General features: G+C 43.0%; 3 long non-coding RNA genes across 3 annotated transcripts; 1 reads left to right on the plus strand and 2 right to left on the minus strand.

The window, feature by feature from the left end:
- Positions 1-2059: 2059 nt before the first annotated feature.
- Positions 2060-115639, minus strand: LOC115080631. Its single transcript, XR_003853612.1, has 5 exons — positions 115517-115639; positions 115220-115299; positions 113447-113469; positions 110776-110867; positions 2060-2395 (listed from the first exon to the last, which is right to left on the minus strand). It is a non-coding gene; the product is annotated as an uncharacterized LOC115080631 (long non-coding RNA).
- On the minus strand, positions 38670-39542 carry LOC115080638. Its single transcript, XR_003853614.1, has 3 exons — positions 39505-39542; positions 39113-39177; positions 38670-38711 (listed from the first exon to the last, which is right to left on the minus strand). It is a non-coding gene; the product is annotated as an uncharacterized LOC115080638 (long non-coding RNA).
- On the plus strand, positions 67756-68182 carry LOC115080635. Its single transcript, XR_003853613.1, has 3 exons — positions 67756-67837; positions 67917-67969; positions 68064-68182. It is a non-coding gene; the product is annotated as an uncharacterized LOC115080635 (long non-coding RNA).
- Positions 115640-144179: the final 28540 nt, after the last annotated feature.

Raw genomic sequence — 144179 nt, forward strand, 5'->3', positions numbered from 1 at the left:
TCCAGAGGTTAATAATGCGTTGAGTGAAAAATAATTTTCTCAGATTTGCTTTAAATGAACTACTTGCTAACCTCATGGAGTGCACCCTAGTCATTGCATTATCCGTAAGAATAAATAACCAATTAACATTTCTATTCAAGTCATTTCATGATTTTGTAGATCTCAATCATATCCCCCCTCAGTCGTCTCTTCTCCAAAATGAACAGCCTAACTTTTTAAATCTTTCTTCATAAGGGAGCCGTTCCATCCCATTAATCATATCAAGAAATAAATAGATATAGCATACAATAAATGCAGATGTATTTTTCCCATTTATCCACTTAAGAACATGCCATACTGGGTCAGACCAAGTGTCCATCAAGCCCAGCATCCTATTTCCAACAGTGGCCAATCCAGGCCATAAGAACCTGGCAAGTACCCAAAAACTAAGTCTATTCCATGTTACCGTTGCTAATGGCAGTGGCTATTCTCTAAGGGGCGGATTTTAAATGCCCTGCGCGCGTAAATCTGGCCGGATTTACGCGCACAGGGCCCTTGCGCGCCGGCGCGCCTATTTTGCATAGGCCGCCGGTGTGCGCAGAGCCCCGGGACGCGCGTCCCAGGGCTTTGTAAAAGAAGCGGGTTGGGGGCATGTCGGGGGCGTGCCCGGAGCGACGCGGCATTTTGGGGGCGTGTCTCAGCGTTTCTGGGGTGGCGATGCGGGCGTGGTTTCGGCCCAGGGGTCTTTGGCCATGGCCTCCGGACCAGCCCCCGGGACTGGAACATGGAGCGGGTTTGCCGGCCGGCGCGCAAAGTTACGCCTGCTTTCAGCAGGCGTAACCTTGCCGACAAAAGTAGGGGGGGGGTTAGATAGGGCCGGGGGGGGGGTGGGTTAGGTAGGGGAAGGGAAGGGATGGTGCGAGGGAGGGCGAGGGAACAGGCAGCGCGCACTGGGCTCGGCGAGCGCAAGTTGCACAAATGTGCACCCCCTTGCGCACGCCGACCCCGGATTTTATAAGATACGCGCGGCTATGCGCGTATCTTTTAAAATCCAGCGTACTTTTGTTCGCGCCTGGTGCGCGAACAAAAGTACGCGATCGCGCAAATTTTTAAAATCTACCCCTAAGTGAACTTAATAGCAGGTAATGGACTTCTCCTCCAAGAACTTATCCAGTCCTTTTTTAAACACAGCTACACTAACTGCACTAACCACATCCTCTGGCAACAAATTCCAGAGTTTTATTGTGCGTTGAGTAAAAAAGAACTTTCTCCGATTAGTTTTAAATGTGCCACATGCTAACTTCATGGAGTGCCCCCTAGTCTTTCTATTATCCGAAAGAGTAAATAACCAGCGCCATTTTTAAAGATGGTGCCAGCCGTCCATTACTCCTATCATGTGACAGGGGCCGGCCAATGGCATCAATATCCTATCACATGCTAAGGGCAAAGGGCCGTCGGTGCCATTTTGTTTACTGGCAGCCGATGGCCCGAGTGCAGGAGATTGCTCCTGGTACCCCCGCTGGACCACCAGGTACTTTAAAAAAGTTTTGGGGGGGACAGGAGGGTGGGGGATTAGAAAGAATTAAATTTAAAAGGTCGGGGGGTTTTGTTTTTTTTTTCGGTACGACACAGAAGATTTAAACGGGTAAAAATCACAGGAACGAAGATTTCCCACGGTTTTTACCTGAACCTGATACCGGAAATGAGTCTGATACCGATTCACATCCCTAGCAGGGACCACTACAACACCCTTATAAACCACACCTATAAACCACACCTATAAACCACACCTATAAAGCATGATACAAAAAATAAGTAATCAACTCTGTAAAATCTGCTGATGTAACAGGAAATGGCTCTTAAAAAATGTATTCATAAATCTATGAAAAGCAATATACTGAACACATTAAAATATTTTTTTTGTTATTTTTCATGAAAAATATTTAAGGTTTCTTTTAAATACCCACACTATACATAATCAATCCCAATAAAATTGCAATACCATCTTGTAATATTTTCAATATTTTAATATTTATTTCACAGTTTAACCATAATCTGTAGTACCTGTATACTGTACAAAATTAGTAAATTAATCTATGCCACAAACTACATTTGCAGAACTCAGGAATTAAATAGTTTTGCCTGTATACTCACACAGACCATTGATGCCATTATATGAATGGTAATTCCTAAAAAGGAAAATTATGCAAACATTATTCATTAGATATAATTATTCTGCACTATACACACAAATTAAATAAACATTTTCCACCCAACAGGAATCAGTAATTAGTTCCCGTAGTTAATCAAATATTAGCAGCAGTTGTTGGCCTTCATTCACTTAGCCTTCCATTGCTTTTTATTTGCCAGGTTCATGTTGCTTAAAGGCTGCTTGGAGGTAGTCAATCTAGTCAATCTGGAAAACAAGAATAGAAAACATACTCTCTCATTATAAGGTAGAGATACAAAATTCAAAATGTATGTGTTCAGTGTTGGTATTGATAATTTCTTACCATTATAGAACTTAGTTTTTAGTTTTTTTTAAAACTGTTTTTAGTTTTTTTTAAAACTGTACTCTGCTTGAGAAAAGCAGATTTAGAAGGATAAATAAATAAAATATTATTTTAGAGTTCAGTTATTTATATTTATTTATCTATATTTACATTCAGTTTTTGAAGTTCAGTGTATCAACAAGCTGAATGTGATTTGCAGTAGAAATAAAAAAAATATACAGCATAATAGCCAGCAGCATACCAAACTTCAACACATCAATAAACATGGTATAATAAAAATAGATAACAGATCATCTCAAAAATTATACAGTTTCCGACAAAATTCCCCTTGAAACTGGAGTACTGCAGGGGTCAACGCTCTCAGCCACCCTTTTTAATATATATTTATTGCCAATCTGCCATGATCTGCAGCCTTTAAATCATTCCAGATTGACTACCTCCAAGCAGCCTTTAAATCATTCACCCCAATCAAAAAAATCCTGGTACACCCCTGAACTAAAAAAACTAAAACAATACCTCAGACTAAAAGAAAGAAAATGGCGAAAGACCCTTCCCCCATCATATTAGCATCCTATAAATCCTCCCTACATTCATATAGAACCACCATCCTTAAGACTAAACGAGACTACTATGCAAGCAAAATTCATAATTACCAATACAACCCCAAAGCCCTCTTGCATATGTAACTGAACTCACCAAAACATCACCCCCCTACCCCAGATGATAACACCAAAGCCAAATACGAACAGCTCGCCAGCTATTCCAATGACAAAATAGCAAATATTCTACTACGCTTCACTACACCCACCCCTCTTATGCACTCCCTTCATAAATACACAAACGCCACACTAGACACACTTGATACCACCTCTGCCTCAGAAATAGAAACAATACTAAAGGGACTAAACCCCTCTTCATACCCCTCCGACACTATCCTCACCAAAGCCCTCCTATCAATTCCAAATGCAATTGCCAAACCCTTGGCTGAGATAATCAATTGCTCACGCTCCCATGGCAAGGTCCTTGACTCCTTAAAACAGGTTATAGTTAAACCCATCCTAAAAAAAAACAATCTTGACCCTGCAGACCCTTCCAACTACCGACCGATCTCTAACCTTCCTTTCCTTGCAAAAATCATGGAAAAAGTTGTCAACACTCAACTCACTTGGAAAACCACAACATCTTATCCTGCTCACAATTCGGCTTCCATAAGTTCTTCAGTACGGAAACCCTCCTCCTCTCTCTCACAGACACCCTCCTTAAAGGTCTAGACCAAGGCTATTCCTACATACTTGCCCTACTAGACATCTCCTCCACCTTCGATACCATTAACCACAACAACTTAATCAGCCGTCTTACAGAAATAGATACCTCAGGATCAGCCATACTCTGGTTCAAATTCTACCTCGAAAACAGGCTATACAGTCCAAATTGCTAACACCGAATCCACTCCTATCCCTCTCTCTCAAGGCATCCCCCAAGGATCCTCCCTCTCTTCTACCCTCTTTAATATATACCTCCTGCCCCTCTGCCATCTCCTTTCAGATCTCGGCCTTACCCACTTCATTTACGCAGATGATGTCCAAATCCTCATCCCTATACAAGACTCCTTATCCAAGTCTCTCAAAACCTGAGAAAATTGCCTTAACACTATTAATCTCCTCCTCACAAACCTCCACCTTACTCTTAACACAGCAAAAACTAAGCTCATCATCATCTCCACACACAATACTTTAGCACTGCCACCTGACTGCAATCCCCTCTCCCTCTCGACCTCACTTCAGCAAAATGTGTGAGACCTTGGTGTCACAATTGATAACCAAATGAACCTAAAGAAATTCATCAACGCAACTATAAAGGAGTGCTATTTCAAACTCCACATCCTTAAAAAAGTTGAACCACTTCTCCACCTCAATGACTTCTGCACTGTCCTCCAATCCTCAATTTTCTCACAAATTGATTACTGCAACTCCTTACTACTAGGCCTACCCGCATCAACCATCAAACCACTACAGTTCTTCAAAATGCAGCTGCAAGAATTCTCACAAACACCAACAAAGCAGACCATATTACCCCTGTCCTCAAGGAACTCCACTGACTTCCAATATCCTTCCGCAACCTCCACAAGTGTCTCTCAATTATACACAAAACCCTCCATAACAATAACATTCACTGGCTTGACAATTCCTTCCGCTTACACATGTCCAACCATCCTATGAGAACGCATATAAAGGAAACTTACATACTCCCTCCCTAAAGACCATCCACCTCAGCTCCACGAAAGATCGTGCTCTCTCTCCTTGCAGGACCCACACTTTGGAACTCCATGCAGACAGATCTCTGGCTAGAGCCAAGTACACAGCAATTAAAAAAAAACCTCAAGACCTGGCTTTTTAAGCAAGCATTCCCTGACTAGCACTACGCCCCCCTCCCCTCCAATAGCACTATGCCCCCACCCACATCCCATCCTCCAATCAATTTACCCACCCCCCTGGGTCTTTACCCCCCACACTATCCCCAGAAATCCACCTCTCGCACCCTCACCTATATTGAATTTGTGCAATAGTAGCAATCTCGAATCCTGTATTCCGGCAGTGAATTTGTATTAGTAGTTCCTGTGAACGTTCCCCACCTTATGTACATATTATTAATGCACCTACTCTCCACTAAATGTATTCACCATTAATGCTCTGTATATATACCCCCCCAAGTGGTCCTTTTCCCCCTATCCCTAAGGTTACCCCCCTCCTACATATCAGCCCTTCTCCAAGTTACCTCCCCATCCTCCTTTTAAAAGTTACACCCCTCCAGGTTCCTAACTCCCTGTTCAATGTATCATCCGTTGAGTTCTGTGTAAACCGGCATGATGTTCCCATGAATACCGGTATATAAATGTGTTTAAATAAATAAATAAATAAATAGATAAATAGATAAATAAATAAATAAATCTCCTCACTGGACTCGGCTTAAATATTTACATATATGCCAATGACATACAGTTTCTTGTTCCCATTGACGATACAATAGATAAAACTTTCAAAATTATTGCAGTATACCTACAAGCTATAAAACAGCTTTTACAACATATGCAACTGGTTTTAAACATGGATAAAACAGAGCTAATCCTGTTAGAACAAAAATACAGGGATAATGATGTCCCTCCCCTAGTTTTCGACAATAACATCACAATAAAGCCATCATTATTTGTGAGAGACTTTGGAGTTATACTAGATACAGAGCTTAATATACAAAAACACATCGCCACTAAACTAAAGGATGGCTACTTCAAACTCCTAACATTGCGACGGCTTAAACCATTACTGAACTCAAATGATTTTAGGACGGTTCTTCAGACCCTAATATTCTCAAATATTGACTATTGTAATGCGCTGTTATTAGGACTGCCCCAATGTACAATAAGATCTATTCAAGTACTTCAAAATGCCGCAGCTAGAGTTTTAACCGGCATAAATAAATGTGATCATATAACACCTGTTCTAAGTTCTTTGCACTGGTTACCGATCAACTACTGCATACAGTACAAAAGTGCCTGCATTTTCCATAACATAGTCCATGGGAAAAATACATAATGACTTAACATTCCAATACATTTATATATTCCACAAAAGAACTTCTGATCCGCTAACAAAGGATTGTTAACAATTCCAACAATAAAGTCAGCTCGACTTTGCCAGGTATGCGAGAGGGCAATCTCAATAGCAAGCTCTAAGCTTTGGAACATACTGCCCACACAAATACGGGTGCAAACAACAAAGAAATTTAAATCTGACTTGAAAATATGGCTTTTTAAATGCGCATATACAGAGAATGAATAGCAGATAACAGCAAGCCTTGTTTTTAAAATGTGTCTTATCTTTTTACTTCTGTTTTAGCAATGTATTTATTCTTATTTTGTTTTAATAATGTATTTTAACCTTATTCTGTAATCTTATCGTCTCTTTATATACAAATTGTGCTTCACCAATTATTTTAACATTATTATAACTCATATTATTTCTTTATAGGCATTTTATTAATTTTAACAGCTATAGAGGTCATTTTGTTCCTTTCATTAATATTTTAGCTGTTATTACTGTTTTATTATATTTATTGTATTTCTTGCCTTAAATAACTGTAAACCGTTGTGAAGGTCCCAACTGATGTAACTAATAAAACCATAAACCATGTCTACAAATCAATAGAGATGTGAATCGTGTGATCGATCGTCTTAACGATCGATTTTGGCTGGGGGGGGGAGGGAAGCGGATCGTCGCGGTTTTGTTTTGTTTAAAATCGTGTAAATCATAAATCGGGGGAGGGCGGGAAAACCGGCACACTAAAACAACCCTAAAACCCACCCCGACCCTTTAAAATAAATCCCCCACCCTCCCGAACCCCCTCCCCCCAAATGTCTTATATTACCTGGGGACCAGTGGGGGGTCCCGCTGTGATCTTCCACTCTCGGGCCACGGGTGCGTTGATAGAAATGGCGCCGGCGCTACCTTTGCCCTGTCATATGACAGGGCAAAGGTAGCGCCGGCGCCATTTTGCTTCCTGCCCCCCGACATCACGAGCGCAGGAGATCGCTCCCGGACCCCCGCTGGACCCCCAGGGACTTTTGGCCAGCTTGGGGGGCATCCTGACCCCCACAAGACTTGCCAAAAGTCCAGCGGGGGTCCGGAAGCAACCTCCTGCACTCGAATCGTATTTGCCGTATTGCAAAATGGCGCCGGCCATATGGCGATATGGCCGGCGCCATTTTGCAATACGGCAATATGGCCATACGGCCATTACGGCAAATACGATTCAAGTGCAGGAGGTCGCTTCCGGACCCCCGCTGGACTTTTGGCAAGTCTTGTGGGGGTCAGGAGGCCCCCCCAAGCTGGCCAAAAGTCCCTGGGGGTCCAGCGGGGGTCCGGGAGTGATCTCCTGCACTCGTGACGCCGGCGCTACCTTTGCCCTGTCATATGACAGGGCAAAGGTAGCGCCGGCGCCATTTCTATCAACGCACCCTTGGCCCGAGAGTGGAAGATCACAGCGGGACCCCCCCACTGGACCCCAGGTAATTTAAGACATTTGGGGGGGGGGGTTCGGGAGGGTGGGGGATTTATTTTAAAGGGTCGGGGTGGGTTTTAGGGTTGTTTTAGTGTGCCGGTTTTCCCGCCCTCCCCCTTCCCCTCCCCCTTCCCCCGATTTACGATTTTTGACGTTAAATCGGGGGAATTCCTAGTGTATATCGCCTCTAACGATTTTTGACGATTTAAAATATATTGGACGATATTTTAAATCATCAAAAAACGATTCACATCCCTACAAATCAAAATGGGGTAGATTTTCAAAGAGTTACGCGCGTAATATACGCGTGTAACCCATTAAAAACCCTCTTGCGCACGCCGAGCCTATTTTGCATAGGCTCGGCAGCACACACAAGCCCTGGGACGCGCGTATGTCCCGGGGCTTTGAAAAAGGGGCGGGAAGGGGGTGGGGGCTTGGGCATGGCACCAGTCCGGGGGCGGTCCGGGGCAGGACCGAGGCCTCCGGCACAGTGGCTGTGCCGGGGATGTTATGCTGGCAGCCAGCTGGCATGCATAAGATACATCTGCCAGAGGCAGGCGTAAATATTTTAAATAAGGTGTGGGGGGAGCAGAAAAAAAGTTCCCTCTAAGACCGCTCTGATTTTGGAGCAGCCTCAGAGGGAACTGGGAAAGCTATCTGGGCTCCCCTAGGGCTCGGCGTGCGCAAGGTGTACAAATGTGCACCCCCTTGTATGCACCGACCCTGGATTTTATAACATGCGTGCGGTAGCGTGCACTTGTTATAAAATTGGGTGTACATTTGTGCGCGCCGGGTAGCGCGCACAAATGTACCCCGCGCGTGCTGGTTAAAAATCTGCCCCTATATGTTTTAATATTGACCGCTATGACCAATGAAAGTGCATTTCATAGTTCAAATGAATTACAACCTGAATACAGGGTTATAAAAACAATTGCTTTTATCATTTTCTCTTTCAACAGAGAAAAACAAGTATGTTTATTTTATATCAGCAATACAATTTTCATATAAGGAAATCTACTAAACTGAATCTTTTTCTGCATACAAGTTAATTGTTCGGTTGTCAGAACTTTACAGGGGCATGCTAGCTATCTCTGATAATATTCTAGCTGTTTGTATTTGCCTTTGGGTGCTTTTGTACACACCTACTGTATCTTTCTGACAATAAATTTTCGATATATATTTTGCTTTTATCCCTGGAAGAGAAATGAGTCATATTCCATACTTAATGCTGATACCTAGTGGCCAAAGCCTATGATTTCTAAGCTCCCTAAGGAACCCTCCTGCTTGGCTCAGGGAGCCAAGGACTGTCACTACAATAACTGGTCCTAGAGAGTCCAGAGGGGGTACAAAATAAGGGAAACATTGTTAAGCAGAGGTGAAAGAAGGCTCATGACATCCGATCCATTTAAAGGGGAAAGTGTGCCCCTCCCCAAACAAATACAAAACAAAGAGCAAGACAACAAGGCCTGGCATTGCAGTGGTGGTGGAAGCTACCACTTTAACCGAATTTAAATATGTTTGAGACAGATATAGAGGGCATTGTTAGATCAAGTAAAAACATGGAAAGGAGCTGAGGGTCCCTTAAGTATTGGAATTTATTTACTCCTCTGTGTAAAATGATAAGAGAACCAGAGAGAAAGAGGATTTAGCAAACTGGATAGATCAATTGGTCTTTATCAATTATTATATTACTTTGTTGCTATGTAACTATGTTAAGATGCACATATTTTACTGATCATCTATTATCACAATAGAGAATTTGGTCAATTATTTGCTCATTTCTAAGTTAAATTTAATAAAATGAACATAAAATTATGACTCCTTAACAGTGCATTTAATAGAATTTTTCTTGTTTCAGATTTAGGGAACTTGGCTTGATGATGACTCAATGAGCAGGACATAAATGAACCTCCCTATTCACAGTTTCCTTCTTCACTGTACATGTAAGTACATGCCCTTTCATGCCCTTTCTCAATCTGTCAAACATGTCAAGAAAACAATCTGAGAGGTGTCTGCAGTTTGAAAGACTATGATTTAAGAGAGGAAAACATCTGGAAACTTTGCAGATATAAACTTTATGAAAACTTTGTCCTTGTACTTGGTAATGCACATGATATATTTAGAACAATGTTTGATATGGTACATACAGACCTAATTGTAGTCATCCGCACAGATGAATCAATATTTTGGAAAGCCCATTAATGTAGTTACTAGGGATGTGAATCGTTTTTTGACGATTTAAAAAAATCGTCAGATATTTTTTAAATAGTCAAAAATCGTTAGAGCCGCGATACAATAACAATTCCCCCGATTTATCGTCAAAAATCGTAAATTGGGGGGGGGGAGGGCGGGAAAACCAGCACACCAAAACAACCCCTAAACCCACCCCGACCCTTTAAAACAAATCCCCCACCCTACCAAACCCCTCCAAAATGTTTTTAATTACCTGGTGGTCCAGTGGGGGGGTCCCGGCGTGATCTCCCTCTCTCCGGCCATCGGCGCCATTTTGGCTGCCACTAATATAAATGGCGCTGATGGCCCGCTTAAAAAAAAAAACCCTCCCGACCCTTTAAAATGACCCCCTTAGCCTCCCCCACCCTCCCGACCCCCCCAAAAATCTTTTAAAATTACCTGGTGGTCCAGCGGAGGCACAGGGAGCAATCTCCCGCTCTCAGGCCATTGGCTGCCACTAATAAAAATGGTGCCGATGGCCCTTTGCCCTTACCATGTGACAGGGTATCCATGCCATTGGCCGACCCCTGTCACATGGTAGGAGCACTGGATGGCCGGCGCTGGCCCCCCAGGGACTTTTGGCCAGCTTGGGGGGGCCTCCTGACTCCCACAAGACTTGCCAAAAGTCCAGCGGGGGTCCGGGAGCGACCTCCTGCACTCGGGCCGTATTGCCAGTATTCAAAATGGCGCCCACGCTACCTTTGCCCTCACTATGTCACAGGGGCCGATGGCCAGCCCCTGTGACATAGTGAGGGCAAAGGCTAGCGGCTGCCAGTACTGAAAATGGTGCAGGCGCTAGCCTTTGCCCTCACTATGTCACAGGGGCCGACCGTCGGCCTCTATGACGTAGTGAGGGCAAAGGTAGTGCCGGTGCCATTTTGAATACTGGCAATACGGCCCGAGTGCAGGAGGTCACTCCCGGACCCCCGCTGGACTTTTGGCAAGTCTTGTGGGGGTCAGGAGGCCCCAAGCTGGCCAAACTTCCCTGGGAGTCCAGCGGGGGTCCGGGAGCGATTTCCTGCACTCAGGCCGTATTGCCAGTATTCAAAATGGTGCTGGCGCTACCTTTGCCCTGTCACATGGTAAGGGCAAAGGGCCATCGGCGCCATTTTTATTAACGCAGCCGATGGCCTGAGAGCGGGAGATCGCTCCCTGCGCTCCCGCTGGACCACCAGGTAATTTTAAAACCTTTTTTGGGGGTTCGGGAGGGTGGGGGAGGGCTTTTTGATTATCGGATCGGGCACAGCCAATAATAAAAACTCAAATCGGGCTGGGCGATAAAAATTTTAAGATTTGGATTGGAACCAGAACCGATCAGATTCCGATTCAGATTCACATCTCTAGTAGTTACTAACTACAGTAACTTCCAGACACTTAGTAGCTTTACTTCATTTAAACATAATTTAATCTAAATGCACTGAGCTCATATTAAAAAGATTTAAGCTCCTAATTTTGGGGCTGATTTATCAAGCTTTTGCCCCTAGTCATAGAAAGGAAGTAAAGCCTTAGGGGCATATTTTAAAAGCTACTCACGCAGCCTACATTTGTGCGCGCTACCCGGCGCGCACAAATGTAAGAACATAAGAACATAAGAAAATGCCATACTGGGTCAGACCAAGGGTCCATCAAGCCCAGCATCCTGTCTCCAACAGTGGCCAATCCAGGCCACAAGAACCTGGCAAGTACCCAAAAACTAAGTCTATTCCATGTAACCATTGCTAATGGCAGTGGCTATTCTCCAAGTGAACCCAATAGCAGGTAATGGACTTCTCCTCCAAGAACTCATCCAATCCCTCTCCAAACACAGCCATACTACCTGCACGAACCACATTCTCTGGCAACAAATTCCAGAGTTCAACTGTGCGCCGAGTAAAAAAGAACTTTCTCCGATTAGTTCTAAATGTGCCCCATGCTAACCTCATGGAGTGTCCCCTAGTCCTTCTACCATCCGAAAGAGCAAACAACCGACTCACATCTACCCGTTCTAGACCTCTCATGATCTCAAACACCTCCATCATATCCCCCCTCAGTCGTCTCTTCTCCAAGCTGAAAAGTCCCAATCTCTTCAGTCCCTCCTCATAGGGGAGCTGTTCCATTCCCCCTATCATTTTGGTAGCCCCTCTCTGCACCCTCTCCATCGCAACTACATCTCTTTTGAGATGCGGCGACCAGAACTGTACACAGCATTCAAGGTGCGGTCTCACCATGGAGCGATACAGAGGCATCATGACATTTTCCGTTCTATTCATCATTCCCCCTCTAACAATTCCCAACATTCTGTCCGCTTTTTTGACTGCCGCAGCACACCGAACCGACGATTTCAATGTGTTATCCACTATGACACCCAGATCTCTTTCTTGGGTTGTAGCACCTAATATGGAACCCAACATCGTGTAATTATAGCATGGGTTATTTTTCCCTATATGCATCACCTTGCACTTTTCCACATTAAATTTCATCTGCCATTTGGATGCCCAACTTTCCAGTCTCACAAGGTCTTCCTGCAATTTATCACAATCTGCCTGTGACTTAACCACTCTGCACAATTTTGTGTCATCTGCAAATTTGATTATCTCACTCGTCGTATTTCTTTCCAGATCATCCATAAATATACTGAACAGTAAGGGTCCCAATACAGATCCCTGAGGCACTCCACTGTCCACTCCCCTCCACTGAGAAAACTGCCCATTCAATCCCACTCTCCGTTTCCTGTCCCCTAGCCAGTTTGCAATCCACGAAAGGACATCGCCACCTATCCCATGACTTTCCACTTTTCCTAGAAGCCTCTCATGAGGAACTCCGTCAAACGCCCTCTGAAAATCCAAGTACACTATATCCACCGGTTCACCTTTATCCACATGTTTATTAACTCCTTCAAAAAAGTGAAGCAGATTTGTGAGGCAAGACTTGCCCTGGGTAAAGCCATGCTGACTTTGTTCCATTAAACCATGTCTTTCTATATGTTCTGTGATTTTGATGTTTAGAACACTTTCCACTATTTTTCCTGGCACTGAAGTCAGGCTAACCGGTCTGTAGCTTCCCGGATCGCCCCTGGAGCCCCTCCCAAACACTGGGGTTACATCCGCTATCCTCCAGTCCTCAGGCACAATGGACGATTCCAATGATAAGTTACAAATCATTGGATTTTATAACATGCGCACGCAGCCGCACGCATGTTATAAAATCAGGGGTTGGCGCGCGCAAGGGGGTGCACACTAATGCACCTTGTGCACGCCGAACCCTTGGGGAGACCAGCTGGCTTTCCCTGTTCCCTCTGAGACTGCTCTGAAATAGGAGCGGCCTCAGAGGGAACTTTCCTTCTCCTCCCACCTTCCCCTCCCTTCCCCTACCTGTCTCGCCCCCCAGCCTGAAAAAAAAACAAAAACCCCGTACCTTTATTTCAGAAGTTACGCCTGCCTACTTGCACGTGCCCGCCAAGTGCCAGCGTGAGATCCCCCGAGCCGCTGTGCCCAAGTCCTCGGCCACACCCCCTCCCTGCCCCCAAACCACCGCACCATGCCCCCGGACCATCCACCCCACCTCCATCTCGCCCCTGCCCGCCCATTCAGAAAAGCCCCAGGATTTACATGCGTCCCGGGGCTTTACGCTCATCACGGGCCTTTTGAAAATAGGCCCGGCCCGCGTAACCCCCCTACATGCGTAAATCCTTCTAATATCTGCCCCTTAGTTAATTAGGTAATAAGAACTGACGTCAATTTTTTCCATGCTAAACAACTAAATTTAGGCACCTTAATTCAAAAGGCACCTACATTTAACTTTTTTTTAATTTCACAATTATAACATTGTTAAAAGACAAAAACTTGTAACAGAGAAAAACATAGTACCAAAAAACTACAACCTAATTCAAAGAAATAAAACATAATAAAAATAGTTATGGTTTTATTAATCTACTCCACAAATAAGAAGGGAGGGAGAAAAAGAAAAAAATGGAAGATACAACAAACAGAAGAAAGCCTATAGAGAAGACATGATTAACAGTCAACTATCGATAAATCAACCATTCAGCCAAACTCTATTAGACAGTCTTTGGCAGTCTAGGCAGTCTTAACTTTTCCATCCAAGAACTTTTTTAACTGCTCAGGTGCAAAAAACTATATACCAAATTTTCATGCTTTACAAGCATCTTATACGTGTGTCTAAGAAAAAAATAGCCCCTACATTTAAAATGTCTTGTCTGAGAGCTAAGAAATGTTTCTACCATTCTTGCATAGACTTGAATGGATCTGGAAAAATCCAGACTTTCTGTACCATAAATAACTCATTGGCTCTTTGAAAATATGAGCTCAATACAAGTTTAACATCTTGCTCAAATTTGAAGGAAACTAACAAGGTAGCACTTGGAGAAGTATTTTGTGAAGACTACTGAGATACATCAGTAGACTTAGGAAATTCAACTGCTCCCAAAGAAGGAGCTTTGTCTTTGCCCCAAATAGGTAAGTACTTTGTTTTATTAATTGCAGGATAAACTTCATGAGGATCAATAAAATGTCAGAAAAATATTGTTTGCACAAATCCTTCACAAAAACTCCTTCTTCAGGACAAGTAAATTTAAGTGCCTTGAATAAGTCTCTAAAACTTATATTCTTCTATGAAGCAAAGGATTATCTTTACCAATCATAACATTAGTTTGTTTTAAACCAGATATGTATTTTTCCTGTTGTTTACAACTTTTGAAATTAGATAGAGCTGTGTTTTGTCTATCAAGATGAGGATTAAAATCATTGGAAAGGGAAATGATGGCATTATTAAGGCTCACCATTGCTGTCCAAATGGTGTCCATCTCAAGTCTCGCAAGAGTTAAAGGTGAACTGGCAGTAGAGGGAAACACCTCAGATAGAACTTCAGCTGTACCACGCAAGACAAAACAAAAAACAAAAAAACAGAACTATCCTCCTGTTAATGTCCAGGCAGACCTTCACCTCCAAACTCTGACATCAAAGAAATGCTTCCATCTAGAGGAGATGGACAATGGTGATCAAGGGGAGAGAATGTCATAGCTAACCCAGGCTAACCCTGATTTTCCCCTCCAGGTACTGTCACTGGGTTGACCTCCCCTACAACAAGCTGTTCCCTGAAGAATGTCAGCTGTACTGCAGGAGTAGAAACTTCAAGGGGAAAGAATCTTAATTTCCCCTTCTACTTAGGAGCCAACTAAGAAAAAGAGAAGCCAACCCAGGGTCCAAAATACTTCAGAGATACATACCACCTCTTGATGCCCAGTCAAATAAAATAATTGCTCTAAGGAGTCACCTCCTTTTGTGCACAGCTCTGGCTGCTTCTTGAAGGCTCTGTGGTACTTCCTGATTATGTCAAATGCTGGTCCCAAACTAGAGTCTCTGCAGCAAGTAACCACTGGAGGGGCAGGAGTGAGTGGAACACACACTAGCAATCCCCTGAGGCAAACTGCAGTGTGCTGCCTCCTGAAGTTCCTGTATCACCTTCCAACAACTTCAAATGCTGGTCCTGAGCTGGAGTCCCAGCAGGAAGCAATCACAGAAGGGGATTCCAGGGCCACAGAAGTGGCTAGAACGAGGCTTTCAAACATCAGTAACCACCAAAAGACTGCTAAACTTAAATGCTTCAATATTAGGCATTCAGGTCATAAGAACATAAGAACATGCCATACTGGGTCAGACCAAGTGTCAATCAAGCCCAGTATCCTGTTTCCAACAGTGGCCAATCCAAGTCACAAGTACCTGGCAGGTATACAAACATTAAGTAAATCTCAAGCTTCTGTAGCTTATTAATTAATAGCAGTTTATGGATTTTTCTCCCTAGTCCTATTTTCTGAGAGAGTAAATAACGTATTTACATTAACTTGTTCAAGTCCTTTCATGATTTTGTAGACCTTTATCATATCCCCCCTTAGTGGTCTCTTCTCCAAACTCAACAGCCCTGACTTCCTTAGCCTTTCCTCCTAGGGCTGCTATTCCATGCCCCTTATCAGGTGAAAGAAGTTAGGCTCCAATTCCTGATTTCTATACTAGGTGACCAAATATATGTACTGACAGATCAGGCCTAAATCTGGCTATCTGTCCCATCCCGTCCCCACCTCCCCTCCCTTGCACTGGTGAGTTTTATGTTTATGTTTAAATATCTTTATTGATTTTCACAAAAATTCAAACACCACCAGGGCTACAAATACAAATGAGAACACTGGAATTCCCAGTGACATGCTTGAAAAACACAGGCAGTAAGTCCCCCACTTATCCCATCTCCCCCCTCCCCAACTTGTAAACAAGGGCAAATAATAAATATGCAAAAAAAACAAAACAAAAAAAAAAACCCAGAGAGCAAGCTGGTAGAATCTTCTCAGTCTTCCTCACTTGAAAACAAGCTCAATTACTCCCTCCTACCTCCCTTAAGGCCTTAACATGGTGTAGAAAAATATAAAACCAAAAAGGCTGAGAAATTAGTGGGCATAGAGCAGAGAAAGATTGTTGAGAATTAAATGATATCACTGCATCAGGTGACCCCTGCAAGTTTTAATTGTTATACTGGTGGACACATTTGTCCCCCAAGATCTCCCTTGCACTCTGACCTTATAAAATAGTTGGAGGAACACAATGTTTCCCTTCCAACATCCTCCTTCAACCACCTCAAGGTCATAAATATGTATGAGGCCAAAACATGCCAACCCTCACACCTTTCATCCTTCCTGCACCAAGTCACGAGCTAGAAATCCCCCCCCCCCCAGTCTCCTCCCTACTTCTCCCAATTCCTAGATGTCTCCCCAAACCTTGCCAAATAATTCCAAGCCTAGCCAGGAGGGAATAGGCAGTGTCATCTTTACTAGGCTTTTAAGAAAAATTTGAAAACGTGGCTCTTCCGGCAAGCCTTTCCAGAATCGCAGGAACACTCTGACACGGGCCAAAGAACAAAATAGTTCACTACAAGCTCATTCTTTAGCCCATGCATTACGTATAATCAGGCCCACAAACATTGGCCTCTGTTACCGGTATTTCTCAAATTAGCACACCATTTATTTTTAATTATTTTCTACATATATAGCACATCATTTATTTTAAATTATTTTCTACATATATTTCACGTATTTTGACGAGTTACAGTCGTCTCTATATATATATATTTATACCATTCTATTTTAGTTTATTATTTATTTTATTACATGTTAGTTAATTACACTATTATCTATTTTATTACATGTTATTTATCATATATTTTCACGTTATTTGATCAGTCACTGTTGTCTATTTAATATTTATATTCTTATGTTCTGATACTCCATTTATTGTAACGCCTTATGTTCTGATACTCCGTTTATTGTAACGTCTCACCGCGATAGTTTTGTTTTATGTAAACCGACCTGATTTGATATTTGTATCGAGAATGTCGGTATATAAAAATGCTAAATAAATAAATAAATAAATAAATAAATAAATAAATAAATATTTGGCAGTGGGGAGACTTCTGGGGATTTGTTGGATTGGGTGGGCACTTTACAGCCCTGATTTTCATTTTGGGTGGTTGGGAGGGAGGGAGGGCGGTCTCAGAACTGCATATATTAAGTGGCTTTAGGCAAATGGGAAGAGATATGGGGAAGGATATGGAGCGTCAGTTCCCCATGACAATTTTAAAGGATCTAGGTGCAAAGGGGAATGTCCAGGGATTTGCACACCCACATGCATAACAATTAAAGTTCATGGATGGGAGGGGATTCTGGGACACTTTCAGCTCTGTGATGTAATTTTTTTTATTGGATGGGAGATTGTTTAGCTGGATAGTGCTAATTTGAAATACTAGGTGGGTAAATTTAACTGCCTCAATTTTAGGTGCCTATAATTTCATTAGATTCAGGCAGAAATGAACATGCCTAAAGTTGGTTAAATAAAGGGTTCTAAATTAGGTCACTGAATAAAGGCACTGAGCATCCTCAGAATATTGGGTTGATTGCCTTTTCCTTACCTATTCCTCTTTTGGAGCTTTGGGATATTCTTGCTGCTGTTGGTACTCCTTTATTCTTCTTTTGTTGTGTTGGGGTGTTGATGCCAATCTTATTGTGTCCTTTGCCCCTATCTTATAGCCTTGGGATGTTCTTGCACTGCTGCTGCTGCTGCTTTGCCCTTCTCACAATACTTTGTGATGTTTATGGCTCAGTTTAAATTCATTGTCCCTATCATGGTGCCTTGGGCTCTTCAAACCACTCACACTCTTGGTGTCTTGGAGTGCTCTTCCTTTTACTTTTGATGTGCTGATGGTGTGGAGGAGTATCCTACTAGTTAAAGTAGAGGGATAAGAACCCTGATTCAAAGAAGCCATGGTTCAAATCCAACTGATGCTACTTATGACCTTGGGCAAGTCACTTTACTCTCCATTTCCTTAGGTAGAGACATAACATTGAATTTTTAAAGCATTGCTCACATTAAAAGGTCCATATATACAAGTACCTGGGCTGCACATGAGTGTCACATATTTTAAAATCCACAAATTATGTGTCTATATGCATGTGTGCAAGTAGTAAAAAAGGGGCAGAGTTGGGGCATGTCAGAGTTGGGGCAGGGCCAAAATTCACATAAATAAAACCAAATTTTAAATCCATTGGCTGTAGTGAACAGCAGGCTGTTAGCCGCACATGTTTACTTATGCTTTTGATGAGGTGTAAGTCAGCATAAATATCTCTTTAGGCATAAAACAGCTGGGCAAGGGATCTGGGTCAACTGTGGAGAGAGCAGGCTGAAGAATCAGAGGGGCCTGGATGACCTCAAGATGGACTTGGCAAACTTGTAGATTAATTGGTAAAACTGGGAATGTCGTTCACACGAGCAGATTTTAATATCCGCTTATCTACATGCATTAAAGCCAACAAAGTCATAAGGAAGATACACAAATTACATTTGCTGGAGTAAGCGCTTAAAATTAGGAGCACACATACGCATGGTAGATGTATTTTAAATCATATGTATGCAATTGCACACACAATTTAAAATTCTGGCATATGTGCACTTGCACACCTATATGTGTGTATATGGGTGCTTTTGTGCTCATTTTAAAGTTACCATCCCTGATTGTAAGCTCTCATATTACAGAGAAATATCTACTGTACTTGAATATAACTCACCTTGAGCTATCACTTATAACAAGTGAAAAGGTACTCTACATTTAACTAGTTGGGATGTGCATTCATTTGAAACAAATGGGTAAAGCATAGCAAATAAGCCCATATTTGTTTCATCTGTAACCCTCTGGAATGAATAGAGGAGTTCTATGAATGAAGCAAATAATCTTTGTCCGATTGGTTTATCCTTCCCATTCATTTCTACAGCCAATTGAAGTCTATAGCTGTGCACTAATGAGAAAAAAAAAAAAACTGATAAGTATACTATCCAGCGCTTGCCTGTGTGACCTCAGAACCTTGTCAGAGCTGAGGCAGGACAAATTGGCAAACAGACTAGACAGAGGTCAAATGAGGGTTTGGAATCTTTTTTTTACCAGCCTGCAGCTGCTATCAAGGTCAACTAACACTGACATCCTCTCACTGTGAAGTCTGAGCATTTCCAAGCAGCTCTGTATTTCCACTCTAGCTCTTGGTGGAGAAGGACATAAGAACATAAGAAATTGCCATGCTGGGTCAGACCAAGTATCCATCAAGCCCAGCATCCTGTTCCCAACAGAGGCCAAACCAGGCCACAAGAACCTGGCAATTACCCACACATGCTATGTGTGTTGGGGAGCGCTAGGGAGCAATCCCAATTCAGGAGAGAGAGTGTGCCTTTGGGCCATGGCACAGCCCCAGAGGAGGACTCTGGAGAAGCCCCAAGGCAGGCGAGACATATCCTAGCATGGGCAGACAGGCTGAAGCCTCAGGGCCCTGATCTCTGCAGAACCCAAATGCACCAGAAGAGACCCAGCACCACAATGGTGGTCTCTGGGGAATCCTTCTGGCCTCTTGATAGCCCTTTTGGACCCGCCACCTGGGAACGGCAAGTGTGACAGAATGGACAGAGATCAAGGACAGGTGATGACTCTGGAACAAGAATGAGACATAGGTACTTGGAGACTTGGACGAGATGAGGCACTTGGAGACTGGGGTGAGATGTAGGTTTTTGGAGACTTGGGTAGGCACTGCCCCTCAGGTCACCCTACTCAGCCCCCCATGGGCTGGTTGCAGGCCACCTTGTCCCACTGCATGCCCTACACAACCTGAAGAGGTGGGTCATGGACCTCAAAGAGAGTGGGACAAGCGCCATTTTGAATACTGGCAGCCGCTAGCCTTTGCCCTCACTATGTCACCGATTGTCAGCCCCTGTGACAAAGTCTAGCACGGCGCCATTTTGATTACTGGCAATACGGCCCACTTCCGGACCCCTGCTGGACTTTTGGCAAGTCTTGTGGGGGTCAGGAGGCCCCCCCAAGCTGGCCAAAAGTCCCTGGGGGTCCAGCGGGGGTCCAGGAGCGATCTCTTGCACTCGTGCCGTCGGGTGCCACGAACCAAAATGGCACCGATAGCCTTGCCCTTACTATGTCACAGGGGCTACTGATGCCATTGGTCAGCCCCTGTCACATGGCAGGAGCACAAGATGGCGCCGATGGCCATGTGACAGGGGCTGACCAATGGCATCGATAGCCCCTGTGACATGGTAGGGCTATCGGCACCATTTTGAACTGGTACAGAGGGTGTGAGAGTGCTCCCGGACCCCCGCTGGACCACCAGGGAGTTTTGGTAAGTCTTGGGGTGGTCAGGAGGGTGGGGGGTTGTAGTAAATTTAATTTTAGCCAGGCAACAAATAGGATTAGATGTATAACTGTATCGGGACGCCATACGGACATATACAACGTATCTGCCACCCGACGAATATGTATCCCGAATGCAACGTATGGCGTCCCTCTGCACATCCCTAAAGCAGACATCTTGGTGAGCCAGAAAACAAGGACGAAGAAACCAAAAAGCTTAGGCAGCTGTGGAAACCATTAAACTTGGGTGTAGGCAACTCCTGCAGGTCATTGAAAAATATGCCCAGGCCATACGGATGCTTCCCGAAGGAAAAGTTGTTAGCAATCAGGCAGATGCAGGTTCCTCCTGTGGGTTGTAGGGGAAAAACAATATCCCCAAAAATGGCTGGCACCTCCAGCAGTTTGAGGGGTTCACAGGAAAAACTTGGACAAAAATCTTGTATCAAAAACCTGGAAGTCCAAAAATTGGGCCCGCCACAGAAACATGCTCACCGGACACATGGCCTTCGCAATCTGTTGGCGAGCACTAGGGAGCAGTCCCAATTCAGGAGAGAAAGTGTTCCCTTGGGCATTGGCACGGCCCCAGAGGAGGATTCTGGAGAAGCACTGAGGCAGGTGAGATATATCCAAGCACAGGTGGACAGGCTGAAGACTCGGGGCCCTGACCTCTGCCGAACCTGAACACACCAGAAGAGACCCAGCAACAGAATGCTGGTCTCTGGGGTAGCCCTCCAGCCACTTGATTGCACTTTAGGATCTGCCGCCTTGGAATGGCAGGTGCTTCAGGACTGATGGAGGTTGAGGACAGGCGATGACTCTGGAACAAGAACAAGGTATAGGCACTTGGAGACTTGGATGAGACGAGGCACTTGGAGTCTTGGACGAGATGTAGGCAGTCGGAGACTTGGACAGGCACTTCTCCTCAGTGTGCCCTACATAGCCCTCCATGGGCTGGTCGCGAACCACCCTGTCCCACTATGCACCCTACACAACCTGAAGAAGCTGGTCACGGACCATGCGGAGGGCGGAGGACTAAAGCTCAGGATGGAAGAAGAGTCCGGGCTGCACTCGAAGACAGATCAGACCGGAACAAGGTTCCAATGACTGCAACAGGACTCAGGCTCTGATTCAGGCATGGATTCAGGCAATGGTCATCTGGAGGTAAAATCTAGCGGCGAGATAAGGCTGGGATACCCAGAGCAAGGAACTAGAGAATCAGGGACAACTGGACACAGGAACTGAAGCACTGGAACAATTGGAGACAGGAACTGAAGAACTGGAACATCCAAGGACAGGAACATCCGAAGAGAGGAACTGGTGAAGAATGAGACATCTGGAGACAGGAACATCTGGAGACAGGAACATCAAGGCATGAGACAGACAGGAACACAGAATCCAAAGAGAGACCAGGAACCACAGACGAAGACAAGGGAACTCCCACGATGAACAGGAGACCTTGAAGGAGAGATGATGGACCTTGGAGCTTCCTGGATGAAGAAACAGGAACAGAGCATCCAGGAACAGGCAAGCTCATTGCGAAGGCAACAAGGGACTGATGAGGAGCCCTTTTATAGGGCTGAAGATAAGATGAGGGACTGACATCATCAAGCAGAGCCGTAGGGCTTTTCCCATCATGGGCCCTTTAAATACTGCGAAGAGGTGCGGCCATGGCTAGGGGAAGCCAGGACTGGGGACAGCAGCGGCGGCATTCTGCCACGAAAAACAGAAGCTGGAACGTTGGCGGCTCCCTGCCGCACAAGAAGAGCAGGTCAGCAGCGGCTCTGCCCGCCGCGGACAGGAGACTGTGGCGGCACTCCTACCGCATGGAGACAGTGACGTGGCCACCTCTGGGCCACGTCACTGGCCCAGAGGTGGCCACGTCAGCAGTGATGCATGGGAACCAGTGGCAATGGCGGTAGCACTCAGGCAGCGGGAAGCAGTAACAACGGGCCGCAAGGAAGAATGGCGTCAGAGCTGCAGGTCTGGAGGGACTGGTGGAGGTGAGAGGCTGCTCGTGGCTGGAGCCCACGAGCAGCATCATAACAGCAAAGTTCTCACAGAATTTTTAAGAAGCTTACAATCTTTTGGAATTGGCACTGCTACTTCTAGAGATGTGAATCGTTTTTTATGTTTGTGTCGTTCTTCGTTTTTCGGCTGCCGCAGGAAATGTTTTTTTTGCGGTTCGGGATTTTTTTTCGCGAAAAATCATTTTTTGGGTTTCTGGCACACAGATATAATTGAAGAGTGGGGGTACTGACTCAGATGAAGAGGAGGGAGCTAACAGCAGCCTAGGAGAGAGCAGCAAACTCCCCATAGAGACTTGAAAATCATGGTTGTCCTAAGAATTCACATAAAGGATTACAAACTTTGTGGTTAGCATTTTGTGCTAAAGAAACCTAGAGGCACACAACAAGGTGATAAGAGCTCCACAAACTGTACAGAGGTGAGCTTGTGGTTGATGAGAACATTAAGCAACATTAAGGAGAACTACTCTGAAAACTGTCTGGGCTTTACAGGGACAGAAGAGTCTGGATGAGGTGTAATGGTGTTTCTTATAGGAATTCTTACTGAATGTATTCAGAAATAAAGATGCGAGGAAGGATCTTTGTCTAAATGAGCATGTTTTTGAATAAGGGGTTTTGGACTTCAGGAGAAGCTCAAGGGTATGAGTCTAATTGTGAAAAAATTGAGTCTTCAAGGAGTTTCCAGAGAAGATAAGAAGACATAGGATTCAGTTTGGGAGCCTAAACTTTGAAGTATTCAAGCCAGAGATTTGATTATACCAAGCTATGTCTCAGTAGGGAGTCTGAATACAGGTCTGAAATAGGGCCAACTCCACAGCAAGAAGGAAAACAGACTCTTGCAGAGTAGAACTGGTAGGGGAAGTCAAGCCTATGTTTGAGGATGGTTGGTGTGAGGACAACCCCTCACTGCATCCTACCAGCAATGTTCCCTCAATTTTTTTAAAGACTACATACACAAACATTTTCTTTTTTTCAACTTTTTATAAGCCAAGTTCAAATGTGTGCACTATGAGCAGAATCAGTTGTTGAAAATACTGTTGAAAATACTGTGCCCATTACCTCAGAAGAAGTAACCAATATAAAGAAGCATGCAGCTGATTTTGGCTGTTTCACTTCTTATGCCTCAGTCCATGCCACTGCCTTGCTACTGTCTGCCTCCCGCCTTTTCCCTCTGCTCAAAAACAAGAAGGAGAGGAATAGACAGTGATAGTATATGATCTCCAAATTTCAACTTTTTTGGTGTTATGCTGCCACTGCTTTCCACTCCTGCCATTCTATTGCTTAAAAAGTCTATCCAAGTTAGGAACAGGACTAGTGCCCTTTTTATCACTGTTTCTAAATGTAGCCTGTTCACTCAGTAGTCTCCTTTCCACAGTAGAGTCTGGGTTGCTTATTCAGTAAATGCTTCACTGAAACCCTCAGCTTGGGACTCCCCATTTATCATGGCTAATTCAGTTCTGCTTGCCAATGGAGATGCCCTGCTTACCATAAACAGTGTTCTTCATAGACAGCAGGATGAATTAGCCATGCTAAATATTAGGGATGTGCATTCGTTTCATACGTTTCCTATACAAGCATGTAATACGAAAAGTATGAAACGTATGAAACAAATGCACATCCCTACTAAATATTCACACACCTCCCTGAAGAGTTGACTACTTAGTAAGACTTATCTCTAATATCTACTAGAAGGCTTGTGGGTAACACCCATGTGGGAGCTTCTGTATGTGCTCAGTGGTGTGGAGGTCTATGGGCTTGGAGTGGAAGTCCAATGCTGTTGGATGCCATCACCCATGTGTCATAGCTAGGTTGTCCTGTTGTCTATCTCATTTCTTGTACACAATATTGCTTTACTATTTTAGACTGAAAACATTGTCAGAATAAAAATTTTGTATACAGTTTTTGAAGGGATTGTCAACTCCTGAAACCTAGTCAAGGGAAGGGTAATTGTCACACAGCCACAGAGGCTTAAAATGTGTGGGCACTTTTATCTTTAAAAAGGCTACCAGGAGTGAACCAGAAACTACAGACCAGTAAACCTGATATCAGTGTCAGTCAAAATGCTTGAAACTATAATGACACACAGAATTACTGGGCATTTGAGTAAGCATAGTTTAATGGGAAAATGACACCATGGTTTTAACAAAGGTAGTGGATAAGGGTAAGCTGGTCAATATTGTACCTAGATATTCAAAAGATACTCCTTAGGAAATTACAAAAAAAATCATGGGGCTAGAAGGTTATGTCCTATTGTGGACTGATAACTAGTTAAAAGATAAGAGATAGAGATCAGATTTAAATGGTCAGTTTTCTCAATGGAGAGAAGTGAATAAAGGAGAACTCCAGGGATCTGTGTTGGAATCAATGTTGTTTAACATATTCAGGTGATCAAATTTACAGTCAACACAAAATGTTTCAAAGTAGTTAAAATATGAGCTAATTGTGAGGTATTGCATGAGATCATTGCAAAACTGAACATATCTTTGCCTGTGCATCCAATACATGCATTTATGGATACAAGTGCACTCCTTTTGAAATGTACTTGTAAATCTGTAATGGCCTGGTTTTTTAAGCTTAGTCTTTTAAGTTGCTTGAAGCTGTTGCTACAATCACATGACTTCCACTCAGTAGTCCAGGCTCTGATTCTGCCAATAGTTGATTACTGTAATGCAGTTTATTTGGGCTTGCCTGTTTGACACTAACAGGGCATTTATCAAATCGCGCTATGGCATTTTCGCATGCATTAAGGTGTTTTTGCATGAGAAAAACCCTTAATGCATGCGATAAGCACCATAATGCAAGGTGCAATGCAAATTTTTAAATGGGAGAGACTGGGGAGTAGACAGGGGTAGGATTTATGAAAAAGTGGGCTGGCTTTGTAAAGCCATAATGCATGATATTGCACAGTTTTAATGCTGAAAATAACTACACCTTTTTGAGTTGTGTTAAGCTGTGCAATTTTTTCACAATCACTGTTTTGTGCATTTATTAGGCTTGAAAAGAGCATGAGATGAGGAAGTAGGGGAGAGAGAAAGAGCCTCTAGAAATGGTACCATAGTAAGCAGCTATTTATGCTGCTATAGGAGGCCCGCCCAGTAAATCAAGGTGAGGTTTAGGTAGTAGTGTAGGGGTTAGGGGCCACTTTTACATGCAGAGTGAGATGAACGAACAGAACAGTACATTTTTGTGAAGATTTGTTGTCCTTCGGAGTGAGGAAACTCACACAAAGATGAGATTTGTACAATGCTCTCTCAACCTAGCTTGATGGACTCTCTAGCTGGGTAACATCAAGCTAGGTTGAGAGAACATTGTACAAATCTGTGAGAGTTTTCTCATTCCGAAGGACATCAAATCTTCACAAGAGTGTACTGTTCTGTTTGTATATCTTACTCTGCATATCAAAAAAAAAAGACGTGCTAGTGTCAGTGTATAATAGTGGTGAGATCGCGAATCCGGGTGGAGAAAGGTAAAATGCAATTTACACAGTCATTTCAGGAATGGGACTATGATAAGAAAATAAGTTCCCGATTAACATTAAGAGTACGTTTAAAGGCTCTTTTCAAAACGCTTTGTGGGTACCCTCTTTCTTTGAACGGGAGCATCATCTGCTTAGCTTGAAGCAAATAAAAATCATTTTTTGATGAACAGAGGCATCTAAGTCTCAAGAATTGGCCCACTGGAATGTTACTCCTTAAGTTATAAGGATAATGACTATCAAAAACTAATTAAGGTAGAAAAACCACGAGTCATCAGAAATAGAAACATCCAAAAACAAAATCTATGAGCGATGTAATCAAAAATTAAGTGTTTAGTCAATCTATAAAAAGAAAAAATTGAATATCAGTGCCTGTCCAAATGATAAACACATTAATGTATCTGAGCCATGTATAAATGAATGGAAACCAAGCAGAGGGATAGATAAAATCTTCCTCAAACTTACTCACATACAGACAAGCCAAGCTGGACTCCATGGTGGCGTCCATAGCTGTTCCTTTAACGTTTTGGTAAAAATTGAATTAAACTGAAAAAAATTCTTAGTTAAGGCAAGTCGGGTGAGCTTGAGTAGAAAGATTGTAGGTATCTGAGTGGTATCAGTATGATGGTCGAGAATATGTTCTACCAAAAGAAAGAGCCTCATTTTGGGGAATGTTAGTGTATAGGGAAATAATGTCCAAAGAAACTAAAAAGAATGGCTGTGGTGGAAGAGGTAAATCCCATAAAGTAATGATGAGGTGCCCAGAATCCAGAATAGAGGATCAATTCCTGGAAACAAAGGGCAGTAAAAAAAATAGTTAACAAAGTGGGATAAAGGTTCCAATAAAGAGCCTATTCCCAAAACTATTGGACGGCCAGGTAGATTTTGTAACAATTTATGGATCTTGGGAAGTATGTAAAAGGATGGGGTTCTGGGGAATTCAACCAGCAGAAATTTTGCTTCCCAAGTGGTGATTTGTCTCAGGTTGCAAGCCTACTCGACCAAAATTTTTATGGTTCTCTATAGCTCTAAAGTGAGATCACAAGGTAAAGGGAGATAGAAGTTAGAATCTTGTAATTGATGCATTAATTCTTTAACATACATCGATCTATCCAGAATGACAATGCCGCACCCCTTATCAGAAAGCTTAATCAAAATTTCATGGTCATTTACTAAAAATGTAATGGCCAATATCTCCTTTTCAGAGGTATTGTGATACTGGATAGAAGGGGTGGCAGTCAAAGCCTTAATGTCAGACTATATCAATTTTTCAAAAGATCCATAGGCCCCAGTGGTAGCCACCTTGACTTTCCATATAAAATGGAGTCATCTCTGGTAGATGGAGTGTTTGCAAAAAAACATTTTAATCTCAACATCCGGAAAAACCAATAAAGATGTATTTGGATCTCAAAAGGGTCAAAAGGAACTGTAGGCACAAACGAGAGACCTTTCTCTAACACTTGTAGTTTTATCTGCAAAATAGTTTGTTATGACAAGTTGAACACCTGCAAGGAATGAAAATGGCCCTGGGAACAGGGGTTTCGAGATGATTTTTGTGTCCGTGCCTGATCTAAAAAAGCGAACGGTAAGGAAGCAAGAGTAGAGTGTGAGTGGGAATGTATCTGAAATGCTTATACATAAGGAACAAAGTGGATATATGTTTTGAACAGTTTGACCCCCTCATGGTCTGAATTATGAAATCGAGTGGAGTTACTTCACTTAAAGCTCATCTTCTGTTATGCCAGCACTGCATTCACAATACTCACTTTGTTTGGCTATTGTCTTTTGTGTTGTTGTCACTTCATTGGTTTCCTTGATTTTCACACCTTTTGACAGCATCTTTGAATGTTGGTGTCTGTCTGTATCCCTTGCTCTCCCTGTTCACCTCTGATAATGACGTTTGAGGTATGTCTTTTTTGTGCTGAAGTATGTTGTACCCCTTGACAGTCCTTTGTTCTTAAGTTACTTTGTTTATGTTTTAGATTGGAAACTGTTGCACTACTGTCCCTCCCACTGGAGCCTTTCAGTGAAACATGGGGTCCGTGTCGGGGGACCCGCTTTAAAGCTTTATTTTTGTTATACCATAGTGGAGTTTCCGTATCTAATAATGGATTATCTATCTACACACTTGATATTGAAGTGCAAGGACTTAACTTTTGTCTGCATCTCTTTTGACTGGCAATTTGATACCTGAGTGCAGTTCTTTCCTCCGTGACAGTTTGTGCATTATCTCGAGGATTTATAATAATACAACATGATCTTTGCGTTCCTTGTAAAAAGGGCTTCTAGACATTGCTTCTGTACAGCAGGCTCGCCTGAGAAGTGTAAGAAAGCAAGCTTTTTCTGTGGTGGCACCAATCCTATGGAACATTTTGCCATATGAGCTACAAATAGTCTCGTGTCATAAGACATTCAAGAACATGCTTAAAACCAATTTATTCAGGATGGCCTTTTTGTGTTTAGATGGAAAGTTATGCAGGTGTACAGCAAATTTAAGCAACTGAGTTAACTGTCTCTGTTTAGTATTATTGTGTATTTTAATATTTATGTTATTATTGTGCACTGCCTAGAGCCTTAGGCGGCATATAAATCTAATAAATAAATACATAAATAAATAGATTTGTTTCAAATGAATGCACATCCCTATAATCCAAAACACTTATAATTTTGGACAACGGGACAGAACAAAAAGGTGCAATAGGAGCTGTTATGGTAATGCCAGTGGAGGGGCAGGAATAGAAAAGGGATGAGAATGGCAAAAGTCACAACAGCTATGTCAATTAAAGAGCAGGCAGAGTGTTAAGACAGGCTCTGCAGGAGTCTCTGCAGTGATGCTGGCAGAAAAGGAGAAAAGAAAAGACCAGCATGCCAAAAACTGTTCCAAGTTCATATCGCTCTAGCTCTAGTTTATATCCCCCTTCTATTCCACTTTCCAGCTATCATTTCCTCACTGAATAACAAATTAGTAAGAGTCATATTTCAGCTTCTATTCCCTTTAGAGTCAATTCATCTTTTATTAAAACCTGGGGTAAGATTTTAAGATCTGCCTGAGGCAGCAGAAATAGTAGGGTCGTTTTTTAAATTATACAAAAGCCAGGTGCTTCCCACCTTAATAATGTCTGTATAAATTTCTTTTATAGAAGCTGGATGCATCTGACGCATTTCAACAATGCAAAAGTTAATTTAAAAGCCAACTGTGGTCCTAAATGGGAATAAATACTTTCAACCTTTGGTTGCCAGGTTTTTATTCACTCAGTCTGTAACCCTCTTGCTCACCATCTGTCTTCCACTTCTTATTTCAAGGTGAACTCAGTCTGTCATCCTTCTGAGATAGTTGAAATGAATACCAATGACAATAATATTGTTACATTTTTCTATAAAGTACTGTGTAAGTACTGATATATGGCACCCAAGCCGAGAAAGTATCTTATAAAAGTCAGTGTTTTTATCACTGTATAAATTCATAATTTCTTAAATAGATACACTCAAAAGGATATACTGTAACCTGAGCACAAAAATGCCTCCCAGGGTATGTTTCACTATCACTTCTCAACCCATCCACCACTAATACCACCTTGCCATTCTCCCTATTTAGAAAGGTATAGCAGCATATTCACAAATTCAATAGAATAAATATTTCTTTGCCATATTTCTTGGTCTTTTTTTCTCTATGAATATCTCTTCCTCATGCTTTTTCTTTTTTCTTTATTGTATTTTGGTATCCTTTATTCTACCTTGCTATTTGCATATTATACTTTATTTTCTTCTATGTGAAGTACTTTTTCCTTTCCTGTTCATTTGTAGCTATAAACTATTTTATAAATTCTTCACTCACATTCCATAATTTTAGTGCAATTTCTGAAATAAAAATTATGTATGTTTTCACTTCATCCCTCTGTCCATCTGCAACACTGATGTCACAGGTGGGGAATAGCAGTGTGTGTGTGTGTGTGGGGGGGGGGGGGGTTAGGCAACAAATGTAAAACATAAATTCTGGTGGGGGAGCTGCCAGCAACTGGAGGAGCATGATCAGTTGGCTTCCTCATGATCTTCCAGCTGAATTCTGGAACCACCAGAGGAAGAAGAAGAGGAATAATAAGGAATTGTAATCTCAGAATAGAAAATAAAATACAAAAAAACCCTATCAATATATATAACCATAGCATAATTTATTTGATCAAAATAACCAAAATTAGTACATTGATATAAAGCAAAAGGTTTACGCTAAACATGATTAATTTATAATATACCACATAACACCCACATTAATACAAAACAAAATAAGAACTTATTAAATAATCTTTAAACAAAAACTATCATACCACTATACAAACATTTAAATAATACATGTCAATTATCAACAGCATCAGTGCACTTCCTTTATTTCATAAGAACAGCCCCTTTACAGACTGTGTTTCACTCCCAGGGAGGATAACTTTGAAACATGTGCGCATACCTAAATACGCACAAAATTCTACTCCTGTATTTTATAACCTGCAAGTTGTAAAACATGCATAAACACACCAAGCAACATGCATGCACATGTAAAAATAATGTACAAATACATATTGCACTTATCTGGATAAGTTCTGTTTTGTCCTGCTAAACAGCTGTAAAGTCACTATTTAGTTGGATAAGTCTTAAAACGATACTTTTCCAGGAAAGTCAGCTGGATAAGTCTAAAAAGTGCCACTTATCTAGTTATCTGACTTTCCATATAAGTAGTGTTTTAAGACTTATGCAGAGGTGGACAAGGAAGAAGAGAAGATCAAACTTGCAGAGGGGAAGGCAAGGGAGATATTGGAGGATGGAGAGAGGAAGAAGAGGAGGAGGAGGCTAATATATAAAAGGTAGAAGAAACTGAACCACCAGGGTGGCACAACCTGCACCACTGAGCCAGCCTTTACTCATGCTACACATATTAAGGTACATAATCATTCTGGAGCATATGCTTGAAGAGCTGTAGAAGATAACCAGAGCAACAAGGACTGAAGTATACATTTAACATCCTGGGCAGGGAGGTTCAGGGCCAGAGGGCAGTTAAAGGCCATCAACTGCTCATTACAATATCTTGTGACCTGTTTATCTGATCCCTCAGACTCCAGCTCATAATACAAATGCTGGAAGCCGGCCAATGATTTTCCACAGTTTGGGAAACTTGAAAACAGTTTGTTTGCACATTGGATTTTTGTATGGTGTTATTTTTAGATAAATGTTGCACTTTATATCATGTGACAGCTCATTATTCACCCGAGTAAATATTGCATTGCATCATAGACATATATATCAATATTGGATCACACATTCATTATAAACCAATGATGGTGTCAACTGAGGAGGGTCCTGTTGCACTGGAGGTGGACCCTTGGCCTGGTACAGGACTGGTACGGCCCTCTGGTTGGACCCAGAGAGCACCTGCCATCAGGAGGCATGGCATACAAGGAGAAGGAGGCTAGCTGGAGCTTTGCCAATAACAGTCCGGGGTTTCCACAGGTTGAGCCCTTGGGTACCCAGACCGCCTGGATTTAGGTGGGCCTCAGATGGTCTCCCAGAGAAGTTGCAGAGGGTGGACCCACCACAAGCAAGGGTGCGTGGCTGATGCAGAGAGGATGGACCAGACCTGAACTGGAAGCTCCAGAGACCTCAGGGAGGTAACAGTTCAGGAAGGTTCTCCGGGTGAGACAGGCAGCACCTGCAGGTCTAGTCAGGTGAAGGCCGCGGGTGGATTCCAAGCAGGTTGATCTGGTAGCCACAGTAGGCCAGAAGAGAGTGTCCGAGTGAAGCACAAGGGTCAGAGCCAGAGTATCAGACAAGACATGGTCAGCCAAAGCAGAGGTCAAATATCAAGGTAAGTCTGAGCGTAGTCAAGGCAAGCGAGGGTCGGTTCCAGGCAGCAGATGAAAAGAATGGTCAAGCAGGCAGTGGTCAGTTCCAGGCAGCAGATGAGCACATAGACAGACAGGCCGAGGTCAGTATCAGAGATCAGTCTGAGAGGTACTACCTGAGTGAGGATACGGGAACACACGGAAACTCAGGAAAAATGAGACGCTAGAACAAGGAGAAGCTGGAACAAGGAGACACATGGAACACAGGATAGGCAAGCTTACTACACCACGGTGTCGACCCAATTGCCAAGGCGAGGTCCTGGGGACAGGGCCCTGCTATATATAGGGCTTGGCATCCGAAGACAAGGAGCACCAACGGGAGCTTTGTTGCACAGAGGAAGCCGGAGAGGCCATGGTGAGTGATGGGGACAGCGGGAGCTGGCAGCAGTGGTGAGACCGGAGCTAGTCGAGGGGAGCGCAAGGTGAGCAGGCCCGGTCACGGCACCCATGCGGCCGGGACGCGCAACAGTACCCCCCCCCCCCTTCTAGGCCTCCCCCTTACCGGTCTGGGTTTTTCTAGAATATCTCGGTGGAAGTCCAAGAGCAGGTTTTTGTCAAAAATATGGTGAGAGGGCTTCCAGGAGTTTTCTTCTGGACCGAAGCCCTCCCACGAAGGAGATATTCCAAGTGGCCTCAACAGCGTCGAATGTCCAGGACTTCTTTGGCTTGTAAAGTATTTTCAGGTTCCGCTGAATGTTGCATAGTTGGAAGAGGTCTTCGGGAAGGCCAAGATAGGACCAATGGCTTAAGTAGCGACACGTGGAATGTGTTGTGGATTCCCATGGAAGGAGGAAGCTTTAGCTGTTAGGTGACTGCTCCTATGCATCAAAGGACAGGAAATGGACCAATAAATTTGGGAGCTAGCCGTTGGGAATGTAATCATAACCGGATATGCTTAGTACTAAGCCAGACTTTTTGTCCAGGCAGGAACAGAGGCGCAGTTTGATGATGGGTGTCTGTGAAGCATTTGGCCTGGACAGCTGCTTGGCAGAACTGCTCCCTTACTTGGTTCCAGAGCCGGTGTATGGTTTGTGCTGTAGATTGGGCTGCAGGTGTGGGTACACTGAGTGGAACCAGCAGGGGTAGGCGCGGTTGACGGCCAAAGACTACAGCAAATGGTGAAACTTCCGTGGCAGGGGCGATATGGGTGTTAAGGGATAGTTCTGCCCATGGCAGGAGGTCAGCCGAGTTAACTTGGTAGTCGTTGACATATGATCGCAGGTAGGTTTTCAACGACTGATTAGTCCTCTCGGCCTGGCCATTTGCTTGCGGATGATAGGCTGATGTTAAGTTTAACATAATATTGAACTTTTTACAGAGAGACCTCCAATATTTAGCGGAAAATTGAGGGCCATGATCAGAGACGATTTCTTGTGGTAGACCATGAAAACGAAATATATATACTTGGTTTTATATTCATGTAGTTATTATGTTATATTGTATAGCTCTATGCTGAATTAATGTTTGAATGTAAACCGAGGTGATGTTTCTTACGGACCCCGGTATATAATAATCCTTAAATAAATAAAATAAAAATAAATATAGGTTAAGAAGAGTCGAGATAGCTCTGGAGCCGATAGGAGTCCAGGTAAGGGGACAAAGTGGGCCATTTTTGAGAAGCGGTCAAAGATGACCCAGATTACAGTATTTCCTTTTGAAGGAGGCAGATCCATGATGAAATCTGTGGAGAGACTTGACCAGGGTTTTGTGGGTGCAGGAAGTGGTTTAAAAAGCCCCCATGGGTGGCCAGTCGGGGGTTTTTGCTGTGCACAAACTGGACGGGAGTCCAGGATTCTCAGGAGTCTTTTGTCATACCAGGCCACCAATAGTGTCTTCGGAGCATTTCGAGAGTCCAGGCTTGGCCGGGGTGACCGGCCAGCTTGGAATCGTGAGCCCACAGAACACGCATTCATGGAGACAGCGGAGGACCACCGTCTTCCCGGCTGGTACCATGGTGGTGACTGCTATTGATATGCAAGCTGGATCAATGGTGTGCCTGGGAGTCAGGAGTGTCTTCTGGCTCGATGGAGCGAAAGAGTGCATCTGCACAGAGGTTTTTGGCTGCTGGGCGATAGCGGTGCTCAAAGTTGAAGTACTTAAAGAACAGGGCCCAGCAGGCTTGTCTTGGGTTAAGTAAATGGGCCTCTTTGAGGTGTTCCAGATTTTTATGGTTGGTAAATATTGTGAATTTCTGCTGTGCCCCTTCAAGCCAGGGATACCATTCCTGGAGGGCAAGTTTCAAGGAGTTAGGAGTTGCTAGGAGTTCGTGGTCCCCTATGGTATAATTCTGTTCTGTGGAGAAGAATTTATGTGAATAGAAAGAACATGGAGCTAGTGTTCCCTTGGTGGAGTATTGACTCAAGACCGCTCTTGCTCCAATGGCGGATGCGTCGACTTCGAATATTAAGGGGTGGTTAGGATCTGGGTGATGTAGACTCGGGCCGGTATAGAAGGCCTCTTTCAAGGTGTGGAAGGCTGATTGAGCCATGGGGATCCAGACTCGAAGATCACATCCCTTCCTTGTCATAGCGATGAGTGGAGCAGCCAACATGGAGAAATTGGCGATGAAGTTTCAATAGTAATTTGTGAATCCAAGGAATCTTTTAGGGCTCGGAGACCCTCTGGTTGAGGCCAATCTCAAATACCCTGGAGTTTGTCAGGATCCATGATGAACCCATGGCTGGAGATGATATAGCCTAGGAATGGGAGATGGGATTGCTCAACAATACACTTCTCTAACTTAGCATAGAGATGATGGTCTCTAAGGCATTGTAGGATGGTTTGAATGTGGGAACGATGAGACTTAAGATCTTTGGAGAAGATTAATATATTGTCCAGATACACTATGATGAATGAGTACAAAAGGTCCTGGAAAATCTCATTCATTAGCCACTGGAAGACTGCAGGGGCATTGGAAAGCCCAAAGGGCAACTACTGTTGAAGGCGGTTTTCCAGATGTCTTCTGGTTGAATCCATACTAGGTTATATGCCCCTCGTAGATCTAGTTTAGTAAAGATTTGTGCGCCCTGTAGGCGGTCGAACAGTTCACTGATAAGTGGCAGTGGGTACTGGTCCTTACGGGTTACTGCCATCCGTCTTCTTTATAAAGAAGAACCCAGTGCCTGACAAGGAAGTAGAGGGTCTTATGAACCCTTTGGCCAAATTTTTCTTTATGTATGTTGACATCACTTGGGTTTCTGGGAGTGAAAGAGGATAGGTTCTGCCCTTGGGAGGCATGGTTCCAGGTAAGAGTTCTATGGGGCAGTTAAACTTTCGGAGTGGAGGCAGGATATCGGCATGGAACAGGTAACCCAGGAAGGGTTGTAGAGCTTAGAAGTGTCAGAGATGGAGACAATTGCCGTAAACAGTGAGTTTGACATCACGTTTGACACTGGGTGAGTTGCAGGGATTGCCAAGGTGAGGTCCTGGGGACAGGGCCTCGCTATATATAGGGCTTTCAAGTGATGTCATCAATCCGCGCCCCCATCGGTGTTCCCGCGCTTGGCCCATTAAATCGGAGCATGTCAGCTGCTCACGTGCCTAGGGGCGGGGCCGAGGTGGCCGAAGATGCGGAGCCTTGATGAGAGCTCCACTGCGAGGCCTGAGGCGTGGAAAAAGACGGAGAGGACCATGGTGAGCAACAGGTATGGCGGGAGCTGGCAGCAGCGGCGAGACCGGAGCTAGTTGAGGGCAGTGCAAGGTGAGCAGGCACGGTCGCGGCACCCACGCAGCTGGGACGCGCAACAGGTCCCTTTCCATTCTCTTGAAATGTTGTGCAAAGAAGCAAAGGAATAAGATGATCAGCTGGTGAGAGATGTATACCCATCAGGAATCATTGTCAAACTAAAAATGGTCCCATTTATACCACAAGCCACATTACATCATCTCTGTGACCTTAAGATGGTGCTAAATTTCTTCTCATGCATTACACAGGCTCTAGGAACTGGGAAGCCCTGCTACATTTCCAAGATGTAGAAGGAAGTAAATGGTCATGATTTTCTACCAGAGGCCAAAAAGATGATGTAGAGAAAGAAGCATGAGACATAATGGTGTATACAAAACAGTGGATATAATGATCATGTAAGGAGAAGGACACAGCCAGGATACTGGGAAGACAAGCAGGAAGTCCCAAAAATTTCAAATCAAAACTCACAATTACAGTACACTAGTGCAAAGGTGACTTAATATCTTAATGAATATTATAAAGAGAATGATAGAGTGTAGAGCTAGATAGAACTAGGTTAATGATAAGAGTGCTTATCATTAACCTAGCTTTATCTATGACTCTATATCAAACTGCAAACTGAGAGATTTACTAAGCCATGATAAATTATCATGGAAGGTGCTAAATATTGTTGCAGGGATGGGTGTTTCCACAATATAGAGCCGATCCCTGATAAACTATCACAGCAGTACTGTGGCCTGACTTTTTATCACAACATAAATGCGTGATAAAAAATCATGCTGCAATATAGGGCCTATTAGCTCGATGGCAGCCTTCCTTGGCCAAGGAAGCAATTGTAATAAAGGGCCAGTTGACTCGAATCCCACTCCAACTCCCAAAGGTCAAAATTTATCCTGGGGCTCTTTGAAAACCCTATCCATCCCTCCTTCCAAGAAGTATCAAAAATATAAGGCAGAAAACTACGCAGTCATGGCTTGCTCTCCTTTCTAACCCTTCCCCTCAATTGAAAAAAGTGCCCCTATAGCTTTTCAAACCTTCTTTGCTTCCAAGCATCAACCAGTCTACAAACTAATGTGTGTTACATGCTGTTTGACTTGCAATATCACGTTATCACAGCTTAGTAAACCTAGACCAAATTACCACCCCCGCATTTCAAAATGCATGGTACTCTGCAAATCACACTCGTTTATATGACATATAAAACTATACAGGTCTTTAGGGGCTAGAGGCACCTCTGAATATAAAAATAGTGAATCCACTTACAGCCACTCACCAAGCTATGAAACTTGGAATTTTTAGCTACCATCACCTTTCTGACTGTGGGCCCAGATTGCTCACATTGTAAGTGTTGGTAGAGTGAAATGTAAGGCAGGCCATGTCTGCAAGGATACCATAATTCAATAACAGAAGCCACTCTGTGAAGCCACCTGATCTTAAGCACTTCATATTTGCTATGAACAAGATACAGGTATCTAGCCCTAACAGATGGCCTCCCATCAACAGTGATAGGCTTTATAGTCTGCAGTTTCCTACATGGTATCCACATAGTCATAGGAAAGATGGGCTCAACTAAGTGACTGGCAACATGCTGCCCCAACAGAAGCAGCCAAACCTGCCCCGCCATTCCAGACTAAGCTATAAAATAACCTGAAGGATGCATTAAGGAAATGTGGTACCCACCGGAGAGAGATATGAAATCTTTTTGCTGGGAGGGTAACTTTCAAACAATACCGTGTGGCCCTATGTATGCACGTATAAGGCCACACAGAGATCTACTACAGTATGTTATAACCTGTGCATATCAGGTACGTGCAGATTATGTTTTCTTAGGTGTGAATATATGCAATGCATTAAAAGCATGTACTTTTCCTATTTTAAAAACATAAAAATGCATATTTTACACATGAAAAAAATTGTGACTTGCTCATGCAAAACCCTATTTACATGCAGAAGTTTGCATATTTTAAAACATGCACACATAATTGAAATCACCAGTCTGCAGAAACGTACACCAGTTCACCCAATCCTTCTCCAGGTCATGTAGACTCACCTAGTCCTTCACTCTGAACTCCCCGTCCCCCCAGTTCACCCAGACCTCCCACCCAACCAACAATCAGCAACAGATGACTTAGATATCAATTGCATATGATAATTAGCAGGTATAAAATTAAGTGAATAAGTTGGCAAATATATAAACATAAGTCTCATAAAATAGCAACTTGTATGCATACCTCTTGGCCCCTCCCCCAGGTATGCCTCTAGCCTGCCCCTTTTTTCACCCAGAAATGTGCACGAGAACAAACATATGCATGTACTTTTGATGTCTATAAAATAAGGGGGTCATTTTCAAAGGAGTTACGCATGTAAATGTGACATACTATCGTAGCAATTTTCAAAAGCTATTTACTCGAGTAAAGTGCACTTACTTGAGTAAATCCTATGGACAATTCAATGGCATATATTGTAGCAATTTTGAAAAGCCCACTTACTTGAGTAAAGTGTATTTACTCGAGCAAAAACCAGTTTTGCTCGAGTAAATGCTTTTTAAAATCTACCCCTAAGTGTGCACATACAAGGTATGTATAGCAGAAACAGTAATGAGAATCGGATAAAAGAAAGCCCTTTATTATACCGCCCGACTCTGGCCGAGTTTCGCTCTTTTATCACAGAGCTGCCTCAGGGGCAACTAAAAATGGACATATAAATAATTAATATACATATATATGAAATGAAACAATATCAACATAAATGAATGAAAAACTAAATATAAAAATGTATCAATTAAAATTATGTTATAAAATCATTGTGTTGTACATAACATAAAAACAGAAAAATTAATACATATATATGTGTTTGGACTTATGGATACAATAACTTAAAAGACAACATGTATATATGAAAAAGTGACTTGAAATACCTCATGTGTATATAGAAAAATAAATAAATTAAAAACAATGTATCAAGGAGTAAAAAATGTGACAATATGAAAATGCAACGAATTGAGAGGTGGTGATCCTGTGTCATATTCATTATATAAAGCTATAAACATCATGGAGTCAATAATGGTTTTTTATATAATATGATCATTAAATATTTCATGCTTACTTCATTCAAGCAGGACTTGGAAAAGTCAATAACGTATTAATTATCCTGAATGTGAATAATTAAAGAAGAAAAAAAATGAAAGGAAAGTGTTAAATTGAAAATTGATTAAGTACTAACAGAATAAGAAAATGTATATATGAAAAAACTATATGAAAAAACTGTATTATGCTTGAAGATGGGCTATTTGTTAGCAGAAAATTGTTGACATCAAGCATTATAAAATCTGATTGCACAGATACTATCTAAACTACCTTAAAAAAGATACTTAATGGGGAAGATACTAAGCATAATAAAGTGTTGAAAATTAATACTATGGATCAGAATAACATTATAAAAAAAATTATGATAAAAACGGACTTTGTCGAGTTAATAATGTGGAACTAAAATTATGTGTGTAAAAAACGAAATGACGATGGATGAATAAATGATTGTGGAAATCTACCTACAGCGCGGATGATTTCACTCCAAAGTAGTTAGACTTTCACGTAGCGATGCTGTGTGAAGTCAGTAACTGTAACAAACAAATGATGCGAATTGAATATAATATAAAAACGACTTATTCAACTGCTATTAAAAAATGCTTAATTCTAAAATAATGCTGATATTCAATTCTCAACTGGGGTTGGATTCCGTAAATGCATATTTGAACAATATATATTGTGCTTCAAGGTGGATTGCTATTTAACAGTATTGTGGAATCTAATTACTTGATGCCACCTTCAATGCGTTACTTGCAGAGAAATATGTAAATGCAATCGATTTAAAGGATTGTACTTTAAAACTAGAATGTAGCTGATAAAAAGACCTTTGAGTGAAATTTTAGCGGGTAAATACTTACATCCACGTAGCGAGCAGTCTTACAGCTGATTGAAAAACAGAACGCCGAAAGTGACGTTATTTATACCCAATCTCGCGACAACATGGCGATTTTCGCGCCAAAAATTGAAAAAAACTCTATTCACTGAAATAAATTTAAGACCATATTGACGATCTATAATATTGTAAATGAAACTTCATAATGTTTAATTACTGTTTAATTACTGTTGGATTGCTGTTATTATGTGCTATAGTGTGAATGAATGTATCTGTTAGAGTGAATGAAAATTAGAATGAATGAAAAATATGAATGAATAAAAATATATGCAATGTATAAGATGAAAACTATAAATGACATGCTATATAGAATATGAATGAATGAAAAATAAAAAATAAATAAAAATGAAAAATAAAAAATGAAAAATAAAAAAAGTAAATGAAAAATAAAAAATGAAAAATAAAAAATGAATAATGAATGATGAATGATGAATGATGAATGATGAATGATGAATAATGAATGATAAATGATGAATGATGAATGATGAATAATGAATAATGAATGAATGAATAAAAAATGAATTAAACTCTATGCGCTGCAACATGGCGATTTCCACGCCAAAAATTAAAAAACATGAATGAAAAGCACTCTATGCGCTGAAATGAGTTGTAATACTGTAAATAAAAATTCATAATGTTTAATTATTATTGGATATAATGTGAATGAATGTATCTGTTGGAGTAAATGAAAATTTAAATGAATGAAAAATAGAATATTAATATGTGCAATATATGAGATGAAAACTATAGATGACATACTATAAAATATGATGATATATAGTAGAATGAACATGAAATAAATAAATGAAAAATAAAAAAATATATAAAAATATTGATAAAAAAATATTGAATACACTATATTAAAACCATATTGACTCCTGTATTAAATATTAAAAAAGATGACACAAAAATATATTATAAATACACTCCTAGATCTAATTCACTATTGAGGCCTGCTGGTATCATAGTATTAAAATCGTAAATGAATTTTTGTTCTTTCCTAAGTAGTGCATTATTGAAATCACCACCCCTCCAGTTTGCATTCATTTTCTGTATCACACAGAATTTGAAATCAGTGAATTTATGACCAGTATCAATACAGTGTGCAACCATAGGTTTACCTTCTTTCAATCTGTTTATTGCACTCTTGTGCTCAATAATCCTACGGTTGAACTGTCTGATGGTTTTACCTATGTACCATTTGTTGCAGGGACATATAGCCACGTATATAACACCTGAACTTTTGCAGTTACTTGAGTGATTGAGCTTAAAATTTCTATCTGTGTTTGGAATTTTTAAGCTTTGTGTTCTGAGATTCACAATGCAGACACTACAATCACCACACGGGCTATGTCCTGCTGTTCTTTGGGTGTCAATCTGTGGCATAGGTAGGGCTGATGGTGCTAAAAATTCTTTTAGATTTTTTTCTCGTTTGTTGGCTATCATTATTTGTTTGTCTTGAAAAACAGGTAAAGTTTGTAAAATGTGCCAATGTTTTCTAATGACCTGTGTGATGCTGTGTGATAAACCAGTGAATGTTAATGGACAAATTATCTTATGCATTTTTTCTTTTTTTGTCACGTCTTTACTCCGAGGTTTTAATAAGGCAGTACGCTGTTGTTGATCTGCTCTCACAAAACAATCATTTATACAATTCTCAGGATAGCCTCTATCCAAAAAGCGTTGCTTCATCTGTTCTGATCTCACCTGGAATGTGGAAGTGTTTGTACATAAACGTTTTAATCGTAAAAATTGACTATAAGGCAGATTACGTATAAGTGACTTATTGTGACTGCTTTCGTATGATAAAAATTTATTCCTATCTGTAGGTTTTTGATAAATGTCTGTTTCGAAGCCACTATGTGTTTTTTTAATGAGTATATCGAGAAAAGGTATCTCTTTTGAATTATATTGCATCTTAAAATTCAAATTTAAATCTAGACTATTCAACCATTCTAAAAATTGTAATAAAACTTCACTGCTACCTTTCCAAATTAAAAACACATCATCGATGTATCTTTTCCAAAGCAAAATCTTCTCTTTAAAATGATGCTCCGTTAAAAACATACGTTCAAAATCAGCTACATAAAGGTTGGCAATGGAGGGGGCCATTGGAGACCCCATTGCCACACCCTTAATCTGCATAAAATATTCGTGATTAAAAGAGAAAAAATTCTTGGTGAGTGCTAATGTGGCTAATTCAATAATAAACTGATTAGGTATGCGAGAGTTTGCATTATGTGTGTACACTATTTCTTCTACTATATCAACTGCCCTATTCTGTGGTACGTTCGTGTAAAGTGATTCAACATCTAGGGTAGCCATGATTATGTCTACATTCTCTATTTGTAAATCCATAAGTGTTGTAATCATGTGGGCTGAATCTCGTATATAGGATGGGACTTGAGATACGTATGGTCGTAGGAAGGTGTCAACAAAAACTGCCAATGGCTCTAGTAAGGACCCATTTGCTGAGATAATTGGTCTGCCAGGTGGATCTTGTAGCGATTTGTGTACTTTTGGCAATATGTATATTACTGGCATTACCGGGAAATTTGTTGTAAGAAATGCCACCTCTTTTTTCGTTAAAAAGCCAGCAGATTCTCCAATAGCTATAATGTTGTCCACCTCTTTTTTGATTGAACCAGTTGGATCATCCTTTAATTTCTGATAAAAATTAGTATCGTTGAGTTGTCTCTCAATTTCACTAACATATTTGACTTTATCCATCACAACAATTGATCCGCCCTTGTCTGCTGCTTTTATCACTAACGACTGATCCCTGCTTAACTGTACGTGCAGATTATGTTTTCTTAGGTGTGAATATATGCAATGCATTAAAAGCATGTACTTTTCCTATTTTAAAAACATAAAAATGCATATTTTACACATGAAAAAAATTGTGACTTGCTCATGCAAAACCCTATTTACATGCAGAAGTTTGCATATTTTAAAACATGCACACATAATTGAAATCACCAGTCTGCAGAAACGTACACCAGTTCACCCAATCCTTCTCCAGGTCATGTAGACTCACCTAGTCCTTCACTCTGAACTCCCCGTCCCCCCAGTTCACCCAGACCTCCCACCCAACCAACAATCAGCAACAGATGACTTAGATATCAATTGCATATGATAATTAGCAGGTATAAAATTAAGTGAATAAGTTGGCAAATATATAAACATAAGTCTCATAAAATAGCAACTTGTATGCATACCTCTTGGCCCCTCCCCCAGGTATGCCTCTAGCCTGCCCCTTTTTTCACCCAGAAATGTGCACGAGAACAAACATATGCATGTACTTTTGATGTCTATAAAATAAGGGGGTCATTTTCAAAGGAGTTACGCATGTAAATGTGACATACTATCGTAGCAATTTTCAAAAGCTATTTACTCGAGTAAAGTGCACTTACTTGAGTAAATCCTATGGACAATTCAATGGCATATATTGTAGCAATTTTGAAAAGCCCACTTACTTGAGTAAAGTGTATTTACTCGAGCAAAAACCAGTTTTGCTCGAGTAAATGCTTTTTAAAATCTACCCCTAAGTGTGCACATACAAGGTATGTATGCACATATATGCTAATTTTACGCATGTAAATGTTCAAAAATTCTCTCCTTAGTGTTTCAGAAGCTTACGGTAGCGTAGCCTCCTGAAAGGTTAAAGCAAAAACCTGTACTTGCACAAATACTTTTCAAGCGTGCAACACCTCAGCCCATTTAGCACTGTGGCCTTGGAGGGCCGATCCGTTGCAAGATCTGAAGAGAGATGCTGAGAAAAGGTAGCTCTTCTCATTTTGGATGTTATTGCATTTCAGCCACTACAGATAGCACTGACAAGTATTGTAAAGCATCTGAATTGAGTAGTAGCAGGTCGCAGCATTAAAATTTGTCACCAGAGAATTTTTGCTGCCCTTTCTATGCTATGACCCTAACAGCTTATACCTTCCTTTCTTCTTAATTTTGGTCATGTATTACGTCCTCCTATACAGATCTCACCTGTGCTCAGACTTAGTCTGGGAATGTGCATGCAGCTCTCCAAAATAAAAGTCTTTCACCTTTTTCCTGCCTATTGCTTTCCATCTGTTGGCACTCAGGCACCAGCACTTGAAAGAGCTAGAGCACATCCCCCTTATTGCACACAAAGCTAAGCAATGTTATCACATTGATCCATCAACAAGATTACAGCTGAACTCATTTTAGTGCCTAGCCTCTAACAGATAATCAACGAAGAAGCCTAAGGCCCCTTTTTTTCTTTATGTGATATATAATATTCCAAAAACAGCTACTCTATGTACTTGTCCGGATAGATTTTAAATATAACTGGCTAACTGCCTTAACCGGCCAACAGCTGTCTAATCACATTGGCAGTAAGAACATTTTTTAATTTGATTTTGAATTGATTTTATATTCAGCTTTTTGACACTTCAAAGCAGATGACATTCAGGTACGAAGTATTTTAATTTGTAAAACAGCTAAAACATCCAGTTATGTGGCAACTATTTGTCTGGACATATTCTCATTAAATAGAAGATAAAATCTCATTTTTTAAAACTTCACTGGCTACAAAATTGCCTGCTTCTCTCTGTTTGGCAGCAAGGGCAGGTAATCAGGGCAATTTTAAAGCTACTGACAGCCTGCTGGTGGTGAAGTTCAGTAGCATTTAGGCACAATTTTCTGAGCCACATGGGGAACTGAGAAGAAGGATTCCATTGTTGAACACACAGTACCAATCTGTCAGTTTACTATTCACAATGCTTTCCACTGTTAATGCATACTCATGATTCACAAAAAATGTACAGGTACTGGTGAGACCTCACTTGAAATACTGTGTACAATTCTGGAGACCAAACCTTCAAAGGGATATAAATAGGATGGAGTCAGTTCAGATGGTGGCTACTAAACTGGTCAGTGGAATTCACTCTAAAGCAGTGGTTCTCAACCTTTCTAATGCCGTGACCCCGCAATACAGTTCCTCATGTTGCGGTGACCCCTCGCCCCGCCCTCGCCCTGTGAGGGTGGGGTGAGGGCGGGGCTTTGGTCATATGGGGGCAGGGTTATGGATGGGGTTGGATTTTAGTGCACACTTATCATTTAATTATGACATTTATAATGTGAATGTAACTCAACTCACCATAGGTTCTCACATGCATGGCACACTGACCCATGATCGTCATGGGGCTAGATGTAAAAGTACAGTTTGTATCCACAGGAACCCCCCTGACCCACAATAATGGATGTAAAGCAGAATTATGTCATTCCCCATACAACTCACCCTACAAAAAAGATATTCTGGTTCTAGTGACATCTCAGTAACAGCAACTCAAACTCCTTCTATTTCCAGGCTCAATAGCCCTACTTATGAAAAGACAGCAGTTTACCACCAATGCATGTCCTCTGAGAAAACACAACAAATAAGACCGATACAAACGCTTACATGCTAGCAAAATATCTCATCTCGGTAACAGACACAGAACCGACCTAACATACTCCCAGGATCTGTAGTAATGCATATAAACTAATCCGCACACAGTTACACCTGTATTATGGAATACACTCAAACAGGAGCAACCCTATCTATGAAAAGGCAACACTACAAATATTAAATCAGGTCCTAAAAACCAATACACCTCTTATTAGGAAAACAGAACTAGCAAGCAGCTATATATCCCCACACAGAAATAATTGTAAAACTATACTAATAAGCAGAATAAATGTTTCAAAACAGCTATGAACATCCAACAATTAAAAACTCATAAAAACTATTAAACATTCTCCAAACACCAATAAAATATTTCAAAAAAGCAGACATCACACAATTAAAATGGCAGTCAAGAAAAATAAACTTAAAAAGCCACCTTTACTTACCCCCTCCAGCAGCTCTCCTACTCCCCTTCCCTGCAGGCCGTGGCACTCACCAGAAGCAGCAGTAGAAGCTAAGCTCTATACTTATGGTCCTCTTCCTTAGTGCCCATGTTTCTCACACACACACCACCATACCAGTCATGCCCCCATGACCAGTTTCTGTCTCTCACACACCAATCATCTCCCAAACAGTCTTTGGCACACACACACCAGTCACCTTCCTGAACAGTTTCTCTCATGCCATACACACACACACACACACACACAGGCTTCCCACTCCCGTGTTCTACTTACATATACGGGCTTCTCACTCTCATAATCACTTTCTCACACACACACACACACACACACACACACACACACACACACACACCAGTCACCTTCCTGAACAGTTTCTCTCATGCCACACACACACACACACACACAGGCTTCCCACTCCCGTGTTCTACTTACATATATGGCCTTCTCACTCTCATAATCACTTTCTCTGTCTCTCTCACACACATCTCTCTCACACACACACACACACACTCACTCACTCACCAGTCTCTCACTCACCAGTCTCTCACTCACCAGTCTCTCACTCCCATGCTTGTTCTCGCCACGTGCACAGGCTTCTCATTCCCTGAATCACATTCTCTCATATTCACACACACACACACCAGTCTTTTTCTCTCACACACGCACCATCACCTTACCAAGCAGTCTCTCTCTCTCATGCATGCACACTCACCCAGGTTTCTCACTCCCATGCTTTCTTTCACCCCCACAACACCAGGCTTCTTACGCCCATGCTTTCTCACATACCCAGACTTCTCACTTCCATGCTTTTTCTCTCTCTCACACACACACATCAGTCACCTCCCTGACTGTCTCACACTCTCACATACACATCAGTCATCTCCCTGAGCAATCACTTTCATTGTCTCTCACATACACACACACATCAGCTCTCTGACCAGTCAATCACACAGGCTGGCTGGCTGCTTCTCTCTCTTTCTCTCACTCACTTCTTCCCCCCCCCCCCCCCCCCCCCCCGAGCACAAATGGGAGCTGCAGCAGCCTCCGCTGGCCAAGAAAGAAGAATCCCATCGGCCGCGGGAGGCTCCTGCTGCTGTCTCCTTTCTCCATTACCGGCTGCTTCTATTGCTCGAGGACCGATGCTGCAGCCGCTGCTGCTACTTTTTCGCGCGGCTCTCTCTCCTTCCCGCGCACCGCGATTCACTTCCTGTTCCGGGTCACGGGAGGGGGGGGCAGGCGCAGGAAGAAGAAAAGGCCCAGCCACGGGTGCACAGATTCTTCTAGCGCCGCTGCCGTTCCCGCTGGGCTTGAACGTGCTGACAGCCCGGCGGCAACGGCAGCGGGAGAGACCGGGAGCGCGCGACACAAGGCGACCCCTGTGTTTTGGGCATTCGACCCCCGCCGGGGTCGCGACCCATAGGTTGAGAACCGCTGCTCTAAAGCATATCGGATAGATAAAGTTATAAACATGTTTTCCCTAGAGGAAAGATGAGATAGGGGAGATATGATAGAGACATTCAAATATCTCAAAGGTTCCCATACACAGGAGGTGAGCCTTTTTTAATGGAAAGGAGGCTCAAGAATAATGGGTAATCAGATGAGGTTGAAAGGAGGTAGACGCAGGAATAATCTTAGGAAATATATCTTTACAGAGATGTTGGTGGATGTGTGAAACAGCCTCCCAGTAACTGAATTCAAGAAAACATGGGATAAATACAGGGGATCTCTAAGGAAAATTATAATCCTAAATTAATTGGATGGATGGACAGACTGGATAGGCCATATGCTATTTTTTTGCCATCATGTTTCTATATTTCAAATCAATCTATCGCTTAGAAAGAAAGCAGAAGCTGGTGCATAGAACATAGTAAATGTCAACAAAACAAGAACTAAATGCTTATCTTTGCATGTTTGGTAAATCAAGCTCAGATTCAGAATCTGAATCACCATTTTCTCTGTTCTTCTCAGGTGATGGCATTTCTCATTGTGTAACTAGTAGAGAACACAACAGGCCAAGAAGATCTAACAGACTTTCTCTGGGGCTATATAATAAGATACACAACCCCACCCTTTCTTATCTAGACATTTAAAGTGTGTATTTACAACACCAAATGTTTGCCCTATGAACAACTTGGTGCGCCGATGAGATCTATTATACTTTTCTTCTTGAGAGTCTATTGATGTGTTAGAGGGGTTGACATGTTTTTCATGTTTGGCCTAATCACCTGATTTTAGATTTTTTTTTTTTTTAATTTCCATACTGGGTCAGACCAAGGGTCCAACAAGCCAGCATCCTGTTTCCAACAGTGGCCAATCCAGGCCATAAGAACCTGGCAAGTACCCAAAAACTAAGTCTATTCCATGTTACCATTGCTAATGGCAGTGGCTATTCTCTAAGGGGCGGATTTTCAGAGCCCTGCTCGCGTAAATCCGCCCAAAACCGGGCGGATTTATGCGAGCAGGGCCCTGCACGCCGGGAAGCCTATTTTACATAGGCCTCCCGGCGCGCGCAGAGCCCCGGGACTCGCGTAAGTCCCGGGGTTCTCCGAGGGGGGCGTGTCGGGGGCGTGTCGTGGCGGGCCCCGTCGTCACGGCGTTTCGGGGGCGTGTCGGCAGCGTTTTGGGGGCGGGTACGGGGGCGTGGCTACGGCATGGGGCGGTCCGGGGGCGTGGCCACGCCCTCCGTACCCGCCCCCAGGTCGCGGCCCGGTGCGCAGGAGGCCCGCTGGCGCGCGGGGATTTACGCCTCCCTCCGGGAGGCGTAAATCCCCCAACAAAGGTAAGGGGGGGTTTAGACAGGGCCGGGCAGGTGGGTTAGGTAGGGGAAGGGAGGGGAAGGTGAGGGGAGGGCAAAGGAAAGTTCCCTCCGAGGCCGCTCCGATTTCGGAGCGGCCTTGGAGGGAACGGGGGTAGGCTGCGCGGCTCGGCGCGCGCCGGCTATACAAAATCCATAGCCTTGCGCGCGCCGATCCAGGTTTTTAGCAGATATGCGCGGCTCCGCGCGTATCTACTAAAATCCAGCGTACTTTTGTTTGCGCCTGGAGCGCAAACAAAAGTAGGCTATTCGCGCACCTTTTAAAATCCGCCCCTAAGTGAACTTAATAGGAGGTAATGGACTTCTCCTCCAAGAACTTATCCAATCCTTTTTTAAACACAGCTATACTAACTGCACTAACCACATCCTCTGGCAACAAATTCCAGAGTTTAATTGTGCGTTGAGTAAAAAAGAGCTTTCTCCGATTAGTTTTAAATGTGCCCCATGCTAACTTCATGGAGTGCCCCCTAGTCTTTCTAAATTACCAATTCACATTTACCCGTTCTAGACCTCTCAGGATTTTAAACATCTCTATCATATCCCCCCTCAGTCGTCTCTTCTCCAAGCTGAAAAGTCCTAACCTCTTTAGTCTTTCCTCATAGGGGAGCTGTTCTATTCCCCTTATCATTTTTGTAGCCCTTCTCTGTACCTTCTCCATCGCAATGATATCTTTTTTGAGATGCGGCGACCAGAATTGTACACAGTATTCAAGGTGCGGTCTCACCATGGAGCGATACAGAGGCATTATGACATTTTCCGTTTTATTCACCATTCCCTTTCTAATAATTCCCAACATTGTTTGCTTTTTTGACTGCCGCAGCACACTGAACTGACAATTTCAATGTTATCCACTATGACGCCTAGATCTCTTTCTTGGGTTGTAGCACCTAATATGGAACCCAACATTGTGTAATTATAGCATGGGTTATTTTTCCCTATATGCATCACCTTGCACTTATCCACATTAAATTTCATCTGCCATTTAGATGCCCAATTTTCCAGTCTCACAAGGTCTTCCTGCAATTTATCACAATCTGCTTGTGATTTAACTACTCTGAACAATTTTGTGTCATCTGCAAATTTGATTATCTCACTTGTCGTATTTCTTTCCAGATCATTTATAAATATATTGAAAAGTAAGGGTCCCAATACAGATCCCTGAGGCACTCCACTGTCCACTCCCTTCCACTGTGAAAATTGTCCATTTAATCCTACTCTCTGTTGCCTGTCTTTTAGCCAGTTTGCAATCCACGAAAGGACATCGCCACCTATCCCATGACTTTTTACTTTTCCTAGAAGCCTCTCATGAGGAACTTTGTCAAACGCCTTCTGAAAATCCAAGTATACTATATCTACCGGTTCACCTTTATCCACATGGTTATTAACTCCTTCAAAAAAGTGAAGCAGATTTGTGAGGCAAGGCTTGCCCTTGGTAAAGCCATGCTGACTTTGTTCCATTAAACCATGTCTTTCTATATGTTCTGTGATTTTGATGTTTAGAACACTTTCCACTATTTTTCCTGGCACTGAAGTCAGGCTAACCGGTCTGTAGTTTCCCGGATCGCCCCTGGAGCCCTTTTTAAATATTGGGGTTACATTTGCTATCCTCCAGTCTTCAGGTACAATGGATGATTTTAATGATAGGTTAAAAATTTGTACTAATAGGTCTGAAATTTCATTTTTTAATTCCTTCAGAACTCTGGGGTGTATACCTGTGGATACTCCTGGGGGAATTCTGCGCAAAAAAATTTAAAATTCTGCGCACAAAAACTGAAAATTCTGCAAAATTCTGCAAACTTTATATTGGTCAAAATAACACAATTTACATTTTAAATTATTAAAGAAAAAATTTATTACTTAAAGTTGCAGAATTTTAAATATTTGAGCAGAATTTCCCTAGAAATTCACTGTAAAACTGTCCCTTCCACATACACACATCCTCATACAGGCGCACACACACATGTCCCCTCATATAGGCTCCCTCTCTGAAACCCACACTCAAGCATTCCCCGCACTCCCCCTCTTACCAACCAAGCTGTCTCTCACACTCCCCCACACCCCCTCTCCTCTCTCACACACACATTCTCTCTCACCGGCATCCCCCTCCCCTCTTATAGGCTCCCTCTCTCTGAAACCCACACTCAAGCATCCCCCCACCCACTCTCTCTTCCCTCCAATACTCTCTCTCATGCCTTCCTGCTCTCTCTCACCCTCCCCTCCCCGACACACATTCTCTCTCACCGACAGTGGAAATCTGCGGGAAGGGTGACGATGGAGGAAATCTGTGAAGTGAGGGAGGAAATCTGTGGAAGGAGGAATTCTGCGCAAATTCTGCGCTCCGCAGAATTTGCGCAGAATTCCCCCAGGAGTACCTGTGGAGTGGAGAGAAAGGAAGGTAAACTACAGCAGCTATAAGTTAAGGAGAACAGTATAGTTTAAAGTAAGGCAGCAGAGAGGAAGGCCACCAGGAAAAAAGAAATTGTTTCGGTTCATTCATTTTATGCACAGCTCAATTTGTTTGTTTAGTTTCAAAACCAAAACTACATTTTTTAAAATTGTTTTATTCATTCATTAGTTTACCATTAAAGTCAGTGGGAAAAGTACTGCAGCCTATTTTGGGCTCCAGAATTTGGGTTTTCTCATCAATTTTAATGAAACATGTGGTAAGACATCATTTGAAGGGGGAAATAACTCCTAGGCAAATATACTCCTGAAAAGTGGCACTAAAAGTGGCTTGAATATCCTAAAGCATGATCCAGGTTTCAAAAAACATCCTCTTCCTTCAAGCATCCAGAATATTTTGCCCAACTTCCACAGATGATTCAGAAACCTAGGAATAAATGATTTATAGCAGGTTGTGGTAGAACAAGATCTGTGACTATGAGATAACCAATTTCCCCAATTGTACAGCATCCTGTATATCCATTCCCAATCCCACAGAGAAACCCAGGAACAAAGGGATTACAGTGGGCTTTGGTAGAACAAGGTCTGTTATTAAGACACACCTGTTCTCCCTGCTGCTACCCTTACACAATACATTTTCTGCATTGGAAAATGAAGCTCCAGCAATAGAATATGATGTGAAAAGGTGTGAAAGGGTGTGAAAGGGTTGGTGTTAGCCAGTGCACCCAGAAACCTTTAAATATTATCAAATGTCATAAAAGAAAGCTTTTTCTGCTGGGAGACTCATTCATCAAAATAATCAGTTTTGAAACTCATCTCGATGGGGACACAACCAGGTAGTCAATGCAATAACAGAAGAAAGTAGGGACTCTGATATCAATGTTATCATCCATCTGGGGACCAATGACCCCGTTAGAAGTGGTATCCATGCAGTACAGAAATATTTTCAAAATTCAGGGAAGAAGATTAGACAAATGGCAAAGACTATTGCCTTTTCCGAAGTATTACCTGTTCATGGAAAGGGAAAGGGATTTCAATTCCCGGGTCACAAGAGTGTTAGCAGAGAAGAAGCTGGAAACTACTGGCTAGTTAGATTCTTCTCTCTGTGGGGAAATTAACGGAAACTCTGCTGAAAGAAATGATTGTGAACTATCTACAATCCAGTAAGTTGTTGGACCCAAGGGAGAATGGACTCTCCATGGTTCATGGTGTTTTAGGATTGGGAATTGTTCATCCCAACTATATTTTGTTAAGGAAGGATAGAGAAGACAGAAAAAGGGGAGGGGTAGCACTTTATGTCAAAAACAATATAATTGCAACTGAAATGCAAGGGATGTGGGATAAGGAAGAAGCATTATGGGTTATCCTGAAACACGAAGATGGTTCTTCCATTTATACTGGTATAGTCTACAGGCCTCCAACCTAAACTGAAGACCTGGACAGAGATCTGGTCAAAGACATCCAAAATGTGAGAAAGAAGGGAGAAGTGTTGCTTGTTAGAGATTTTAATCTGCCAGATGTGGATTGAAGCATCCCATCTGCAGAATGTATAACAAGTAGAGAGATAGTTGATGCCCATCAAGGGGTTCTGCTTAAACAAATGGTAATAGAACCCATGAGAGAGGGTGTGATACTCATCCTAGTGCTCACTGATGGGCATAAAGTCTTTAATGAACAGGTAGGTACCCACCCGAGCACCAGTGATCATCAGAAAGTATGGGGTAGATTTTCAAAGGGTTACGTGCGTAGGTTATGCATGTAACCCGCAAAAACCTACCCCAAACCCCCCCTGCGCATGCCGAGCCTATCTTGCATAGGCTGCCAGCATGCGCAAAGCCCCGGGATGCGCATAAGTCCCGGGGCTTTCCTGGGGGGGCATTCGGGGGCGTGTCTCGGCCAACGCATCATCGGTGGCGTGTCGGGGGGGGGGGGTGTCGGAGGAGTATCATGGCTGGCACATTATCGGGGGCATTCCGGGGGCATGGCTGCAGCCTCTAGACCAGCCCCCGGACTGGACCATGGCGCGCCGGCGGCCGGCCTGGCACGCACAAGTTACGCCTGCCTCAGGCAGGCGTAACTTGTGCAACAAAGATAGGTAGGGTTTAGATAGGGCCGGGGGGTGGGTTAGGTAGGGAAAGGGAGGGGAAGGTGCGGGGGGGGGGGGGTGGAAGGAAAGTTCCCTTCGAGGCCGCTGCGATTTTGGAGCGGCCTCGGAGGGAACGGAGGCAGGCTGCGCTGCTTGGCGTGCGCATGCTGCTGATTTTGGGCAGAAGGATAGAAGGCAAAGTGTGTCTATTTGCAGATGATTCTAAGGTCTGCAACAGAGTAGCATGCCTGAAGGGGTAACTTGCTGGGCCAGTTGGATCATTTGGTCTTTTTCTGCCATCAATACTATGCTACTATATATCTACAGTCTTGTCAACTAGTAATGGTCCTTCTCCAAGGTCTTCTTTAGTGAACAGCAAACTGAATTATTTGTTTAATATTTCTGCCATTTCTTCTTCTTCTCTACACATTACTCCCTGTCACATTTCAATTTCACTAAACCTCTTTGGGCCTTCCTTCTTTCTCTGGTACATCTAAAAAATGATTTGCCACCTCACTTTACGTCTTTGACAATTCTTGTTTTTTTGCTTGACCTTTTGCTTTCTGGATATTTTTCTTTTTTCCCTCAGTTTCACCAGGTATTCTTCCCTGTGTTCCTCTTTTTGGAATCTTTTGTACTTCTTGAAGGCTGTTCTTTTTGCCTTTATTTTTTCAGCCACCTCCTTCGAGAACCAAACTAGTTTCTTTATCCTCATACTTTTGTTCACTTTTCTAACATAGATTTGTTGCCTTTGTAATAGTTTCTCTTAATTTGGCCCACTATTGTTCCAGCTTGCATATTTTCTCACAGTCTTCTACTTCTTCCTTCAAGTACATCCCTGTTTTGTCAAAGTCTCTATTATTGTAATACCCATGCCTTCTGTTAAGGGTAGAAATTGCCACTCTGTGCTGGTTACCCCCATGTCCTCTTTTCTTCATTTCCAGCCTCTAGCCTTTAGGGATCCACAGTGTTTATCCAATGCCCTTTTGAATTTACATACTATTTTTGTCCTCACCACCTCATCCAGAAGAACATTCCAGGCATCCACCTCACTCTTCATAAAGAAGTATTTCCTAATGTTGGTTTTGGAGTTTCATTTTTTGACCCCTAGTTCTACAGTTTCCTTTCCAATGGAAAAGGTTCAAAGTTCATATAGCATTAAAACCTTTCAGGTAACTGAAGATCTGTATCATATCTCCCCTGCACCTCCTCTCTTCCAGAGAATACATATTTTATTTAGATCATTCAGCCTCTCCTCATAAGTCTTCTGATTCAGACCTCACACTACTTTGTTTGCCCTTCTCTGAACTGCCTCTGTTCTGTCTCTGTCCCTTATGAGATACGGCTCCAGGTAAAGTGTCACTAAGAACCTGTACAAAAGCATTAGCTTTTTCCAGCTGGTTATCCCTCTTCTTTGCAGCCCAGCTTGAGCTATCTCCTTGTCACATTCCTTTGCCATCTTCAGATCGCCAGATACTATCACCCCAAGATCTCTCTCCCATCTGTACACATTAGTCTTTCACTCCCCATCACATAAAGCTCTCTTAGATTCCTGAAACCCAGAAGCATGTCTCTGCATGACTCTGCATGTCCTAGCACTGAATCCCACCTGTCAAATCTTTGACCACTCTTCAAGCTTTCTTAAATCTCTTTCTATTCTCTTTACCCCTTCAGGCATGCTACTCTGTTGCAGACCTTAGAATCATCTGCAAATAGACACACTTTGCCTTCTATCCTTCTGCGATGTTGCTCACAAAGATAATGAACAGAGCCGGTCCCAAAACCGATCCTTGTGGAATTCCATTTAATACCATTCCCTCTTCAGGATAGGTTCAATTTACCATTACATGGTTTCCTGTCTGTCAACCAGTTTGTAATCCACTCCAACACTTTAGCACCCACACCCAAGCTTTTCATTTCATTTACAAGACTCCTAAGTGGGACAATATCAAAAGCTTTGTTGAAATCCAAATAAATCACATTGAGCGCTCTTCCTTGATCCAATTCTGTAGTCCCCCAATTTAAAAAATAAATCAGATTTGTATGACAGGTCCTTTCCCTGTTGAGTCCACTCTGCCTTGGGTCCAGCAACTTACCTACTGTGGATAGTTCACTATATTTTCCTTCAGCAGAGTCTCCATTAATTATCCCACCACCGAGGTGAGGCTAACCAGCCTGTAGTTTCCAGCCTCCTCTCTGTTACCATTCTTGTGAAGCGGGACCACAATAGCTCTTCTACAATCTCATGGAACGACTCTTGTTCCCAGGAATCTATTGAACGTGTCATTCAGTGGACCTGCCAACACATTTCTAGGTTCCCTCAGTATCCCGGGATGTACCTGATCTGACCCCATGGCCTTGTCCATTTTTAGTTTTCCTAGCTTTTACTATGCATTCTCTTATGTGAAAGGAGTTGTGTCTACACCATTCCCATCTAAAATTACAAGATGCTTCTCACCCAGTAAAAATGTTGCTTTGTTAATATATAAGGCTTGGGCATAAACTGCATGGAGCGGTAGTTGCTACCTTTAACAGAAACATGGGTAACCTGCACGCAGTGGCAGTTGCTACCATAGAAAACTTGCTGGGCCAGATGGACCATTTGGTCTTTTTCTGCCATCAATACATAAATAGCAGTCTCAATTTTAATATACCACATCAAAATGTCAGGAGCTTCTTTATCTAGCCATTTGAGCAAAATACATCTTTTGCCATCATGAGAAGCCTATGAGATTTATTCATGAAAACATCTTCTGACAAATATTCAATTATATAGAAAGACCTTGCCATAGGTATTATTCTCCCAGTCATGACCTCTAACTCATGAATGACAGTATTCCAAAATCTTAGAGCATATGAACAATCTTATAGGGAGTATAATAATGCAGCATCCCTCTCTTGACAATTTAAGCATTGACTCATAGCAGCTATTCCAAATTTGTATACCTGAATGGGAGAAAACAATTACTCTCTGTAAAATTCTGAGCTATAACTCAAGAGGTATTACATTTTCAGTAATGTGTTATATTGCTAAGTTACAGGTTCATAAATGATCTTCATCTAACAAAATGTTGAGATCTTTCCTCCATAGTTCTGCCAATACTTTAAGAACAGGAGATATTCATAGAAACATAAAAATATAGAAACATAGAAACGTGATGGCAGATAAAGATTGTATGGCTCATCCATGTCTGCCAATCCACCTAATTAATTTAGCATTATAATTCGTATCACTTCCTTAGAGATCCCCTGTAATTATCTCATGCTTTCTTGAATTCATATTCTGTTTTTGTCTCCGCCACTTTCACTGGGAGGCTGTTCCACACATCCACCACCATCTCTGTAAAGATATATTTCCTAAAATTACTCCTGAGTCTACACCCTTTCAATCTCATCTCATTACTTCTCATTCTAGAGTCTCCTTTCCATTGAAAACAGTTCACTTCCTGTGCATGGAAACTTTGGAGATATTTGAATGTCTCTATCATATCTCCCATATTTCACCTTTCTTCTAGGGTATACATGTTTAGATCTTTAAGTCTATCTCTATATATGCTTTAAAATAAAGACCATTGATCATTTTCGTAGACACGCTTTGGACCAACTCAATCCTGCTTATATGCTTTTCAAGGTGCAGTCTCCAGAACTGTACACAGTACTCCAAGTGAAGTCTCAGCAAGGACCTATACAGGGGCAATATCATTTCTCTTTTTCTGCTAACCATTCCTCTCCCCGTGTAGCCAGGCATCTTTCTGGCTTTTACCATTGCTTTATCCACCTGTTTGGCCACCATAAGATCATCAGATACAATTACCCCAGATCCTGCCTTTCCTTTGTGCTTAGAAGAATTTCACCTCCAACACTATACCTTTTCCTTGGGTTTTTGCATCCTAAATGCATTACTCTAAACCTTTTTGCATTAAATCATAGCTGAGAGTCCTTAGACAATCCCTCCTTTCTGGCCACCCACCCTATTTCATATTTTAGTATAAGAACATAAGAACATACCATACTGGGTCAGACCAAGGGTCCATCAAGCCCAGCATCCTGTTTCCAACAGTGGCCAATCCAGGCATAAGAACCTGGCAAGTACCCAAAAACTAAGTCTATTTCATGTTACCATTGCTAGTAAGAGCAGTGGCTATTTTCTAAGTCAACTTAATTAATAGCAGGTAATGGACTTCTCCTCCAATAACTTATCCAATCCTTTTTTAAACACAGCTATAATAACTGAACTAACCAAGTCCTCTGGCAACAAATTCCAGAATTTAATTGTAAGTTGAGTGAAAAAGAACTTTCTCTGATTAGTTTTAAATGTGCCACATGCTAACTTCATGGAATGCCCCCTAGTCTTTCTATTATGTGAAAGACTAAATAACTGATTCACATCTACCCGTTCTAGACCTCTCATGATTTTAAACACCTCTATCATATCCCCTCTCAGCCGTCTGTTCTCCAAGCTGAAAAGTCCTAATCTCTTTAGTCTTTCCTCATAGGGGATCTGTTCCATTCCCCTTATCATTTTGGTCGCCCTTCTCTGTACCTTCTCCATCGCAATTATATCTTTTTTGAGATGTGGCGACCAGAATTCTACACAGTATTCAAGGTGGGGTCTCACCATGGAGCGATACAGAGGTATTATGGTATTTTCTGTTTTATTCACCATTCCCTTCCTAATAATTCCCAACATTCTGTTTGCTTTTTTGACTGCCGCAGCACACTGAACCGACAATTTCAATGTGTTATCCTCTATGACGCCTAGATCTCTTTCTTGGGTTGTAGCACCTAATATGGAACCTAAGATTGTGTAACTATAGCATGGGTTATTTTTCCCTATATGCATCACCTTGCACTTATCCACATTAAATTTAATCTGCCATTTCGATGCCCAATTTTCCAGTCTGACAAGTTCTTCCTGCAATTTATCACAATCTGCTTGTGATTTAACTGCTCTGAACAATTTTGTATCAACGGCAAATTTGATTACCTCCCTCGTCTTCTTTCTTTCCAGATCATTTATAAATATATTGAAAAGTAAGGGTCCCAAATCAGATCCCTGAGGCACTCCACTGCCCACTCTCTTCCACTGAGAAAATTGTCCTTTTTAATCCTACTCTCTGTTTCCTGGCTTTTAGCCAGTTTGTAATCCACGAAAGGACATTGCCACCTATACCATGACCTTTTACTTTTCCTAGAAGCCTCTCATGAGGAACTTTATCAAACGCCTTCTGAAAATTCAAGTACACTACATCTACCAGTTCACCTTTATCCACATGTTTATTAACTCCTTCAAAAAAGTGAAGCAGATTTGTGAGGCAAGACTTTTCCTGGGTAAAACCTTGCTGACTTTGTTCCATTAAACCATGTCTTTCTATATGTTCTGTGATTTTGATGCTTAGAACACTTTACACTATTTTTCCTGGCACTGAAGTCAGGCTAACCGGTCTTTAGTTTCCCAGATCGCCCCTGGAGCCCTTTTTAAATATTGGGGTTAAATTAGCTATCCTCCAGTCTTCAGGTACAATGGATGATTTTAATGATAGGTTACACATTTTTACTAATAGGCCTGAAATTTCATTTTTTAGTTCCTTTACAACCCTGTGGTGTATACCATCCAGTCCAGGTGATTTACTTCTCTTCAGTTTATCGATCAGACCTATCACATCTTCTAGGTTCACCGTGATTTGGTTCAATCCATTTGAATCATTAACCATGAAAACCTTTTCCGGAATGGGTATCTCCCCAGCATACTCTTTAGTAAACACCGAAGCAAAAAAATCATTTAATCTTTCTGCGATGGCCTTATCTTCTCTAAGTGCCCCTTTAACCCCACGATCATCTAACGGTCCAACTGACTCCCTCACAGGCTTTCTGCTTCGGATATATTTAAAAAAGTTTTTATTGTGAGTTTTTGCCTCTACAGCCAACTTCTTTTCAAATTCTCTCTTAGCCTGTCTTATCAATGTCTTACATTTAACTTGCCAACGCTTATGCATTATCCTATTTTCTTCTTTTGGATCCTTCTTCCAATTTTTGAATGAAGATCATTGACAAATAGACAATCCTTTCCCAATAACTCTTCTATTATGTCACTCACAATTTTTTTTTAAATAACCTGTCCAAGGACTGATCCCTGAGACACACTGCTAGTAACAACCCCCTTCTCAGAGAAAACTCTCGCCTCCCTCTCAGCCAGTTTCTAACTCAGTCAGTCACTCTAGGATCCATACCAAGGACATACAATTTATTTATATGTCTGTTGTGCAGACCCATGTCAAAGGCCTTGCTAAAATCCAAGTATGCTGCTTCTAGAGCTCTCCTTTGATCCAACTCTTTGGTAACCCAATCAAAGAAATTGATCAGATTCATCTGACAAGATTTATCTCTGGTGGGTAAAAATGTATAGAGGCATAATATGAAGCCTTTATTTTTATTAAATAATTTGAACCCTCGAAAATGAAAGAAAGTATAATTAAGTTCTGGCTGTACTAGAGCCACGTGAATGCAATTTTAGCATCTATTCGTATAGGCTCTGTTAATGTAAAAGGGCTTAATACTCCATTTAAAAGGTGAATATTCTTTAAAGAACTAGCCCATCAAAAATTAGATATCATTTTTATGCAAGAAACTCACTTAAAGGTACAACATGAAGCCCTTATGGCATCTGGAGCTTACCCTAATCAATATTTTGCTCCATGTTATGTTATGATTTGATATGTTATGACCCGTTTTACTGTTAATTGCCACCATTGTTCTTTGTATTGTCCTGAGCGAATGTTGTAGTTACATTGTAAACCGATGTGATATGTATATTTTACAGGAACTTCGGTATAGAAAAGCAAAAAATAAATAAATACATAAATAAATAAATTTTGAATTTGAAAATATGCAAAGGTTGCTATTTTGAAAGTTCAATTTATCTTTACAGTATTGAAAGATATGACATGCATTGCTCTTTCCATAATAAAGTCTCCAATTATTCCACTACCTCTTTCTGCTATTTATTGTATTATAAAGAATGCATCTTTCCCAGAAGAAATTCAAGGTTACCTATTAGTGGTAGACATATGGAGATATCACAGTATGAAGACATAGTACATATTTTGTACATTTTTCCAACCCTTTGTCATGGTTCTCACTAACAAAGAATTGGATATCTTTGCCAGTAACAATTTGCTTCTGGCATGGAAAACATATTTCAAATGAATGTGATCAGTCACTTGGTTTTCAATCCCCTAGTTGTCTCAGAATATAGGCCATATTATAATTTAAGATTAGGAAATCCCATTCCTCCTTCCTCCATTGGAAGCATTAGCTTATCTATAGTAATTCGTGCTCTCTTGCCTTTCCACAGAAATTTAGCAAATATATTATTAATAGCCTTAACATCCTATTTAAGTAAAATGATGGCATCATTTTTAAAATATATAGAATTTTGGCACAGGCATCATTTACAAGGCTACCCTTTCTTGTAAAAGACAGGGAACTTCATCCAACTGTGTACTTTTTCTTGAAACTCTCTAATAATGAAACAAACATTATTAATGTACCAAAACCTCAGGGTCCCGATACTCAAAGTGTGTTCATTGCTATTTAGCCAAATAAGTGGGACATGTGGCTAAGTAGTGGCCGCTGAATATGTACCTATGTTCAGCGGCTGCCACTTAGCCACATAAGTCCCTAATTCAATTAAAAGTTACATGCAAAAAAATAGGCATGTACAGGGTGGGTCAGCAAGTTAGCCATATAACTTATACGACTAACTAATGATTTTCGGAGGGTACGTTTCAGAATACCATAGAGCATATCTAAACTTAGTCAGGTAGACTTATCCAGATAAGACAATAATTTTCAAAATGGTGTGTGGGCGCACATGTGCATGCGTTCATTAACCCACGTCCAGGGATTCACCTGTTTTATAACATATGCACATATATGTGTGCATGTTATAAAATAGCTTGACCTCGTGCACGTATGTCTAATTTTAAGTGAACATGAACCTGTGCATGCAAAGGCCGCTTCTACCTCTTAAGTGGCAACATTTAAAATGGGTGTGTGCTGACGCCATTGCCACTAAAACCAGTTAATGCCCAGGTCACCCATTTAAGAGAGAGGACTTCCAAAACCCCCTTGTTTACTAGACTTCCTTTCCTCAGTTAGTTCTGATGCTTAAAACCCCATTGATTTGCTTAGTTTTCTTTATTTTATCACTTATGCACCACCCAGAGCAAAGTTACACAGCAGAGGATTTTGGAGCATGTTAGATCACGTATTTACGCACAAATTTCTGGTTCAAGTATCAAAATGCTCATGTACCACCCATGACCCACCCCACCCCCCTTTCATTTTTTAGAAGTTCTGAGATGTGCATGCAGAGGCATTCACTTGAGTATCTGGGCAGCTTTTAAATTCTGCTTGGCATGCGCAAGCCCAACATATTCGTGCAACCCTAAATTAATGCGCGTATCTAGCTTTTAGAATTCACCTTTAATAGTGAATATACTTTATACGTGTATATTCAGCAGCTTCACTGTGCCACTGAATATACATCGTAACTTAGCTGGATAAGTTCTAATCAGCTAAGGCCTAGATTCATCAAATTAATATGTTTCTTTTCAGGAGACATCCCTCTATTGCAGGCAGTGGGGCCCCACCCCCAAAAACATATCGCTGCTCCATGGTTTGTTCTTTTGTGTTGCGGCTAAACACCACGACACAAAAGAATGAGGCAAATGTCTTTTAACATGATGGTGGTCCCAATCTCCCAGGACTGCCATCATCTTAAAGTGCAGCTGGCCACCCAAAAAGAATCCATGGCCAAATGGGGAGGTTGAGCGGAGGTCATTGCTGACCCCCATTTCAACCGGGGTCCACCAGTTGAGGTGGTCCTGACTCCCCCAAAATACAAATAAATTTAAAAGCATATGTGCAGTGGTTGTGTCAGCACCCCTGATATACAATCCCCCCCTTTCTCTACCCCCGATTGCTATCAGCCAAAGATAACCCCTCCCCCTCCCCGACCCCCTCATTGCCACCATCTAAAGATATCCCCTTCCCAAATCCCCAGACAGCCATCTGCCAAACATAGACATAGAAACATAGAAACATAGAAAAGGATGGTAGAAAAGGATCAAACAGTCCATCCAAAATGCCCAGCAAGCTTATGGTAATATCTGCCACGCTATACAAGTCACCCCCATACTTATCGCTTTCCCAGACCATCAAAATGAGGGACCTTGTTGGTTGCGTTTGAGTCCAATTCCCCATCACCTCTTGCCAATGAAGCAGAGAGCAATGTTGGAGTTGAATGAAATGTTTCAGGCTTATTGGTTAAGGGTAGTAACAGCCACATCAGCAAGTTACTCCCATTCTTATTTGTTTTCCCTGACCACAAAATTCAATGTCCTTGTTGGTTGCTGTCTCTAATTCCTCTTTCCCTCTTTTCTGTCTGCTGTTGAAGCAGAGAGCAATGATAGAGTTGCATCAACAGTATGAAGATTTATTGGTTAAGGATAGTAACTAGGGATGTGCATTCGTTTTGAATGAATGTGCAATCCACAATGTATAGGTCCCTATTCATTGCATTTGTGGGGTTCTGAAACATATGGCGAACCCCACAAATGCAACGTATCACTAATGAATAAACTCCCCACCCTCCTGACCCCCCCAAGACTTGCCAAAAGTCCCTGGTGGTCCAGTGGGAGTCCTGGAGCGATCTCCTGCACTCGGGCCGTCGGCTGCCAGTATTCAAAATGGCGCCATAGCCATTGGCCAGCACCTGTCACATGGTAGGAGCAATGGATGGCTGGTGGATAGCCTTTGCCCTTACTGTGTCACACACTGCAAATAATTGTGCTGTGAATGATTCTTCAAAACATCTATTTTCTCCTCTTTCCTCACAGCAGATTTTTCCAGCCCTAAAAGTTTCTCTTTTAATGCCCTATTATCCTCCTTAAACACATGAACTATTTCCTCAGTACTGTGTCCATCCTTTTACCAATAGTGAGTATAGATTTCTTAACTTCCCTAATATCTTCCTTAATTTTTTACAACTTACTCTCCAGTGTATTGTCTGCTGCCGGCTGCGATGACTGATTCTTTCTGTTGGCATCTTGGATTCTGTATCTTTCAGTTTCTCTTTGCCCTTTTTTTACTGTATTCATTGCCATATTGTGATCCTTTTTGTATACAAATCTATCTATAAATCTTTTAAAGCAGGAGGCTTAATCCAGCTAAAAATGTAAAAATCAGAGCATGGAATCTGGAACTCCAAGTCTGCACGTCATTCTTAGCTCAGCACATCACATGATCCCCTACAAATTCCTTTTCTTGATAGTAGCTTTCCAGAGTGGACCCCGGCAGTATGTACTGGCAGTTTGGATTTTGGTGTTTGGTAGACTAGACATCAAAGAGGAGAAACACATTATTTAGAAGAAAAAAACAGTATAGTTTAGATAATTAATTAAAATGAATTATGCCTGATTTAAATAATTTTTGTGAGTGCATATCAGGCACACTGAAGGAATTTAAGTGTGATTTGCCATCACATAAAAAATTTGGAACAGGCATGTTCTGTTCTAGCTAAATAATTTTTATCTTTTAAGGAGAGAAGATAACTCTGTAACCCAAAAGCTGGCAACTCTCGACATGCATACTGAAAGTGCTTGGAAATCCCTTCTGGTCTGACATTCTCTTCCAATCACTGCAGAATGCTGACACAATAAGACTTTTCAAGTCATGGGTCAAGATTTTTGATCTCATGATGCATGTGATCAGCACAGCCAGCTCTCAAATTTTGAAAATGTTTCAAGTGCCAGCTTTCTACAGTTGCTAACTGCAGATGATTTCTATCTGTCTTTAGAAGTTCTTAGAGATCATGTGAGAAAGCATCCCAACAGAGAGGGATCCATAGGTACAAATTAACACATGAAACTATGCAACTCAAGCCTTGATATATCAGTGTTTTTATGACTTCATACAGCTCCCTATAGCAAACCTTTAGTGATACTCAGTGCTTCAAAGTTACTTGATACGTTGACTATGTACCAGTGTCTAAAAAGTACTTCTGCCCATTAGTTTCTAGAGTGTGCATTGCTTTGGCATCTTGTAAATTATTCTGTGCTTAAAAATAGATTTGGAACATCAGAATTTCAAAGATACTCTGGTGCTTTGATAATCCTTAGAAGCACTTTTGATTGTATTATGTTAAAAATATTTCTGTATGTAAGAGTCTCAAGAGGACTTAGATATCTCAATAGTGCTTGGTATCTCATCAGCGTTCTTATCCACTAAGAAAGTGTCTGTATAAGAACTCTTTGATGTTTCAAAACCTGTTCCCTTAAGGTTCATCTCTATATTAGCATCTCAATAGTGTTTCAATGTATTGCAATTGTTTATGACCGTCTATGATTGTTTTGGCAGTTCAAGTAAATCTCACAATAATAGTCTTCAAATAGTGCTTTGATGCATTAAAACTGGTTTACTGTCTCAAATTTTCCTCACTGCCTATTGAAAATGAATACCAGTTAATTCCTGTACTTTTATATTCTTTTGAAGAACATTTAGGTGCATTGTTATGTCATCATCCAGAGTGAGTGAGGTATGTGTAATATATGGCTCTGATTTCATTTTTTTGTTAAAAGCAGTAATTTTGACATTGATTCTTTGCAGCAGAAATTCAAGCATGGATAAAAGTATTGATTTGTTGGCATCTCAGAAACAATCAGTGCAGGGTATTGTCATTTGCAATCAATTTTATAGGGCAGTATGATTAGGTGATAGTTACAAATGATCAATAAAAAAAATAAAAAAAGTGCAATGAAAACATTAAGGATATAGTACTCATGGCAGGAACTTGTCATTCGCTACAAACGTAATAGAAGTTTATGATCTATTTGAATCACAAGTTGTTGATATAATAATCATGGAATTTCTTAGCTCTCAATGGGGCCGATGCAATACAGTGCACACAGCTGAGCACACTGTATAACCCACAGTTGGATGCTGGTTAAATAGGCGCTAATCCACCCCCTAATGCAATAGGGGGATTAGCGCCTATTTAACGTGCATCTTGGAGCAGGCGTTAATAGCTGAACACATGTAAAAGAAGTACAGAAAAGTAGAAAAACTGCTTTTCTGTACTTCTTCATGTTGCGATTCCAGGTCGCCCCCGGAATCGCCACCCACCTTATCGGCAGTCCGCGCGGGTCCCGCGCTCCCCGGGCCTCCAGGGACCTCGGCTGCCGCAGGCCTGGCGTCTCCCCACCTCGCCCGGGCCTGCAGCTACTTCTCCTCCTGCCTCTGTGCCACGCCGGAGCAGACGGCGCCTCGCGGCGGTAGGCCCCACCCCCTAGACGCGCGCGCGCGCGTCTCGGCCCAGAATTTAAAGGGGCCAGCGCGGGAATCTTCGGGGACGCCTCCTGATGACATCAGACGCTGCAGGGTACTTAAGCCCTATAAAAAGATATTCCTGAAGAAAATGTAGGGTGGGAGACTCACTGAGACCTCATAAATGATATGCCCAATATTTAGGCTTGATGAGAGCTTATAGTGGCGTAAGCTTCTCTATGATATAATCATAGGTCTCAATGAGCTAGATTTAGCGGGACGCTTATGGAAACGGCTGCCCCAATGCACTAATAATCTCCAAAGTGCTGAAAAAGTTGTACTTAACTTGCAACTTCGAAATCCGATGTCATGTAGACAAAAGCTGGTGATGAAGATGGTGAGATGGTAAAGTCCGACTTCTTTCCGACACGACGTGTTTCGGAGGGGAAACCTCCTTCCTCAGGGGGTCGGATACCGCTATTCCCTGCTTCAGTCTCTTGCCGAAAACACTTGACTCTGCTACGGGTGACAAAGGAAAGCACAAGGGAAATAGTGCACATAAAGTTCCACCACAAAAAGTTGCGATAGCAGTATGGATGAGAAGAACACTCACTGTATGCGATGCACTGACTTAAATGCTGTTCTGAACGGCGTCTCTATTACGCTCTATAAGTAGAATGACATACAATGTAAATCACCCCTTTGAAATGTTATAAACTATGTGCCATAAGTCCATGTATACTACCTTAACAGGATGCTGAAGTCACTCGCTGTGCTTAGGATGCACTATCGGCATCGCGCGGTTCAAAAACGCCGACCTTTAAGCGGCTGAAAAAAGCGCCAAAAAGGGTGGGAGTATCCTATTATGGGCATTTACGTCACTGTGGGTGCCATTTTGGAACATGAACTGTCCATATATGGACAATGACGTTGGCGGCGGCCATTTTGAAATTACTGCCGCTGGGGAACACCCATTTCACTGCGGGTGTCATTTTGGAATTGAAACTGTCCATGAATGGGCAATGACGTAAGCGGCGGCCATTTTGAAAAATACTGCTGCTGGGAAACACCCTTATCGCAGTCTACTGTCAAAAAGCTGTCCATGTAAGGATACTGATGTGATCAGAAACCATTTTGAAACAACTTAAATTGCGTTATAAGGGGCCAAATTGTGAATGCCAAAAGCAAAACTGTAACTCACAAGTGGACCTGATGCTGAACACGATTTAAATGACATATTTTTTATTTGGAATGATTCCAAACATCAACTATCTGAATTTTTGAAATGGTTAAATTCTGCAAACCCACATTTGAAATTTACTATGACAGTAGATAGAGAGCAGTTATCTTTTTTAGATATTCTTATCTCCAAAAAATCAGGAACAATTCATACTACACTTTTTCGTAAACCCACGGATCGCAATAACTTTTTGAAATTTGAAAGTCATCATCCACGAAGATTTAAAGAAGGTCTACCTGTGGGACAATTCTTCCGTATACGAAGGATCTGTTCTGACCAACATGATTTTTTGCATCAAAGTGCAATCCTGAGTAATAGGTTTCAAGAAAGGGGATATCCTACTGCAACAATTAAAAGGGCCTTTAAAAGAGCTAGGTTCTCTCCTCGAGAATCCCTTTTACAATATAAAAGTAAGAGACAGATTTCACAGACAGTATGTGTGCTAGAACACACAAATCTTACCCAACAAATTAGACAGTCCATAAAACGCAACTGGCATGTTCTCAGTCCACATCAGATTTTCTCAACCCCCCCCATGTTTGCATATAGCCGAGGCACTAACATCAGACAACAAGTAGTACGTGCCACCCAACATTCTGATCATGTCTCAGGCCCTCCAGGTCAGACTCAGTGCGGCAATTGCAGCTTTTGCTCCCAAGCCATCACAGGTATTATATGGCAGGACCCTAACACTCAGGTTCACATCACACGGCAACACGCAGTACACTGCAATTCTGATTTTGTGGTGTACGGACTCATTTGCCCTTGTCATAAGATATATGTGGGCAGAACGACACGTAAGATCAAAGTCCGCTTGATTGAACATAGGAGCCGTATTAAGAACCTTGACACAAAAGCCCCCATAGTATCACATTGCATCGCACACCAACATAAATTTGAACAACTACAGTGGTTAATCATTGAACAAGTGATACCATCTTGGAGAGGGGGAGATAGACTTTCAAAATTAAATCTGAAGGAACATCAATGGATCTACCGCCTTCGATCAGTTGAACCATATGGCCTTAATGAGAAGATAGAGTGGTATACTCTGATTTAAATCGTGTTCAGCATCAGGTCCACTTGTGAGTTACAGTTTTGCTTTTGGCATTCACAATTTGGCCCCTTATAACGCAATTTAAGTTGTTTCAAAATGGTTTCTGATCACATCAGTATCCTTACATGGACAGCTTTTTGACAGTAGACTGCGATAAGGGTGTTTCCCAGCAGCAGTATTTTTCAAAATGGCCGCCGCTTACGTCATTGCCCATTCATGGACAGTTTCAATTCCAAAATGACACCCGCAGTGAAATGGGTGTTCCCCAGCGGCAGTAATTTCAAAATGGCCGCCGCCAACGTCATTGTCCATATATGGAAAGTTCATGTTCCAAAATGGCACCCACAGTGACGTAAATGCCCATAATAGGATACTCCCACCCTTTTTGGCGCTTTTTTCAGCCGCTTAAAGGTCGGCGTTTTTGAACCGCGCGCTGCCGATAGTGCATCCTAAGCACAGCGAGTGACTTCAGCATCCTGTTAAGGTAGTATACATGGACTTATGGCACATAGTTTATATCATTTCAAAGGGGTGATTTACATTGTATGTCATTCTACTTATAGAGCGTAATAGAGACGCCGTTCAGAACAGCATTTAAGTCAGTGCATCGCATACAGTGAGTGTTCTTCTCATCCATACTGCTATCGCAACTTTTTGTGGTGGAACTTTATGTGCACTATTTCCCTTGTGCTTTCCTTTGTCACCCGTAGCAGAGTCAAGTGTTTTCGGCAAGAGACTGAAGCAGGGAATAGCGGTATCCGACCCCCTGAGGAAGGAGGTTTCCCCTCCGAAACACGTCGTGTCGGAAAGAAGTCGGACTTTACCATCTCACCATCTTCATCACCAGCTTTTGTCTACATGACATCGGATTTCGAAGTTGCAAGTTAAGTACAACTTTTTCAGCACTTTGGAGATTATTAGTGCATTGGGGCAGCCGTTTCCATAAGCGTCCCGCTAAATCTAGCTCATTGAGACCTATGATTATATCATAGAGAAGCTTACGCCACTATAAGCTCTCATCAAGCCTAAATATTGGGCATATCATTTATGAGGTCTCAGTGAGTCTCCCACCCTACATTTTCTTCAGGAATATCTTTTTATAGTCCTTATCGTTTTGTTTCCTGGCATTTGGGGATTCTTTAATTTTTGGGTACTTAAGCCCTGCAGCTGGACTAGGACCTTGCCTTGCAACGAGGTTCCCAGGTTTTCCTGTATCCAGTTGCTGCGTCCCTGCTTCCTTGTCTTCTTCTTGGCTCCTGACTCCGGATTGGCTTGCGTTTACTCTTGGCTCCTGACCCCGGACTGGCTTACGGTAATTCTCTGGCTTCTGACCCCGGACCGGCTTACGTTGATTCTCTGGCTTCTGACCCCGGACCGGCTTACGTTGATTCTCTGGCTTCTGACCCCAGACCGGCTTACGTTGATTCTCTGGCTTCTGACCTTGGACTGGCTTACGGTGATCCATTGGTTCCCGACTCTGGACTGGCGAGCAACGACTCTTCGGCACTCAACGTTGGACTTCTTCCGACCAGGCCCCCGCGGGCCCTCCTAAGTCCCAGCGGCCGGGTTCCTACGGGCTCCTCCTGGGGGGACTCCGGCTTCCAGGGTGAATCTCCTAAGTCCCAGCGGCCGAACTCCTACGAGCTCCTCTCGGGGGAGGATCGGCTTCCAGGGCGAAGATCTTCTCACCGCAGTGCCAGTGCCACCATCTCCTGCTTCCTCGCCAAAGCCTTGGTCGCATAGGGCTCCCAGGGTTCCACCTTCGGCCAGCCACCAGCCTGTCCTTGCCGCCTCCCGGCCGGGGCCACTGCTACAACCATCTTCAGCAATCCATCCTCTGGCTCCGACCGGCCCAAGGGTCCACAAATCCAACAGATTGCAAGGCCATGGACCCGGCGGACCTTGCCGGCCTCAAGGCTATTCCAGGCCTAGCACAGAAGCTGCAGCAACAACAGTCCTGTCTTGATACCCTGATGTCGACCGTTCAACGCCTGGCGGATCGTGTGGAAGGGGCCTCCGCTGCTCGTCCCTCCGCATCCTTGTCTCAGGTCCACGTGGGTTGCCCTGTCCCGATACAGATGCCATCCCCGCCACGGTACTCTGGAGATCCGAAGGCGTGTCGGGGATTCCTCAACCAGTGCTACATCCGTTTTGACCTCCTGCCTGCACAGTTCTCCACAGACCGGGTCAAGACGACCTACATTATTTCTCTCCTGGACGGGAAACCTCTGGCTTGGGCCTCGTCCCTTTGGGAGCGTCAAGACTCCCGACTAAATAACCTGGTACAGTTCGTTAAAGCTTTCCGAAGGATTTTCGACGAACCATCTCGTGCCTCTACCGCTGCCTCGGAACTCCTCCAGTTGAGACAAGGTAATCGCCCCCTAGAGGAATACGCGATGGAGTTCCAGACCCTTGCCACCGAATTGGCCTGGGGAGAGGTCAGTCTGCATGGGATATTCTTGGAGGGTCTTTCTCCATGGCTCCAGGATGAACTCGCCGCACGGGACCTTCCGGATGACCTCCAAGAGCTCATAGAACTGGCCGGACGAGTGGACCGACGCATCCAGCGCCGCTTCCGGGAGCGAAGGTCCGTCCAGGGGCCGGTCGCTCGTCGAACCACGCCACCTCGGGTCCGAGCTTCGCCTCCCGTGGCACCTGCCCTTCCGCCTGAAGAACCTATGCAATTGGGCCAGGGTCCCCTCTCGGCCGAAGAACGGAGGTGTAGACGTTCACAGGGCTTATGTCTCTATTGCGGTGGTAAGGGGCACTTCCTGGCTCGCTGTACTGAGCGTCCGGGAAACAGCCGAACCTAGAGTCTAGTGGGGAGCTGACTCTAGGCAGTACCTCTCCGAACTCCCCATGTACTGTTCCCACGAGGCTCTGTCTCCCAGGAGGGGGATTCGATACCTTGGCACTGATCGACTCCGGGTCCGGGGGAAATTTCATCCTCCGAGATCTGGTACAACAACTGCAGCTTGAAGTCGTGCCTCAAGAACCACCCTTACGGGTATCGTCCATCCAAGGGATCCCTCTCCCAGGGACCATTACCACTCGTACACAACTACTCCAGCTTCAGGTTGGACTGCTTCATAAAGAGGAGATCTCTTTTCTCATCCTGGAGAAATCCATTCATCCACTTGTTTTGGGACTCCCCTGGCTCCGGAAACATTCCCCAGTAATCGACTGGGGCTCACTTCAGATCATGTCTTGGGGACCGGACTGTGTCCATCGCTGCCTTCCTGCTCGCCCGCTTCAGACACTTCCACTTCTGGCAGCTCCGCTGGCGGTACCACCCCAGTACCAGGCCTTCCGAGATGTCTTCTCTAAAGAGAAGGCAGAATTACTACCTGAGCATCGCCCCTTTGATTGTGCAATTGACCTGCTACCAGACACCATGCCTCCTCGAGGTAGAGTGTATCCTCTGTCCCTGCCAGAAACCCAGGCCATGTCGGCCTACATCAAGGAGAATCTAGACCGGGGCTTTATAAGACCATCCAAGTCTCCGGCTGGAGCCGGCTTCTTCTTTGTGGCCAAAAAGGATGGGTCTCTTCAGCCCTGTATTGATTACCGGGGCCTGAACCAGATTACCCGACGAGATCGCTATCCTTTGCCTCTGATTCCGGAGCTTCTGGATCGCCTACAAGGAGCTTGCGTCTTTTCCAAGCTGGACCTTAGAGGGGCGTACAACCTCGTGCGAATCCGACCGGGCGACGAGTGGAAGACCGCCTTTAACACCAGGGACGGTCATTATGAGTACCTCGTCATGCCTTTCGGTCTCTGCAATGCTCCAGCGGTATTCCAAAACTTGATGAATGAGGTCCTCCGCGATCTCCTGTACACCTCAGTCATCATCTACCTCGACGACGTATTGATCTATTCCCGGAACCTTGAGGAACATCGGCAACATGTGCGCCAGGTTTTGCTTAAGCTGAGAGAGAACCGATTATATGCTAAGCTGGAGAAATGCCAGTTTGAGGAGGAGTCGTTGCCCTTCCTGGGTTACATCGTCTCCTTCACCGGCTTTCGTATGGACCCCGATAAGGTCGCCGCTATCTGGAACTGGCCGCAACCTGTGGGAGTAAAGGCGCTCCAGCGGTTCCTAGGGTTCGCTAATTTTTACCGCCACTTTATCCCGCGGTACTCCGCCCTAGTGGCGCCATTAACGGTGCTCACACGCAAGGGAGCTGATGCACGAAATTGGCCGTCAACTGCCGTACAGGCCTTCCAGGATCTCAAAGAGGCTTTCCTTCAGGACACCTGCCTCCGACACCCGGACCCCTCGCGCCCATTCATCGTGGAGGTGGATGCTTCCAGTATAGCCGTGGGGGCCGTCCTGTCTCAGGTCTCTAAGGACGGCAAACTTCGGCCGTGCTCCTACTTCTCTTGGAAGTTTTCCCCTGCCGAGAAGAACTACGGCATCGGGGACAAGGAGCTATTGGCCATTAAGCTGGCCTTTGAAGCATGGCGTCAGTGGTTGGAGGGGGCCCAACATCCCATTGTGGTTTACACAGACCACAAGAAGTTAGAATACTTGTCCCATGCGCAAAGGCTCAACCCCAGACAGGCACGCTGGTCCCTCTTTTTTAGCCGGTTCGACTTCACCCTTCGGTACCGACCGGCGGCCAAGAATGCCAGGGCAGATGCCCTCTCACGCACGACGGAGATTGAGGACGTCGCCGAAACCCCGCAATATATTTTGGATCCAGCTAAGGTCCAACTGGCTGCCACCGAACTCGCCCCTGCAGGGAAGACGATAGTTCCGGTCCGTGCTAGAAGGAAGGTCGTAGCATGGGCACACGACTCCCTGACGGCTGGTCATCCCGGGGTCGCCCGAACTCTTCAATTGCTGACGGAGTTCTATTGGTGGCCATGGGTAAAGGAGGACGTTCGGCTATACGTACAATCCTGTCCTACATGTGCGCAGCAGAAGCCCCCGCCTGGTCGCCCCTGGGGGCTCCTCCAGCCACTTCCTGTACCCTCGGAGCCTTGGACCCACATTTCCACGGACTTCATCGTAGAGCTACCCCCGTCTCAAGGGAAGACGGTGGTTTGGGTCACTATTGACCGCTTCTCGAAGATGGCCCATTTTGTACCACTCGCCAAGTTGCTTACGGCCCCTGAGTTGGCTGAACTATTCATCCAGCATATCTTCCGGCTGCATGGGTTGCCTCAACATATTGCCTCGGACCGAGGGCCTCAGTTCACGGCAAAATACTGGCGGGCGCTCTGCAGGAAATTTGGGGTTCAGCTCGATCTAACCACGGCATTTCACCCCCAGGACAACGGCCAGGTTGAACGCACGAATCGTACGCTGAAGACGTTCCTCCGTGCTTTTGTAGGTGAGCAGCAGGACAACTGGGTCACCCTCCTTCCCTGGGCCGAGTTCTCCTACAATCGCCATCGTCACTCCGCCACCCTGCAGTCCCCGTTCCAGTTGGTCTACGGGAAGGTTCCTAAACCTCCTCTACCATTGCCTGTACCAGTCTCCTCACCAGCGGCGCAACTGACGGCTAATCAAATACACAACCTTTGGCAAGCCACTCAAGAGAAACTTCACCGTACCGCCGCCCGGTTCAAGGCTTATGCGGATAAGTCTCGGCGGCCCGCCCCAGTGTTTCTGCCTGGATCGAAGGTATGGCTGAGTACCAAGAACATCCAGCTTCGGAGGCCCTCTATGAGGCTAGCACCTCGCTACATCGGACCCTTCCGGGTAGCCGAACGTGTTGGCGCGGTGTCCTACCACTTACGTCTTCCATCTACCCTTCGGATACACGACGTCTTCCATGTTTCTCTCCTCAAGCCGGTGGTCCTCTCTCGCTTTCGACCTCTGCCTCCGGAGCCTTCCGAGGTCGCTTCTGATCCTGGGACCACGTACACGGTGAAAGAGGTCTTGGACGTTCGGTTCCGTCGTCATCACTTGGAGTATCTTCTCTCTTGGGAAGGATACGGTCCTGAGGAGAACTCGTGGGAGCCCTCCGCCCACATTCTGGATAAGGATCTCCTTCGTCAATTTCATATGGCACATCCGGATAAGCTGCGGCCCCCCGGGAGGGGGCGTAGGAGGGGGATACTGTTGCGATTCCGGGTCGCCCCCGTAATCGCCACCCATCTTATCGGCAGTCCGCGCGGGTCCCGCGCTCCCTGGGCCTCCAGGGACCTCGGCTGCTGCAGGCCCGGCGTCTCCCCACCTCACCCGGGCCTGCAGCTACTTCTCCTCCTGCCTCTGTGCCGCGCCGGAGCAGCCGGAGCCTCGCGGCGGTAGGCCCCGCCCCCTAGACGCGCGCGCGTCTCGGCCCAGAATTTAAAGGGGCCAGCGCGGGAATCTTCGGGGACGCCTCCTGATGACATCAGACGCTGCAGGGTACTTAAGCCCTGCAGCTGGACTAGGACCTTGCCTTGCAACGAGGTTCCCAGGTTTTTCTGTATTCAGTTGCTGCGTCCCTGCTTCCTTGTCTTCTTCTTGGCTCCTGACTCCGGATTGGCTTGGGTTTACTCTTGGCTCCTGACCCCGGACTGGCTTACGGTAATTCTCTGGCTTCTGACCCCGGACAGGCTTATGTTGATTCTCTGGCTTCTGACCCCAGACCGGCTTACGTTGATTCTCTGGCTTCTGACCTTGGACTGGCTTACGGTGATCCATTGGTTCCCGACTCTGGACTGGCGAGCAACGACTCTTCGGCACTCAACGTTGGACTTCTTCTGACCAGGCCCCCGCGGGCCCTCCTAAGTCCCAGCGGCCGGGTTCCTACGGGCTCCTCCTGGGGGGACTCCGGCTTCCAGGGTGAATCTCCTAAGTCCCAGCGGCCGAACTCCTACAAGCTCCTCTCGGGGGAGGATCGGCTTCCAGGGTGAAGATCTTCTCACCGCAGTGCCAGTGCCACCATCTCCTGCTTCCTCGCCAAAGCCCTTGGTCGCATAGGGCTCCCAGGGTTCCACCTTCGGCCAGCCACCAGCCTGTCCTTGCCGCCTCCCGGCCGGGGCCACTACTACAACCATCTTCAGCAATCCATCCTCTGGCTCCGACCGGCCCAAGGGTCCACGAATCCAACACTTCAGTAAAAAAACAAAACAAAAACTGCCTCGGCAGACTGTCGAGTTATGAAGACCGACGCCGTTAAACTCTGCCAGTAAAGAAAATGGATGCCAAGGTTATCAGCATCTGTTTTCATTACTGGCAGACGGACGGTTACTGAGTTTACCGGCGTTGGTCTTCATATCTGGCAGCCACCGCGTGCACACGTTAGCAAGGAAGTGTTAAGGTTGCGCAAGCGACCTTAGCGCCTCCTTGCTAGCACGACCCCCTAATTTGCCTATTGCATGGCGCCCCCCTTGTGGGCGCCCTGCATGCGTTAAGAAAGCAGGCACTGAAAAGTCAGTGCCAGCTTTCCGCAAAAATTATTGCATCGGCCCCAATGTTATGATGTCTAGTACTTAGTGACTTTGGTGGCAGGTAACTGTTTACTCTGTTACATTTGGTGGTTTGCTAAAACACCCATGCTATATGGTGAAGTGCAAATCATTGAATCAATACTTCTCATTATATTGTACAAACACTTCTATAGATCATAGTAACTTAACAGTACAGAAAGCATTGTGGAGGTCCATATTAAAATGCATTTAGCCAGATAACTAATAAGTTATCCAGCTCACTGAACATTTGGCCAATTATCTGGTTAAATTCTGGCCGGATAACTATTTGTCTGGCTAGAATTTGGCTGGATAATTGAGGGGCATTCCAGGAACAGTCCATAGGCATTCCTGGGAGGAGATAAACTTATCTGGCTAACCTTAAGATAGCTGGGTATATTCAGTGGCATGGCTATGCCACTGAATATACTGTACTAGTTAGCCAGATATTTTAACTGGCAAATTAGCAGAGTCACACTGCAGCTGAAAATGGAGTCCCTCATGTTTTCTTATTTTATTCCAGGATGCTCACAAGTCTGTAGCTTTCACTTCTTGTGGCCAGAAAAACATAATAAATGAAATTCTAGGTTAAACTAGTGGTCCTTTGAGCCCAATATCTTGTTGTCATCAGGGGCAAAATTGAAGCATTTGAAAAAAGTCTGGCAGATTTCAGTAGTAAAGTCCATTTCATATTGCTCACTCCCAGATATAAGATTGTCAGGTCTTCCTGGACTTGTCCTCTGGAAACTTGTGCAAACCTTTCTTAAATTCAGATATACTAATAGCCTTGACAACATTATCTGGCATCACATTTTGCAGTTTATGTATGAGATGGTATAAGTTTGGGTGGGAATATTGAACAATTTCTAGGAGCACAAAATATTCCAGGTGGGGGAGACCCTGCAATTATCATGTTTGAGTTGTTTGGAAAATGTTTTGTATGTTTACTATTGTAATAGTAGCAAATGGCCACTGGATGGCATTTGTAGTGCAATGAGTATTTTAGTTCAATGTGAAAATATGGTTTGGGTTAAGGGGTGTGTGTGTTTTCCCTGAAGAATGTGGATTTCTCTGATTGGGTGACAAAGGTTTAGAGGAAGGTGTAAAACTGGGCATTTTTGTTGGGTTGGGCCCGTTCTGTTCCTGTCTTTCTCAGGGTGGACTTGGTGAATTGGATCTCCAGGGATGTAGCCGCTTGAAGTAACCAGCCTACAGGCTGGCTGGCTCAGGGACCTTCCCAATGGGGTAGAGTCCTGCATGGACTCTCCCCTTCAAGAGGAGAGTCCTGGGGCTGTGCAGTGCAGAGGCTAAAGTGGCTGTTGTTCCTTACATTGAGGAATAAGGCCAGGAGAGCAGGAGTTGTGGCATGAGGGTGGGTGGATTCTGAAATTAAGAAAGCCATTGAGGTCCATTACATGGAAGAAGCCAAGGAAGTACTACACATTAGGGGAATAGAGTGGTGTGGAAACTGAGTGGGACGTTGGAAACAAAGAAGTCATGATTAGTTCTGAGAACAGAAATTGCACTGTTCCCTTTGGATGTAAATTCTTACAGATGTATGGGGAAGTTTAAAGTGAACCCCATCCCTTTATAAGAGGGTTGGGATGGAGGTAGCACTGAAGCGGGATCTGAGTATTCAGCCTAAACTTTGGTAAATGGAATGGGTTTTCTAAAGAGGAAATAAGTATTTGGGGAATGTAATCATTATGTTCCAGAGAATCAATATGTGGGAAATCTAAAAAATGTTCCTGTGAAGGTTAAGAACATAAGAACATGCCATACTGGGTCAGACCAAGGGTCCATCAAGCCCAGCATCCTGTTTACAACAGTGGCCAATCCAGGCCATAAGAACCTGGCAAGTACCCAAAAACTAAGTCTATTCCATGTTACCATTGCTAGTAATAGCAGCGGCTATTTTCTAAGTCAACTTTATTAATAGCAGGTAATGGACTTCTCCTCCAAGAACTTACCCAATCCTTTTTTAAACACAGCTATACTAACTGCACTAACCACATCCTCTGGCAACAAATTCCAGAGTTTAATTGTGCATTGAGTAAAAAGAACTTTCTCCGATTAGTTTTAAATGTGCCACATGCTAACTTCATGGAGTGCCCCCTAGTCTTTCTATTATTCAAAAGAGTAAATAACCGATTCACATCTATCCGTTCTAGACCTCTCATGATTTTAAATACCTCTATCATATCCCCTCTCAGCCGTCTCTTCTCCAAGCTGAAAAGTCCTAACCTCTTTAGTCTTTCCTCACAGGGGAGCTGTTCCATTCCCCTCATCATTTTGGTAGCCCTTCTCTGTACCTTCTCCATCGTAATTATATCTTTTTTGAGATGCGGTGACCAGAATTGTACACAGTATTCGAGGTGTGGTCTCACCATGGAGCGATACAGAGGCATTATGACATTTTCCGTTTTCCCATTATGCTTCATGAGTGCTATAATATTTGAGGTAATAAGGTGCGATTCTGACTGTCAAAACCCATGAATTCTGATGTATTCAGTATTGACACTTTTTACCCTATGAAAATCAATGCAAATAGTTGCTAGCTGGCAAAATCCAGAAATAAAAATAAAGTTGAAGTTTGAAAGGATTGCCTGGCTATGGTTCCATCTTGCGAGTGTATAGTCCTTGGAGAGAACTTAGATCAGCGGGAAAAAATCTTTTAGATGTTCCCTCAGTGAAAAAGGCCGCTTTAAATATAACAAGACAAAGAGCTTTTTCTGTCGCAAGCCCCATTTTGAGGAATGGCTTGCCAGACTCCTTAAGATTAATTTCTAATCGAAAAGAGTTTAAGAAAGCACTAAAAACACACTTATTTAAGGAAGCATTTGGGAACACAGAAACTACCAATTAAAAACTAAATTGTCATGAAGTCAGTTCATCTTAACCATTATCAAGAACTGAATGATGTCCACTCCCTATCATCTTTAGTTTTTCGTTTTTCTTTTTTTTTCCTTCTTTTGGTTTTGTAATGTAGCAGTCAATTACTTACTATCTCAAGTTCACATAAATTTTACGTTATTGATCATGTTATTAATTGTATTTTTATTCAAAATTTATTTATTTATTCTATTATGTCTCTTTTATTGTATTTTATGCTATTCTAGTTTTATTTCTATTTTTTAATTTTATTATTTTAAGTGAGTTTTGATTATAATTATATTGTTGTAAACCACTTTGGTCAATTTTTACATTGGTAAAACGGTATATAAATAAGCTAAATAAATAATAAATAATTTTTAGCCAGAACTAAGGAGCAGCATGGGGCCAGAGTTCATGAAAGGGAAATGAGGTATGTCCTCCCTTTCCAATTAGTGAAAAGAGGTTGTTAACTGTCAACTTTTCCGTCTCTGTACAGGTTCACTTCACGATCTACATGACCTAATGTAAGAACCCACTAAATAAATTTGGGAAATATAACTCTTATACAACAGGGCCTTTTTTTCTACCCCAACAAGGGTATATATTTATTATATGTTGATATGTTGATGTACTTCATAACTGTTTTCTTTATATGTTGTTATTGCTTATGTATTTTATTTATTTGTTGTAACATACATTGAATTAGGGTTTATCTGTAGAAATATGTGACACAAAGCAAATCTACACTAAACTTTTCCACAAAGTTATGGAGAGATCCAGTGATTGTGGTGTTATCTATGAAGAAATAATGATAAAAGATGAGGAGTCCAAATGAAGCTTTGTGCACACTCATTTACTATTGTACCCGAGTCCTGTAGCTGGAGAGAGAGGAAAGCAGTAAAGGTGCCTAGGAAAGACTATTTAAAGTAACACTGTGAGGTGTGCAGCTGCCAGTGTGCAGCCAAAGCTCTGAGCCCAAAAGGTGTGCTCCAGGGAAGAATTGAGAGAGCTGGAAGAGAACATGACTGTGAGTTCAGTGTCTTCTATTCTATGGGTTTCTTGAGTTACCCCTCAAAGGAAAGGTACTATCAGGACCTTCCTATCCAGGTCATTGGTTCCTACTCTCATGACCCAACCATCTATTTCTACTAAATGTGGTGACAATGTAGGGTCTAATATGCTTCTAGCATCACTTCTGATGGACTTGTAATCATCCTTAGCTTTGACTTTCATACTCTTTCAAATTTTGGATTAGTGATGGTTTCAGAATCTGGGGCCATATCGCCTTTGTCCAGAGATATCAGATTTATATCCTGAAGATGGGAAGAATTTAGCATCAATGGAACCAGCATGGCTGGGGAATAACATGGTTGAAGTATTCTCCTCTAATTCATGTGGGCTTACAGCTTGTCCACTTTTGAGAAACCACCCCTGCTTACATTGGAAATTTTATAGACTATAATGAAGGGGTTTGAGAATTTTATAAGCATTAGAGTAGATAATGTTCTATCTGCTTATGCAAATCTATAGACACAAGTTAATTCCCAAAATTAAGTCATTCAAGAACATAAGGTTAAATAACTGATCTTGAAACTCAATGTGCAGAATTACATAAATCTGATCAGGTTCTTAGTAAAACAGATTTTGTATTTTAAATTGGAAAATTTTGAGAATTATTCTAGAAGATTGAATTTATGCTTTTAAATATTCCTCAATGATTTCACCTCAAGAAATGCAAACAATATTCTACCTAGATTTGCTGGAGGTTCTATTAGAATCAATGGCCCCTGTTGTTAAGGTTTATTATCTTTCAGCAGGGAGAAGTGGTGGTTTACCCACTAGTACTCCAGGGAATTCAGACCCATCATCTGATATGATAGATCTGATGGCTTTACTACAAAATTCTCAAATTGAGGTTTCAGATAGAGTACTTTACTTGTTACTTTTGTTGTAGAACCTGATATAAACTGGATTTTGAAAATGTTTTTCTGTCTTGAGAGTAATATATTCTTGGGTCAAAAAATAGTATTATTTCCTGATATTGCTACAGCTACTCAATTAAGAAGGAAAATAATTTTTAGGAAAAAAAGCAGAGTGCCTTTGGGGCTTCTTTTATGTTACAATATCTCTGTATGTGTCAGGTTATGATAGGGAATGTTAAATATATGTTTTTTTTATCCTGAGCAACTTGAAGGTTTTCAGAAAAATAGGAAACTACCTGTGTTAAGTTTCCCCAAAATAGCTGATATTCATTTAGCCCTTGATCTACATAAGTACTAGTCTTAAATGGTTTTCGCCAATCTTTATGTATAATTGTTTCCTTAAGTTCCCACATATTTGAGATCTAATTAGGGATAGCTTTGTTTTTTACTTGATGTTCTTTTGTTACCACTCTTATTTTGTTAGCTTATTTTCTATCCTGAGTATTATAAAGTCAAATTAGTATTCATGTGATTATTATTAAATTAAATAAATATAAAGTTTACAAAAAATGAATCAGGAAAGTTGTTTAAAAAGGAACAAAGATGTTCCATCTAAAAGCAAAGCAGACTACTTACATGGCCCACGTGTTATGATTCCTCCTGTAGCTGTGCCACAGGAGGCATCTCACCTTTTTCTGGAGGCCGCTCCAAAGCCAGGGCCTCGCCTGAGCAAGTGTCCGGATCCTGCTCCACAGTCTGGGAGGCCTTCGGTGTTCTTCGGGGCCTACTCGAGGTCTGTTCCAATGCAGCCTGGATGCTCTGGTGTGGGCCACGCCCTTCTCCTAAGGGGCGGGCCCGCAGCTCCTCCCCACTCTTAGAGCCAGCGAGGGACGGCCCATCTGGACTCCTCCCAGGGAGGTGCCTGCTCCTGTGCTATAAAAGCTTTGCTCCATCACTCATGCTTTGCTCCAGCACTCATGCTTTGCCTTGCATTGGAGTTACACATCTCTGGATGTCTCCTCTTCCAGCGCTTCATCAGGCCTTTGTTGTTTGTTTCAGCTTGGTGTCCGGTGTCTTGCACGTCCTGATGTCTCCTGATGTTCCTTGATGTTTGTTCCTGATCCTGATGTTTTAACCCTGCTTTAGACTGCCAGTGTGCAGTAACCTGCTTTAGACTGCCGGTGTGCAGTAACCCACTTCAGACTGCCGGTGTGCAGTACATTACCCTGGACTGCTTTGTGCAGCATTATTCCTTTCCTGCTGGTTCCGCTCCCATGGATGTGGGACAGGGTGGTTCGTGACCAGACCAGTGGTACTGGCTGTGTAGGGTGCCCTGAGGGACAGTGCCAACGTCTGAACCTCCCACGCTTCTGAGTCTTCGTCTACAGTCTACAGTTCCTGCGTCCTTGTCTTCAGTTGCTGCGCTTGTCCCGCTCCTGCGGGTGTAGGACAGGGTGGTCCGTGACCAGACCAGTGGTACTGGCTGTGTAGGGCGCCCTGAGGGACCGTGCCAATGTGTCAACCTTCCACTTTCCTACTTGCTTCAGAGTCTACGTCTACAGTACCTTGCTTCATAGTCTACGTCTACAGTCTATGGTTCCCGAGTCTTCGTCTATTGTTTTTGAACCTTCGTCTGCCCACGCCCTGAGTCCAGCCTGCTGCCTCTTGCCATCCCAGCGGCAGATCCGAAAGGGCTGGGAACGGTCGGGGGACTGTTCATCACCAACACTCCACAGTTGGTTCCAGAGGCATGCAGGTCCAGCTGGGGGTTGGGCTGTCTCTCGCCACCCACGCTACACTTACCCTTGGCACGGGATCATGCCAGGGGCCCAAGGGCACACTCCCTCTAAGGGGGACCGCTCTCCCAGCGCTCCCCATAACACCATGGATATTTGGGAATCTGAAAAAAAAATGCTCATGTTTGTCTCCCTGACCTGTCCTGAAAGTTTGATGTTGATATGACACTAAATACAAAAATTATTAGAATGAAACACACATACACACACATATATACACATTCTCTTACTCTCTCTCTCTCTCTCTCTCTCTCTCTCTCTCTCAAAAATGCATACCTACTAGGGATGTGAATCGTTTTTTGACGATTTAAAATATCGTCCGATATATTTTAAATCGTCAAAAATCGTTAGAGCCGCGATACAATAACAATTCCCCCGATTTATTGTCAAAAAATCGTAAATCGGGGTAAGGGGGAGGGGAAGGGGGAGGGCGGGAAAACCGGCACACTAAAACAACCCTAAAACCCACCCCGACCCTTTAAAATAAATCCCCCTCCCTCCCGAACCCCCCCAAAATGCCTTAAATTACCTGGGGTCCAGAGGAAGGGTCCCGGTGTGATCTTTTACTCTCGGATCTCCGGTGCTTGTAGAAATGGCGCCGGCGCTACCTTTGGTTTTTCCGTACGGAAAAACGATTCGTGGCAGGAGATCACTCCCGGACCCCCACTGGACCCCCAGGGACTTTTGGCCAGCTTGGGGGGCCTCCTGACCCCCACAAGACTTGCCAAAAGTCCAGCGGGGGTCCGGAACGACCTCCTGCAGTCGAATTGTGTTGTCTATGGCCAGCGCATGCAGGAAGTCGTTCCCGGACCCCCGCTGGACTTTTGGCAAGTCTTGTGGGGGTCAGGAGGCCCCCCCAAGCTGGCCAAAAGTCCCTGGGGGTCCAGCGGGGGTCCGGGAGCGATCTCCTACGCTCCTGACCTCGGGGGACAAAAAACAAAATGGCGCCGGCGCTACCTTTGACCTGTCATATGACAAGGCAAAGGTAGCGCCGGCGCCATTTCTACAAGCACCGGAGGTCCGAGAGTAAAAGATCACACCGGGACCCTTCCTCTGGACCCCAGGTAATTTAAGGCATTTTGGGAGGGTTCGGGAGGGTGGGGGATTTATTTTAAAGGGACGGGGTGGGTTTTAGGGTTGTTTTAGTGTGCCGGTTTTCCCGCCCTCCCCCCCACTGGACCCCAGGTAATTTAAGGCATTTGGGGGGGGGGGTTCGGGAGGGTGGGGGATTTATTTTAAAGGGTCGGGGTGGGTTTTAGGGATGTTTTAGTGTGCCGGTTTTCGATTTACATGATTTTCACGATATTTAAAAAACCCAAACGGCGACGATCCGATTCCCTCCCCCTCCCAGCCGAAATCGATCGTTAAGACGATCGATCACACGATTCACATCTCTAATACCTACAGTATCTCATCAGCCTTTGTCCCCTTTAGTCAGTAGGTAAATAAAAGCTATACAAAAGAGTATTATTCTACCCTTGATTTAATGGGTAATTCTACTTGTCAGGATCAGATTTAGTTTTCTGGAAAAGGTTTGGAAAAATATATGCAAAAATTCTGAAATATGGTTTGTTTTCTTAATTTTGTAATGGTGCATTGCATCTTTCATTTAAAGAACATATCCAGAGAAAAAAATCATGAAAGCTAAAAGTTCTGCAAAATTTACTGTGGGATTTTTGGCAATTGTTACATATAAGAATTGGGTAAAAGTTCAATAAAATGTTTATAGGTGATTTTGCTTGCATCTTTTTTTTTCTGCAATTTTCTTTCCTTAACTGATGTTGTGAGAAAAAGTAGCAAAATATACACCATTTTAAAACTGTACAGGCAAGCTAAGTTTTTGGATGTTGATTAGCCCTACTTTTTCACAAAACTTGAATGTTGCCCTAAACCATGGAGTCATACAAGACAATTCATGTTAGTCTTCATTGTGAATCCATGAAAACAAAAAAACAAAAAACTCTCTTTAATGAATAATTGCTACATTTAGGTAGTTACCCTTCTTCTGCAATTAAATATAAATCTTTTTAGTGAACATTTTGTTCTATTGAATAGTGCATACTATACTTTTCAGAAGTTAACTAGTTTGATTCAAATTAAAATATTTCACAGCTTGATTCAAAATAAAATAATTGGATCTCTGGAAATTGGGCAGTTTAAAAGCCTAAATAGAATTAAACATTTGAAATGTATTCAGCAAGAAGATAAGGATCATGGCAGGATCAATGGCATGGAATAATTCTTGCTACTTTTTTTTGTGATTTTTTTCCTCATTCCCCAGGACAGCTTCCTAACTACTTTAAAAAAAAATGTGGTTCTCTCCCAACTACCTCCTTCTCCCCTCCATGGACAATCACAGCCACCTACAAAACTGTCCACCTATTGATACTTAAATTCCCCAAGGCAACTCCTTAAGAGTTTGCAGCCTGCATGCTGCTCAGCTGTTCTGATGCAAGCATGAGTTATGTAAATATGCGATATACTCTCCATTATAGGGTTGTTTTTTTTAAAGATGAGTGAGTTATGAATTTATATGAAAGGTGTGCGAATGGCCTTTTATGTGCCTAGAAAATCAGTAGAAATCCACAATGGATTTGCAGACATCAAATGCATAGAAATCCATGGTAGACTTTTAGTGGGTCTGCTCCTGGATTTCAGTGATGTACTGCAGATTTTCTTTTTCCAAAATGGCCTAATTTCTTTAAAAATAATCCACAAAGCAATCTATTGGTTTGAGAAATTGGTTCACAAATTTCTTTAAAAGAAGTTCACACATCCCTAAAACTGACCTGAAAGGGAAAAGAAGAAAATGAAATCAAAATGAAATTGAATGACTTTATAAGAAGCTTGTGGAAGGTTAATGTGAACATGACTTTTCTGCAGAAGAAGTGTAGTTTTTCTTTCTGTCAGTGGGAGAAGAACAGCGTTAAAGAGCTGGATGTAACCTAAGGGAACTGAGAAAAAAATGAAAATAAAAATAAAAGATGAAAGGTTAAAAAAAATCAATGTTTGCAACCCAATACCGACAGGTTATATTACTCATGTTTCTTTCCTTGAATTAGAGCTTTTTGTTCCATACTTGTTCAAGAAATTTCTCCATGCCAGCAGTTGTAGATTTAAATGCTTGATGTAATTAATGTTCATTGCTGTAGGTCTTGGAAACAACAAGTTTATCTTCCAGGTTTGGATTGCTGCTATATGTAGAACTCTTTTTGAGAGGTAAGAACTACAGAGATCTGCTCATAAGTAAACCCGTCCTATTAAACACCGAGGGCAAACACTCAATTGTACACCTGAAAGAAGTATTTTGTGAGTGTTCAAGGTTTAAGGTAATGACATAGGCACACAACAAAAAATAAAAAAAAAGGAGGACACTTACATATAGTACCAATGCTTCACTTTACTGAACTTTCATCACTGGGTGTACAAATAAAATATTTCTCACCATAACTACAAAACCTCCCATTCATTGTTCAGACTGACAAGCTCAGGTAATATCCTTGCATGGCTCAAGGGGTCACCAATACTTCTAATCAGCTATATGAATTGAACTGCTAAAAAAACAAATTATAAATGATTAATTGTTTACAGTCATCCTACTCGTTTAATATTAACCAAGTGTTTGTCTTTTTCAGTTTTACCTAAGACCATAATCAGAATGTCCTCAGGCTTCAATATAAACACAACTCTTCCCATGATGACAGACCACCCACAGAACCGAGTGTGTCCCATAGGCCTTCAGCTATATGAGTGCACAGCCACCAAAGAAGGAGAGCTGCTTCCATAGTCATGTCCCCATCCAGGATGGGCACTGCTCACGGCCGGCCAAATCTCCACTCCTCTTTGCCACCACTTGCGGCCCCATATGGCTTGCACCCAGTGGCACACCAAGGGTCTCCGGCGCCCGGGGGCCAATGCATTTATGTGCCTCTCCAGCATCCCCCTCGTAATCCTTCTTGTACTAATGCTTAAAATTACAGAAAATCAGTGGCATCTCTAGACAGAAGAATTGTTGAGGGTGGGGGGGGGGGGGGGGAGCCAAAATGGCATTTCTTCATCACACCCACCTCTATAGCATGGATCCTGCTTTAAAATTGGTTATAAGAAAATAAAGTGTTAATAAAAAAGTCCAAAGGGTCTTCTGTGTAATTTTAAAAAGCTGGCCAATTTCACACTATAAAATTATTTGATAGCCTCTTTCAACTAATTCTATATGGCTATGAGAGTGAAGTCTGGAATATATAGGAAGGGACAGAATGTCAATACAAATCCTGCACCTCCAGTTCTGTAACTCTGTGCATCCACTGAAATTCCCCCAAACAATGGAGCTTGGATGTTTCCCTTACAGCTCATCATACTAAAAGATATTTTCAAATTCTGGTGTCACCTCACAGTAACAGCAGCAGAAACACCTTCCAGTGTCAGGCACATTGTGAACTAACACAAAACCCCGCAAAAAAGACACTTAAAATCTATACTGCAATCCCATCATAACATAACAGTAATAACACCAAGAACTCAAACAGCAATAACCCTACCTGTGAAAAAGCAAGGATAAATATTACACTGGGTCCTAGAATACCAATACACCACCTACTGAGGAAGCAAAACAAACCCTATTGCTATAGATCCTTTTACAGACACTATATGCTAGCAGAATCTCTCATCATGGTCACACACACAGAGCAGAGACAGACCATCACCAAATACAGAATAAAGCCACATAAAGTATAAATAGAAATGTGCAGACAAAAACTGAACTGTAAAACGCATCTTGCCAGACTCTATATAGTGTAACAATGGAAAAACAAAAATTTCACCATTCCTCGTGAAACAAATCAATAAAATCAAGATATATAAATCATTAATCATAATTATAAAATCATACAAATAAAATAATTTCAAAACAGCTGATGAATAGAATATCCAATAATTAAAGACTCATGCAAATTTTGAAAGCTTTACCAAACACCAATAAAATATTTCAAACAGCAGACACATCACATACTACCCAATAATTAAAATAGTAGTCAATCAAGAAAAATGAACTTAAAAAGCCACCTTTACTTACCCTCTCCAGCAGTTCTCCTACTCCTTTCTCTTGCAGACCACACCAGAAGCAGCAGTAGCTGCTGAAGCTGTCCTCACAGTCCTCTTCCTTAAGGACCACAACCAGTCTCTTCTCTCTCACACACACCACACCAGTCAGATCCTCAGGACCAGTTTCTGTCTCTCATACACCAATCATCTCCCCAACCAGTCTCTTTCTTTCTCTCTCTCTCTCTCTCTCTCTCTCTCTCATACACACACACAAGCATACACATACCAGTCATCTCCCTGATCAGTCTCTCTCACACATACACACATCACCTCTCTGGCCAATATCTCTCAATCACACAATGCTCTCGCTCTCTCTTACAAACAGGCTCAATCACACACATGCCCTCTCTCACAGCCACAAGCCAGCCAAAAACATGCTCCATTTCTCTCTCACACACACATACATTGACACACACAAGCACCCTCCCTGACTCACTTATACACCACACACATACAGAATCACCCTCCCTGTCTCATATACACGAAGCACCCTCCCTGTCTCACATACACTCTCACCATTACACTCTCACAGAAGCACCTTACTTTCAAATTTGCAGCATTTTTCACTTTTACTAAAAGTGAAAGTGATGCTCCCAACCGTTAAATAAGAAAACCACATTCATATCAGAAGGCGAAATGACACCCTTCCTTCAGGTTCTGTCCTCCCAAGGAACAGTCACCCACACTGTCTTGTTTAACACTTTCAGGCAATAAAGCAAGTATCTTTCTTCAAACTATCAGTTGTATGATTATTCATGTGGGAGATATGGAACAAAAAGACATCCTTAGTCAGCTTCTCTTTTAAATGGGAAGATTCCAGTCTTAGTCATTTAAAAATATATATTTTCTAAAGGCTTAAAAAAAAAAAAAGCAAAACCATTTCAGATTGGAACTATTCTAGTTTTCATGCTTAAATTATGCTTAAAAAAAAACAAAACACCCAAACCCCACCTGACATCAGTATCTTAAATTTGTGATTTTGCAGAGATGAACATTTTAAATACTTTAATTTTTTTTCTTTAGCATTTGTCTCAACCCACTTTGTTAAATTTAATTTTCCAGAAGAAGGATGCTTAAAATTCAGTAATTTCATCTTTTATGCAACTTTTCAAAAGTTGCGCTACCAGCACAAAAGTTGAGGTATAAGTATTATCACATTTCATCTTTTTAAACTGGCAGATTCCTTTCTCACATACATACCACATACATACACACACACACAGAAGCACCATTCCTTTTTAACATACATACCACATACACACACACAGAAGCACCATTCCTTTCTCACATACACACCATATACACCCACACAGAAGCTCCATTCCTTTCTCACATACACACACACACAGGAGCTCCATTCCTTTCTCACATACACACCACATACACACACACAGAAGCACCATTCCTTTCTCACATACACACCATATACACCCACACAGAAGCTCCATTCCTTTCTCACATACACACACACACAGGAGCTCCATTCCTTTCTCACATACACACCACATACACACATACAGAAATAAGATCGGCGCAGCCGGTCTAGCTGATCATGTGGCCGAAGAAAGGAAGATCAGCGCAGCTGGAGACCAGGCGCTGAGACTTAGGGGGCACCGTGGCAGGCAGCCAGCCCCCGACTCGCCCTGCCTCCCCCAGTGCCACCCTCCCCACGCCCCCCTGGTGGTCCAGCGGAGGGCCCGGGAGCGATTTGCCGCTCCAGGGGCCTCGGTGGTCACTAACCAAAATGGCGCCGGTGGCCTTCAGCCCCTACCATTATAAGTAAACACAACATCTAAAACATGTTAACTAGAGGACTAGGAAAGTCATTTGTGATATATAATTTCTGTTTCAATAGTCTTCAAATATTAGTCATAGCATTGTCATAATGCACTTTACATTCCTCAGTGCTTATAGTCTGCTAGTTGTCTGTATATTAATATTTTAAGATAATCATATGAATTTTTGAAGAGCCAGGTTTTCAACTCACGTTTGAACTCTTTCTGTCTGTTATCAGGTGTAACATCTCTGGAAGAGAATTCCACAACCTGGGGTCTACTATAGAAAACATTTGGTCTCTTATTTGCATTAGGATCCAAAGGGTAAATTTCAACATTCATACACGAAAAAAAAAAGATTATTACAGAGAAAGCATGATCAGGCAGTGATTTAAAAGTTACAAAACAGCAGGTAGGGGCATATTTTCAAAGACCTACGCACATAAATCCAGGAGGATTTACACACGTAGGGGGGTTACGCACGCCGGGCCTATTTTCAAAAGGCCCTGCGGCGCACGTAAAGCCCCGGGATGCGCGTATGTCCCGGGGCTTTTCTAAATGGGTGGGCAGGGGGCGGGATGGAAGCGGGGCAGATGGTCCAGGGGCATGGCGGAACGGTCTGGGGGTGTGGCCTCTGGCAGGCATAATTTCCAAAACAAAGGTACGGGGGGGTTTCTTTAGGGCTGGGGGCGTGACAAGTAGGAGAAGGTGTGGGGGGGAGGGACTGGGGAAAGCCATCGGGGCTCCCCGAGGGCTCGGTGCATGCAATTTGCACTATTGTGCACCCAATTACGCGTGCCGACCCCTGATTTTATAACATGCGTGTGGCTGCGTGCGCATGTTATAAAATCTGGCGTACATTTCTTTGTCGGGTTGCGTGCACAAATGTTCGCCTACGCGTATGTTTTAAAATCTGCTCCAAAAAGGCAGATTTTAAAACCTGCGCGCGGGTGCAGATTTGTGCACGCAACCCTGCGCAAACAAATCTAAGCCCAATTTTATAACATGCACGCGCTACTGCGCACATGTTATAAAATCCAGAGTCGGCGTGTGAAAGGGGGTGCACAATTGTGCAACATGCGCGCGCCGAGCCACACAGGCTGCTTCCGTTCCCTCTGAGGCCGCTCCAAAATCGGAGGGGCCTCGGAGAGAACTTTTCTACTGCTCCCCCCCACCTTCTCCTCCCTTCCCCTATCTATCCCACTGCCCAGCCCTATCTAGATCCCCCCTACCTTTATTTCAGAAGTTACGCCTGCCTGCGCCAGCCGGAGGAATCGGGACCACCCCCGGACTGCCCCCGAACCCCTGCCATGCCCCTGGACTGCTCCCGGACCTTGGACCTGCCACTTTTCTGCCTCCACACCCCCGGACCCGCCCCAGGACCCGCCCCTTTTTCAAAGCCCCGGGACATACTCGCGTCCCGGGGCTTGCGCATGCCACCTAGCCTATGCAAGACCGCGGGCTTCCAGGGGTGAAGCTCCAGTTAGCCCTTGCATCATCCTCATGACTCCTTGACCTCTCAAAGGTCCACCTAAGTCCCAGCAGCCCGGGTCCCTATGGGCTCCTCCCAGGGGGACCGCGGGCTTCCAGTGGCGAAGACACAGTTCCTCTCCTCAACGTCACGACTCTTCCTCTGCCTCCACGGTCACCTCAGTCTCCAGTGCCGAGGGTCAGCCGGTCCCATCTTCTGTTCTGCCTCGCCACCCGACGGGAGAACCTACGGATCCATCTCCTAAGGTATACCATCCTCCCGTCGGTCCAAGGGTTCACAAGTCTCAGCATAACAGATTGCCAAGTCCATGAATCTGGTGGAGGCATATGCCCGCCAGGCCATTCCTGGAATGGCCCAGCATCTGATGGACCAGCAAAAGACCCTGGACGCCCTTGTCTCTGCAGTGGAGGGCCTGAACCAGCGCTTCGAGGCGTTAGGGCCCATGAACCCTACTCTGCCGTCCCCGTCTATGGTTTCCGGGGGCCATCCAGTAATCTGCCTGCCTACACTGTCACGCTTCTCAAGGGAACCCCGGGCCTGCAGGGGTTTCATTAACCAGTGCAACATGCACTTCCGCCTGCAGTCGGCCCTCTTTCCCAACGACGCTACCAAGACCACCTTCATTCTCTCTCTCCTCGAAGGGAAGGCCCTAGAATGGGCTTCCCCCCTGTGGGAACGGGATGAGCTTCGGTGATCCTACACAAGAGGTTTCTGCCAGGCGCAAACTGCTTCAACTATGCCAAGGTTCAAGGACATTGGCCAAATTCACCATAGATTTCCGGCCCCTTTCTTCAGAGCCCGGCTGGGGCCCTGACTGTCTATGAACCATCTTCCTTCAGGAGCTTAGCCCTAGAATTAAGGATGAGCTCACGGGCCAGGAACCACCTAGGTCCTTGAACGCCCTTATCGATCTGGCAGGGCGTATAGATCGGCGCCACTAAGAGCGCCGCCAAGAGGCCCAGATGACACCGAAAACCGCAACTCCTTCCAGGCGCCCTCGACGCTTGCCTTCTCCCAAGGCTAGATTGGGAACTTCCTGAACACCGCCCGAAGAGCCCATGGAATTGGGCCACGGGAGACATTCCATGCAAGAGTACTGGTGGCGAGTGAAGGAAGGACTTTGTTTTTATTGCGGCACGGCGGGTCCGTGTTCCAGCTCCATTGGTCATCTCATCAATCCAGGGGGGGGGGCTTTAGGAAGGGGGCACTGTTATGACCGTCGGCCGCGGGCGACCGTGGCTGACCCAACTCTCGTCATGTCTTGCCCTGCTCTCCACTCCGGGTAAGCTCACAGCTGTGGCTTGCCGCTACCGCTGCGTTCCTCCTGGCTTTCGGGATGCCGCCGACCTACTCTCTGGCTCCGGCCCTCCCTAGGCATGCGCGCGTGCACGTGCACCACCTTGTCTCCCTTTAAATGCCCTATAGCAGGAAATCCGCACCCCTGGCTGATGACATCACAAATCTGAGATATTTAAGCACCTCCTTTGGCCTGCACTAACCAGCTTGGCAATGAGTTCCCTGAGTTCCTGTGGTGCTTGTACCTTTCTCTGGACCTGTGGTTCCTGCCTTGGATCCCTGCTCTGCAACCTTGGACTCTGGATCTGGGTACCTGCTCCTCAGGGGCCTGCTCTGTGCTTCCTTTCTGGGACTTTGTCCTGCGCTGCCCCGCTCCTTGGGGTAGCCTCAGCACGACTCTGACAGAGATCCTGTCTTTACGTTTCCCCATTCCTCGGGGTAGCCTCAGCGTTACCACACCAGACATTCAGTCTCTATGCCTCCCCGCTCCTCGGGGTGGACCCAGCGCTACTACTCTAGAGATCCTGTCTCTACACTTCCCCGCTGCTCGGGGTAGCCTCAGCGTTACCACACCGGGGTTCCTGTGTCTACGCTTCCTCGCTCCTCGGGGTAGACTCAGCATTACCACACCGGACATTCAGTCTCTACGCCTCCCTGCTCCTCAGGGTGGTCCCAGCGCTACTACTCCAGAGATCCTGTCTCCAAGCTTCCCCGCTCCTCAGGGCAGTCTCAACGTTACAACACCAGAGAGCCTGTATTCCACGCTTCCCCGCTCCTCGGGCCTGCTCGGTGCATCTCTGCCTTGGAGATCCTTCCTCTGGTTTATCCTATCTCCTGACCTGCCCAGCATTGCAATACTTTGGACTGCTCTCTCAGACCCCGCTCCTCAGTGTACCCCGCAGTATTGCCTGAGTGCAGGTGTCTGCGATCACGTGGCTGTGATGCAGACAACTCGTGCGCGCATGGACCGCCCAGCCCTTTAAAGGGCCAAGGGCGGGAACCAGTTGCATGGCGCAGTCTGATGACGCCAAGTAGACTTCGTATAAAAGCGAGGCCCTGTCCCCCAGGACCTCGCCTTGGCAATCGGGTCGACACCGTGGTGTCTTTTGTCTAACTCTGTGTTCCAGTGTCTCCTTGTTCCAGCGTCTCCCTGTTCCTGAGTCTCCGTGTTCCTGAGTCTCCGTGTGTTCCTGCATCCTTCCCAGGTAGTACACCTACAGACTGATCTCTGGTACAGACCTCTGCCTGCCTGATCACTCTCTTGCCTGCTGCCTGTAACTGACCTCTGCCTGCCTAACCATTCTCTTGTCTGCCACCTGGAACTGATGCTCACTTGCCTTGACTATGCTCGGACTGACCTTGGTATTGACCCCTGCTTCAGCTGACCACTTCTGGACTGATACTCTGGTGCTGACCCTTGTGCTTCACTCGGACACTCTCTTCTGGCCTACTGTGACTACCAGACAAACCTGCTGGGAATCCACTCGTGGCTTCCACCTGACTAAACCTGCAGGCACTGCCTGTCTCTCCTGGAGAACCTTCCTGAACTGTGACCTCCCTGAGGTCTCTGGAGCTTCCAGTTTGGGTCTAGTCTATCCTATCTGCGTCAGCCACGCACCCTTGCTTGTGGTGGGATTACCCCTCCGCTACCTCTCTGGGAGACCATCTGAGGCCCACCTAAGTCCAGGCAGTCCAGGTACCCAAGGGCTCAATCTGCGTAAACCAGCTAGCCTCTGTCTCCTCGTGTGCTCCGCCTCCTGGTGGCAGGCACTCTCTGGGTCCGACCAGAGGGCCGTACCAATCCTGCACCAGTCCAAGGGTCCACCTCCAGCTCAACAACTACTATGCCCTCTATATTGGTATCCCAAAATATTATTTCAGGACATTGAAGAATTTAATGAATGCGGCAGCACAAGTGATCTCAGGTTGCCCTATATCCAATCATATTTTGTCAATTCTGATGAGCTTCCCTAGCTACCAGTTGAATTTCGGATTCATTTTTTAATTTTAACATTAGTTCATAGAATTAGTTATGGAGAATGTCCTACTTATATAAAAGCTTTAGGCATGTATAACTTATTCTGTAATGAATGGTTACTTTTAATAAAAATCCCTTTGAAAAAAAAAAATAGCTTTAATTCAGTTATATTATCCCCAATGAAACTTGCATGCCACAGATCACCACTTGCTTTCCATTCCTGGGAGTAAAGAAACACATTTAAAGCAAACTTCTCAGTGAGCTTTCTCTCAAATAGCCCCCAGCATATGGAATGCTATTCCTTTAAATTTGCATTTGATTAATGATTCTAAACTTTTTTAAGAAACAGTTGAAAGCCTACTTGTATGAAACTGCATTTAAATGATCCTGTTTTAATTTCATGTTTTATCCTGTTTGTTTTAAAAATGTTACTGTTACTGTATATGATTGTCTTGCACTATTGTGAGCTTCTTCAAACAATTCTTTGGCAATGAATGTGGAATGTAAGAAAGTGTAAATAAATACATTTTAGTTATGATTTCTAGTCACCTTGGCCCCCCTCATGAGATTCTTGACTCCCGTCTACTGAGGCATTCATCACCTCAATCAATGTAGCCAGTGAAGGGACACCTGAATTACCCCCCCCCCCCCCCCCCCCCCCGGTTTCTCTCACCATCTCCTGTCATAACCAATCCCACCAACTGTCTACACCAGTCATGAAACTGGAGTGATGCCATCTCAATTATTCTGCCACTCTTCCATCAATATGTGTGGGTCAACAGAGGATGCCACAACTTCAGGGGCAAGTGAAACCTGTGAAGACATAACTCAGCTCTTCATGGATTAAAAGGGCCCAACAGTGGAACCAGCATGAGATGACTAAGATGACACCAATTCATTTGACCTGGAATCAATGCCCAACCCTGGGCCAATGAAATGGAGCAGGAAAAATCCCATACTCCCAACTGGCATAAGACCCTCACCATTCAGAAGCAGGATTCAAAGCGAGGAGCAGCCCCTGATCCAGATCCCATGAAAGGCAGGCATCCAATACCTGGACAACCCAGAGCAGAGCAAGATGAACCAGGAACCCCCCACTGTGCACACATGCAACCTAGTGAAAGTACTTACAATAGGCCCAGGGTAAAGCACGGAAGCCTTAAGGAAGAAAGGCTGAGAATAGGAGCTTGTTGCATCCTCCCCAGTAGAACACACTCCCATTGGAACAACCACACACACCCAGAAGGAGGTAGATCTCCCTCTGATTCTCAGGCCTCAACTCCAGCTGCAACTGTTCCAGCCTGAATCAGGCCCAGCTAATGCTCCCTTGAGGAGGCCAGGCCCCCACCCCTGTGCACACATTGGAAAACACAGCTTCTGAAGCTGGGGTGGGAAGAATGCCTACACAATCTAGTCACTCCTTGGATGGCAGGGGAGGAGTTTGCATTTACAGACTGATTCTGATTCCTGTGGGAAGACACTGGAATGCCTCAACCCTGACCATGGCTTATACCACAGCCATAAGCAGCAGCAACTGGGGGAATCGTGGGTCCAGCCTCCATCCCAACACCTGGAGTCTGTGCACTACTATGTCCAGAAGTCCAACTGCAGGAGGAGCCAGAGTGACCTACAAGGGGAACATTGCAGCCAGCGATGAGTAGCAACACACAGCAAGGAAAAGGCAAGGGAATGGGGGTCTGGCTGACTTTTATAATAGCCTAGGACCACCCTCTTTTTCCTTGATCCCTGAACCCCATGAACCAATCAGCACGGGCTATTCCCATTGCATGTTTCAAAAGGTCATGAGGACCAAGGGTGGCCTAATCCCTAGCCTCTCACCCATTCAAATCATTACTCCTTCCCCACTTACCTCACATTCATACACACAAAGCAAGGATGGGGCAGAGAGGCAGACCAGACCCAGAAATCAGCATGTGTCAGCCAGATCCTGTACTAGGCCCATGCTGACTTTAAAATAAACCAACTAATTCAATAACAGTTGGCACAGTCTTTATAAGCAAAAGGTATGCACACCACAATTTCTACAATCAATGTACTAATGAATAGGTATCTTGACCATACATAGGTAGCATGCTATCCGCAGATATTAAAATTAACTTTTCTATTAATTCAAGGACGCACAATTCCATTTTACTAATGATAAGCTGGCCTGACAGCTCAAATATGTTTAAACTAGGACTAACAGTAGGGGAAGAATGAAAAGGTGTCCTTTCTGCTTATACACTGCATGACCTGCCAGAAATATCTCTTTTACCAGCAGTTGTAGATTTACTTTAAGTGCATGATGTGCTTAACATTCATAGCTGTGGGCCTTGGAAACATAGATTTATCATTCTAGTGTTGAATCTCGGTTGCATCTATAATTAGAACCTCCATTACAAGAGGGAAGAAAAACTGGGGCCTCTTCTCAGATAAGCACTAGTCTATTTAATACTGAGAAATGAATCGAGGGATGGCCTGAATATGTCTGAAAATGAGGGAAAAGTCTTTCATAAGGAAGGTGTTGACGAACCACATAGATGAAGCCTATTAACATGATGAATGTAAGCAGATATTTGTTCATAGTACCAGTAAGATAACAGTATCACACATAGACAAGAATAAGGAATCCCTTGGTTATGGAGTACAGATTAGGATGCAACAAATAGCAGAGGTCAACAAAAGAAATACTTGGTACTTTGGAAAGATTCCTATTCTCTTATTTGTTTAACTCTCACTGAACATACATGACATTAACAGAAGACTAAAATCCAAACACTGAGACCTCATTCTAGACTTCTGCCACTCATTTTAGTGAGTGAACAGTTATATCTTTCTACAAATCACACAATATAAACTGAATAAATGAAGAAATATATGCATAGGTGTATATATCTATCTATAATGGATATTAATAACTACATACATTATAATTAAAATTTATTTAATAATAATACAAGGAAGTGCATGGTAAAAAAAAAAAATCAGTTTAGTTTGGTTCAGGGATTAGTTGTGTTACATTTGAGACCAAAACATTTATCAGGTCCATATTCAGCACATTTCTCCAGCTAAGTTTTACAATTTGCAGGGCAAATGTCAGGATTAAAAAATCACATGGGTCTGAATACTCAGGACAAAGCCAGACAACTTATTATCCAGTTAAAAGTGCATCTAAGTTTATCTGGATGACTTGCCCAGCTAGCCAGTGGCTGAAAATAAATCGCTATATGTTCTCTCATATCATTCAGTTATTTGTTTTCCATTCCAGTTAAAGTGAGAAGAAATATATCATACTATGGCACTAAAATTAGGGTTTTCTAACCAAGTATAGTGGGACTAGAAGGCAGACATCAGAAGCAGAGGAAATGAGCATTCCAAGACAAGAGTAGTGCAAAGTAGCAGCAAGTATAGCATAAAGAGTCAAAGGTTCCATGACATGGTAAAGCAGCCCAGAAGTATTAGCAATCAAAGAAATTATGAGAGGTCCCAGCACTGGGAATAGATGCTGGGCTAAGAAAAAGTGTAGGCCTCTGCAGTGGGACAGGCCTCAGTTGCAGGTCTCAGTGCCAAGATCAGTCGGGTGGTTTTTTTTGGCTTGGATTATCCAGTCATGGTTACCAAAGGACCATTTTTTCTTTTTCTACCAGTTCTGTTTTCTGTTTATTGTTGTTGTTGTTACAGGGATTTATTTTCTAGTTTAATGGTCTGTTTTCAGTTTGGCAAACAAACTGAACTGAAACAATAAAAAAATTAAATAATCCAAAAGATAAAAAACACAATCTGAGTGAACCTGAAACAAAAAGTTTGAGACTCCACCTCCCTAATCTCTATTTTTGATATATATTTTAAAAAATATGTCAAGAACTACATTGAGATGATTGGGAAGCAAATTACACATATAGCATTAGATTTTCCCTATTGGGAAATATTAAAGATTTCCAGTATGGCATAAATTCAATTTCCATCAATTCAATAAGGATGAAAGCAAAGGATAAGAAGACTAGAACTATCGGCACCATTTTGAATACTGGCAACCGATAGCCCGATTGCAGAAGATCGCTCCAGGCCCCCCGCTGGACCACCAGGGACTTTTGCCAAGTCTTAGGGGGGTCAGGAGGGTGAGGGTTTATTCATTAGTGATACATTGTATTCGTGGGGGTTCGCCATATGTTTCGTGACCCCCACGAATACAACAAATATGACATATATGTTGTGGATTGCCACTACGTTGCAAACAAATACACACCCCTATTGACCAGTGAGCCCAACTTCAGTGCTGGTAAAAATCACAGAAACTGTTATAAAGAATAAAATCACAAACAGTCAGATAGTTGTAGTTTAATGGGACACGGCCAGCATGGATTTACCCAAGGGAAGTCTTCCCTCACAAATCTCCTATATTTTTTTAAAGGGGTATATAAACATGTGGACAAAGGTGAACCAGGAGATGTGGTGAATTTGGAATTTCAGAAGGCGTTCAACAAAGTCCCGCATGAGAGACTTCTAAGAAAACTGAAAATTCGGGATAGGAGGCGATGTCCTTTAGTGATTTGCAAACTGGTTAAAAGACAGGAAACAGAGTAGGATTAAATGGTCAGTTTTCACAGTGGAAAAAGGTAAACAGTGAAATGCCTCAGGGATCTGTACTTAGACCTGTGCTTTTTAAAATATTTATAAATGATCTGGAAAGGGGTACAACAGATGACACAAAATTATGTAGAGTATTTAAATCTCAAACAGATTGTGATAAATTGCAGGACTACCTTGCAAGACTGGAAGATTGGGCTTCCAAATGGCAGATGAATTTTAATGTGGACAAGAACAAAATGTTGCATATAGGGAAAAATAACCCTTGCTGTAGATACACAATGTTAAGCTGTATCTTAGGAGTTACCACCCAGGAAAGAGATCTAGGCATCATAGTGGATAATATATTGAAATCATCAAACACCCAAACGGCGACGATACGATTCCCTCCCCCTCCCAGCCGAAATTGATCGTTAAGACGATTGAGGACACGATTCACATCTCTACCAGTGATCAAACGGTATGGTTTCATATCACACACAGGATACGTAGAAGAACACGAATACCCGAGTTTTGCAGTTCAAAAACACGGACTTTGATGAAATGGGGAAGTACCTGGAGGAAGAACTAAAAGGCTGGGAGAACGAGAAAGATGTGGATCAACAGTGGACCAATCTAAAAGGAGCAATCATCAAGGCAACTGATCTATATGTCAGAAAAGTGAAGAAAAGCAAAAGGGAAATGAAACCAATCTGGTTCTCAAAGGAGGTGGCTGACAAAATAAAAGCTAAAAGAACAGCATTCAAGAAATATAAAGGATCCCAAAGGGAAGAGCACAAAAAATAATATATGGTACAACTGAGAGAGACGAAGAAAGTAATCAAGACGGCAAAAAGTCAAGCCGAAGAAAGGATTGCCAAAGAGATAAAGAGATGTGACAAAACATTTTTCAGATACATCAGAGAAAGGAGAAAAGTTCAAATTGGTATAGTGAAATTGAAAGGTGAAAAGGATCAATTTGTAGAGAGAGACGAATAAATGGCAGAAATATTAAACAAATACTTCAGTTCGGTGTACACTAAAGAGGACCCAGGAGAAGGACCGTCGTTAGTTAGCAAGAAACTGGAGGGGATTGGAGTAGATGTAACTCAATTTACAGTGGAGGATGTGTGGGAAGAGCTGGGGAAACTGAAAGTGGAAAAGCCATGGGGCCCGATGAGGTTCATCCCAGGATACTGAGGGAGCTCAGAGACGTGCTGGTGGGACCGCTGTGTGACCGGTTCAATAGATCCCTAGAAACAGGAGTGGTGCCGAGTGATTGGAGAAGAGCGGTGGTGGTCCCGCTTCATAAGAGTGGGAGCAAAGAAGAGGCTGTTAACTATAGGCCGGTTAGCCTCACCTTAGTGCTGGGAAAAGTGATGGAGACACTGCTGAAAGAGAGAATAGTGAACTATCTACAGTCGGGAGAATTGCTGGACCAGAGGCAGCAGGGATTCACCAGGGGAAGATCCTGCCAGACAAATCTGATTGACTTTAGACTGGGTGACTAGGGAGTTGGATCAAAGAAGAGCGCTCGACGTCATCTACTTGGATTTCAGCAAGGCTTTTGATATGGTCCCGCACAGGAGGCTGGTGAATAAAATGAGAAGCTTAGGATTGAGTGCCAAGGTGGTGGCCTGGATTGCAAACTGGTTGATGAACAGAAGACAATGTGTGATGATAAATGGAACTTACTCTGAAGAAAGAGCGGTGTTAAGCTGAGAGCCACAAGGATCGGTGTTGGGACTGGTCCTGTTCAATATCTATGTGAGCGACATAACTCCACTCCACTCCACTCCACTCCACTCCAGAAGGAGTGGAGAGAATGAGACGAGATTTAAAGAAGCTGGAAGAGTGGTCGAAGATATGGCAGCTGAGATTCAATGCCAAGAAGTGCAGAGTCATGCATATAGGGTGGGGAAATCCGGAAGAACTGTATTCGATGGGGGAGAAGGGCTGATGTGCACAGGCCAAGAGAGAAACCTTGGGGTGATAGTGTCTAATGATCTGAAGTCAGCAAAACAATGTGACAAAGCGATAGCTAAAGCCAGAAGAATGCTGGGCTGCATAGAGAGAGGAATATCGAGTAAGAAAAAGGAAGTGATTATCCCCTTGTACAGGTCCTTGGTAAGGCCTCACCTGGAGTTCTGTGTTCAGTTCTGGAGACCGTATCTCCAAAGAGACAGAGACAAGATGGAGGCGGTCCAGAGAAGGGCGACCAAAAAGGTGGAAGGTCTTCATCGAATGACTTATGAGGAGAGATTGAAGAATCTAAATATGTACACCCTGGAAGAAAGGAGGAGCAGAGGTGATATGATACAGACTTTCAGATACTTGAAAGGTTTTAATGATCCAAAGACAATGACAAACCTTTTCCGTCTGAAAAAAATCAGTAGAACCAGGGGTCACGATTTGAAGCTCCAGGGAGGAAGACTCAGAACTAATGTCAGGAAGTATTTCTTCATGGAGAGGGTGGTGGATGCCTGGAATGCCCTTCCGGAGGACGTGGTGAATACCAGAACTGTGAAGGACTTCAAAGGGGCGTGGGATAAACACTGTGGATCCATAAAGTCTAGAGGACGTGAATGAAGAGTGGGTGGTTCACGGGAATGACAGCTACTACCTGGAGATAATACCCTTATTCAATAAACATTGACACGGTTAATGCGACTCCAACATTGCTCTAAGCTTCAATGGCAAGAGGAAATATGGAAAAAGATTTGCATTCACAAAAAGCGGGGAGTAGCTTGCTTGTTATGGCGGTTACTACCCCAAACCAAATAAGTCTGATACTTCACTTTCAATGCATAACCAGCATAGCTCTCTGCTTCAATGGCAGGGGAGAAAGTCTGATACTTTGTGCATATCCTGCATAGATCTCTGCTTCAACGGCAGGGGAGAAAGTCTGATACTTCATGCATATCCAGCATAGCTCTCTGCTTCAACAGCAGGGGAGAAAGTCTGATACTTCATGCATATCCAGCATAGCTCTCTGCTTCAACGGCAGGGGGAATGAAGAAAAGTGGACAACAACCAACAAGGACTGAATCACATAGTCTGGGTAAACAAATAAGCATGGGTGTAGTTTGCTTATTGCGGCGGTTACTACCCCTAACTAATTAAGCTAGATATTTCACTTAGATGCAGCTCCAACACTGCTATTTGCATTAATGGTGGGGGTGGAAGGCAAATAGAACCAAAGGGTTACTAAGAGCCAAGAGTAACAGATAAGTATGAGAAAAAAAAAGTGCGAAGCTTGCTGGGCAGACTGGATGGGCCGTTTGGTCTTCTTCTGCCGTCATTTCTATGTTTCTATGTTTCTATGTCATGGAAAACACTCTTTTACTGGGGACATTTATTGGTGGACAAGAGAGATAGCATTGAGCCACTTTCTCTAGGTCTGGCCAGATGTTAGACTTGTGACACCAATATGCCAGCACATCTGTTTCCCTGTCCTTAATAGTCTCAGTGAGTTAGTGTATCACTGAGATTTGAGCTGCTATCGCCTTTGGTGGTATTGGTCATGAATCTTTCTTCCCAGCTGCTTTAGCGATCGCCTGGGATAGAAGTGAGTATTGTTTCCATTTTCCCATGGAGAATATGCTAGATGGCGATGATGGGGTGCTACTCTGACTTGCACTGCTGTCTGACCTGGCCAATAAGGGTGTTTCCTTCTGTGCTACATCCCTCCTCTGCCTCAACCTGTGGCATTGTAGCTGATAGACCTCCCCCATCAGCATGCTCTTCCTATGTGTCAGATTGTTAATCTCCAATGGAAGTCTCCCTTTCACATGTGGATCACTTAATGTAGCAAGCATATATGTGGGATTTCTGGTCCGAGGTCCTAGTCTGTCACCTGCTTTTCCAAGGACACCAACAACGCAGCATCTCACATCTCATTTCTTCTTCCTGTTGAAAACCCTCCAAATTTTCTAACATAAATTGTTTACTATCGGAATGACATCTCCAAGGTAGCACTTGTAGCACTCAGCTCCTCTGTGGCATCTTTAAAGGGCTTCAGGATTTTCACAAGCTGTCTCATGACTGACCAGTCATGATGCCCTAGGGGAGCCTGCATGCCTATCTCCATGCAGGGGTGTCTGCCGCTCCACTAGCCTCTGTAGCATCATGTAGGTTGAATTCCAGTGGATTCCCATATCTATGATGAGATGTTTGTGAGGCATTTCTAATTCCTCCTGCTTTTCACTGAGAAGGTTACCCGCCTTCACGCTTGGTGGAAGTGTCCAGCTATTTTTCTACACTTCTCTAGTAAGCTGTGCAGGTATGCATGCTCTGGCTCCCTGGACCCCAGCCCCAGGGCCTCCTTCACTGCTAGGTGCAGGGTGTGATTGAAGCATCATATACTCTGATAGTCACCATCGGATACTGCCTTGACCATATTAGAACATTGTTGGTGATAAAGAATCCTATGTTGAGACTTCTAGATCTCTGATCCAGCTGCCAAGCCTCCAGCTTTTCTCAAATTGCTGCTAAAGTATTGGCAGAAGTATGGGAACCATCCACCATCCACCAGGTAAGTGAGCAGCATGGCCCATCTGCATCCTGTTGCTCTGGCCCCTATGGAGCTGCTGACTTCTCCTACCTCAGCCAGGTCCAATCAGAATGCCATCAGAGAGAGGAAGGAGTATGAGGCATTTGTTGATGTCCATATGTCACTTGTGAAATGGACCCTGCTCTCCTATGCCATCACCAGCAGCACCTACACATCGTTACAACAATGTTTGTACAAATTGGGGATGACCTTTCTGCTGAAAGTGTTCCTGGAAGGCACCTAGTTTGGTGCTAGAAGTTGCAGCAAATGCCTGAGACCCACGTTCTGAATGACCTGCAGGTGCTGATCATCTAAAATGATCAAGTCACCAATAGTCCTTGTCACCACTTTGGATGCTGCCTGCCTCTTTCCCTGTGACAGTGTCACTGAACAATACCCCATTTCCTCCTTTGTGGACTGTCGCTTCTTAGCTATAGTTCAGGTCTGCTGCTGCCAGCCTGCCACCTGACTGGTAGAAGAAGCTGAAGTCTTAGAAGGAACTTGAGGAACACTTGTCCCCTTTTCAAAGACTAGTGTCATCTGTCTTGCAGAAGGGGCCTCCTGTCTACTACTTCTACCATCCCCAAGTATATATTAAAGGGGATGCTGCTTCATCAGGTGATGCTCCCTTCCAAAATTGTTTAAGTAGCCCAGTTGCTTTCCTCAGCTGATGTCCTTTGCGCAATAGTTACAACGCCCAAAGCGTGGGTCCTCCCTCATTTGAAATTGGCTCCATATTACAGATTTCTTTTGTGATACCTTGCCTCTGTCTGCATCCATTGGGGTGGATGATGCTGCTGGCAGTGAAATAGGGGTGTCAAAGATTGAGCCTGAGGAACTGCAGCAGAGGATTCAATCATCCTCTGTTCCTGTACTGTCAGTGTGGCCTGCTCTAAGAACATGCCATACTGGGTCAGAACTGGTGGCTAGGTCCGCCACAAGTGCAGACTATCTAGGTTTATTCATAAAGCATGTTGTTGTTTCAAATACTTTTTGTTTGTACCTAAGTCGAAGACCGACTAAGGGGGCAAGGGGTTTTCGGTGGTTCTACAGGTTGTTCCAGGGTTGCGGTCTTGTCCTGTAGTTAACGTATTGCAGTTCACCCGGATTTGGGCGGTTGGGTCAGCACAGTTTCTAGTTCATGCAGACTTGCGACCATTAATGAAGTACCAGTTCAAAACGGTTCTTCGTTCTACATTAGCGACTCTTGGACTGTATGTTCGCCGTTTTGGAACGCACGCATTTCGGATTGGAGCGGTAACTTCCACGGCTTCTGCCAGTTTACCTGGGGGGGTGATTCGGAGGATTGGCAGATGGAGGTCAGACGCTTACGAGGGATATGCCCGTCCTGGTCCAAATTAAGTATGTGCAGTGTCTAATTGTTTTTTCTTTACAGGTTCAGAACTTGATATGAAATTTGCCTGGATTGTTGGACACTCATACACTTTCTTGGCACATAAGCATGCATGTGGCCACACGTATAGGCCTCATTTGGACTTTCAGCATTGGGGTGGGGGGGTACAGATTTGATGGTTGGGATGTAGGGGCAATCTGTGGGACAAGCTGATCCCTTGCCTGCAGCGGGGGCTGGAATGGTTTGGCCAACCTTAGGCATTGATGATTCATCTTGGTGGCAATGATTGGGGAACAATATCAAGTCGTCAATTTATTAGCCTGGTCCAGAAAGACCTTATGCTGGCATCTATTTGGTTTCCCTCAGACATCTTATGTTGGTCAGATATTATAGCAAGGCCTGCTGAATTGGGTAACTTAATTTGGTGTAGGAGCAGGAAGAAAGCTAACCAGCAAATTGGCTCTTGGCTGGTACTTTTGGGAAGTCGGCACATTAAATGCAAATGGTCTTCGGGAGGAGAACGGGGTTTCTTTGGTCAGGACGGGGGCCATCTTTCTTTCATAGGTATGGATCTCTTCCTTAACTCAATTCAGGAGGCCTTGGAGGAATTGTTTTCTTCTTATTTATTTATTTATTTATTTATTTTATTTAACACTTTTCTATACCGACCTTCATGGTAATAACCATATCAGATCGGTTTACATCGAACAGGGTAAAACTGAGAAAGAAATAAACATATGAACATAGGCGGTAAAGTTATATTCAACAAGGAGGGTGAACTTGGATGCTTAATCAGTTGGAAAGAGAGGGCCACATCTTAGATGGGGCCACATCTTAGATGGGGCCACATATTAGATGGGGCCCCATATTAGATGGGGCCACATCTTTGGGGGTCACAGAATATTCCATATCTGTGTCTATGGCGGATGGCCCAAGCCACCACAGAATATATGTATATATATAAGCTTCATTCCTGTTACAATTTGTATTGGCAGACAACTGGGTGTAGTTGTCTTGTACAGGCTCCTTGCTGGGTGGTAGTGGCGGTCAGAACTCTGTTCAAGGCTTTGAACTGCTAGCAGGGTGGCTGGTGTTGACAGTCTTGCTGGGAGGCGGTGGACGAGTACTTGATATTAAGAACATAAGAACATGCCATACTGGGCCAGACCAAGGGTCCATCAAGCCTAGCATCCTGTTTCCAACAGTGGCCATTCCAGGCCATAAGAACTTGGCAAGTACCCAAAATATAAGTCTATTCCATGTTACTGTTGCTAGTAATAGCAGTTAGGGGTGTGCATTCGGTCCCAACGTATTGGCAATCCGCAACGGATGTGGCCATATTCATTGTATTCGTGGGGAAGCAAAACATATCGTGATTCCCCACGAATACACGAATCTTCGCCGAATTATTCAGCCGACTAAAGAAACCCCCACCCTCCTGACCCCCCCCCCCCAAGACTTACCAACTCCCTGGTGGTCCAGCGGGGGGTCCGGGAGCCATCTCCTGCACTCACAGCCTCGGAGCCGGTTTCAAAATGGCGCCGATAGCCTTTGATCTACTATGTCACACGGTGCCATTGGTGAGCCCCTGTCACATGGCCATCGGCGCCATCTTGTGCTCCTACCATGTGACAGGGGCTGACCAATGGCACCGGTAGGCCCTGTGACATAGTATGGGCAAAGGCTATCGGCGCCATTTTGATTACTGGCAGCCGACGGTCCGAGTGCAGGAGGTCGCTCCTGGACCCCTGCTGGATCACCAGGGACATTTGACAAGTCTTGGGGGACCCTCCTGACCCCCACAAGACTTGCCAAAAGTCTAGAGGTGGTCCAGGAGCAACCTCCTGCAATCGGACCGTCGGCTGCCAGTATTCAAAATGGCATCGATCGCCTTTGCCCTCACCCTGTCACAGAGGCGCGGGCCATCCAGTGCTCCTACCATGTGACAGGGTCCGGCCAATGGCACGGATACCCTGTCACATGGTAAGGGCAAAGGGCCATCGGTGCCATTTTGATTCATGGCAGCCGACGGCCCGGGAGCAGGAGATCGCTCCCGGGACCCCCATTGGACCACCAGGTACCTATAAAAAGTTTTTGGGGGGGTCGGGAGAGTGGGGGAAGCTAAGGGATTAGTTTTAAAGGGTCAGAGTGAGTTTAGGGGTTATTTTTCTGTGCCGTTTTTCCCACCCTCCCCCAAAACGATAAGAGAACCCCCATGAACAATTTTGTGGGGTTTTCCTATCGTTTTGGGGGAGCCCCCAATTTCTGATGATTTTGAAAATATCGTACGATATTTTCAATCGTCCGAAGCCCGATTCACATCCCTAGTAAATAACCGATTCATATCTACCCATTCTAGACCTCTCATATCATTCTAGACCTCTATCATATCCCCCCTCAGCCATCTCTTCTGCAAGCTGAAAAGTCCTAACCTCTTCAGCCTTTCCTCATAGGGGAGCTGTTCCATCTCCTATATTATCTTGGTCGCCCTTCTCTGTACCTTCTCCATCGTAATTATATCTTTTTTGAGATGCAGCGACCAGAATTGTACACAGTATTCAAGGTGCAGTCTCACCATGGAGCGATACAGAAGCATTATGACATTTTCCATTTTATTCACCATTCCCTTTCTAATAATTCCCAACATTTAGCCCAGCAGTGATTGATTTGAGCCAATGCAATATAGAAAACTTCACTTATAAATGAATGTATTGCATGTTTTTTTTGGGGTTTTTTTTTTTTTTTTTTTGCAGTCTACCGCCAAAATTCACAGATGGCATATCCATCAATTACTGTGACATGATTTCCGAAACTTATTTGTATTTTAAAGTAAATGCAATTATGTTTTTAAAGGATTGTTCAGAGAGAGGTAATGGTGGATGTTACTATAACTGCTGAGTTTATCCTTCGAAAACTCAGTGAGGGGGGAGGGTCCAGAAGGCTGACGTGACTAATACCCTTACGTCAGCACTGATTAGAAATTGAATTAGAAATCGGTTCCTTGGCAAAACTGAGGAGGATGCATATGCTTTAAAATCCTGGCCTTTTCTCTGAGTAGTTATTTAGAATTGAATTATTTTTCTATTGAATTGAGAACTATGATCACAAAGCTATAAGGGGTAGATTTTATAAAGTTGTGCACGCACACACACACACGGACACACAATTTTATAACATGCACCCGCAGGTGCGCGCATGTTATAAAATTGGTGGTCGCAAGTAGCGCGCGCCGGCACCCTGCCGACATGCGATCCCCTGGCCCAGCGGCAAATGGCTGCTGTGCAGAGGGCCTCTAGTCCCACCCCCCGACCACCCTACCCTGCCCTCTCCCCAATGCCCTGGGACATACAAGCATCCCAGGGATTTACGCACGTGACCGAGCCTTTTAAAATAGGCCCGGCGCGTGTAACCTTTTTAAAATTCAGGCCAAAGGGAATACAAAAAAAAAAAAAGATAAGCCCTAAAAGGAGAGGGACTCAAAGCCTGGGAGAAGCAAAATGCTATTTAATCCTTAAGCTTCCATATGAGGCTATGATCCAGAACTGATATTGAAGTACAATTTGAACTTTTCTTATAGGAACCATGAGAAATCTGAACCTAAAAGTGTAGCACAGCTTTCTGTGAATCGTGCACACTCAATTATTTCTATGAAATGTCTTGTAAATATTTTACAGTGTAAACAGAAGACAGATCAGTTGGAACCATAGCTCTGAAGGGTCTGCAGTTATTCCAGGATCTTGACTACATCAAGATTAGATGCCACAGAGAAGACTTGGTCACTCTAGCTACTGAGTGCTTTCATCTATGGCCCATTACACCAGTTTCTCCCTTGCCAGTCCTGGAGTACTCCCTAGTCAGTCTAGTTTCAGGATGTCTACAATGACTATGCATGAGGTAGATTTTCTTTGCACTACCTCCATTGCATGCAAATCTACCTAATGCTTATTTACTGTTAGTATCCTGAAAACCAGACTGGCTAGGAAGCAATCCAGAGCCAGCTTGGGAAACACTGCATTATATTATCTGATCATACATGTAATAAAGAACTTTTAGACCATCAGCAGGAATGGTTACACTTCATTCCTACTGTGTTTGAGTTTTGGACATTTCCTGATTGTACTGCTGTTCATCCAGACTATGGTTAAGCTCTCATTGGAGGTGAAGGGAATGTTATTGTTTGGATTTCAGTTAAACATTAATATATATGTATTATAATAACATCAGACTATCAACAAACAGGTTAAAAAAATAAATTATCTGATAAAAGAAAACCACAAATAATATTATGCAAAATTCTCACAATGCTGTTATTTTTTCTAATTTGCTTGGAGGTATTCTGTGAATAAGTCAAAAACTAATTACTGTGTGCCATAGGATTATCTATATTGCTTACTCTGAATCCATTAATCTTAAAAGTTCTCTGTTGGCAACAGAAAATGCATGTTGTATTTTCAAGGTTATGCTCTCTCTGATCCCTTGATGTCATTATGATTGGTCTCATATGCCTCATTTCTTTCTCAACGGTCATCATTCTGATGATTATAATGGTGCAAAATTTCTCCTGGTTCACCAATATCTTAAACTGCTGTTCTGCTGTAAACTGAGACTACTGTCCCAGTGGCTGAGGCACAGATGATGACATAAGTGATATCTATGCACCTCCTCTTCATTTAAGAATGATTCTTCCAGATCTTCATTCTGTTGATGCTATGTATTCTGTTGCATATTTCTAATGAAGGATCAGCAGTTGTGGCCCAAAAGGAAAGGTCTTTTCTTGTGGGGATGATATAGGTATATATAATGAAGGTACTAAGGTGTATATAATTTACTTCACTATTTGATTGGACTAACCAGGTGGCATTATCTCTTGGGTGCTGATTGACTCACAAAGACAATTGTTGACAAGCTCTTGAATGCAACACCACCACTACCCCCTCCTTCACAATCATGACCCAATCTAGCAAACTGACTACATTCTTCACTGAGAAGATTAAATGCATCCGATCAGAATTAGGCATTACACAGATGGAAAGCTCAACAAAAGAACAGCAATCAGTATCACTGCACTTCCTCTCAAACTTTATCCAGCTGCAAGAAGAAGATGGTATTCCACCTCGAACAAAGATTTAGAGAAGCATAATATAAGACTGGAGGAAATAACTAAATATTAAATGCTTACTCTCTACTCCCAGAGAGACTACCTGTTGGAAGACCCATGTCCATTGTGGCTCATCAAGCAAGCCAAATCTGGCCTTCTATAACACATCCAAATCATCACAAATATATCACTTACAGAGAGGCCCACCTCTTAAACTACCTAAAAAGAGCAATAGTTGGACCTATATCAAACAAACTCAATCTCAATTCAAATGATCTGAAAAACTACCATCTAGTTCTAAACCTCCCTTTCTTAAGAAAATAGTTCAAATACAATTTTCTGGCCATCTGCTTACCACTAATGCTCTAGAACCCTATCAGTCTAGATTCTGACCCTATCACAGCATGGAAACAACACTCGTAAGATTTGTGGATGAACTCTACATCTACCTGGACCATGATCAGCAAGCCCTACTAATACTCCTTGACCTATCAACAGCTTTTGACATGTTAGACCACAGTAATCCTCATCTCCATGTTAAACATCTTAGGAATTATGGCCCTGCACTAGCATAGTGTACTTCTTTCCTACAAGACTGCACCCAAACTGTTGTACTAGGAAGACATTTTTGGAACCACAACAAATCTCTTGTGGGGACCCCAAGGATGCATCCTATCACTTATTGTATTCAACATCTGTGGCCCCCCTGGGCAAACTTATAAAAGACTACTATATCATTTCATACTTCTATGCCAATGACATACAGCTGCTGGCTTGATTCAGCATAAATGATGTCATGGCCATCACCAATATAAATAAATGCCTTGAAAAAAGTGCCTACTAGTTACACCAAAATAAACTAAGCCTAAATCTAAAGAAAAAACAGAGATGCTATGGATCTTAAAACATGAACCACCCTTCCCAAAGTGATCCAGGAGCGAACAACCCTAACCCTTGGTTCCCAAGTCCAGAGCCTAGGGGTCATCCTAGACTACCAATTTACCATCAAATCCCAGATTCAAGCAGTGTCAAGAGCAACCTTTTTCCAAGTGCTTGCTTTGCCACTTCTATCTCCTCCTGGATAACACAGGCTTTGCATTGACCATCCAAGCCACTGTGATCTCGCTTGGATTACTGCAATGCACTGTATGCAGGAATCCCTAACATCTTAAACCACCACCTATAATGGATATAAAATGAAACAGTCCATATGACCATGAATATAGATAAATCTGAACACATAACACCTATCTTAAAATCCTTATATTGGTTCCCAACACTCTACTGTACCAAATTCAACTCCTGCACATATCTATAAAACCTTAAATGGTCTGATGCCCACCTACTTAATTATTAATTGCATATGAGCCCACCTGGGCCCTTCATTCAACAACCCAAGCCCACCTAATAGCGCTTTGCCACAGAAGAATGTGCATCATTAACCCCAGAAAGAGAGCTTTTGCAGTATCAGTCCCTGCCAATTCACATTAGACTTGCCTGGGATCATCTTTCAGAAAAATAGTTTAAACCTGGATTTTGAGGAAGCTTTTGGAACGAACCAGTAACACCTCAAATCCCCTTGAATAATGAACCGTACTGCTCATTTCTTTAATGCTCAGGATATACAGAAGTGATCCCTCCCCCCCAAAAAACAAAACAAAACAAAACAAAACACCACCAACTGAAACAGACATAATATTTTTGTAAGTGTTTGGTGCCTGAATCTGATGCCCCATCAAATTAACTTTTACCTGATATTAACCAGCCTTTTGTGCTATACTCTGCTCTATAACATAATGTATTCTCCCTAAACTGGCTTTCTGCCCTATGCCTAATGGAGCAACTATCCTCTAGCTGCACATGATTTAACCTAGCTTCTGTTCTTTGTTGAGCTTTGTATTAATGCTATTTTGCTTTCTCTTCTTAAATGCTCACAAATCTTTGAGTTTGTACCATTCTGTTATTTGCACTGTAGTGCACCTAACTGTAAAATAGATCTGTTTGTAATACAACACGCTTAGAACTCTTCAGTTGTAAAAATGTGGCATAGATATAAATAAACAATGATCCAGTAAACTATGGACCGGTTATCCTGATTTCAATGGCAAGAAAAAACATAGAAACTACTCTAAAGAACAAAATCACAGAACATTCATAAATACATGCTTTATTGGGACACAGCCAGCATACATTTTCAAAAGAAAAATCTTACCTCACCAATCTGCTCCAATGTTTTGGAATGTGTTAATAAACGTGATTAAAAGTGAGGTAGTAGATATAGTGCACTTGGATTTGCAGAGACTCCTGAGAAAAATAAAATGTCATTGGATAGGAGGCAAACTGCTTAAAAGATTGGAAAAAGAGAGTAAGACTAAATAGTCAGTTTTCTAAGTGGAGAAAAACAAACAGTTAAGTGCCTCAGGATTAATTGATAATTGTGAGAGTCAGAAGCTCTGCAGCAAGTTGCATGCTCTATGCCTGCATCATGTTATTCTCCTGCCAAGTTCCTGAATCTGAGGTGGCTTTGCCTCTTAGCATCTAAACAACAGAGTTAGAGCTTTGGTGCTCCAATCACAGACATCTAAAAATACCTATAGATTCAGTTCTTTAGGCATAGGTCTGACATTTTTTTAAAAACAGTTGGTCCCTCTCAGATGTCAGGTTATTATTTCATATATTAAAGTTGGAACTGAGCAGTCCAGAAATGCTAAAATCCCATTAGGGTTCCTGGTTTCCCTATGGTTTGATGATGAAGAATCCAAATAACCCCCACTTACCCTTTAAAAAGTTTTCATGTGGGTAGGTGCCTCAAGCTATTTGGCAAATTTTAGAGGAATAGCTCTGAGGCATTTGCCTTTATCTTTGCAGCCCTCAAATTCTTAGTCTCCCTTTCTCTCTGCACCAGATTGCTTGTAGCATGTATTTGCCAGTGGTTTTCAATCCAATTTTTGGGACTCACTTGTCCAGTCTGATTTTCAAGATATCCACAATACACTTATTTATTTCGTTTTATTTATTTAAAAAGATTTATACCCTGCACATATCCAAAACGTTTGTAGGGAAACATAATAATATACAAAATAATAAAACAAACATATACAATATAAAAACACATTCAGCAAAACCAAACTTTACATTTTGCTGACTCGATACTACCTTATACTGCTTGTTGAATTCAATTGCTGCATATACTATTGTGGTCCAACTCATATGCCGGCTAGAACAGGAAAGATTTTAATGCTTTCTTAAAATATTTAGTGGAGACTGAAAGCCCATATTTGTTCAGATAATGAGTTCCACAATGAAGGACTTGCACCGAGATGCACCAACTTAGGAGAAGTTATTTCCAGAAGATCTCAATTGGCAGATTTCAGGGTGCATGAAGACTTACATACCTAGAGTACTGAATAGATCTATGCAACTGAGTCATTATTTAACAACTTATGATTCAAGTAGCCAGCTTGTATTTGACTCTCCTTTGAATTGGTAACCAATGGGGTGACAATAACACTGGGGTGATAAGGTCCCACATCCTGGTACCAGTATTTTGAACAATTTTAAGTGCATTGAGGGTGGCCAATATATATGGATCTACAAGGGGTTTTAATATCTGCAAAATGTGCAACATGAAGTAGGAATTCTTGACTACTGATTTAATCTGAGCAGGGAGAAGCTATTTTTAAAAACAAACCCAAGATTCCACACTTGCTAAGATATAGAAAGGGTATAACCATTGAGCTAAAAAAACAAAAGAGGCATTAGACATGGGAAGTCTGCTTAAAATAGTGATTTTTCTTTTTTTGGCAATATTAATTGCAAGTCTATTATGAAGAAGCCAGCATTTAATAAGTTGCCAGACAGACACAAATTGAAAAGTCTCAGACCAGGTAGATCAAATTATTAAGAAAAACTGAATATAAACAGCATAAATTCTGAATTTGAACCAAGGCCTGCCAGAATTTTACAAAGAGGAGATTTTGAATAAAGTAACGGATAATGCTGATCACCAGAAGTAATAGGGTGCCAGGATGATTCAGATGCACCAATTTTACTTGTTGTTTTTGGTTGGCTAAATATGAGGAAATTCAACTTAAGATGGTCCCCAGCAACCCAATATCCTATAAATATGAAATAAGGATCTGGTGGTCTAGGGTGTCAAAAGCTGCCATAATATCCCCTGTCAAATTCCCATATAATTGTATCACAACTGGAGAGCAACAGTGTTTTGGTACTGAAAAACTTTCTAAAACCAAATTAATATTGCTAAATGACTGCATTTTCACCAATAAAGTCAGTTAACTGACTCAATACCACAGACTCTATTTTTGCATGAATTGGCAAAAATGAGGTTGATCAGTAGTTTCCCAAATTGAAGGGATCAGCAGTTGGTTTCTTTAAGAGAGGGCAGATGGAAGCTTATTTTAGAAAGGCAGGTAAGGTGCCTTCAAATAGGCAAAGATTAGTAATGGTAGATATAGATTTCTTGACATCCTCCCCGAATGGCCTGTAATAGGGCCATTGCACATGGATTTATAGGGCATAATTAGCTCATTTTGGTCATAATTTCAACAATCTCATCTTGTGTGGTTAAAGGAAAAAGATCCCATTTTATTCCATCTGTCAGTGCCAGGGAGTTAGCCTCCTTTATTTATTTTGTATAGCCAGGGAGAAGTTCATCATGGAAGGAAGAACCAACAGCTACTGCCGTCTGACTCTTCAACTGCACCACCACTGTTATAGACACTACCGCATCAGAAAACAGGTCCAGAGATAAGTGTGCACACCCCCCACTCAGTACATATACGCTAGACCTAGCCTAGCCAAGCTAGCACCATTTACTGTAAAGCTGCACAAAAAAAATAAAACACATGCAAAGTACTTACCAGAGGGACTCTATGTTCAGAAGCTGTAAAGAAACAAACAAAAAAATAATTTTCTAAAATACAAGTCACAGAGTAAAGCAAAGAGGAATTTCAAGACAATACTTATCTGACTCTTGCTTAAGCAGGGTACAATGTTTCTACAAGAAAAATAATATAATCATGAATGGTGTTTTAATGTATTTTGCATTTTATTTTCTGATTGTATTTAAGCAAATATAAATTTGCAAAGAAAGAGTCTTCTAGGTTTATTGTTTACAGAAAAAATATTTGTTGAAAGAGTTCACGTATTTGTTATATTGTTTATTGCCAGACTGTTTAAAAAATGTATTTGTTTTTCTTAGTAAAATAAAAATTGTGAAACTACTACTTCCAGAATTGTTTATTGCAGATTGCTGTTGATCCCCCCTTACATAAGATGTTTTTCTAATTTTTATCCTTGGGTCAAATCTGGTCACACAAAGCCCGGCAGGTGAGAGGGGTTTCATAGCTGCACCATAAAGGGAACATCGTAAGTCCCAATCTTCACCCCCACCCTTGGCCTAGGACAACCAAAGTAGAAGCATTTACACCATTGACCATTCTAATCAATGCAATTCTACATTTTGTCTATATCAGAGAAGAGGTGAACCAGGGTGCAGATCTCAGATGGTGCTGATGAACCAGCTTTAAAGGTGCCAAACTATCAATCACCTTTAGCACAACTGAGTGCCAGGTCTCGGCAGTAAAGCCCAAGTCAGCAATATCCAACACCTTTAGATGCAGCAGGAGTAGTGTTTTAAATTGATCAGTGCCAATGTATACTGTAAGAAGCATGAGCCAATAGTGCTAAAGTGTAGTTGATACTGCCTTGTTAGTAACCCCATAAGGCCTACCCTGACAGCCAGATAATGCAGTGGGCCAAGCTGGAGCTGAGCCCTTGGGTTCTGGCAGCCAGCAAGACTTAGGTGATTCTGAGGGTGATCTAAGACTGAGTCCAGAGAGAGGCCAAGAGTCAGGGCTGGCAGTGGGCAGTACATAGTAAAAGTTCAAGGTTAGGGTCAGACCAAAGTGGCAAGCAAGCGATTAGTCAATGTCCAAAGCTGAGGTCAGAAACAGAATCAGGCCAAAATAGACAAGACACAGAGGGAGAAGAGAAGACAAGCTATAGAAGGCAAGGCAAGACAGGACTCTAAGGACAAGAATAAGAACAGTGCAGAGAGACAAGGCAAGGCAACAGAGATAAGGAAGGGGCAGGAACAAGATAAGGAAGGGTGCGGCAGGTTGGAAAGCTGGATGAGGCAAGGTTGGAAGGCTGTATGAGGCAAGGCTAGAAAGCTGGACAAGGCAAGGGCAAGCTAGAACAAGCAGGAAGAAGCACCAGAAGCAACACACACTAAACAGGATGACATTTTGCTAAGGAGTGGTAGGGAGCATGGCTAGTGTTTAAACATTCCAGCTGCATGACAAAATCAGAAAGCATTAGAACAGAGGTTCTCACCACGGGGCCTAGATAATTGCATGCACTCCTAAAAAGTCAACAAGGACAGTGGCTCGGAAGCATCCATGGTATTGTTTGGAGGCTGAGGTGAGGGTAGCAGTTCACAGCAAATGTGTCATGTCTATGTCTAAGTACACTACATTGATTCAAATATTTAGGCTCTCTGTCAGAATTAAACTCAGTTGTGCAAGAAATCAGAGAAAGATCAGACCAATTCACCTTTTGAGTAGCAATTTTAGGAGAGTAATGCTTATGTGAACAGGTTAAAAAAAGTTGTATTATTAAATAAAAGTTACCTGAGCTGCAGCAGGAGCAGGGCTTAGCAGAGGCAGCATGTTGCCCTTTTATTTTGGTATTGTCTCTCCCCCGGTATCAGCTGTGTAAAGCAAAAAGCAAACAAAGCTGCTGCTGATTTAGTTACTGTAGCAGCCCAGCAATTATGATGTCATAGCCTGGACTCTTAAAGGAGCCAGATTATATCAGCACCACAGGGGCAGGCACAAATTAAAATAAAAGAAATCAAAGTGAAACAAAGCTAAGATAGAGTAAAATAAAGGTAAGAGGGGAAAGGAACAACTGCAGAGGGCACTTACCAAGTTCCTGCAGCAGTGACAAGCTACCACAGTCCCTCTCCCTGGGAGTGATAGAGGCACATCAGAGCACAGCAGGGACAGCAACAAGGAATGCTGGGATAGCTTCTGCTGTTTGGCTATATGAGAGAGGTTCCTGGAGAGAAAAATGAATCCTGGTAAGCAAACCCATGTAGCCTCTGGAAAAAAATATATTAAAAATAAATATTTAGATGAGATTGAGTGTTGGGGTGAGTCTAGTCCCCATTACTTGTGCAAGGCTGGTTTGGCGTGTTTAGGTGGTCCCTTTCCTGTGACTCCAGTCTAAGCAAGAATCCAGTTCAGGATTTCACTGTGACTTCCTTGCTGATATTCAGGCTTGGCAGCTAGCCAACAGGCCTATACAGTACAGTGCGCTCCAGTGGAGCACACTGTTAGCCCAAGTTTGGACGCGCATTTTCGACACGCTAGCTTTACCCCTTATTCAGTAAGGGATAATAGCACATCGAAAATGTGCGTCCAACCCCTCCGAAACTAATAGCGCCCGCAACATGTAAATGCCAAGCCACGCATTTTGCTTTCAGAAATTAATGCCTGCTCAAAGGCTGGCGTTAATTTCGGCCGGCACTGGGGAAGTGTACAGAAAAGCAGAAAAACTTTTCTGTACACCCTCCAACTTAATATCATAGCGATATAAAGTTGGAGGCCCCAAAAGTAAAAATAAAGTAAAAATTTAAAAATAAATCAGCCCGCGGGTCGGAAGACGGATGCTCAATTATGCCGGCGTCCGTTTTCCGAACCTGTGGCTGTCAGCGGGTTTGAGAACCAACGCCGGAAAAATAGAGCGTCGGCTGTCAAACTGCTGACAGCCGCCGCTCCTGTCAAAAAGGAGGCGCTAGGGACGTGCTACCATGGGCCCTAATTTGCATAGGCCACCCTCCTGAATCGTGCGCCCAGGAGAGTGACCTGTGCACGCGCCAGGAGAGCGGATGCTCGCCAGCTCTCCCGCGCGTTTTTCTGTATCGGCCTGTTAGTAATTAGAAATTCCATGATGTGTTCTCCACCTGAGAAATTGCATTAGAGAGACCAGTAGAAAAATACTCTATTTCCTGCGGTGCTTCAGTTTAAGTAAGGTTTAAACTATGCCAAAAATTATTATTCCTGTTGGCTATTGTAGCAGGCAAAAGGGAAAAGTTTTTTGTTCTATCCCTGGGTAGTATATTCTGGTAATTATCAGCAGAGGATGGGTTCTCCAGGTCAGAAAAGGGTCTGACTACACATTCTTTGAGCAGAAGCAAGCAAGGCAGCAGCTGAGAAAGAAAGAAGCAGGCTGGAGAAAGAGAGTTGCAGAGAGAAAGAAACAGCATAAAAGAGAGATAGGTAGCAAAGAATGAAAACTACTGGAATAGGTCAGAGGAAAAAGCATTGCTCCTGCCATTCTACAGGGCTTGCTCTGGGTCCAAAATGAAGAAGATACTATAAAACAAGTATATTTCTTTTATTACTTATGCTGAGTACAGAAAATAAAAAACAAGAGTTAGTTAATGGTAATTGCCCAGCTGAAGACATGTGTTTATTCACATTCAGCTTATTAGGACAGGATTGTATAGTCTTTATTGTTGAAGAATTTGAAAGTAAATATTTATTTGATACCACCTATTCTGTTGAGAGATATAAAGTTTATCTGTGTCAGTGGTAAAGGCTGCAGCAACCTGCAATCTCAGACCTAGATTTATCAAAATGTGGTAAGTATCGCAGGTGATAGAAAAAAGGGGTGTGGTTTATGCAAATATTCAGTTTATCATACTTTGTGCTAATTACCTATTTGAAGAGTTAAGTTAGTGCAAATTACAATAACATCATCAGCCCTTGTGATAGGTGCCCTGTTATAATTCCTGCATATAGCCACTGGGGGGAGGGAGAGAGAGAGAGACTGGCCATAATGTCAGCTCCCTAGATAGTTATTTGTATCCCTATGGTAGGCCTACCTAGTAACTCGAGGTGAGGTTTAGGTATTAGTGTAGGGGGTTAGGGGCCACTTTGACATTCAAAGTGAGACGTACGAACAGAACAGTGGTCTCTTGTGAAGATTTGATGACCTTCGGAGTGAGGAAACTCACTCCAAGATGAGATTTGTGCAATGTTCTCTAAACCTAGCTTGAAGCTAGGTTTAGAGAACATTGCACAAATCTCATCTTGGAGTGAGTTTCCTCACTCCGAAGGTCATCAAATCTTCACAAGAGACCACTGTTCTGTTCGTACGTCTCACTTTGAATGTCAAAGTGGCCCCTAACCCCCTACACTAATACCTAAACCTCACCTTGAGTTACTAGGTAGGCCTACCATAGGGATACAAATACCTATACCTATCTAGGGAGATGACACTATGGCCAGTCTCTCTCTCTCTCTCTCACTAACATAGGCCTTGCAAAATGCAATAAAACCTTACCGCCTGGTCACGGCAGCTATCGCACAGTTTAACACCATCCAAAAAGGTATAGTTAAAATCAGGGTTACGTCTGTGCAATAGTTCTTTGCTGCCCCTAACTCCTCTGAATGCATCATACGATATGGTGCTATCACATGCGAAAAGGCCTTAGTGCATTTCGATAAATGACACCCTCAGAGACTTAAACTTAACACAGGACAATGGTAAGATTTAAGTTAACTGGAGAGCCTACAAAGCTACCCTTGCTTTACAGTTATTGTGCCAGGGAAGGAAACAAACAGTGTGAAATGCTACATTCCATGCAACTGCTGTAAAAGACACTAAAAATCTTTTTATTCTCTCCATAGACAGTACCAATAATTCATCAGGACCAAACTGAGTTAACACTGCTTTTAAGTTCACCTTCGGAAGATTGTCGTGGACAGTGTAGTGAGTTTTTCATGATATTATTTAATTAAAACATAGGTAATAGATTGACAATAGAAGATCTACAAATTGCCAATCCAGCATCCACATCAATTGCAGGATCTGGAGAGAATCAAACTATAGGCTCAAAATGCAGGAACCAGCTATGAAGAAACTAAGCTCCAGACTTTGAGCTAAGTATATTTGTATCACAGCCAAGCATCTAGCTAGACCAAATCACAGAAAAGATAAACTCAAAGAGTGTATACCTACACAGACAAAGAAAGTGACAGCTACAACAGAATTCTGAGTAGAAAAGGCATAATAAAGGAAAACACGAACAACAAGACACAGCTACAGTCTTAAAGTAAGATTCTTACATTTTTGTTACTGCAAAAGGACAGTGAATATAAAGCATTCAATTATTGAACCTACTGTTCATGTTTTGGGTTAATACTTAATACCTTAAAGTACATATAGGATACTTATATGACAGTAATTTTTGAACAGTCATTCTTGATTGAAGGACAGCGAAAATACTGCCATTTCAGGAACAGTTGCACCTTTAGGGCCAGATTTTATAACATGCGCGTGGGCGTAGATTTGTTCACGCAACCCGGCGCGAACAAATCTACACCTGATTTTATAATGTGCGTGCGCAGCAGCGTACATATTATAAAATCCGGGGTCAGCGCGCGCAAGGGGGTGCACAACTGTGCAACTTGTGCACCGAGCCGAGCAGCCTTCCTCCATTCCCTCCAAGGCCGCTTCGAAATCGGAGCAGCCTCGGAGGGAACTTTCCTTCCGCCCCCCCCCCGGCACCTTCCCCTCCCTTCCCCTATCTAACCCGCCCCCCAGCCATAACTAAACCCCCCCTGACATTTATTGAAGAAGTTACGCCTGCCTCTGGGCAGGTGTAACTAGCACATGCCGGCTCTCCATCCCCCGTCCCGGTGGCTGTTCCAGAGGCTTCAGTCCCGCCCCAGGCCGGTCACCCCTCCCATGCCCCCAGAACGCCCATTTTTTCAAGCCCCGGGACTTACGCACATCCTGGGGCTTGTGTGCACCGCCTAGCCTATGCAAGATAGGCTTGGCGCGTGCAGGGGGAGGCAGAGGTAGGTTTTCGGGGGTTGCGCGTGTATCTTACACACGCAACTCTTTGAAAATCTACCCCTTATTGTATATAAAAACATCTTGTGTATAAAAAAATCATTCAGTATTGGTATCAACATTATTTATGGCTCTTTGTATTTTATTGCTGTTCTTGCTAATACATCTTGTTTTCTGTACAGCAAAGAAAATCTAATCATTTGTACTCTTTCCCCCTTTTACTCCTGCTCTTCCTCCTTTCCTGCAGGAGATGATATTGGGTGGGGTCTAGTCCCCTCACTTGCAATATCCAATTGGAGACAGGGCATCTGAGAGTAACCTCTGCCAGCTCTATTGTAAGTCTCTGCCTTATATACCCTTGGCCCACCTACAGACACCACAGAGGAAGAGGCTTCCCCTGGTAGGGCATTTTACATATACTCCTCAGAAATTTGGCATAGTCAGGCAGGTTTGAATTGTTTTAAGGGTGTCTGTAGGGCTCCCATTGCACCAGCAGTCCCTGGGTGTTTCCTATTTCCCAACACAGTACAGCATCACTTCAGTATCCAGCCAGAATGGAAGCATTAGAAGCGGGGTTGGCAGTAAAAGCAGCAGAGCTGCAGTCTCTTCAAGCTCAACAAGAAAGACACATGGAAGGTTCTAGAACCATACCAAATACCAATTTATATTCATGGGATAAAAAGATCCCTGATTTTGCAGGCATGCCAAGTAAATCCGGAAATCTATCAGTTGAAGATGGATAGAGAGGACAGAAGTTGATCTGTAAGTATTGAGAATCCTAGAGGAGGATTGAATGCAGATTGTGAGAGGCCATCTGATTGGTCAAGCTAGAGATGCAGTGAAATATAACACCGAGAACACAACTTAGAATCTTGGCTGCCTTATTTAACCGATTAAAAACATTATATGGAGATAAAGTACCTGTAAGTGTATGGCTGCAAAAATTCTATAACTAGAAGCAGGAAGCTGGAGAGAGCTTGAGAACATATGGATACAGGCTACAAGAGAAGTTAAATTGAGCTCTGAATTGAGATGCTAATTGCTTGGTGGATCATGAGAGGATGCTGAAAGAATGATTTGTCATGGACATGAAAGATGGAAGCCTAAGAAGAGATATGTTAAGAAGATTCATGGATCAGCTGACTTTAACATTCCCTGAGTTGCTCTAGGCTGTTGTGTTTTGGGCTGAGGATAATGAAATTTCCCCCCCCCCCCCCATCTGATGACAAGATGCAGCCGGTGCGAGTCCTTACAAGAGGTCGAGCTGAGGAGACAGTGAGGTTATCCAATATTGAGACCAGCTCAGAGCAAGTGGCCTAGATCATATCAACAAAGCAATTGAGAGACTAAGTATGCAGCAGGAACTGTTTGGACAACAACTGGACAACATTAGTAAACAGCAACAAAAGGCGACTGCTTGGGCGCAGTACCAGCTGTCTAGTGGCCTAGCACCCACTCGCTATTCTGACAGAGGATTGAGCTATTGCAGTCCCCCACTGAAGAATCATGAAGAATTGATTTGCTATAAATGTCAGGAGCCGAGCCATATTGTGAAATAGTGTCAAGAGTGAAAGACCACCTAATATGCAAGAACCTACTTTGTTTATGGATCAAATGTTGAATGGTTGAACACGACAATTTGTCTGCATGTACCGCAAAGGAACTTACGATCAGCTAACAAAGGTTTGTTAACAGTACCTACAATCAGATCAGCAAAATTTTGTCAAGTTCGTGAAAGAGCAATATCAATAGCGGGTCCAAAATTATGGAACTCTTTGCCAGAAGAAATTAGACAGCAAACAGATATTAAGAAATTTAAGGCAGATCTTAAAACGTGGCTATTTAAATGTGCCTACTCAGAATCATGACAGCAGAAAAAAACATGGCATTACTGTAGTTTATTTTTTGTTTTTTTATTGTATTTTATCTTCTGTCTTTTAATTTAACTAATTTAAAGTCTATTTTAGTATTTATGCATTGCTGATTATTAAGTTTTATAATATGTATTCATGTATTGTATTTTCTTACTTTAATTTATTGTTCACCGTTATAATGGTATTACTGAAATAACGGTATAAAAATAAATAAATCTTAAACCTTACTTTAGTTTCAGCTGGACAGAGGATGTTATGTTCTGAGGAGACTACTAAAAGTGAACAGCCCTTGACATCTAAGCCAGCAGTAACAGACCACACTTCTGGGGTGCGCTTGCAAACTTCAATTGTCAGCAATTATGATCGCAAGAAGGCATCTACTTTAGATAAAAACTCAGTGCTGGATATTCTGATTGAAGATATTAAAACTTATTGCTACACTGATACCAGATCAGATGTGACAACCATTACAGCTTCCTATTTCCAAAAGCATTTTGAAGGTGATGCATTGGAAAATGCCACCTGGGTCAAGCCAATTGCTGTAAATGGAATGAACTTGCCTGTACTAGGGTGTATCGAGGCAGATGTCATCTGCTTGGGTCAAGTGTTGCCACAACAATGTGTATTTATTCATTATCGAAGACAGCCATTGTACAGATGAGACAGAAAGTGATTACATCTCTGGAATCCTGGGAATGAACGTTCTGCAACATTTAGAGAGCCTGTTCCAAAAATTAAGTACTTTGACCACTGATTCACCAAAGAAAAATGGAATTCATAACAGATGGTCCAGTATCTGACCGAAGTTGAAGGTTGAGTGGGATTTGTGAAACCAATTGGTAGCCAGAGTCTCACCTTGCTGTCACTCACTGAGACAATTGTACAAGGAAAGTGTGCGCAATTGCAGCAAATCCACCAGGGACCAATAGTGATCACACAGTCTGAGTCAGTTTCCTTGCCATCTGCAATCCTGGTAGCAGATCTGTTGGCAAAATCCTCATAAGACCAAGTACCTGTGAGAATACTAAATACTGGATCGCAATCCATGTGCCTTCCACCAAGAATCAGGGTGGCAGAGGGATCATTCCAGGGAAAGTCTGCCCAGTAGTACCTAATTCCTTCCAGGACTCAAATGCTACAGTTAAGATACAGAGATGCCATGCTGTTCTTCCTGACCAGGAAGATGTTGAGCATCAACAGGTAGAGATACCTATGGAAGTCACATAGGAAGATTTCAGAGAAGAAAAGAGTCACATCCTTAAGAAGCTATAGTAGAAGCATCAATCTGTATTCTCCTCAAGAGACACAGACCTCGGATACACGTAAGCTATTCATCATATCATAAATACCGGAACCATTGTGCATATAAAGCAGAGGCACTGATGAGTTTCTCCACACATCTATGATGAGTTCAAGCAGCATGAAAAGAACCTAGTTGCTAAAGGAACCATAAAAGAAAGAAAAAGTCCATGGGCCTCGCTGGCCATTGTCATTATTTATTTATTTAAAAGTGTTTGTATACCACTTTTACAAATAAAATTTAATCTAAACGGTTTACATTTTAAAACATACATAATGGGGCGGATTTTCAGAGCCCTGCTCGCGTAAATCCGCCCAAAACCGGGCGGATTTACGCGAGCAGGGCCCTGCGCGCCGGGAAGCCTATTTTACATAGGCCTCCCGGCGCGCGCAGAGCCCCGGGACTCGCGTAAGTCCCGGGGTTCTCGGAGGGGGGCGTGTCGGGGGCGTGTCGGGGGGCGGGCCCGGTCGTCGCGGCGTTTCGGGGGCGTGCCGGCAGCGTTTTGGGGGCGGGCACGGGGGCGTGGCTACGGCCAGGGGGCGTGGCCGCGCCCTCCGTACCCGCCCCCAGGTCGCGGCCCGGCGCGCAGGAGGCCCGCTGGCGCGCGGGGATTTACGCCTCCCTCCGGGAGGCGTAAATCCCCCGACAAAGGTAAGGGGGGGTTTAGACAGGGCCGGGCGGGTGGGTTAGGTAGGGGAAGGGAGGGTAAGGTGAGGGGAGGGCAAAGGAAAGTTCCCTCCGAGGCCGCTCCGATTTCGGAGCGGCCTTGGAGGGAACGGGGGGAGGCAGCGCGGCTCGGCGCGCGCAGGCTATACAAAATCGATAGCCTTGCGCGCGCCGATCCAGGATTTTAGTGGATACGCGCGGCTCCGCGCGTATCTACTAAAATCCAGCGTACTTTTGTTTGCGCCTGGAGCGCAAACAAAAGTAGGCTATTCGCGCTCGTCTGAAAATCTACCCCAATCTGTTTAAATTAAAACAATAAAATACACAAAATTGTAACATATCTAAATGACAAAAAAAAACAGAACTCTGTTTTAAGTGCATTATAAAGGTGCCAGGATCCGCAAGAATCTTAGGCCTTAATAGGAAGGAAGGGTAGGGATATAAAGGGAATGTAAGTGGTGTATGAAGTAGGTAAAAGGCTAGGAGGGAACAGAGAGGGAATACTTTATGGTCAGTTTGTTAGGAGAATATTAAATGCTTTTTGAAATAAGTAGGTTTTTAAGTTTTCTTAAATTTTTGTATGTTCGATATGAGGTGGAGAGAATCTGGTAATGAATTCCACAAAGAGGGGCCAGCCACTGAAAAGGCTCTCTTGCGGGTTATGTCTAATCTTGCTAGTCTAATTGTAGGTATGTCTAGAAGATTTTTTGATTGTGATCTCAGCTGTGCATAACCATGTTGATGATGTGCATAACCATGTTGATGAGGCGTTATGGATAGCATGAATAATTGTCAGGACTTTGTATTGGATTCTAAATTTTTTAGGAAGCCAATGGAAAGAGTAAAGAACTGGGGTAATATGATTTCTACGAGAGGTTCCTGAGAGTATACGGGCAGCTGTATTTTGAACCAGTTGTAACGGGTGAATTGTAATGTCTGATAGTCCCATATATAGCACGTTGCAATAATCTAGTCCAGGGAATATTAAAGATTGCAGGACCATGTGAAAGTCTTGTAGGAACAGCAAGGAGCATAATCTTTTTTCTGTGATAGCAGAAATGTGTTGAGCCATTGATAGGTCTGAATTTATTATTATGCCTAGACTGAAGGATGGCAGCATTTAATTCTGTTGTGACTATCGTAAACTAAACCAGGTCACAGTCAAAGATGTATACCCTTTGCCAGGTATTGATAAGTCACTGGATGTGTTGAGCCAGGCTGCTCTATTTTCTTCAGGATATTTTCAGGTTGCCATGGATCCAGTAGACTGGCCAAAAAACACTGTCACCATACCTTTTGGCTTATATGAGGCTCTCTAAATGTTGCAGAGCACCTTGAATACCGTGTACAGTTCTGGTTGCTGCATCTCAAAAAAGATATAGTTGTGATGGAGAAGGTACAGAGAAGGGCAACCAAAATGATAAAGGGGATGGAACAGCTTCCCTATGAGGAAAGGCTGAAGAGGTTAGGGCTGTTCAGCTTGGAGAAGAGATGGCTGAGGGTGGGATATGATAGAGGTCTTTAAGATCAAGAGAGGTCTTTAACAAGTAGATGTGACTCGGTTATTTTCACTTTCGAATAATAGAAGGACTAGGGGGCATTCCATGAAGTTAGCAAGTAGCACATTTAAGACTAATCGGAGAAAATTATTTTTCACTCAACGCACAATAAAGCTCTGAAATTTGTTGCCAGAGGATGTGGTTAGTGCAGTTAGTGTAGCTGGGTTCAAAAAAGGTTTGGATAAGTTCTTGGAGGAGAAGTCCATTAATGGCTATTAATCAATTTTACTTAGGGAATAGCCACTACTATTAATTGCATCAGTAGCATGGGATCTTCTTAGTGTCTGGGTAATTGCCAGGTTCTTGTGGCCTGATTTTGGCCTCTGTTGGAAACAGGATGCTGGGCTTGATGACCCTTGGTCTGACCTAGCATGGCAATTTCTTATGTTCTTATGATATCTTGTTGTTTCTAAATACTTAATCTCATATGTCAAGAGGTTATACCTCGTGTTCCAGAAACTGATAGGCAGTGGGTTGAAACTAAAGCCATCAAAGTGCAAATCAATGCATCTTGAATTGAATTTCATAGGTCACATTTTATCCAAGGATGGGATATCTATGGACTCTGAAAAATCAAATGCATTGAAGATATAGCCAGGTCCAAATATTATTCAAGAGGTGTGACAGTTTATGAGTTTCATTAATTACTACCATTACTTTGAACCTGCATTTCCTCAGTTGGCTACTCTCTTACATAAACTGATGGGCAAAACAAGAAAACCCATAAAGTTGTGCCTTTTTGCTGTACCTCTGAGTACCAGAATACTTTTGAGACCTTGTTTCAGAAACTTACAGATACACCTATATTAGCTTACCACATCTTTGAATTGTCTTTTATCCTGACAACACATGCACATTTTAAAGAACTGGGCACTACTTAGGTACAGAATGGCTCGGAAAGGGTGATTGCCTATGCTGGCAGAGGTTTCAGAAAGTCTGAAAGGAAGGACCAAATGTTATGCTCTGCAGTCGCAGTCGGCTGCGACCACTGCTGCTCACCTCTCTTTCTCCTACTTTGGCTCTGTTAGGCGAACTCACAGCTTCTGCCAGCTACCACAGGCCTTCCGGCCTCCATTCCCGGGCCTACCTGGGCAGGATGCATGCTGCCAACCGCCATCTTGACCTTGAGGTTCCTTAGACACGCGCACACTCTCCGACCTGCCTTATCCACATCATGGCGGGAACCTTAGGGACTTTTGCATCAGATGATATCATTCAACTGTGGTATTTATACTTGCCGGCCCAGACAGCCGGCGACTTGGCAAAGAGTTCACTTGCTGTTCCTACGTGCTCTCTTCAGCGTTGTTTCGTTCCTGCTTCCGTGGTGTGCGACTATCAGATACCCGCTCCTCGGGGGCCCATCCTTGTCTCTCTGCTCCTCGGAGAGCCTTGCACCCTGATTCCTGCCTGCCTGACTCCCTGAGGCTTTCCACAGAAATCCTACCTTTCTTCAGTTGCTGTGAGTACTATGCTGTGTTTGCTATCTATATGGAATCCCTCTCTGGTGTACCCTGCTCTGTGGACCATTGCCGTGAGGAGCCACCTCCGTGTATATTCTGCTCTATGGACCCACGCCATGACACCACTAAGAGGAACCCTCGTCGGTGTACCCCATTCTTTGGACCACTACTGTGATCTTCCACCGAGGAACCCTCCAGTGTACCATCTCTACTGACCAGTGTACTACAGAGACTGTATCACTTCCCGGCACCGTGGCTCCTCGGGTAGTGCCACAGCCTTGCCTGACTCTACTCTTCAGCTGAGTCTGACGTCAGTCTGTGCTGACACTCCGTGGTCCGCCTCCTGGGGTCACCCTTTCCTCTCCACACACAACTTCTGCTGTATACCATTCCACAGCCGAGGCTGTGCCTCCGACGGTGAGGCTCAATGGGGATCCTCCCCTGGGCGGTACCACCGCTCTCACCTCGGCCGAAGGGCCACATACTGACATTTCCTAACACCAAAACTACAGTGCATTTAAGTTTGAATTGTTAGGGCTCAAGTGGGCAGAGACAGAAAAATTCTGAGATTACCTAATGTACAAGAAGTTTATCATGTTACAGATCACAACACCCTATGGCACCTAGGAACTTCTATTATTCAGGCAGTTGAACAAAGATGGCTAGCCCAGTTCTCAGAATTAACATTTGAGGTTTGTTACAAGCCAGGGAAGACTAATGTAGTGGCAGATGCACCATCCCAGATTTCAGAAGAGGAAAATCCAGAATGAGAAGACTTGGAAAAAAAGACTTTATAATGATTGAACCCACAGAGGTTAGAAAAATCCTTCGGACCAAGAAAGAATCTAAGAAACCTCACCTGTGGTGAGTGAAACATTAGTTAGTTCCCAATTATTCCAGTTCAACTCTGAAAGCATTGCAGGCTGAAGATCCCAATTTAACAATGATGCTAGGGGCTATGAACTGTAAAGAGTCTCCTGATAAAAATACTTGGTCAGAAAGTCAGAAAAATTTATGTCAGAAAGATCATTTTGTCCATAAAGATAGCCTGTGGTATCGTCAGACACAACATTTGAGAGATGGTTTCATCATTTACCAGTTTGTAGTATCAGAAAAGTTGCAGTGAGAGGTGTTTGAAGTCAAACACGGCTATGCCAGACATTTTAAAGAGGAAAACACTCTAAAGAATTTAAGGCAAGATTATTACTGGCTAACATGAGTAGGGATGTACACAATTGGATATATTAGTGCAGAAGTTGTATCCTTGGAAAATACTTCTACCCAGTTGAGAAGGCTGAACTGCATTACTTTGAGGCACGATATCCCTTGGAGGTGATGGCCATGGACTTTTCAATGTTAGAGCCTAGTACAAATGGTATTGAATATGTCCTGGCATTAATAGACATGTCCACTCAATAAACTATAGCCATACCACCCAGAAACTAAATGGCTACAATCATGGCAAAAGCAGTTGCACAGAAATGGATTGTGCATTATGGGTCACAACTTTGAGTCTCAAGTTATCAGAGATCTGTATCATATATATGGGATAAGTAAAAGCAGGATGGCACTCTATCATCCGCAAGGCAATCCTCAATGTGAGTGCTTTAACCATACCATGTATAAGATGTTAAAGACTCTGACCACTGAGAAAAAGAAAAGATGGGTAGAATATTTGCCAGAACTGATGCTAGCCTATATTAGCCATACTCATAGTTCCACCAGATACTCACCTTTCTACTTGATGTTCAGAAGAGACCCCAGTTTATCGTATGATTTATACACCAAAGTTGAAGAATCAGAAGGGTATGGAACTCTCAATGATTGGGTAAAATAAGACACAATGAGTGGCTATGAACAGCTTATCAAATGGCTACTCAGCAGTCCCAGAAGTGATTCTACATCCAGAAGAGACAATATGACTGCATATTCAGGAGTACTTTAATCCGTGTGGGAGATATGGTGATCCTGAGGGTCCAGGGTCATAGAGGGAGGCATAAAATTCAAGATACTTGAGAGGCTGAGTTTTATACAGTAATAGAGATATTAGCCCCCAAGGATACTGCTTAGCTTACCAAATTCAGGCAAAAAATGGTTCAGTTAAAACTGTTCAAAGAAATGAAATGTGAATCTATCCATTCCCTGCCAAGGAAATAGTAGAATTAGAGACATGCTAAAAGTCTGTTCAAGTAATAGATTACTCCGAGCCAGAAATGAAAATCCCAGAAGTAAAGGGTGATATTGAAACTCTTTGGTTTCTTCTGCAGGATCCTGCTAGAGTTCCAGAACAGAGATAATTTGAAATACATTTACCCTTAGGGGAAGATGAAGTGGGAGAACCTGGTGAAATTGATGAAATAAATGTGTTAAGGCATTCTGAACAAGAAAATGAGGGGAAGAATCCCTAGATATTTAAAAAGTCATTACTACCTATACTGAAGCAAATAAAACCTGATCTGTTGCAAAGTTTTTCCAAACAGATAGGTGGTTTAGAGAAGCTGCTACCTTATTCTGTTTCACTAACAAAATGCTTTAAGACAAGTTTGATGAGGCCAATGTTTTGTTAAGCAACTGCTTTATCTGTTACCTTAAGTGAGAGTACAGGAAAAGATAAGAATGGATGGTGCAGAAATATTGAGGATAATATGACAATAAAGAGGGGAGAACATGAACAGGTTAAAATAAAAAGTTGTATTATTAAATAAAAGTTACCTGGGCTGCAGCAGGAGGAGAACTTGGCAGAGACAGCATGTTGCTCTTTTGTTTTGGTACTTCTCTCCCCTGGTATCAGCTGTTTAAAGCAGAGAGCAAATGGAGATGATGCTGGTTTAGTTACTGTAGCAGCCCAGCAAAGATGACATCATAGAATGGACTCTTAAAAGAGGCAGGTTATATCAGCACCACAGGGGCAGGCATAAAAGTAAAATAAAATAAATCAAAGTAAAACAAAGCTAAGGGGGTCATTTTCCATGCAAAAAAATGCCTTAACACATGCGAAAAGCACCATAATGCATGGTGCGATTCAAATTTGTAAAAGGGGAGGGATTGGGGCTGAGTTTATCTAAAAGTAAGCTGGCTTTGTGAAGCCCTAACACATCACACAATTTTAACACTGGAAATGACTAGACCTTTTTCATTGGCATTAAGCTGTGTGATATGCCCATATTGCAATTTTTTCACAAATTCTGAGAGAGAGAGAGAGAGAGAGAGAGAGAACCTATCTATAAGGCCCTTCTACTAGTTAGCTATTTATGCTACTATAGGAAGCCCACCTAGTAACATGAGGGAGGTGTAGGTAGTACTGTAGGGGTTAGGGGCCAATTTGACATGCAGAGTGAGACGTAGAAACAGAACAGTGCACTCGAGAAGATCTGATGTTTTTTGGAGTGTGAAAACTCACACTACGATGAGATTTGTACAATGCTCTCTCAGCCTAGCTTGATGGACGCTCTACATGGGTAATGAGGAATCTCCACCGAATGCAGGAAAAATACCAAGTTGGGTTAGTATGACCAAACTCAGCAGGGTGAAAGGAAAAATAGCTCCTTGCTCTTCAAGAGCCAATTCAAAATAACCACACTCTCCATACCTCTAACTCCACCTTATGCCCTTGGGATAGCCAACCACAGTGAACTCAGAGGTGAGACTGAAAGGAAATGGAAAATCACACTAAGCTGTTAATAGTTCTGATGGTAAGGGATCTAGGTCCATGTAGTGACTGACCAAAGGGTTGGCCAGATATAGATAAATAATCACCTTAAATTATCTATTAAAGTAAAACAATGTATTAGAGCATATAAATATGAAAATAAAATATAGTACTAATCAATGTAATTAAAAATAGAAATAATTAATTTAAAGTTGAGTGTAGCATGCCTCCAGCATTGACCTCTGGCACCTGTGAGAATTCTAGCATAGTCTCTGGCCTTGATCTCTTGTCTGTTTCCTGGATGGCTTTAGTCTCTCTTCACTTCCTGGTTTAATAGGCCAGCACCTGTAGAATTCCTGTTGCTCACCTTTATGATGTCATTGCTCTTCCTGCATATAAGCTTTCTCATTCTATTGGATGATGCCTGAGCAACAGGTTTTATACCTGTGTGTTCTTGAACATTAGATACTTGCCTGCTACCTGTCTTGACCTTTGCCTGATTACTAGATCTTTTCTTGCCTGCCACCTTTCAGTTCAAATCTTTTTCTTGAATACAGTTAAGCATATAACAGAATGATAGAACATAACAGGAGCCCTGCCTCCTGTCTTGACCTTTATCTGGTCATCGGAAATGTTCAAAAACTAAGAAAGCAATGTGCTAAAATTGCTCAAAATGCTGTATCAGTTTAGGATATGGTAACTTCATTCTCATGTAGTATTGTGGAGATCAATTATCATGTGAACCCATGAGGCCAGAGAAGGGAAGAGAAGGGCCAGACTGCAAACAGAGCAGAATCAGACAGCTGACAGGTGATCAAACAAATGGAATCACAGCTAAAACAAGAGGATAGGATAGTGCAATTTTTGGAATCCAATGAACTACAAGATTTGAGGTAGCATGGTTTTACCAGAGGTAAATCTTGTCTGATGAATCTGATCAATTTCTTTGATTGAATGACTAGAGAGTTGGATCAAGAAAGAGTGCTAGACGTAGTATTCTTAGATTTCAGCAAGGCCTTTGACATGGGTCTACACAGACTTATAAATAAATCATATGCCCTTGGTATGGATCCTATCATGACTGACTGGGTTGGAAATTGGCTAAATGAGAAGCGACAAAGGGTAGTGTTAAATGGAGTTTTCTCTGAAGAGGGGGTTGTTACTAGTGGCGTGCCTCAGGGATTGGTCCTTGGATTGGTCATAAGAACATAAGAACATAAGAAAATGCCATACTGGGTCAGACCAAGGGTCCATCAAGCCCAGCATCCTGTTTCCAACAGTGGCCAATCCAGGTCATAAGAACCTGGCAAGTACCCAAAAACTAAGTCTATTCCATGTAACCATTGCTAATGGCAGTGGCTATTCTCTAAGTGAACTTAATAGCAGGTAATGGACTTCTCCTCCAAGAACTTATCCAATCCTTTTTTAAACACAGCTATACTAACTGCACGAACCACATTCTCTGGCAACAAATTCCAGAGTTTAATTGTGCGTTGAGTAAAAAAGAACTTTCTCCGATTAGTTTTAAATGTGCCCCATGCTAACTTCATGGAGTGTCCCCTAGTCTTTCTACTATCCGAAAGAGTAAATAACCGATTCACATCTACCCGTTCTAGACCTCTCATGATTTTAAACACCTCTATCATATCCCCCCTCAGTCGTCTCTTCTCCAAGCTGAAAAGTCCTAACCTCGTTAGTCTTTCCTCATAGGGGAGTTGTTCCATTCCCCTTATCATTTTGGTAGCCCTTCTCTGTACCTTCTCCATCGCAATTATATCTTTTTTGAGATGTGGCGACCAGAATTGTACACAGTATTCAAGGTGCGGTCTCACCATGGAGCGATACAGAGGCATTATGACATTTTCCGTTTTATTCGTCATTCCTTTTCTAATAATTCCCAACATTCTGTTTGCTTTTTTGACTGCCGCAGCACACTGAACCGACGATTTCAATGTGTTATCCACTATGACACCTAGATCTCTTTCTTGGGTTGTAGCACCTAATATGGAACCCAACATCGTGTAATTATAGCATGGGTTATTTTTCCCTATATGCATCACCTTGCACTTATCCACATTAAATTTCATCTGCCATTTGGATGCCCAATTTTCCAGTCTCACAAGTTCTTCCTGGAATTTATCACAATCTGCTTGTGATTTAACTACTCTGAACAATTTTGTGTCATCTGCAAATTTGATTATCTCACTCGTCGTATTTCTTTCCAGATCATTTATAAAAATATTGAACAGTAAGGGTCCCAATACAGATCCCTGAGGCACTCCACTGTCCACTCCCTTCCACTGAGAAAATTGCCCATTTAATCCTACTCTCTGTTTCCTGTCTTTTAGCCAGTTTGCAATCCACGAAAGGACCTCGCCACCTATCCCATGACTTTTTACTTTTCCTAGAAGCCTCTCATGAGGAACTTTGTCAAACGCCTTCTGAAAATCCAAGTATACTATATCTACTGGTTCACCTTTATCCACATGTTTATTAACTCCTTCAAAAAAGTGAAGCAGATTTGTGAGGCAAGACTTGCCCTGGGTAAAGCCATGCTGACTTTGTTCCATTAAACCATGTCTTTCTATATGTTCTGTGATTTTGATGTTTAGAACACTTTCCACTATTTTTCCTGGCACTGAAGTCAGGCTAACCGGTCTGTAGTTTCCCGGATCGCCCCTGGAGCCCTTTTTAAATATTGGGGTTACATTTGCTATCCTCCAGTCTTCAGGTACAATGGATGATTTTAATGATAAGTTACAAATTTTTACTAATAGGTCTGAAATTTCATTTTTTAGTTCCTTCAGAACTCTGGGGTGTATACCATCCGGTCCAGGTGATTTACTACTCTTCAGTTTGTCAATCAGGCCTACCACATCTTCTAGGTTCACCGTGATTTGATTCAGTCCATCTGAATTATTACCCATGAAAACCTTCTCCATTACGGGTACCTCCCCAACATCCTCTTCAGTAAACACTTTTTTGTAATCAACATAACAGAAGGTTTGTTGGGAACATTTTCTCTTTTTGCTGATATCAAAATCTGTAACAGGGTGGACAGCCAGGAAGGAGTGGAAAACATGAATGTTCTAGCAAAGACTGAATAATGGTCAAGGTCTCACTGTTAAGATTTAATGCTAAAAAATGCAGAGTAATGCATTTAGGATGCAAAAACCCAAGGGAATGGTACAATATTGGAGGTGAAATTCTTCTAAGTATAAAGAAAGAGCAGTATCTGGGGATAGTCGTATTTGATAATCTTAAGATGGGCAAACAGGTGGATAAAGCAATGTCAAAAGCCAAAAAGATGCTTGGCTGCATAGGGAGAGGAATGCTCAGCAGAAAAAAAGGAGGTGATCTTGCTCCTGTATAGGTTCCCAGGTGACAATTCACTTGGAATACTATATACAATTCTGTTGATTGCACCTTCAAAAAGATATAAACAAGACAAAATAATTTCAGAGGGTAGCTACTAAAAATATCAGTGGACTTTGTTCTAAAGCATGTGGGAATTGACATAAATATCTAAACATGTCTACCCTAGAAGAAAGAGAAGATACAGCAGATATGATACTGACATTCAGTTATCTCAAAGGTTTCCATATACAGGAGGTGAGCCTTTTTCAATGAACATAAGAACATAAGAAATTGCCATGCTGGTTCAGACCAAGGGTCCATGAAGCCCAGCATCCTGTTTCCAACAGAGGCCAAACGAGGCCACAAGAACCTGGCAATTACCCAAACACCAAGAAGATCCCATGCTACTCATGCCAGTAATAGCAGAGGCCATTCCCTAAGTCAGCTTGATTAATAGCAGTTAATGGACTTCTCCTCCAAGAACTTATCCAAACCATTTTTAAACCCAGCTACACTAATTGTACTAACCACATCCTCTGGCAACAAATCCAGAGCTTAATTGTGTATTGACTAAAAAATGTTTCTAGGATTACTCTTAAAATGTGTTACTTGCTAACTTCATGGAGTGCCCCCTAGTCTTTCTATTATGCGAAAGTGTAAATAACCAATTCACATCTACTCATTTAAGACCTCTCATGATTTTAAAGACCTCTATCATATCCCCCCTCAGCCATCTCTTCTCCAAGCTAAACAGCCCTAACCTCTTCAGCCTTTCTTCATAGGGGAGCTGTTCCATCCCCTTTATCATTTCGTTGCCCTTCTCTGTGCCTTCGCCATCGCAACTATATCTTTTTTGAGATGCGGCAACCAGAATTGTATACAGTATTCAAGGTGCGGCCTCACAATGGAGCGATACAGAGGCATTATGATATTTTCCGTTTTACTAACCATTCCCTTCCTAATAATTCCTAACATTCTGTTTGCTTTTTTTGACTGCTGCAGCACACTGAGCCGATGATTTCAAGGTATTATCCACTATGATGCCTAGATCTTTTTCTTGGGTGGTAGCTCCTATATTGGAACCTAACATCGTGTAAGTACAGCAAGGGTTATTTTTCCCTATATGCAACACCTTGCACTTGTCCTCATTGAATTTCATCTGCCATTTGGATGACCAATCTGCCAGTCTTGCAAGGTCCTCCTGTAATATATCACAATACGCAAATTTGATAACCTCACTACACCCTCACCCTCAGGAGCGTATAGAAAGAGGGGTCATTGGGATAAGGTCAAAAGGGCGTAGTCTCAGGAGTTATCTTAGGAAATATTTCTTTACAGAGAGGGTGGTGGATGTGTGGATCAGCATCCCAGTGGAAGTGGTGGAGACAAAAACAATATCTGAATTCAAGACATAAAGGGGATCTCAAATGAAAAAATGAGAATTCTACTGCTAAATTAATTGGATGGGTGGGAAGACTAGATGGGCTATACAGTCTTTCTCTGTCATCATGTTTCTATACATAGTCATCTAAACACAAGTGTTCAGGCTTTACTTCATGGTAGTAAATCCCATGTTAGAAAACCTGCAACGATGTGTACCTCTAACCCAAGATACTAGATGTATCTACAACCTGATGAAAAATGTATAAAGTTCTTGTGGTATTCTTCTCATAGAAGCATTTCAATGTTAGTACAGATTAGGGATGTGCATTACGTGATAAATAAACTTAATTCATTTCATTTGAGGGGCCCCAAATCAAATCATTCATTTCATTTAAAACAAATGGATAGGTCTAGACCCAAAGACAGGGCCTCGCCTACAGCATAGGCTGAGACTCAAAGCAACCACCAGGCCTAGGCTCAAGCGTGATGCCAGGGTCTTGGCAGAGGCTTGAAGCCGGGGCCTCAGCTGACATCCCCCAAAATAACCCCCCCCCAAAAAAAAAAAATACAACAAAACCATACCTGATCCATTGAGGGCTGGGTCCGGATGCTGGGGCCTTGTCCTGGACCCAGGCCTGACACCATATCCTAACCCCGAGGCCAGGTCCTGATGCCAGGGCCCATACCAGGATCCAGGCACTATGCCAGGGCTTCAACCAGGAGGTTGGGTCCAACTGCCTGAGTCTTGTCCCAGGGTCAGACTTGGGAGCTCCTCTTCACATGTCATCTTTCTTTGCTCGCAAGCACAATGACAGTGTCCAGTGGGATTGTGCTAGAGTCATTTAACTTCAGCACTTTCACCCTTGCTCGGTGATTTAACCGAGACTTTGGCTTAGTCCGAGTTGATGTATCCCCACTAGACCAGGTAAGAGAGAGCCTGTGGGGATCCTTGCCCCGGCATTTTTCTGGGAGGGCTTCTTTTCATTTTTTGGCCATTTTGTTTTTTTATTTTTTTTATTGCTTAATTCATTTTTTTCACACGAATGAAACACCTCAAGCAATCCACAAACCAAAATTTGTGGGGAAAAAAACCTCCCATAAGCAAATTGAAAAATGAAAACAATTTTTTTTCCCTGCCCGTCCCTAGTACAGATTCAGCTTGTTGCAGCACATCTCTTATTCTCAGTCTTCTATATTAATGCCAGATGGAAAGCTACAACCGGTAGTCCTATGAGACTCTGAATCTACCTATGAGGAAAGGATAGCACCAAACTTTTTAATATACATTTTTCTCAGGTTTCATGTACATCCATCATTATTTCCTAATGAATTAATTTAATGTTGAATTTTCAAAAGTTGCATGAATAAAAAAAAAAAAGCACTTGATCATGTAAAATAGTATATACAGTAATGGCTGAATTTTAAATCAGCCACATACATAAAATTTGAGGGTTTTGCGCCTGGCCGCAGCCTTGTGCTCACCCAGTGCATTTTTAAAGGGGCCCAGCCACGCGCTTAATCCCCATTACACACAGAAGTGCTGGGCCCAGAGAAAGGGGGGCGAGGAGGGGCAGTCTGGGAAAGGGGCGGGGCTGGAAGCGGCCCGTACAGCGGCTATTTGCCGCTGTGTCAGGGAAGCACGCGCCGGCATTTGCTTCTGCTCCAGCGGGGTCCATAAAGGAAATGTGTGTGTAAAAAAAAGGGGTGGGCCAAGGACATTCTGGAGAGGGGATAACATCTACGCATTTAAGTTGCTGTTTTACAACCTGCCAAAGTGACACGAATAAGTCTTTTACTTGCGTATATTTACACCTGGTTATTATCTTCCATAAGTGATTGCTAACAGCTTAAAAGTGAAAAAAAATGACCTGGTGGGGGGGTCTAGGGAAAATGAGGGTATTTCAGGTTGAAGAACGAAGAGTCTTCATGGGCTGCAGATGGACTGGGTGAATTGGTAGACTAATTGGTAAAACTGGTTATTTCTTTGCCACGCGCATGATCTAAAATCCCCTGACTTAAGCATGTAAAAACTAATTTACGGGTGGATAGGGGGGGCAAATGCATCTAAATAATGCAGGTAAAATCTATTCTGAAATCCCTTTAAAACTGGAAGTACAAAATACATGGGCATATCATTTGCCTACACTTATTCTGCTAAATTCCAACTTATCCAGCTAAGTAGCACCTTGCTGCTATTTAGATAGACAAATTTAAAGTAATCCAGATAAATAACAGCATTTATCCAGCTATAGTCCAATTTATCAGGCTAAATAGCAGCTGGATAAGTCTGAAAAGCACTGTGGGGTAGAATTTATAATTTAGCGCGAACATGTACTTTTGTTCGCGCACCAGGCGCGAACAAGAGTAAGCGGGATTTCAATAGATATGCGCGTATCCATTAAAATCCGGGATTGGCGTACGCAACGCTGCCAATTTTGGGCAGCCTGTGCGCGCCGAGCCGCGCAGCCTGCCTCTGTTCCCTCCCCTCACCTTCCCCTCCCTTCCCCTACCTAACCCCCCCCCCCCGGCCCTATATAAACCCCCCCTACCTTTATCGCTGGATTTACGCCTGCCGGAGGCAGACGTAAATCTGTGCGCGCCAGCAGGCTGCTGGCGTGCCATCACCCGACCCGAGGGATGTTCCGGATGGCATGGCCACACCCCCGGAACGCCTCTGGGCCGAAACCACGCCCATAGCGCCGCCACCGAAACATCGCGTCACCCGCGCCATGCCCCCGAAATGCCACGTCATGACCGCCATGCCCCCCGGTACGCCTCTCCATGCAAGCCCTGGGACTTACGCGCATCCCGGGGCTTGCGCGTGCCGCCGAGCCTATGCAAAATAGGCTCGGCGCACGCAGGGGGGGTTTGGGGTAGGTTTTCGGGGGGTACGCACGTATCCTACGCGCGTACCCCTTTGAAAATCTACCCCTGTTTGTCCATCAATATAGTGCTTTTTAGACTTACCAGCTATCTGAATTAGACAGATAAGTAGTGGTTTAAGTCTTATCCAACTATCTTTCATACCCGGATAAATCCAAAAAGTACTACTTTGATGAACAAGTTGATATTTTCAGACTTATTCTGCTAAGTCCTGCTACTCTGCTGCATAAATCGTAATTTATCCGGATAAGTGCTGCTACTTTTCTGGATAAGTATGAGCTTGCGTGGCTCATGGTTTTTACATACAGAAACATTTGTCCATACATATGGATTTATATTTTAGAACCTGTGCATATCATATTCAAGTAGGTTATAAAATACAGTAGCAACTTTGCATGTGCTCATAATCACATATAAATGGGTGCAGGCAAGAAGTTTTCTAAGCTCTTCTCCCAAGCATTACTGCCATGTTGTGACCAGCCTTGAGCAATATTTTAGCTTAGTAGAACATATAGTCCAAAAAGAAAATAACAGTTTAACACACTTTGTGCATGGGCTTTAACTAATGCCTACAGAATCTCACATTTATAGAAACATAGAAACATAGAAATGACGGCAGAAGAAGACCAAACGGCCCATCCAGTCCGCCCAGCAAGCTTCACACTTCTCCTTTCTCATACTTATCTGTTTCTCCTGTCTCCCAGCAACCCTTGCTTCTATTTCCCTTTCAACCCCACCATCAATGTAGAGAGCAGTGATGGAGCTGCATCCAAGTGAAACATCAAGCCCGACTAGCTAGGGGTAGCAACCGCCGCAACAAGCAAGCCACACCCATACCCACCTGTTCACCCAGACTATGTCATTCAGCCCTTATTGGTTGTTTTCCTTCTCCCCTGCCGTTGAAGCAGAGAGCTATGCTGGATATGCGTAAAGTATCCGTTTTTCTTCTCCCCTGCTGTTGAAGCAGAGAGCTATGCTGGATATGCATTGAAAGTAAAGTGTGCATTGAAAGCCACATTAACTATCAACAAGTATTGAATAAGCCTAATAATTGGTAATACCTATAGCCTATGAACTCACCGTTAATTTTACATACTCTTACCCACCCCTGTGGGTAAGAGTATGTAAAATTATTAAATGTTATTGCCCACTATGTACTAGTGGGCAATAGCATTTAATGTAAGCATTAATGCTATTGCCCACTAGTACATAGACCCCAACGTGATATTTGCAAGTTTTAAATTATTTAGTTTTATGTACATTTTGTAAAAGTATATATGTAAAATTAACTTGTAGGATGGTACTATTCATCATCGTGCTGGAAGTGCAGGTTGTGTTTGGGCTAAATTGGCATAACTCGACTCCCTCTCTAAATTGGGTGCCAGTATCATTAAAATTCTGTGTACAAATGGAGGACAGGAACTGAGCATTGTGGGACCAACTATGCAAACTTACTCTGGGGCCCAGGAATGTCTGTGTCCATCCTTGATTTATGCCTTTCTTCCAAAGTGATATCAGCATTACAGCATATCAGTCTTTTTCTTCTTCCTCTGTTCCAGATGTGCACATTGTCACCAAGGGGTAAAGGAAGCATATGTGAAAAACAATAACGAGGGGGGGGGGGAGATTATAATACTGATCATATTATTCTTTAGCTTAGAGCAGAGCCTCCTAAAGGTCTAAGGTCAATCAGGGCCAGATTTAGGCATAGGCAATATTGGCATTTGGCTAGAGTGCCAAATTCTGAAAGCATGCAAAATCTGGGACTACCCTCAGATTTCTGTGGGAAGAGCCCCTTTCCCCCAGTCCTCTGCCTATAAGCGCCATAATCTTAAACCTAGCCCTGGCTTCAGTGATATTTAGCTGTGTTACATGCTTGCAAAATCACTGGTGTAGCAGTCCATTTCAACATTTTTCCCCAAATTCTGATCAGTGCATCCATTCAGGACTCTCCACATGTTGCAAAACACCACATACTTTTAATTTTCTTTTTCGCAAAATGTTCCTTTTGAAATGGTATTTACTAGTCTTATCACTAAATCTTATTTGGACTTGCTATAATTACATTATTTTCTGCTGCCTGTCAAATCTACATTACTTTCTCCATTATAAATTCAGTTTATTAAAGACATTAAAATGTTCAAAGATTTATTTTATTCTCTTTGACCCTCTTCACCCTTCTGTCTCTGATTAGTGTGTCAGTTGGTCCTTCAAACTTTTAAGTGTCAGATCTATTGCAACCTATTTTATTCTTTCTTGCCACTTACCATTATACTTATTAATAGAACACATACGTTCTGTAAGATTCAAGTTTTCAAGGTGCAGTGTGAATGAATACAATATCAGGGAACATCTCTTTTAATCATTTTCTTCTCTGGTAAACCAGTAGGTGTTAAAAACATCAAGTGCCTTCACACCTGCTATGGTGAGAAAATAATGCTATCTTCTTTCATTCTGCACTTTTCTCTTAAGCTCTGATGGCTTTCAGTTAAAATCTGAATCTTTGTCAAAATTTTTCCAAATGTCGTCTTGCTTGTGGATTTCAGTTCTATAGGGGACTTTAGCTACACCATGTTCCTGCTGTGGTCTTTCTTACATTGCCTTTATTTCCTACATTTGCTTTTGAGTTCTATATAATTAACAGTTACAGGTGGTTTATTTTATAAAATGTAGGAAAAACATGATTTTTCTGGATAGAAAAACTACTTCAAGTGACACTGTTTTTAAGGAACATATTAAATAATTTCATGCATGTCAAATGTCTTTAAAAAGTATTGTCAGTGTTAACATATATGTATGAGCAATATTTAAAATGAGAAGTGTTGCATGCAAATTAATACAAAGGGCACTCCAACACTGGATTTTCTCTCACCTTCATACACATGCACATTCATGCAGGCTCTCTCACACATGTTCACACAGAGGCTCCCTGTCTCTCTGACGCACGTACACATTCACACACAGGTTCTTGCACGCACACTATCTCCCTCACACATACAGAAGCTCACATACAGGCTCTCTCACACATATACACACAGGCTCTCTCTCATTCAAGATTTTTCTCCATCACACACATGTTCACATGCAGGTTCTCTTTCACTCACACATATGCTCATACACAAGCTCTCTCATACACATACAGGCTCTCTCTCCTTCTCATACACACACACAATCTCACAAAGGTTCTCTCACCCACATCCTTTCTCTCTCACACACACACACTGGTTTGCACATATACTGTCTCTCTCTCTCTGACTCACAACACACACCCTCTGACAGTCCCCCTCTCTTCTGAGATTCTTCTTCAGCTGCTAGTGGGATGAGTCCCACTAGCAGCCACTGTATGCTTTGCTCCCCTCTATCTCTTTTTTTGGCCATTGCATGATGGGATCCACAGCAGCCTGCCAGGCCTCTCTCTCTCTCTTTAGGCAGCAGACTTAGTCATAGACCGGCCAAGATTGTGGCAGGCAGTGGGCAAGAATGGTCAGATCCAGGCAGTAGGAAATTGTAGTCAGGTCCAGGCAAGGGGTCAAGATCTGAAGAGGCAAACCAAGGGTAGATGAAAACACACTGAAGGCACTGGACAAGACGAATAAGGAAGACAAGATTGGTCAAGGAGAAGTGTATGTGGAAGGGAAGGCAAGCCTAGGTAAGGCAAGGTTGGAGGGCAAGGATGAAAGACAAGACTGAACAAGACAAGAGTGGGAGGCAAGGCTGGAAAACAAGGAACTCAAGAATGAGGAATGCTGGCAATGTGCACCTCTATGCAGGAGATCCATTGCTGAAGCAAAGGGAGTGAGAACAGGGTTTAAAAGGGCCCTTTCTTCTGACATCATTGCTGAGCACCACAGGGCTTTCCCACCACTGACCCTTTAACAAAGGCCAAGTGGCATGCGCACATGCCTATGGGCCTGTGGAGCTTTTCAGGATGGAGGTGGCATGGGGACGATGCCAGAGCAACATCAGAGGTTGGGGCCTGCAGTGCTACTGTGGCGTTTCTTGCCGCATCAGGGGAACCTTGTTGGAATCGGAGTAAGTGTTGCCAGTCACAGTGTGTCCTGCAACCAGCCAATGTGACATGAAATATGATTTAATAAAATCCTGAGTGCCTATTGACAGTAGAAGCTTTGAAATACAGATCTTTTCAGAGATGAAAATGGCAAAGTCAATGTAAACATGTGACATTTTGTATTGTGTATTTTGTATTGTGATGATTTTAGAAGCATCTAAGAAATTACTGCAGAATATGAATGTTACTTGTTATCAGTTCATATCACTATAAATAGGATTTATATAACATGTCATTTTCATGGGACAAAAAGGACTGTTAGTAGGTCTTAAAGAATATAAATATATACACACAAAAGAAATCTTGTAGTTCTTCACAAAATAGCTTTAGAATTGATGGTATATTTATTATTCTCATCCTATTTGTTATGCAAGGTGTTAAGCATTTTTAAGTGGCTTTCTATTAAAATTAAACTGTCTTGTTTTTTTTTTTATTAAACCATTTTATAACTGATCAAAGAAATAGTGCCTCAATAAAAACAAAATCAATCAATAAACGTAAGAATGTGCATGCTTTAACATGATGACATAGAAAAGAGTAGTAACCAATTGTCTTGCCATATTTTAATTTCTGATTATGCTAGTACATGATGCACTAGAAATGTACATTCATTTGAAATGAATGAGTAGAAATGCAATCCAAATCAAACTATTTTCATTCCACTCATGAACCCATAAAACTAATTGAGGGTACCCATAAATATAAATGAAAATTGCCATTTTCGTTTGCTTAGATTTCCCATTCAGGACTGCTTATTTATACATGCGACTATGTAAACCACCTAGACGTGTTGATAGTGCTGATTAGACATTTTTTAACTAGATATGGCCCATGTAAAAGTGCCGTGTAGGCAAATGGTGGATAGGAACATCATCCGTGCAAATTGCAATTTGCACGGATGATGTTCCTATCGTATTTCAGACACTTGAATTCCGATATATAAATATATTGAATATTGAATTCATAAATATCTACATACAGCCCCTGAGGCAGCCCCGTTGGGGCGAAACTCGGCCTGAGTCGGGCAAAGTATAAAATCTGTGTCTCCATCAAAATAAAGAAATTTTGGACTATATTTGGTGTCTAATCCACCATTTGCCTACACGGCGCTCTTAGATCACCTACCCTCCTGCTTCATCAGTCCATGTAAAAGTGCTGCAGTGAGACGGGTAACCAGATAAATTGGATTGGTCCTGTAGTTAGGTCCTCTAAAGGTAACAAATATATGTGCACCATGACCCTAATACTTGCTAAATGGAGAGAGCACATTCCAGCTTCTAACAATACTGCTAAGACAACTGTCACCTTACAGTTAAATCATGTGGTCAATCACTGTGGTCTGCCAATGAAAGCAGATTCCAATCAAATCCCTACTTTATTAGATAATTGAATAAGAATATGTGGAAATTATTAGGTGTAAAAAGTAAACACCACTTATGTTCAGTCCTCAAGACAGGTGAAGAGAACACACAAGAGCATTATTAGCATACAATGAAATGTGTCCACATCAGATAAGGACTGAGATATCAAATTGCCTCTGGTATTGGTGGCTCTAAGAGCCACCCCACACCATTCTATGAATTTGTCCACATGTAAAATGATGACTCACCGATGCATTTATTTTACAGAATGCTAATTTGACAAGTGCCATCACTGCCCATGAATGTCACTCATTTGAAAGAACATTTGCAAAGTACTTTTGCGTTTGCACAAAGGACTCTAGGAATGAGCATCAGAGGTGGAAAGGCCTATCATGATATAAAGACTTCCTCCAAGGCATATGAAATTGATGAAAAGGTCTTTTACTACAATTTTGGTAAGAATAAAACAAAATAACACATTTTTGCCTAGCTGGAAAGGTCAATTTCTAATTGTGGCTAAAGCTTCACCTGTTTCCTTATCCGAATTAAGGGAAATCCTGAAAGTAAAGATGTCCATAAATGGGTCCACATTAATCAGCTCAGACCTTGCCATCCTCATAAATTTGTGAATCAGGATCCTATAGTCGATGTCACTGAAACTAATAATGAAATAGTGGAGTAGTCATTTGCTCTATTTCAGATGGAGAATTGAGCACTAAAGACTCTGCTCCTGGTTTGCTGCTGACTGGCATTGAAGCAACCAAACTCATAGAACTTGGTCCTTCTCCGGGCACTGTGATACAGGACACACCTGGATTCCTAATCAGTCAATCACAGATAACCACCCAGAAAGTTTTTATGTCACTTGACCCCAGCATGTTATCCAGAAACACATTAACATTACTAACATTTGTTTTCTTGGTACTAAAAACTGGTTTAGATACCACATGAGTTATGTAACCACACATATTAAAAATATCTTTAATCAGTTGGACAAAATTACGATCCATATAATCAAGCAATTTAATGAAAGGACAGATCCCCACTTATCTTAATTCTCCTGATGTCATTACAGATGCTTTTCTAAAATTACATGAACTAGCATTGAACCTATCCAGGTTCAAATTGCTTTTCACATGGGTAATGCTATTCCTTTGTATGT

This window comes from Rhinatrema bivittatum, chromosome 1 (assembly GCF_901001135.1).
Source record: "Rhinatrema bivittatum chromosome 1, aRhiBiv1.1, whole genome shotgun sequence".
Taxonomy (NCBI): domain Eukaryota; kingdom Metazoa; phylum Chordata; class Amphibia; order Gymnophiona; family Rhinatrematidae; genus Rhinatrema; species Rhinatrema bivittatum.